Consider the following 144,179-nt stretch of genomic DNA (forward strand, 5'->3'; position numbering starts at 1 on the left):
ATGTGTATATGTCCGTGTGTGAGTGACAGTGTATCTGTGTGTGTCTCCTTGCGTGTGTGTGCGTGTGTGTGCGTGTGTGTGTGTGTGTGTGTGTGTGTGTGTGTGTGTGTGTGTGTGTGTGTGTGTGTGTGTGTGTGTGTGTGTGTGTGTGTGTGTGTGTGTGTGTGTGTGTGTGTGTGTGTGTGTGTGTGTGTTTGTGTGTGTGTTTGTGTGTGTGTGTGTAACAATCTCTTGAACAGTATTTCATTTGTCTCGCGACCTTTCAGTTTCGACATATGAGAGGTCCACCACCTTGATGAAACCCACGGGGTTTCTCCTGACAACGAGGGGCGGTCCCGGGTTCGATTCCCGACATGGGTACAATGTGAGAATTCCATTTCTGGTGTCCCCCGCCGTGATATTGCTGGAATATTGTTAAAAGCGGCGTAAAACCATACTCACTCACCCCTGACAACAAAGGATCATTTTCGGACTAACGGACAATGGATCCTGACTCGTGACAATGGATCCTGACTCGCGTTAGGGACACATGGCTGTACAGCTAATTTCGGCGGGTTAGTCGCGGGGCCAACCTAGCTGAGAGTTAGCCAAGTTTAATAATATTATACAGTAACACTTACTACACTCCGACACACAATTTTGCCATTCGTCACCACTCGACCCTTTCCGTAACCTGCAAGAAGACTCGTCCCCCTATCGATGAATGTTATGTGCAAAAATACAACAAACCAATCAGAATGCGCGTATGATTTCAAGTTCTTCGTCAAAGAATCCCTCAGAAATAATTTTTGATTATACATATGTATTGCATCTAAAAATATACCCAAGACACAGCTAAATGTGTTCAATCATAATTCCGCATGTCCAGATGAGCTTTAAATTGCATCTGACATATATATGATATGTGGGGAAATATATGTGAACCATAACGCAACGAGTTGACAATTGTTTTAGGTATGCCCGTTTGCGCTAATACGGAACCCGGTCGCAAAAAGAGAGTTGGTCGCGAATGCTATTCGGCTTGTCCCGGAATAACACGAGTTGGTCACGAATGACAATATTGCTTGAGATGATTTCTGGTAGAATCCTTCTTCTTGTAAATTGAACTGATCGTATACTGAATGAAATAGCTATCTATTTAAGACAGGTCAAGGTCAATAAAAAGCAAATTCGACAAATATTGGGAAGGTCAAGGACACTTGAAGAGGACTTAATACAACCTTGACTGGTTTCCGCGGCCGGTTGATAACTGGGTGACGTCTTTCCTTCTTCCGGAGTATCTTTGTGTGAACACAGTGTAACGAGCTCCTTATCATGACCAGCGCGTGACACCTCCGTTACACTTTCGGTAACATCACTGCCACCAGTGTGGGTGCGGCCATGATAAGACACTTTCCCTGACCCCAAATGCCGTATCATTTGTACTTTTGTTTATTTCTTTTGGAATGCCATCAAAGTGAATTTCGAAAAGGTTTACGACTGACCATATTTCCCAGATAAAATTACCTTTTCGTATGTTTAATCAGATTGGTTCGAGATTGCAGGCAAACGGAAAATAAACCAACTTCACCCTTACATTCTTACTATATCAGTTACATAATTGTAATGAAACCGAAATTCAAACTGACAAACAAAGAATGTAATTTGGCAGGGGTAAGAGCATTCGGCGTCACGGCAGTCATCACTTGTTTGTATTTGTTTGTTTGTTGTTTAACGCCTCACTCAACAATATTCCAGCTATATGACGGCGGTCTGTAAAATAATCGAGTCTGGACCAGACAATACAGTGATTGACATCATGAGCATCGATCAACGCAATTGGGATCGATGACATGTATCAACCAAGTCAGCGAGCCTGGCCACCCGATCCCTCTAGTCGCATAGTCGCCTTTTACGGCAAGCATGGGTTGCTGAAGACCTATTCTACCCCGGAATCTTCACAGGTCCACTTGTTTGTAAACATAATGGCCCGTCGGTTGCGAGCATGGTTGTGGTGACCTATCATCTCTGTGAGGAGCTTAACAAAATAGAAGTAAAGGGACATTACTCTAAACCATGATTCGTCAATCCGAGATTTGATTATTCACTGGAAACTGAATCGTCCGGATAAAGGGAGATACACAGGTATTTTTTAATGGTACGATATAAAAGTGCGATATAAAAGTGCGATATAAAAGGTCTAAGGTCATATGACAAAGCCTATCAAAACTGACATAACACCTTTACTCTTGGAGGTGAGGTGAAATTGGGTTTAACGTCGCGTCCAAGATTATTGCACTTATAGAGCCACGTGCATGCACGTGTGTGTGTGTGTGTGTGTGTGTGTGTGTGTGTGTGTGGCTGCTTGTACTAGTCCGGACTGACTCCGAGCCGACCAGTCCTTGTTTTAGCCCCTTAAAGCCGAGCGCCAGACAGGGTAACAACAATTACCATCTTTGAACGTCTTTTGGTATGACGCGGTCGGGGATCGAACCCCGGACCTTCCGCTCTCCGGGCTGGGTGAAACGGGTTTTAGTGAGTGAGTGAGTATGGTTTCACGCCGCTTTTAGCAATATTCCAGCGATATCACGGCGGGGGACACCTTAAATGGGCTTCACACATTGTACCCATGTCGGGAATCGAACCCGGGTCTTCGGCATGACGAGCGAACGCTTTAACCACTAGGCTACCCGACCGCCCCGAAATGGGTTTTAACACGCGTTTAGGATTATTAAACGTATATAACGACATGCATTGACGTGTGTGTGTGTGTGTGTGTGTGTGTGTGTGTGTGTGTGTGTGTGTGTGTGTGTGTGTGTGTGTGTGTGTGTGTGTGTGTGTGTGTGTGTGTGTGTGTGTGTGTGTGTGTGTGTTCGTGTGTGTGTTCGTGTGTGTGTTCGTGTGTGTGTGCGCGCTTGTACTAGTCTGGACAAATGACAGAATGACTAATTTGTGTGTGATAGCCCACTGAGATACCATGTTGCAGTTTGATATGGATACCCCACTCAGACATAGTATACTGACTCCGAGCCGACCACTCCTTGTTCTATCCCCCTTAATGCCGAGCACCTGGCAGGGTAACAACAAGTACCATCTTCCCACTTCATTTGGCAGGACGGGGGCAGACCCTCTCCATCCATGAGAACACGTAGGCATAGGAGAAGTTATGGATATACATAACATTTTAAGAAGGAGACAATTAAGAATATCTTCGGAGACCATTCGTTTAATTGTAAATGCAAATTGTAGCTCAACTGCTTCGAAGATTTTGGACAAGCAATTTAAAAGAAGAAGAATGAATTTGTGTTCATTTGAAAAACAAATTAATACACTTCAATTCTGATGCCTTGAACAAAATACTTCTTAATACCTGGAACATAATACTAACTTCGAGCCAACCTTGTTTTTTACCGTAAGGACGACGGCAGGCAGGGTAACATCAAATACCATGTTTAAATGTCTTTTGGTATGACTCGTCCGGGGATCGAACCACCGCTCTCCGGACAGAGGCTCTATCCACTAGACCATGGAGGCGGCCGAATCGACCAGAACGGGTATTTAGTGTCTGAATAGTACTTCATGGACAAATGCCAAATCTGAACTTCAACAGATGCACTGTGTGCCCGTACCCCGATATAGTGCTGATCGGCCCCAACACATCATCATCATTATTATCATTGTTGTTATTATTATTATTTACAGACTAAAATAAAAAATGCAGCAAAGAGGGTTTGGGTGATCCTGGCACAGTCAGGCTGGTTAGGCTCATCATCAGCTCAGGGCCCTTGCCCCCTCTACACGCAGCCCAGACAGCGAATGGGACTTCTCCCAGGAAGCGCTGCCTAGTCAAACCCACCCAGAACTTTTTGGAGAATGTGTATTATTGTTGTTGTTGTTGTTGTTGTTATTATTTTTATTTTTATTATTATTATTATTTCAGAGCTGGTATTGGTATCATCTGCGCATGCCTGGCAGTTGTCCTCAGCATCATAGGCGCATGTTGTCGACGTTCTTATGCAAATAACAACCGGAGACTTCCACCTGTGATGCACACGGTCGGGACGACTTCCGTTGCAGTGGTTGGGAGCACCCAGAGTAAGGATGATCCACGTGACTACGCTAAACATTACAAGGGGGCATGGAATTTGCTGTCTAGAGATTGGAGTGTCAAGAAACTAGGATCATGGGTTCGAATCCCAGATTCGTCATGGTGTGGTTTCTTGGTTTATCGGTGCCATGCCCGGTCATATCGTTTATATATCGTTGGTATAGCGTTTCAAACCTTCATCACTTTGCACCCACATTTGGTTGGCACACCGTGATATGACTGAAATGCTGTAGAAAGCGGTGTTAAACCAAATTCATCATCACAAGTCAGCGAGCCTGACCACCCGATCCCGTTTTACTAACGAGATCCGGTGGTCAGGCTCGCTGACTTGGTTGATGCATGTCATCGATCCCAATTACGTGGATCGATGCTCATGGTATTCATCACTGGATTGTGTGGTCCAGACTCGATTATTTTACAGACCGCCGTCATATAGCTGGAATATTGCTGAGTGCGGCGTTAAACAACAAACAAACAAACAAAACAAATCATCATCACTTGCTTACTAAGCATAACATAATAGTGAGTGAGTGAGTTGGGTTTAATGTGGCTTTTAACAGTATTCCAGCTTTATCACGGCATGTCAGCTTTATAAGCGGTGGGATCAAAGCTCGAAGTGATGCGGGTCTCAAACGTTCACCACTTTGGTGAAACCGATGGTGCTGATTCAGCCAGAAACATAATCGGGGCGAACAGAGATTCGAACCTATAAACATTGGTTTCTGGCATGCCAAAGGGCCGCAACTCTGCACAGCGAATTGAGGCGCCTAAGACGACTTGGGACCAAGTGCCCCCCACATAACATAATTAAAACAGTGTTTGTATTGAAATTCTTACTCGTTATTGTCAGATAAAAGAATCCAAACTAAATTTGAGAAAAAATGTTGGAGCCAAACACTGAAACTTGAATAGATAAAACGATGCAATGAATTTATTATTAATAATACAATTTGATATGACCATTTTCAGATCAGTACGGCTTCAGTAACCAACACATGGTGTCACAATTTGATCCACCCCCCTACCCGGGACCCGCAACAACCCCACCCTATCCGGGACCCCCTGCAGCCTACTCTAACAAGGTGTAGCACACTACTGATGAGTGGAAGTGTCAAACCCACATGGCTAAAGGAGGAATGCTGACTGCACGGCGCTGAACGCACGTCCTTGGAATATAATCATCAAACGGGTCTTTTCTGGAAATGAGATCAATCTGATTGACATGTATATAATACACAAAATGTAATGTTTGACATATATTAAATGCTTTGTTAAAGAAATTCATGGATTTATAATCATCATACAACTGCTTACCATACAAACTAATGTTTTACATACATGTAATATTTTGATAAATATATTTATCATAAATATTATTTAAGATCTCATATCTAAACACAAGTGTCGTCTTTATGTGTTCATAGAACGCATTTATCACAATAAAATGATCTTTATAAATATTACGTCTCTGTTTATGTGTTATTCCGAGACAAGGTTGGCCCAACAGTCAACGGTCTCCTATCTGGGCACGCCGTGTTCCTGTCGGATCTGGGTTCAAATCCTTGGTTTACTAGCACCATACTTGTTTCCGTTGGTTTCACAAATGTATGCGACCCCCCCCCCCCCCCCGGTCGTAATGGAGATCGGTGGTCAGGCTGGATACCTGGTTGAGAGCGTGTCATCGTACCCCGACGGCCTGGATCGTTGTTCACAATATCAATCACTGGATTGTCCCATCTCGTTAAATCAGATCTTAGTTCTCGCTACTGCTAAAGATCTAAGGGCACCCGTTACTGGTCACGTCAGAACGACCTTTCATCAGACCGTTCAGAGCGTCCCTTACCAGATCAGGAAAGTTATAGTCGGAATTCGTTTTCTAACCATGCAACCTTGAAAATGTTAACACGAGGCATTCCGAACGACATTTACGGGTTGTACGTCTGGAAAAATCATCGTCAATCTCTCGCTTCATTGGGATAACATATGAGAAACAGATTTTACACAGCCCGAGAATTTTGTCAAAATAGTTTTCAAAGCATAGTCTGAAGTCACCAGTTTGAAACGTGTCCCTGGAGCTCGGGAAACTGCTTTCTGATTGGCTAATGTCGACTTCTTGATAGTCATTTCATTGGTCGGTCAAGATTCGATTATTTACAGGCCACTGTCATATGGCTACGATATTGTTGAGTGCGGCGTTAAATCACAGACAGACAGGCAAACATACACAAAGTATGTTATGAATGTCACTCAGGTTTTACCTTGTTTTGACTGAAATACTGTTTAAAACAGCGTCAAGGAGCCGGGTATTGAGTGGTCAGGTCCTAACGATTTGGCCATCGTACCATGTTTGTATGGATCCGTTCTTTCAGTGACTAGTTTGCTTGGGCCAGACTTTTGGCCACGACAGATTAACTATATGAAAAAATCGACTGATCCTTAAGTTCTTTTGAGAAGTATATAACTACAAAGGATAACTCCAACACATTATTATTGAGAACACACAGACAGGTTAAGGACATCCCATAAGGGGTCACGTAGGTTAAGGTGAAAAGGTTAAGGTTGAGGTTAAGAAAGGGGCGAAACTGTAAGATCTTCTGATGTAACCCTTTAAACGCTCTAACAATATTGTAGCATGTAAATATCATTCTGGACCGAACTATCCAGTGGTTAGGGTTAGAGTTAAGGTTAAAAGGATTAAGGTTAAGGCTCAGTTAAGGTTAAAAGGTTACGGTTAAGGTTAAGGAACGGGAACAAATGTAATATCTTGCCATGTAACTTTTTTTTATGACACCGGAAACATCGGTTGTTTAAAATAATAAAACGTTTTTCTGTCTGTTTGTTGTTAAATGCCACAGCAGTATTGCAGAATGTAAATACTTATTCTGGACTAAACTATCCAGTGTTTGATAAATAACCAACGATTCTCGTTATCAACCGTGCCACCGTGCCTTAACCACCCGGTCTGGCCGAGCATCAATGGTCACTTGTCATTTTGAACATTTTAATTGAGCGGTCGAAGATAGCACGGCCTTATATCGCTAAAATATACGCCATCTTCATGTATGAGTGGGTGAGTGAGATGGGTTTAACGCCGTTTTTAACAATATTCCAGTTATATCGCGGCGTGTCAGCTTAATGTGGGAGGAAAGACCGAAGTGATGCAGGTCTCAGACGTTTACCACTTCGGTGAAACCCACGAGCACGGGTATGGTGTTGACAACCTAGAAACATAATTGAGATCGAACCCACAATCATAGGTTTCTGGCGTGCCCAAGGGACGCAACTCTGCACAACGAATCGCGGCGCCTTAGACGACTGGGCCACCCGTGTTCCCGAAAAACGCTGGAAACTAAATCTTTCGAACCCACAATCATAGATCGCGGCGCCTTAGACGACTGGGCCTCCCGTGCCCCTCTTTATATATTGTCCACAAGCTAATACCACTATGTCAAAGAACAACAGGTTGAGACATTTCCAGCATGTCCCTGAATTAAGTTTGAGCTCAAACGGCGAATAAACAATTATTTACTCTGAAGTCAGTGTGTTTGATTAACCACATCAAATTAGGAAAATGCCCTCTCCAAGTACTTGCGCTGAAAACAAACAATTAAGTAGGTTGAGATAAGGTCGTTTTTTCTCGAATCCATAACTTCGTGCAAACAAACAAACCTGATGCTTTTCAAACGCCCCCTCTAGGTGAGGTGAGGTGAGGTGAGGTGAGGTGAGGTGAGGTGAGGTGAAATTGGGTTTAACGTCGCGTCCAAGATTGTTTCACTTATATAGCGACGTGCATGCACGTGTGTGTGTGTGTGTTGCTGCTTGTACTAGTCCGGACTGATGCCGATTCATATTCATAAATACCCTACTCAGACACAGTATACTGACTCCGAGCCGACCAGTCTTGTTTTAGCCCCTTAATGCCGAGCGCCAGACAGGGTTACGACAAGTACCATCTTTTAACGTCTTTTGGTATGACGCGGCCGGGAATCGAACCCCGGACGTTCCGCTCTCCGGGCGGACGCTCTACCACTAGACCATGGAGGCGGTCTCCCTCTAGGTCAGTGGTAGAGTACTGCTTTACTTCAAGTGCTTGGATGATAAAAGGCATTCATGATGGCGCTAAATATTTACCCAGTGTTTGTACATAAGAACATGGTGATATCTGCCTAACACGTCTGGGCACGTTTTACGTGAGGCTATCATATGTATATAACATGTTACCTAACACCCTTATTCGTTGAGGAATCTAGCTGAGTGCCGGTAGTACCCATCCTTCTAATACCTTGAATGTAAGGTCCGTGGGTACCTGAAATACCAGATTTGTATTCCGTCCGGACTGTTAACGTTTGTGAGACAAGGGAGATAACTCCAGTTGTTGACGTGCACGCCGTGTGCTCCGAGAATAAAGATGAAAGGCGACTCCCCGATTCCGGTTAGGGCTGTCTGTTTACACGTAAACAATCCCCTGGGACGACACTTGACTCATTGAGCGTCACCCTGATTAGTCATTCGCTGTGTGTTTGTAACACGTCCTGCAAGTCGGTTGGCAGGCCTGCGTCATACTATTTAAAAGATCGTGTGTTTGTCCCGTCCTAGAATGTCAAGACCATGCCCCAGCCCGGGCTAGGTTAAAACAAGAATTGCAGTTAGATCCGCTATCTGTCATAGATCTCCTAAAGCCAAGAGATGCAATAGCGAAGGCCAAACTAACTCTATTTCTGAGAGATGGACAGCTGCTCGAACGTATATAAACAGAGCAGCCAAGGATAAAAATGAAATCATATCAATATAAGAAAATAGAAATCATATCAACGCAAAAACAGAAATTATGTGAACACCGAACTCACAATAGATATGTGAACCCTTCTCACACACAGGAGTCCCAAAGAGGGACAGGTCAGCCGAAATTGCCTAGGCAGAAGGCGACCTCTTAAATACTTAATGCAACAACAACAACGTCCCGTCCTAAGTGGCCCTGTACACATTTCGAATTCTCATACTCAAAGTCCGATGGCAGTCACAGGATTTAATTGTCACACACAAATATGTCAACAAAACATCAGGACTTCACCAAAAGTGAGTGAGTGAGTGAGTGAGTATTGTTTTACGCCGCTTTTAGCAATATTCCAGCAATATCACGGCGGGGAACACCAGAAAGGGGCTTCACACATTGTACCCATGTCGGGAATCGAACCCGGGTCTTCGGCGTGACGAGCGAACGCTTTAACCACTAGTCTACCCGACCGCCCCTTCACCAAATGAGAACTCTCAGAAGCTATAGAAATCCGTCATCACAAACCTTTGATCAACAGAGATCAAGGGTAATATATCTCGCCTGTCTATGAAGATCTAATTAAGCAATAGACTATTTTATTTAAGATCCAATCAGCTTGTCACAACTGTATCATCCCTTTGATACATACTGCATATCTGGCTTCACTACTGGTGTGCTTCATTACCTGTTTGCTATTTGTTATTCTTACCAAATATAAATGTTTAAAATATATTTTATTAAACAACGTATCTTTTATCAGTTTAGCCAGACATGAACAAGTTGGATACACAACTCGCCCAAGGCAGTACTGTAAAAACGTGAAATTAACGTGAGCGTGAATTAAATGCGAAACATGCGACTGGTCTTTGCTCGCATTATTAAACAACGCATTTATATCAACAATAAGACATTTTGGATAGCAGAAAAATCAACTTAGACATACGCTGAAAACAAACAACTATGTATTCCACATCAATGTTTATTGAGCAGCACTTGTAACAAGTATATAAACAATGTCATTCAAACACTGATTACATCCTGTGAATTGGCACTGCTGGGGTCAAGACAAGCGTTCAACTCACTTATGTCATCACTGATCACACCTGCAAGTCCAGACAGATGCCACCCAACACGGTGTCTTTGCTCTTTGCGACTGCATCAAAGGCCGACACGAGCCAGCGTGCACGTATTGTTTTAGCTGAAGTACTCTACTCAGCGCTAATAAGCGGTGCTATTTGGTGTGTGATTGGATTAATGTAAGGTTGGATTAATGTGAGGATTCTCCTGTAAACCTGACAGAGGACTTCTGTTTAGATATAAATCCACTGATGCTTGAGAGGAGGGAGGCAGGCAAACAAATAACCTTCTTGTGGATACCCGCCCACGTAGGAATATACGGTAATGAAAACGCCGATAAAGCAACTAAACTATCCCTCAAAATCCCAGAAATAAGCTTAAACTTACCCATCTCAAAATCAGAAATTAAAAGTGTAAACAAGCAAAAAATCACAAAAATGGCATAACCTATATCTAAACTCAAATAGCCAAATCAAAAAAGTGCTCAGCAAACCACTAACCAAACCAAAAATTCTCCATCAATCAAAAAAATATCGACAGAGTAATCACTAAACTCCAAACAGGACACACCAACCTAAATAACCACCTAAAAAAAAAAACACACTACAGGTAACTGCCCACACTGCAAACAACTAGAAACCCCAGAACACGCACTCATCCACTGCACACACTACCTAACACATCGAACCGCATTACAAACCACCCTCAATCTAAACAAGGCTCTCACTCTAGAAGCAATACTAAACCCACAAAATAAACTAGAAAACTTCAAGGCCGTAGGCGTATTCTTAATCAAAACGGAACTAATAAAACGCATCTAAAAACACAATAACCTACCAAATCAAAATCACATAAACAAACAAACATCCACCATACCCAGCTCCCTTAGTTCTCCTCCCCAACCCAATCGGCATCTATTCCAAATCTCAAAATTCCAAAATTCTATATAAGCAACCCCTAAACCCCCCTCTTGGGTTGCACAGACCACTTTCGCCCCTTTCGGAAACACACTAAATGGCCTGGCCGGGCCCGTGTGCGAAATACGCATCAGTCGGAAAGCGCACGTTAAATCTCCAAAGTAAGTAAGTAAGTAAGAGGAGGGGGTGTCGCATTCATATTGAGTCGCATTTTTGGCTAGGGGCCAACGGTCGCATTCTTTTGGAGACGCATTAATTTCACGTTTTACAGTATTCTACCGATTTTTTAAACATAAAATCCAGTTAGAAAATTATCTGCTATCACTACCCTTAAGACTCAGTATCCCCAATATTAACATAAGATCCACAAATCATAGATCACCAACAGAAAAGGGGCGACGGAAAAATATTCAACGGGAAGACAGAATTTGCAGTCACTGTAATATAGATGACGAATATCACTATCTACTAATATGTCCTTTTCTGCATTTCTTGCGTAAGTTCTATACACAAAAGAAGTATTTTACAAGACCTAGTGCGGTATGATTTGATATGTTGCTTAAATACAGAAAGTGTATTAGAACAAAGAAACCTAGCTAATTTTGTAAAAGGAATACACGTACGAGTGTGATGCACAGCTGACGTCGACGCACGTCTGCCTCGTGCCTGGTGTCACGTCATGTAGCTTCACTTGTACCTTCAATATGTCACAGTCCCGTGAAGATTCCGGGTTAGAATTGGTTTTCAACAACCCATGCTTGTCGTAAGAGGCGACTAACGGGACCGACTTGATTGATGCATGTCATCGTATCCAAATTGCGTGGATCGATGCTCATGATGTCGATCACTGGATTGTCTGGTCCAGATTCCATTATTTACAGACCGTTGCATATAGCTGGAAAATTGCTGAGTGCGGCGTTAAACAACAAACAAACAAACAATTCAATATGTCACAGCTGTGACCTTGAAGCGAATAAACGTTTTGTTGTTGTTGTTGTTGTTGTACTGTACTTCATTAAATTATCTACTTGTTATCTATAACCGTTGTTGTCAATGTTAATCTGCTGCTTATCACGACATGTCATGCATGTATACCTCTCATCACTTGGTTGTTGTCACTCGAGCTTGATAACTGTGTAATAATCAACATCGAAACGTCGCTATATGCAATAAACCAGAAGTTGTTATCTATAAAGTTGTACGTTTTTCTTACTTATTTGCCAACTTCTAGAATGCCATTAGACAGTTATTGTTGATGTTGGTCCGGCGGTTGTTGTTACCGAACTGGTCTCAAAGTTCAAAGGAGAGCTGGTTTCCTTCAGTCCAAGAAGAGGTGACATAGTCCACGAGGGAGAGGACCTTAACAACTACAGGGCTGTCGGCGATGGCATCGGGCCACACAACTACTTTGTGGAACTACAGCACCGACAGGGCTGCTGCGCGTCCAAGAACATCCGTACTACGTCTTCTTCTTGTACTCAGTTGCTAGTCCGGTCATCATGGGGCGTGGTCACCCTGGGTCTGCCTGTTCTTGGTCTGTCATCGGTCCGCCCTGTCTGTCTGTAACGTTGCATCAAGTTGGTAACGGCAACACGGGAGCAACCGAAGGTTCGTGCAATATGGGCGTGGGTGGCCCCCATCTGTACCATACCCAAGGCTCGTTCACGTTGTTCGACTGTGAGTCGTGGCATTTCTTTAGTGATTTTTTATCACTGTGGATGTCTGACTTGCCGTTGCAATCGTTTTATACCCTTACCCGCACATGCATTTGCAGTTGTCCTTCGGTCAAGGTCGCACAAGAAGTATGGCGCTCTGATTGGCGAGTCGCTCACACTTTCAGGTTTGATTGGCGGTGTTGGTTTTGTTTATTTGTTGTTTAACGCCACACTCAGCAATATTCCGGCTATATGACGGTGGTCTGTAAATAATCGAGTCTGGACCAGATAATCCAGTGATTGACGTCATGCGCATCGATCCACGCAATTGGGATACGATGACATGCATCAACCAAATCAGCGAGCCTGACCACCCGATCCCGTTAGTCGCCTCTTAGACGTTGTTGGTACATGTAGCTCTATTATCTCGTTAGCCTGAGATAATTTGAATATATTGTTACCCTGGCCTATACACATATGAACATGATATCATCTTCAGATCCCGTCTCGCTGTGAGTACAGTATAAGCCAGTTCTATGCTAAAAAACACTTCACAATTATATTAGGGCAGTACAATAGTCAAGTAAAGTCATATATTCGGGTTCGACACCCCAGTATTAATAAAATTAGAGAGTGCGTGAACTGGGTATGCACATCAAAATGCGGCGCTAAAGTGTTTACACTCTCAGGTAGGATATTTAATATTCTACATGTTAAAGTTAGAAGTAGATCCAGTCCCGCGTGACCGCAAGTCTTGTACAACTTTTCAGAACTTAGAAAATATGCGTCAGAAAAATAACACGTCATCTAGAGCTTTAAGGTAATTAATCCCAAGAGCGACTATGAGTTTTCCTTGTTCATGTTTTCGTGTCACTTTTTTCCTTACGCGTTTACATTTCAATTGATAATGTAAAGGCGTTTGAGTGGAACTAAGTGTCTAATCGGATACGTTTTACGAGGTAGAAACAAATCTGGACTAGTACAAGCAGCCACACACACACACACACACACACACACACACACACACACACACACGTGCACTAATCTTGGACGCGACGTTAAACCCCATTTCACCTCACCTCACCTCATAATTTGCTCAATCAGTTCATATATTAGTGGTGACCATCTAACATCAACACAGGTACTTAACGCACTTAACCATAAAAGTGCCACCGTGCCACAAAAGAGTATTAAATTGTGTATGACTACACTGACGGGATAATATATGGATATTTGCTAGACGTTCCCTGTGAGGCAACAGCAGGAAGTTATTCAAGTATTGCAAATCACTGTAGCGTGATCTTTGAGGTGCAAATGGAACAAAAGACCACGAAACCTAACTCTACATGTCAGAACACAGAAACCAACGGTAATGCAAGACTAGCTTGCTGATATTGGGCCCTACTGTCCTACAACCACTGCCTGTGACCACGAATCATGGCTCGGAATCTTCTACTGACGCTGTGGGCATGCTTGTGCTGCATTCAGGGTACGTATGTGTCCAAATATTAATAACATATTTTTTAGCCTTTAACATTAAATATTATGATTTATTATGCTTTTGAAAGAGTCTTTAAAATATCATGATATTATAGCCGGTATGAGAAAAAAGTGGGTATGCTTACATTTCAAGATACAGGAAACTATGGTTATAACGAACTCGCTTATAACGAATTACGGTTATAACGAACTAAAATTAGTAGTCCCTTTGAGTTCGTTATAACCGTAGTTTACTGTAAATACTTCATGAGTTCTGTGAATGGACATATCCGATTAAAAGACGTCGTGGAGTTTCCCATATTTGTTTTAGAGATTTTTTTATCAAGTTATATTGACATTATGTCAATGTTATTCTGTGTAATTGTTGTTTTACCGCTATATGGAGTGTCTCGCGATCATCAATAACAACCCTGCGTTTATAGAACGTTCAAAGCGTTTTGTCTATTTAACGGACTGTTTTCTCGTAGCGTCGCGTGTCTTTCATTTACCTCCGTGACAATTTGGTTGATTGTTTTAATTTTGATTCATCTCTAAGGTTATAATTGCTATCAATTGAGACTTTGGAAGGATATCACCGAGATATTCAGGTGCAATAACCGTTTGCATTTGATAAACTGTTTTCAATTTGAAACGGCATCTTCTTTGAGAGATATGAAACTTGTTTCTTTAGAAAGTTTATCATGATTAGTGCGAGGAACCGCATCACAAATATTTCTTAGCGCGTCCAAATGCAGTCGTAACAGAGACTGTTTGTGTGCGCAATTGTCCTAAATATGATGACAATAATCGAAAATCGAATATGAAAGACTTTATATATTATCTCTAGAGTATTTCTAGGCAACCAGTATTTTAACCTTTTTAATAGAGGATCATCCAGTAAAAAAGAGGGTATCTTCCCATTAGTTACACGTCCCATTTGACACACACCTTAAAACACCATAGGTCATGGCTGAATGCACTGACTGTCTACCCTACACTACTGCCTAGAAGTTCATTCCCCTAACACGCGTTAAAAACGCGTGTACCACGCATGTGACACGCTTGCTCAACGGGTTGCACACGGGTTGAGCACCCGTTGGACACGCGTGTGCAACGGGTGTGCAGCGCGTGTGCAACCCGTGGAGCAAGCGTGTGTCATGCGTGTAACACGGATCGGGTTTCAGTCGAATTTGACAAATATGTCAAATGAAAAGTGAGAAAAATCAAAACAGTGAGATGTGAATCTTGAGTTAATTAGTGGTCATTGACCTGTGTTCGCCAGACCATAAACACAAGGTCGGCCCGTCTTAATTAGTGTTCTGTTGCTGGACTTTTATGGCATGAACCATTCCACGAGGGTCCAGTCTAGCCATTGTGGCTAGCCGACAGTAGAACAGTAGTGAATTTAGATGAGAGTTTATTGCTGGGATAACCCCCGAGTGGACACGGTTGTCGCGGGTTGGTAAATGTTCGCCAGTAATGAAGTGATTGTTTGTGTATTGCGGACATATTCGTTTTAAATGGGGCACTGATCTAAAGCAATTCCCTAGGACTGGTTGTTGACTTTGTTATTGTTTTTCCCCCGTGAGTACCCGGATGATACAGCAGAAATCTAGACAAGTTCGCGACCTGTGCTACGCCATTCGGAAGCGCTTTTGTCACTTTTATTGATAGTGTAAGGGCGTATGGTCACATTGATCAACAAAATGAAATACATTTTTGGAAATAATAAGGAAATGTAGGTATCTCGGTGGGTAGCATCGGTAATGGTGACGAAGTTTTAATAAGTCACTTGCTTGGAAATTATGCGATTTTCGTTCACACTATTTTAACTTGCAACACAAAGTAAATATTTCACTGAGCATTGCTTATTTTATCGTGTTTATATATATATATATATACCTACTTATATATATATATATATATATTTGAATTAGTGTAACTGTTAAAAATACTGTATATTTTAATTCAAATGTCTCCCTACAATTGTTAAATTACTTGGTGTCGTCGCTGGAGTGTGTAAATACATTATGACGTCGCAGTCATTCATATGTTATTGTCAGTTTCACTGAAGAGCTGTCATGAGACAGTGAAAGTACCATGTCTGAAACTGATATAAAGAAGTTGTTGGAGTAACGTGGACTTTATTCTTTTATTACATATTACATGTACACCGAGTGAACATTTGCCTCATTTTGGTATATATATATATATATATATATTATATATGTTCACTTATTATAGTCAGTTATTTCATAAATTGACTGAAAACTGTCAATCTGTATTGTTATGATAGCGAATTCCAAACATTTTTTATGTTTCAAGAGACTGAAAATGTTAGGATTAAAAGTACATTTCTATATTGTTTGTTTCTATGTTGTTTGGCTTCTAATCCTAGCATACATTGTGGTGCTCTAAAGCCCTTTTGACCGTCTAAATCATTTAAATAAATGGACCCCATTTTCAGTCAAATGAAATGAAATATTTAGACATTTTATAAATTGCCTGAGAGAATCACATTTCACAAATTGGCTGTAATATATACACGTTTACAAAGAAAAAGACTTGTGAAAACAACGTGAATCGCGCATCGAAGAACTTCCCAACCAAGACGTAGAGGAACAAGAATGAATCTATTCAATGCCACAGCAAATGAAGGAAAACAAAATGCAAATATCATAATAACAACCAACCGAATTTATATGTATAATTTTAGGCAGCTTCCTTGTTCGAGGAATGTATCCGTGAATATCCACATAAAGGAACAATATACCACACGTCTGCAGCTGTACAATGAAACTTATTCGATGTCACGTGTCTCTGTAACAATCAAATATTTTAAACTAAATATATATATCGTGTCGGCATATTATAACCCGTATTCGTTTCTCAACTGATCACTTAGTTTGTTTCAGGTGTTTCATGTGGTTGTCAAGTCTCAAAGGTCAGCTGAGAAAGCCAGCGTGACAACTATTTTCATAATGTCCACTGTTCTTAAAAAAAATCCTTTGCGTTAGATAACAATGAGCAATCATTGAACGTATTATCGGTTAACCCTTTGAACAAAGTATGTTGTTTTTACATCGGCACTTCACGCCATGATATGAGTGTATTCCCTTTGCTTTAGTAAACCTAGACATGTAAACACTTACTTTTGACATATCCACTCTGCATGATAACAGTGATTAATCAATCAACGTATTTTCTGTTAATCCTTCGATGGCTAGGAATGATCCGTTGATTTACAAAAAAGTAAATTAACTGATCATTCATCTCTTGCTGGGCTGCCACGTGCATATTACATCATACACATTTCACCTCACTTCAAACTTTGATTTAGATTGAATAATTACCCCAGACACCAGAAATGCCAAATGGGAACCTTTATCACTCATTACACCTGTAATAAATTCATTAACTGAGCAGCAAGTGAATGGCGACAAAGACTCAAGTGTAGAGTATACCAGAAAACGTGGATGACAAGGGAGCAGTAATCTATTATCCACGCAATCCGAAATCCGAAATTAATTAACATGCGCCCTTTGTCGAAATCTTTATAGATCACGAGTAGCCCAGTTAACGCGAAACTGTTATAAAAACATCCCTAAAACATTTGACGAAACGTTCTGGAAATGTTTAAAAAAATGTTTTCTTCACGTGATTTTGTATGGTTTTAGAAACATTTTCTTGAAACATTTGGTTATAACGTTTCAAAAATGTTTTTGTAAAATATTGCAGAAATGCTTTTAAAAACGTTTTATTCATGTGATTTTGTCTGGTTCCAGAAACGTTTAAAAAAAATTCTGTGAACATTTGGTTATAACGTTTCTAAAATGTTTTGAAAACGAACGAGTGTTGGTAAAGCTCAGTGTTTTGCTGCCAATGTTCAAAACGTACAACACCCAGTCACAAGATACAAATAGTCAGGGACAGTACACCCCTCAGGCATGTACTGCAGAAAACACAATACCAATGACCGACATGGTAATCCATGCCATGTCTTCAACATTCAATCAACAAAGAACTTCAAGACTCAGTTCTGTGGAAATTTTAATATTTTTAGAAAACTTTACAATTATTGATTGTCAGAATATTCTTTCTTTGGTTTTGCCTTGATCCACTTTCCTGAAACATACAACAAATTCTGAAAAAATCTAAAGCAGGTATTTTATATATATATATATATATATATATATATATATATATATATATATATATATATTATATATAACAGTATCATGCGTCACATTGAATACAAAAAGTGGTACACCAGGAACACCCCAACCCACTTTACGGCCAATGGCTGAGTGCAGATACAAATCCAATTCTTAGCATTAATTTAAAGCCCCAAACCACCTAAAGATACTTGATCAAGTAGCTCATGGTATTTAACAACAGTTTCTGCACTTACGTTTGTATCATTCACAGCCCCTGGTGTATTTGGTGTATTCCTCAATACTCCTAACATTTCTGTGTGTATTTCCTGGAATGCTCTTGTCTCCTTCTGCCCCTAACTGCAGCGAAGACAAATATGTTCCACATTATAACAAAGTTGTAACTTGAACTATATTCAATAAGCATTATATTGTTAATCCAAAGATGAAATATGTTATGTAGGTTCATTACATTAATTTAATTCTGGAAACCCATTTGTCCAGAAACGCTCCATGCTGTGGCCAAATTCATCTTTGCTGATTTCATTGGGACCATTAGTTGTCCACGCTAAGGAAGTAAAAATGAAAAAATAATGTTTCGAAATCTCGAAATTTGAACTATGTCGCCGAGGGCTGCCCACACACACACAGGCTGACATGGGCTATGAATACTAAAGCGTCCGCTTGCAAACGTCCTTTGTGAATGTTTTGAAGGTCTTCATTGAAGATATGAATTTAATTACGAGTTTCCGGTTGTCGTATGATCACATTCTCTTCTTTAGTCCCGTCACATCGGTGTCTAGCCGGGAGAGCCACATTTCAGAAATGGTTATTGCCGGCAGAGCCACATTTTCAGCTGAGTGCATTTAACCTATTCTAGCGGGTAATTAATTAATCCGATTACCGATACCTTTGAATGAGTGTCCCACATTTAAATTAGTAAGCGTGGTGTTCTTTAGAGATACCTTTAAATGAGTGTCCCACTTTTAAATTACTAAGCGTGGTGTTACTTACTTACTTACTTACTTATATTGGAGATTTAACGTGCGCTTTCCGACTGCAAGCGTATGTCGCACACGGGCCCGGCCAGGCCATTTAATGTGTTTCCAAAAAGGGGAAAGTGAGTTTGTGCAACCCGGAGGGGGCATTAGGGGTTGCTTATATAGTAATTTTGAAATTTGGAAAGAATGCCAAGAGTGGGTGGGGGACGAAGTAAGGGAGCTTGCCAAGAAGTGCCACCCGACCATCTACGAGGTAGTGAAGCTATTTCAGCGAGAGCAGTCACTCAAAGAGGTTACAGTCCTGAGACTCTCTCACCAGTGGTCAGAACCTTCACGAAGAAAGAAGTACACGGCAAACGATGCACGTATTGCGTCCCTCAAGATCCAGCTCCTGAACCAACATCGGAGTGAGATGGAATATGCTGACCACGTGGGCGACCCCCTTTCTTCTGCAGTAATGACATTAAATCCATTATGCTATTCATATGCTATTCATATTCATCAATGTAAAGTTTTGATGAATATGTTACTGTTATCCTTGTTGAATAAAAAAATGAGAAAACAAGACTTGTTTTGTTATATACGGTAACCTGTTAGAATCACAAAGCATGTTTTGACAGCATAGCCGCGAGAGCCACATTATACAATCACGCAACCATAACCATTGCCGCGAGAGCCACATCAATTTGGGCTATCTATTTTCGAAATGTGGCTTTGCCGGCCTGTAACCGTCACATCAATCTTTAACTGTTGTGCGTGTGGGTGACAGGTGCAGTTGGTAAGAGTGAGTGAGTGAGTATGGTTTTACGCCGCTTTTAGCAATATTCCAGCAATATCACGGCGGAGGACACCAGAAATGGGCTTCACACATTGTACCCATGTCGGAATTCGAACCCGGGTCTTCGGCGTGACGAGCGAACGCTTTAACCACTAGGCTACCCGACCGCCCCGCAGTTGGTAAGACATAAAACATGTTCTGTACAGTATTCTCAAATATCAAGTGGTGTGCAAGTCCATGCGCAGCTACATGTATTTTCATGGTTGTTCACACCAGGGTGTTTATTTCAATGCCACATTTAATAATTCGACTATTACTAACAATAGATTGCAACGACAGATCATGTTTGAAAAGAACTTGGTATCAAACAAATCGTGACAATAAAACGAGGCTGTGAGAAACACGTGGTTGTATTCGCCAACTTAAGTACAACAGCGTCCCTCTGTATTTCTACACAATATGATATGCCACAGGCTGACCTCTGGAATACGCTATGAATACTCATTACGCTCTGCATTCAACACGGGTAAAAGCCATTCATTGCTGATGTGAATTTGATGATTGTTCAAGTACATAAGGGAATATAATTTCCACATATGCACATTGAAGTTTTCACTTCGATCATTGCGTCTTGTGTTGGTTGGTGTCTGGTGCAAGTTGTTAGGCTTTCAGGAATGTTATTATCTAACCCCCTCAGCCATCGAGGCTTCCATAGAAATGAAAATCCGACAACTGGTAGTGTAGGGGCGCATTGTAAGCCACGAATCGCTTAGAGAAAGCAAATTAATCGCTGCAACAGTTCGAAGCGCATGCGCACTCTTCCAAAATGGCGGCGCAACTACCGCTTGGTTGCCTTGACGTAGAAGAACGTAATAAAAGAGGCTCGATGAAGAGCTGCTGAAATTTATGACTTCTTTGAAGATGTGGAGCAGACTGAGGATGATGGGGTGTTAGCTACCTTTGCTCATTTCCTCGTTGAACCAGTCAAGGATTTCGTGTTCAGCTGTCAAAGCCAGCCGCCATTTTAGTTTGAGAACGAAGCGACCTCAGCCAGGGATTGTTTCGCTTGCAAGCGGCTGAAAGTTAGCGCACTGTTGTAAGGCGAATCGCTGTACATGGCTTGCAAGCGATTCGCGTTTTGCAAAGCACCCCGAGTTCACGTACTTTGTGTACCCCTCTGACAAGTGTAAATTGGCACGGCTCCCATGGCCGAAAGCTATGGTTTGGTTGGTTTGTTGTTTAACGCCGCACTCAGCAATATTCCAGCTATATGACGGCGATCTGTAAATAATCGAGTCTGGACCAGACAATCCAGTGATTGATGATCTCATGAGCATCGATCCAACCAATTGGGATCGATGACATTCATCAACCAAGTCAGCGAGCCTGACCACCCGATCCCGCTAGTCGCCTTTTACGACAAGCATAGTCGCCTTTTACGGCAAGCATGGGTTGCTGAAGAACTATTCTACCCCGGAATCTTCACGGGTCCCGAAAGCTATGAATACACACTGCCATTTAGAAAGTGGTGAAATGTAACAAATGTTATATTTACACAATGTCATTTAGATACTGCTTAGATTAGCGGATACTGCTTTTGAAAATGTATCCCCTAAGAAATCAGAGTTCGACGATCCAGCTCTTGCTGCACAATGTCACATGGATGTAGAGTAAATTGAACTGATGATGGCGGGTGCAAAATATGACGTAAGTGTGACGTCATTCCGACATCATTTCACGAGACAACAAGGCATTTTGTCACAACATTTTAAAATTGTTTTCGAAACGTTTGTGTGATATCAGATTTGACAAACGTTTTAAGAACATGTCAAAAACATTTATTTTTGTGATAAATTTTCAAAAACGTTTTAAAACATTTTAATAACTAGTCATGAAAAATAATTAAATGTGAGAGAATGCGTCTTTGACCATAGATCTATATTTATTCACTTCTCAACGGTCTCTCTCACGCCCCCGCAAACTATGCGCGACTAAATGTAATTGCCTGTGCCACTATCTGTGATCAGCAACAAACAAATCATGCGAAGTTTTGTCTTACTCATATCTGCTATATTTTCTTAAACATTTAGCCTACAGATTACAGATGCATGCTGGGAAGGTGAACGGACGTGGCTGTCTGAGCTGTCACTAGAGAATGTGAACAAATAGAGCTAAAACCTCCAGAAACTGAGAGGGGAGCATTAATAATTCAACAGTTATGACAATATTGATATAAATATTGGATGAAAGGTGGATTATTACTTGGATAGCATACTGTATTTGAATAAGAAACTGGATTGTGTTTGTCATTGTGACATTCGGATGGGAGGCCATATTGAATACGTCAAAGTGAGTACTATTTGAACGTATACACTGATCATCATTCTAATGGTATTATCAACTAGATATCATATCTACGCCACTACATTACTGTGAAAACGTATGAATAATAACATTGATGTCAGACTCCCCATTCCCAACAAAACGTCGACGTAGTTCGCCCGACTCGCCCCAAATTGAAGTGACAGACTCATTCTGTAAACGTGCCAGATCACTGTCTGAAAGTTCTGTTTTCCTGTATAATGTTCCCGATCAGGACACTCCAGTGATATCAGGTGACCTCACACCTCGCATTATTGAAGCTTTCAGCTCACCTGAACTATTATCAAAGCTGGGTCAAGCTTTAGTCACCATACTGCTACCGGAGATTAACGCAAGTCTTGATGACAAATTGCAATCAATATGTGAGAAATACGTTCAGAGTGAAAGCAAAGTTAAAGATCTCGAAGAAAAAGTTACTGATCTGACCCAGGGGATGGCATCGAAAGAAGCTCAAATTGATGAACTGTACCAATATGGCCGACGTAACAACATCAGAGTGTCTGGCATACCACAGAAGCATGGTGAAAATACAGACACTATAGTGCAAAACTTATTTAGAGATCTCGGTGTTAAAGTTGATCTTCGAAACATCGACCTATCTCATAGAACTGGTGACCCTGCCAAATTCCCCGAAAAGCCCCGCCCTATCTTGGTCAAGTTCTTCTACTATCGGACAAAACGCGAGGTCATGCAAAACCTATCTAAACTAAAGGGTCGACAACCAAAGGTTTTCATTGATGATGATCCAACCCACGAGCGAGCGAGATTAGCTGCAGGAATCCGTAAGCTTGTAGCTGACAAACGCTTATCTGGAACATGGGTCCGTGAAGGAGTGATATTTGTGAAGAAACGCGACTGACGATAAAGTAGTCCTCATCACCAGGAGGTCCCAACTCAATACGTTTACTCAATCACTCAAACCTAAAATGTGGTTCAAACTCACACAGGGAAACACAGGACCACATGAATACTACACCGATGCCGACGACGACGATAATGATGATGTGATTGCCTGTTGTCAACTCGTTCCATTTTCAAGCATAAATATCGGTTATCAAAATCACTGAAAATGGCTTTTGTACATGTAGTCTTCCTAAACAATGATTATTTTAGCCATTGGAGGTATATGCCTGAATTCATAATACAGGGATTCTGACATATGTATGCTCGTAGCAGGATGTCAGGGTGTATAAAGACTCAACTTAACTCAACTTAGTTGAGTGGCTTTTTTTTCACAACATGCTATTCACGATATCACTTACACATAGGCCAGATGCTGATATTGTGTGACATAGTATGACAATGTGTGACATTGTGTGGCATGGAATAACATGTTTGACACTGAGTGACAATTAGTATGTGACGGGATGACCTCATACAACAAACTGTTGACCTAGAATATCAACGTTTATATATTACAATGTATATTGTGAGTCGACCATTGTACTCGAACGTGTGATATGGTAACCTATAAAATCAACGTTTATGCATTACAATGTATATTGTGAGTTTAGCATCAAACTCGAACGTGTGGTATGGTGACATGGTAACCTATAAAATCAACGTTTATACATTACAATGTATATTGTGAGTTTAGCATCAAACTCGAACGTGTGATATGGTGACATGGTAACCTATAAAATCAACGTTTATGCATTACAATGTATATTGTGAGTTTAGCATCAAACTCGAACGCGAGATATGGTGACATTGTAACCTATAAAATCAACGTTTATACATTACAATGTATATTGTGAGTTTAGCATCAAACTCGAACGTGTGATATGGTGACATGGTAACCTATAAAATCAACGTTTATGCATTACAATGTATATTGTGAGTTTAGCATCAAACTCGAACGTGTGATATGGTGACATGGTAACCTATAAAATCAACGTTTATGCATTACAATGTATATTGTGAGTTTAGCATCAAACTCGAACGTGTGATATGGTGACATGGTAACCTATAAAATCAACGTTTATGCATTAGAATGTATATTGTGAGTTTAGCATCAAACTCGAACGTGTGATATGGTGACATGGTAACCTATAAAATCAACGTTTATGCATTACAATGTATATTGTGAGTTTAGCATCAAACTCGAACGTGTGATATGGTGACATGGTAACCTATAAAATCAACGTTTATGCATTACAATGTATATTGTGAGTTTAGCATCAAACTCGAACGTGTGATATGGTGACATGGTAACCTATAAAATCAACGTTTATGCATTACAATGTATATTGTGAGTTTAGCATCAAACTCGAACGTGTGATATGGTGACATGGTAACCTATAAAATCAACGTTTATGCATTACAATGTATATTGTGAGTTTAGCATCAAACTCGAACGTGTGATATGGTGACATTGTAACCTATAAAATCAACGTTTATGCATTACAATGTATATTGTGAGTTTAGCATCAAACTCGAACGTGTGATATGGTGACATGGTAACCTATAAAATCAACGTTTATGCATTACAATGTATATTGTGAGTTTAGCATCAAACTCGAACGTGTGATATGGTGACATGGTAACCTATAAAATCAACGTTTATGCATTACAATGTATATTGTGAGTTTAGCATCAAACTCGAACGTGTGATATGGTGACATGGTAACCTATAAAATCAACGTTTATGCATTACAATGTATATTGTGAGTTTAGCATCAAACTCGAACGTGTGATATGGTGACATGGTAACCTATAAAATCAACGTTTATGCATTACAATGTATATTGTGAGTTTAGCATCAAACTCGAACGTGTGATATGGTGACATTGTAACCTATAAAATCAACGTTTATGCATTACAATGTATATTGTGAGTTTAGCATCAAACTCGAACGTGTGATATGGTGACATGGTAACCTATAAAATCAACGTTTATGCATTACAATGTATATTGTGAGTTTAGCATCAAACTCGAACGTGTGATATGGTGACATGGTAACCTATAAAATCAACGTTTATTCATTACAATGTATATTGTGAGTTTAGCATCAAACTCGAACGTGTGATATGGTGACATTGTAACCTATAAAATCAACGTTTATCCATTACAATGTATATTGTGAGTTTGCCATCATACTCGAACGTGTGATATGTTACCTATAAAATCAACGTTTAAATATTACAATGTATATTGTGAGTTTACAATTATACTCGAACGTGTGATATGGTGACATTGTAACCTATAAAATCAACGTTTATGCATTACAATGTATATTGTGAGTTTAGCATCAAACTCGAACGTGTGATATGGTGACATGGTAACCTATAAAATCAACGTTTATGCATTACAATGTATATTGTGAGTTTAGCATCAAACTCGAACGTGTGATATGGTGACATTGTAACCTATAAAATCAACGTTTATGCATTACAATGTATATTGTGAGTTTAGCATCAAACTCGAACGTGTGATATGGTGACATGGTAACCTATAAAATCAACGTTTATGCATTACAATGTATATTGTGAGTTTAGCATCAAACTCGAACGTGTGATATGGTGACATTGTAACCTATAAAATCAACGTTTATGCATTACAATGTATATTGTGAGTTTAGCATCAAACTCGAACGTGTGATATGGTGACATGGTAACCTATAAAAACAACGTTTATGCATTACAATGTATATTGTGAGTTTCCCATCATACTCGAACGTGTGATATGTTACCTATAAAATCAACGTTTATAATGAATGAATGAATGATCTTTATTTCCTCCATTAATTTCGGAGAGTGATATACATTTGGAATCATGTTAACACAGCATATTTACACGAACATTATGCAGAGAAATTGTCAATACTGAATATTTACATGTCGTGGTCCTGGTATGAGATATACTGTTTATAGATAGAGCATTGATCGCAGGTTCCAGGAGCTTATATCTCGTGATACAGAAGATATGAATTCAGCCCAGCTAACAAGGCTCATATCCTCTACAATAGGGGTTATACCACCTAGCAATGTCACAAGTTTGACTTCGTCATCTGCACAGTCATCAATACACATAGATTGTTCGAGGTTTAAAGTGTCAAATAGATGTTCCTAGAGGGTGTTCCTTGCATCAGCTAAAGCTGTACAACAAAGCAGTTGGTGCTTTATGGTGTCATCGCACTCCTCATCACACATTAAACACTGTCCAGGTGTTATTGGTAGTGTTCCTAGCTTCACAAGTTTATACATTGGTCTAGTTGGTATATTGTACAGAATGCACATATTCCACAGTCTATGAGGTACAAGCTTACTGTGAATTTTAATAAATCTGTTTAATTCAGGGTGATCTCGCAGACTCGTGTGCCAATGAGCAGTTTCATGTTCTGTTATTTTCGTCTCTACTGTTTTGTTCCACACATCCTTGGATGGAAACTGGTTAGTTTTCATAAAGTGAACTATTATGGTCCATAATTCATACTTCTTTGACACATTGAGTAGATCATGTGTTACAGACTTGCCTTTGTCACTGCCTGTTATATATTGAGCACACTTCAAATATACTTACGCGCAAAAGAAACGCAAGTGGTTTTAAACAAATACGTAACAAACACGGAACCATAAATTGATACGAGTTTTAGCATGTAGTGAAGCCTGATGGTGTTATCAATATTTCTGGTTGCATTTTGGAAGCCCCGAGTAAAAACGCAACATAAAAAACGAATCGCGAAAACGCACCATTTCAATGAATATGTGGGTACCATGCACCCATTTCTCGCGAAATCGAAAATGCACGAACTGTCACGAACTGTAGTGGGTATACAGTTCTTGGACCTACCACTCCTTGGTCAACAATGCCACGCCTAACGCAAATTCAGAGAAACCAGGCTATCGGACGTTTGGAAGCTGGAGAGTCTGTCCAAGATTTTGCCCGTCATTTCAACGTTAACATAACCACAATTTACCGTCTCCTGCATCGATACAATGCTACACAGACCACATATGACCTTCCTCGGAGCGGTCGTCCTAGGGTCACCACACCTCGACAAGATCGGCAGATTATCCGTCAACACCATCGACATCCGTTCCTAACTGCAAGTGAAAGTGCTCGACAGACCATAGGAACACATAATCGACTCATTAGCAGGGACACTGTGATCCGACGTCTCCCATCGAACACTTGAGGGATGAGGTTCAAAGGCGTGCAAAATGTGTCTGATCCACTCAATGTACAGGAGATGTGTGGCAGTGATCAATGCTAATGGTGGTCACACCAGGTATTGACTGACATTTTTTACCCGAATTGACCCGAAACTGTGCAAGCCCTTAACATTTGAAAAAAACAATTATGTCATCTGCCTTTTAATCCATTAAACTGTCTTCAGTCAATTTTTTTATCAATCTTGCCATATTAGTATTTCTTGTCTCTACTGTTGAAAATAAAAAAACATGTATACTGCATACTCGACTTGCGTTTCTTTTGCGTGTGAGTATAGAACACCCTTTCCGGGCATAACTGTGGTTGCTTCTACACATCCTCCCAAGGAACATCAGCTTCATTTTGTCCATCACAGATGTCATTGTCCACAATCCAAGCGTCTGAATAGTTTTAACGGTCGGAGATCTTACATGAAAATTTTGTACATTATGTCATAAATGAAAATAAGAAGAGAGAAGTTGAAGGCTTGAAGTTCAAGGTAGAGGAACTCATTCACTCAGTGGAAACAAATGCAGCGGATATTGAAACAAATAGGGCGGAAATTGACAGACTTCGTACCGATGTGACTCAACTTCGCAGAGAAGTTGACAACAAAATATTAACACAGGAAATGTACAACCGTAAGACAAATCTACTTGTTTATGGAATACCGGACAGTGGAGAACCAGAAAAGGTGTCAGAGACCTTTTTGTGGAACTTGGCCTTCCCAATGTGAGTAATATGAATTTTGTGAACGTACACAGACTTCCACGTTTCAACACGACGGGTACAACAGCGAACAAGCCGAAGACAGTCATAGTGTAGTTTGGGGCAATGACGGACCATGATGCACTGCTCGGAGCGAGTTATAAGTACAATGCAATGCTTCGAGAGAGAAGCATGTTAATTAGGACGGACTTGCCGGTTGCATTAAAAAAATACAGATGGACACTAGCAAACAAAGCATACGAAATTCGAAAGAAATTTCAGTACAAATCCAGAATTCAGGAAAAGGGAATAAATCTTATCCTACATTACAGAAAACACAGTGATGCAGAGTGGATATCGATTGGCCCGGAGGATGAAGTGAGGTTATTTAAGTTCAACATACGTATAATACTGTCAACCTAACTTCAAGTACAAACAGTTCGCGTGACGTGGACCTTAACATGAACTCAGTTTGATTTCTATCATGGATATAATACACAATGGTACTCTTTTCTGGATTTCTATGGAGTTTTGTTTTTTTAGAATGTAATTGTTGGAGTTCGGCGTATGAAAAGTGCGTTTTGATACAGAAAAACACTGTTAACCTAGTTTCAAGTACAAACAGTACATGTGATGTGGACTTTTTAATCAATTCAGTTGATTTTTGCCATGGATATGGTATAAAATATTACTCGTCCTGGATTTCGATGGATATTTACTGTGAAGTCGTTGAAGTTCGGCGTAAGAAAAGTGCGTTTTGATACAGAAAAACACTGTTAACCTAGATTCAAGTACAAACAGTGCATGTGATGTGGACTTTATAATCAACTCAGTTGATTTTGGCATGGATATGGTATAAAATATTACTCGTCCTGGATTTCGATGGATATTTACTGTGAAGTCGTTGAAGTTCGGCGTATGAAAAGTGCGTTTTGATACAGAAAAACACTGTTAACCTAGATTCAAGTACAAACAGTACATGTGACGTGGACTTTATATTTCATTCAATGGATTTTTGTCAGGAAATACACAATAATACTCGTTCTTGGACTTCGATGAAGGTTCGTATTCTCATTGTGTAACTGTTGGACAAAGCCACGTGCTTCTGTTTATAAACATTGGATTTTTAATCCTAAAATAGACCATGCTTATTCCAACCAATCAGAAGTACTTCCGGTCATAATAAGACTTTTGTTTACTTCCGGGTTTTCTCTGTGGTGCACGGGGCATTAACATGGATCTTTGCTAGAATGTTGCGGTGTATACGTATCCACTCAAAGGTATGAAACTGACCATTTATCAGATGGCTATCTAATCTGCTGTGTTTCCCGGTGTTTGTCTTGATAAATGATAAAAAGATGCGATACCGAAGTTACTTGAAAAGTCATGACAGCGATGCACTGACTAGTTACTAGATACTACCCCCGTGTTATTGGTTGTCAGAATATTCGCAAGTTTCAATCTGATCACATGAAAAACTGTGAACATCATTATAAAAGACATTTCTTTCTTAGAAACCTGAGTATTTACAATGTCTATGTGATGTTACGTCCCCGGTTACAGCGCGAGTAATCACGATAAACATGGATGTCGGAAAAACTATGATCCAACGAGATTATAGTATTAAACATATTTTTGTGTGAACACTTTCAGGAAGTTAAATGACAAACGAAAATCGTCAAATAGATATACTTCACTTCGTTGATACGATGATGAGATCGCTGCAGTGGTGCACTGATTTTAAATGAAACTATACTATTTCTTCTGAAGACTATTTCAGTTTTTTACTTTGATGTTAAAACCAAATAGAAGTTCTTTTTCAAAGAATAACATTTACCTGTTTGTTGGAATAGTGCAAAAAAGAATGGATATATTTCTTGACTATATTGTTTTGACATGGCAGAAGAGTAAAAACACTGGTACCTGGTGGAAAATTACCAAATTTGGTGTCTTTTGAGCCTGGTATGATTGAGTGTAGTTGGTATACTGGCTGTGACATACTACATACTAGTGATATACTAGCGCTTTTTTATGTTTGTTGTGTGGCAAAAGTGATATGGTGTTTCTGCTAGAGTAAAGGAGCATTTCTCTATTGAGATTACAGCACATAAGATAAGTAAAAGTAAAATCCTAGCCATGATCACCAGCACACAGTATGTCAAATACTAAAGATAGTACAGTGAGGGATGAAAACAGCGATGGAAGTCCAAATTATCATCCTATGTTATTTGTTGAGTGATTATCTCTGTTCATGTTATAATGAAACCCTTCTCTGTAGGTACAGTATGTATTTTAAAACATACATTTGGGTCAATACACAGGTGGACAATAAGCACCTCAGCATGTTAATAGTGCAAAAACAATACACGAATGTGGAGGTAAACAGACTGTTGCATCTCGGTCTTTTTAACACGAGCACGAGGTCTCATGGCACCACCCAGTCCAATCTGCCTTCTTGACCGTCTATCTGCTGTCTCGATCTTCTTGAGTTCTTTGACAAACTGGAAGATGTTGGGATGGGCTCTCGGCATTCTCCTCTTCAGGCCGTTGTGGAAACCTTCAAGATGGTTGTTGGAGCGTGGACCGGTGTTCTCGTGTTGATTCCACAGGGCTCGAGGGAACGTGGCATTGAAGTCCACCCATGTGCTGGTGACGTAGTCGTTGAACCTGGTGATCTGCTGCCCATCTGGTCCTTGCTACATCACTTCAATCCAGGCATCTTGGACTTCAGCTTGGGGTAGAAGCGGCAACGCTGCAGCTCTTCTGACGTCTGCACTGCTGGGTTGTCGGTGCAGTCTCGGGACAGGCCTCTGTCCACAACTTGTCTCCACAGAGCCTGAGCGTAGTGGAAAAAAACCATCCTCTGACGGAACTTGCTGGGAAGACATCGCTGATGGCACTGATGACAGCTGCTTCGTAGTCTTTCTGGATGATGTCTGGAGAGAGGTCTATACCAGTCCTTGCGCCAACAACATCCTTCAGCAAGGTGAACAGTCGGACATAGGTCTGCTTGGTCTTGTTTGGGAGTAGGGAAAAGGCGACTCGGAACATCTTGCCATTCACAATGTCGGTAGAGAGCAGCCTGGACACTGGAAAGGACGGCATCGTGGCAGCAACATCTTCGACAGCTCGGTCGAGTCCGGCGTCTACTGAGCAGGATGATGTCTGTCTTCACTTGCTTCTTCATTCTGGCGATGATGCGGATGTGTTCCACATTCTCGGTAGGTGGATGACTGTGAGGCTTGGTTGATGTAATGTGGTCGCCAATGGTGCTGCACCTGCCATTGCAGCCAATGGTGATACCCTTCCAGTGAACAGCAAGTTGCCGCTTGACATTCAACCTGTACCGGTACCCAGCATGTAGTACTTGCTGGCCGCCTCTCTGTGAAGTAACGAACTCAGCTCTTTGAAGATGTGACATTTTCAGGGTGAGGCACAAACTTAAAAACTAACATATATACCTATTCCTAAATTGGAGATGAGGTGATCCTGTTAACATTGTGAAAGCTATTTCGTTGATCAAAGTAAAGAGAAACAATAGTACTTACTAAGGTATATATACTCTTCACAAAAAGAAACTTGACACTGACTTTCAAAATGTAATATAATACGATTGTTTCAAAATAGGACACAGAAACCATAATTGAAACACTGTTTGAAGATCAATGTACACAATGTGCAAAACATTATTCGTGTCACCTAGACAGACACACGTACGCGATACAGTTAATGTCACAGGGGTACAGAAAATGTCAGTATCGGTTGTGCCCACCACGTGCATCAATCACCGCTTGACACCGACGACCCATAGATGCAATCAAGTTGTCAATAACACGCTGTTGGATGTGCTGCCATTCATGCTGAAGTGTATCAAGAAGCGCCGGAAGTGTTTGGAGCAGTGGATTCCTCCTGCGAACGCGACGATCCAACTCGTCCCACAGATGCTCAATCGGGGACAAATCTGGTGACCAGGCTGGCCAAGGTAATGTCTGGATGTTGTCCTGACAAACACGTGCAATGTGCGGTCGAGCGTTGTCCTGCTGGAACTGTCCGCCATGAACGTTCACGTGAGGAAGAACGTAAGGCTGTAGGATCAAGTCTCTGTAACGCACACCTGTCAATGCACCTGCCACATGCACGAGAGGCGTCCTACTACCGTGATGAATTCCGGCCCATACCATGACACTCCCGCCGCCAAATGGGACAACCTGCTGCACACAGTTGGGGGCATAACGTTCACCCACACGTCTGTAGACACGTGCGCGCCCATCAGCATATGTGAGTAGGAAACGGGACTCGTCAGTAAACTGTACATTTTTCCACCTTGCACGTGCCCATCTAACCCTCTGTTGGCACCAAAACAGACGGCCCGCCAGACGACGTGGGGTCAATACATGACGTCGAACAGGTCTTCGTGCAAAAAGTCCAGCCTCCCTCAGTCTGTTGCGTACTGTTGGATCTGATATTCTGCGTACCCCAGGGATCTGTGTAGTTGTAGACGTGGCTGTGGTAGTGCGGTCTCGGTGGTGTCGCAGCCGTAGGTATCGATCTTGTGCTTGGGTTGTCACCCTTGGTCTTCCTGACCTTGGTCTGTCGTCAACTTTGTTGGTGTTGTTGTATCGGGTCCACAGTGCGGAGATTGTCTGTCTGGATACGCCAAAGTGCCTGGCCACTTCTTGCTGAGTTGCTCCAGCTTGTAATCTCCCAATGGCGTTGTTCCGTTGAGCTGCATTCAGTCTTGGCATTCTGTCACCGCCTCTACTGCCGTTATAAGGACTGTATGAACAGCCGTTGATGTGGATTTTTACTCCCATTCAGCAGGTTGGCCTGCCTAAATGCAGGATCCTGTGTTGCACGTTTTTTACAGGCCGTTATGTTTGGATGAAGCTGTAAAATTTATCCCCAAACGCTACGTTTATGTGCTTTGCATGTGTTTTCGCGAATTATAGACACATTATCTTTCTGTTTGACTTATTTGGTTCCCATTTAATGTAATTATTTTAGATATTTGGAAAAAAATGGTTTTACATCTGTGTCAGGTTTCTTTTTTGAAGAGTATATATACACTTACAGAAATTTGGAGATGAGTAGACCTGTTAAAATGCTCAGATTGGATTATATCAGGTAAGGTAATGTATACACACTTAAAAAACTTTTGAGATGAGTAGACCTGTTAAAAGTGGATTATAACAGTCATCCTGTATAAACAGTCAAAACAAACTCAAGGATCAGATACCACCATGAAAACATCGGATAAGTTCAAAGGCCCATGTACTCGGGTCATTAATTCATATTAATGAATGAAATCATTAATGGGTTAATGGACAGTACCATTCTACACAACAGGGGTGTGGAAGTAACCATTTGTATGTAGTGTAGGCCGGATGAGGGCAAGCCTTGTGTCCATGTCTCTGCTGTGTCCGGCTTCTGTCGTTTGTGTACCGGCATATCACACATGACGTGTGTGAGGTGTTGGTATGCGAATGGCAGATGACGGGTGTCACGGGGATGTGCATATGCAGCCAGGTGGTACACATTGAAAATTACGATGCAGTATAAAGATAAGTTAAAATTATGTCCCTGAACTGTATAGGTCTGAATAATGCATTCAAAAGAAAACAAGTGTTCACATTTTTAAGAAGTAAAAAGGCACAAATATTCTGCTTACAGGATGTGCATTTCACAGCTGACCAAGAACAATTAATAAAGCAGCAATGGGGCTATAAAGAATGTTACATAAGTCCGTATAAGAGTAATGCTCGGGGAACTGCTTATAAACTAAATTATAATTATAAACTAAAGCTTGAAAAAATTGAGAGAGAAATGAACCTATGGACGGTAGGAAATTTGACTCCAAAAGGTAGAAATATAGTCCTAAAAAGCCTCTTACTGTCAAAATTGAATCATGTTTTTTCTACCATACCCAACCCTCCAAAGGATGTGATGGATACTTTTCAGAAAAGATGTTTTAAATTTGTATGGAAGGGAAAACTGGATAAAGTGAAAAGACAAATAATGTCTCAACCCCCTAAACATGGCGGAATTAACATGCCAATTTTAAAGGATGTGGTTGCAGCACAAAAACTTTCATGGATCAGAAGAATATATTCTTATCATTCAAAATGGACTGAGTTAGTTGCTTGCTGTATTCCAAATAGAGAGAGATTATGGTTGGCAGATGCCTCCTATGTTGATGTATTTATTGCTCCAAATACCATGAATGTATTTTGGAAGGATGTTTTAGAAGCTTGGGCAACATACCTGTCCAAAAAGAAACTGAAAACTGGTCAAGATATTATGAGACAGCCTATATGGTTAAATAATGGAATACAAATAGGAAATAGTCCAATCTTTTATAAACATTGGTCAAGCAGAGGTGTAGCCTTCATTGGGGATTTAGTGGATGACAAAGGTAAATTTTATGTATTTGATGCTTTTGTGCATATGTATGGAATCCAAACAAATTATATAGAATATTATGGAGTTGTAAATGCAGTCAAACACTTTTGTAAGGCAAAGGAATACAATATTTTCAATTCTATATCTCCTCGACCAACCATGCAACTCAACGTATAACATCTTCTAAACCAAAATATGGGCATTAACGAATTGTACAAGACTTTATCAGTACAGGAGTTTGTTAAATTCCATGGCATTGAAAAATGGGAAAGTATACTAAATAAGACATTTAGTGAAACAAATTGGCAAGAACATATATTGATGGCAAAAAGGTGCACTCAAAGGGAGGATATTAGATGGTTTCAGTTTAAGGTTATTCACTACATTCTTACAACTAACAAATATTTATATAAAAATGGATATGTTAATTCTCCTATGTGTACTTTCTGTACAAATCAACCTGAAACTATAATCCATATGTTGTATGATTGTGAACATGTGAGAAATATTTGGGAGAGACTGTATATCTGGTTAAAATCTGTTGTGGAAGGAACCATTGATTTTAACAGAGAAAATGTTTTGTTTTGATTTCAAGGCAAACACAACAACCCATTGAATATTGTACTTTTAATAGCAAAACAAGTAATATACAGACAATGTAGGAAAGGATTAAGGCCACATTTCGAACACATACAGCATGAGATAAAAAGTTATTACAAAGCTACAAAGGTAATGTCATTCACAAATTGTAACTATGCAAACGTTTTTAGTTTTTGGTCTTCCTTCCACACTTTGTTAAACTGAACAGTGATACACTGACACAGAACGTGGACATTACAGGCAAGAATTTATCGTATGGAAATATGTACATTTTTTTAAAACCATGTACCAAAATTATATTGATTACATGTATATATAAATGCTGTACCTGCTGTGATGAATAAATGAAAAAAGTTGCCAAATTAATCTGCTTTTTTTATTATTATTCTACAACCGACAATTTCGGTTGATGTATATAGATTTTGTTTATGTTTCGAAAGATTACTTTGTGTTGGTCGTGTTTTGTCTGTGAGTGTTGTGACATTCCTTCTCTCTGTGGTTTTCATTCAGCTTTCTGTTGTCAGTTTTTGGTTATATATAGTGCACTTCAGCATTGCAAATTTATACTTAGCGCGTAACCTCCCCGCCTGCCTCAATAGAAAACAAATATATTCTGTTAAAAAAGATGCCGGTAGATGTAGCGCATTATAGACAGGCGGTGGGATTATTTGCTTCTAGTCGTTATAGCAAGGCATCTTGCAAATTTACAAAGTACTGTTGTTTCTCTCTTCCTGTTGTATCTATAAGCTAAGAACGTCTATTATAGTAGTGATACTTCTCTTATGTTGCAGGGATGTTAACCCAAACCCTGGGCCAGTAAAATATGGTAATTTAAAGATTGTTCATCTAAATGTAAGGAGTTTAAAGACAAGGTAGATCTACTCTGCACTGAATTTCATTCATACGATATTATTTGCTTAACCGAAACTTGGCTGCATGACGGCATACCTATTGTTGATATTTCAATTCCAGGTTTTCATTTGCCAATTAGAAAAGATCGACCAAGTCGAGGTGGGGGTGTAGCTGTATATGTAAAAAAACAATTTATATGTTAAAAATATTGATCATCTGTGCGTAGATGGTCTCGAAGGATTATGGGTACAGGTAAGATGCAAGACCAGTAAATACGTAGTAGGGACATTCTATAGGGCAGATAAAAGCGTGGCTTACTGGGACTTGATAGATCAGTCAATATGTAATGCAATAGATTTGAATATACCAACTATTAAAGCTGGGGACTTTAATCTAGGTATTCTTAGAGAAAGTAAGAGCAAGATAGATCACTTAAAAGCATTATATAGGTTGACCCAAATTATAACTAAGCCCACCAGGATTACACCTACCTCCAGAACTCTGATTGATTTCCTGTTTGTAACAGTGTGTGGAGTTCGGGTGTATCTGATCCTATATGCAGTGATCATTGCCCTATATTCGTAAATATTAAGGCAAACATACCTGGCAATGCAAATTTTTAAAGAAAAATCTATAATTACAACATGGCTGATAATGAAGAAATTATTGATAGCTTAACTGAGACAAAGTGAGATACGTCGACTGATTCTGACTGGACTAAATTTCGTCAAATAAGAAACCGTGTTATCTCCTATGTTCGCACTGCAAAGAGAAAATATGTACTCAAGACTGATAGTAAAATTAATGATGCGTAAGGTGAAAAAGTATGGTGGCGGCTTGTGAAAAAATATCTAAGGGGCACCAGCAATACAAAGTTTCCTCCCATAAACATATGATGATACAAGAGATTGCAAATGTGATGAACAATTATTTCTCTGACCAGGCATCTGTTAAATATCCTGATCAAAGTCTCCCTTATATTAAGCTTAAAACAGAAAAATCGCTCTCTACTATCATTCTAACAACAAAGGAAGTTCAAAATGTTCTCCTATCTGTTAATGTAACTAAAGCAACAGGGCCCGACGGTATCGGCAATAGATAATTGAAATTAAGTGCTTCAGCGATATCATATCGACTGGCTAATTTGTTTATTGTATCCCTGGATAAGTCTACTTTTCCGGTAAGTTGGAAAGAAGCTTCCCTTGTGCCTATTTATAAGAAAGGTAATATTAATGAATGTAGTGATTATAGACCTATAGCTCTCACGTGTTGCGTGGCTAAAATACGCGGAGTATTCGAAAAATGCGTTTTCAAATATGCTTTTAATTACTTAAAAGATAATAATTTGCTTACAAATCTTCAATCAGGTTTCATGTCAGGAGATTCTACCGCTAACCAGCTGACTTACTTATATGATTTCATTGCTAGAGAATTAGATAAAGGCAAAGAAATCAGAGCAGTCTTTTGCGACATTAGTAAGGCCTTTGATAAAGTCTGGCACAAAGGCACTATCCATAAACTCAAATCCTATGGTATTGAAGGGAAATTATTGAGATGGTTTGAAAGCTATCTAAAACATAGATGCCAGCGGGTTGTTATCAATGGATATAGTTCAGACTTACGACCAGTTACGGCCGGAGTTCCACAAGGGTCAGTTTTAGGACCGCTACTGTTTCTAATTTTCATAAACGACATTATAGACAATATAAGATTGTTTGCCGATGACACATCCCTATATGTCGTGGTAAATGACCCGAATACAACAGCACATTGTCTTAATAACGATCTAAGTAGAATATCCTCTTGGGCAGAAAACTGGCAGGTCGATTTCAACCCTAATAAAACGGTATCTATCCAATTTTCCCGAATGAAATGTAAAACCAGTTTTGAAAATGAGTAACACTATTGTTCAGGAAGTTCAGTCTAATAAACATCTAGGACTTACTCGCCAAGAAGATTGTATGTGGAACGATCACATTGATAGCCTAGTCAAGAAAGTCAGTCCAATGATTAACTGTCTCAGTAGTTTCAAGTATCGTTTAAATAGAAAAAAACACTGGAGTGAGTGAGTTGGTTTTAACGCCGCCTTTAACAGTATTCAGTTATATCACGGCGTGTCAGCTTAATGTGGGAGGAAAGGCCGAAGTGATGCAGGTCTCAGACGTTTACCACTTTGGTGAAACCCACGTGCACGGGTAAGATGCTGACAAACCTAGAAACATAATCGGGGCGAAACGGGATTCGAACCCACGATCATGGGTTTCTGGCGTGTCCAAAGGACGCAACTCTGCACAGCGAATCGCGGCGCTTTAGACGACTGGGCCACCAGTGTCCCCGAAAAACACTTGAAACTAAATCTTTAATATTACCGATATTTGATTATTGTTTCCACATATGGGACAACTGCAGAAAAGAACTTGAAAAACTAAATCTAGATGCACTCAGAACTATTTGTGGGGCTGTCCGTGGCACAATTTACGGTAAACTTGATAAAGAAACAAATTTTACGTCATTAGAAGAAAGAAGGCATTTTCAAAAGTTAAATATTTTTTTATAAAATGGTTAACAATCTAGTACCGGACTATCTCTCATCCTTAGTTCCTAATAGAGTGTCGAATGCAAGTGATTATAATTTGAGAAACTGCTCATAGCTGCAAACCACAAAGTGTAAATCAAATAATTATGCCAAATCATTTATTCCAGATACAGTTAATATTTGGATACACCAATGCCAGTAGCTTAGGAAGTTTTAAAAGTTTTATAAAAAGCAATGATAGGAATGGTATATACTTTGATACAAATTATGGATCAAGATTCTGTCAGGTTATACACTCCTGTCTCAGGCTTGGCTGCAGTGCACTATCTTGACGCCGACAAATTTGCCAGATTTATATCCGACAGCCCGAGATGTTGTTGTGGCTATCATACGGAAGATGCACTTCATTTCTTTCTTACGTGTCCCTTAAACAGTACAGTAAGGCAAAACATGTATTATTTCGTAAAAGGCTACGATTTATAATCAATTGTAAATGGTAATTCAAATTTAACGACAGTAACAAATTTTGAAATTTTGAAATCGGTGCACAGTTTTATTCTATCTTCTTGCCGATTTTGAGATTTTGTCTGAGATGTTGGCTTTGCTATATGATACTGCGATGTTGTTGTGCTGAATGTAAACAACAATGTAACTGTAGTTATGGAAGATAATCCAGTAATTAAACACTTACAGAACAATACTTATCTTTAATGTCAATTATATACTGTATGTTTTTCTCATGTCACTTTCAATACATTGTAATTTGTATATGTATCATGTTTGGGAGAGGCATTCAGATAAGCAAAATTTGCTTGTTTGCCAATCCCCCCCTCCACTTTATGGAAATAAATATGTTTATATCAGATTAAACTGTAACTGTTGTGAAAATGTTCGATTACTGCATTACCAATCCACAGCCACGTAATCGGTACTCACTTTAATACATGGCGATAACATTTCATGAAAATATGTTCAAGCATAACATTTCTGCAATGTGTTGAAAACATTGCAATAACATGTTATGAAACAGTATCGCCTTTGTTACAGCAGGCTATGGAACCGAAAGATAATATGTGCAGAACGCATATGTTGTGTATAAGAGGATGTCTATGCTAGAACGTTAGATCACGAGGGCGAAACATTAAAGTAGATACACATTACATGCGGTAATACAAAGCCTTATGAGAACTGGTGAGCCAATATGCAAGTATTACACGCATTCACACACGGAAGCAAATTATAGTTGATGTGGTATAGTTTTAATCTGTAGATATCAATAACTGAATTTATTATACTAAATAATGTACTTTGTCATCTAAAAAATCGAATATGGTATAGTATCTATAGCCTTCGTCTCCGTGACCTTATGCCCAATTTTTAATAGTTCGTGCAGATAGCTACAGTATCGTATCGTAAAACACAATTGACAAATACTCTAAAACACATGATAAGTAAACTATTAATGTGCATTGAAAAAGTTTATATTGTAAATGTCAAAATGATGTATCAAAGATCAAGTAGAAGATATATTGACAGTAGCGCTAGAAATTTATTAAAAAAGCCCGTGAAAACATCCACTGCTTTAGCTCAATGTTTACCTCTCCTTGCGGCACGCCTACAGGTCTCTTCCTGTGGTATGGTAATTAGTAGAACGCTCTCCCTCAAGTGTATCCTCCATGATATAACCTACTCTCATTAATCAAATGCTGCCCTTGCCGTCACGGCTTTGGAGCTGAGACGAAGAGAGACCCAACCATCATAAAGTAATTAGGGTCCAATAAAACCAGTGCTCCGCCAAACCTTATAAACAGGATCACTGAAAGTCGTTCTGCAGACGTTTAATGTCAAATTACAAAAAAAAGCATTTGAATAGCAATAATATTTTTCAGGATCATGTATTCTCTTAACACCATCGCAAAACATCATGTAGAAGCCGAAACAGTACTCATGCTATCCAACAATATCACATCTAAAAATGTGACATCAGCAAGTACATAAAATAACATGTGTATTGACATTTTTCGTCAGGATAACAAACATTTCTCTCCTTGTCACCACCTCCAAGTTCAGCTTAACATGGGTTCTCCTTTGGTCAAAAGTTTGTTCCCCCTGTAATGAGTGTGTCACGCGTTGCACACGAGTGACGAACGGGGTGCACACCCGTGTTTAAGGCGTTGCACACGGGTATCACACGCGTGGCGGACGGGTTCCACACGATTGACCAACGGGGTGCACACGGGTTGCGTAACGCGTTGCCCACGGGAATGAACTTCTGGGCAGTAGTGTATGTTACCGAAGTATTGGAGTGATCCAAGAAAAGTAGAAAAGTAAACTTATACTTTATTTAGTTAAAGTATATGAACACAAAGACAAGGTAAATATACAAGGTGATAGTTGACAGTATGGACTTGATCCCAGAGTTCAGGAAGTGACTGTTCCATCCATGTAGATGGTCTCGGCTGACTGGAGTGCCACCAGTTGACGTTGTGTTGAGAACGCCAAGACTTTATTGTCTTTTGTGTCCACATAGCCCTTCACACTTGGACCGCCTCCGTGGTCTTGTGGTAGAGCGTCCGCCCGGAGAGCGGAAGGTCCGGGGTTCGATCCCGGGCCGCGTCATACAAAAAGACGTTAAAAGATTGTACTTGTTGTTACCCTGTCTGGCGCTCGGCATTAAGGGGCTAAAACAAGGACTGGTCGGCTCGGAGTCAGTATACTGTGTCTGAGTGGGGTATTCATGTTAAACTGCGGCATGGTATCTCAGTGAGCTAGCACTATAAATCGGCATCAGTCCGGACTAGTACAAGCAGCCACACACACACATACACGTGCATGCACGTCGCTATATAAGTGCAATAATCTTGGACGCGACGTTAAACCCAATTTCACCTCACCTCACCCTTCACACTTGACAGATGTTCTTGGCTTTGCAGTAGCAACATATCAACAAATGATGATGACGTTCCCGTTGCTGATGTTAGTAATTGTGCTGCTGCTGCATTTGCTAGTATTTGGATGTAGCCCTCAGTTAATCCGCCAAAGAGAACTGACAATACAATGTCCTCGATTTTGTGAAACGTTCGCGTAAAACAAGACGTTTGTTAAGCGAAACGTTTTTCAAGAACGTCACGGCAAAACCAAACGTTCATTTGGTGAACGAAAAGCTTTTCGGAAACGCCAGAAAACGTTTTAGTATATTGAACGCAAAGCAGAACAATATGATGTGTAATAACTGGATAGACTATTGATGAATTACAGATAAGATGTCATCATTAGGCGTGTGTCAGATCATGAAGATAAAGACAAATCATAAAATAAGAAAACTTGAAATCCCGATAATCCGGACGGTAGGGTTTCCATGGAAACAGTCCGGATTAACACGTGTTTGGATTGTTTAATCATGGGTAAGGAGTAATCATTATTTATTGCACTTTGTCTACTAATAGGGGTCGGCTAAGGAGCTACGTCTAAGGGCGTGCCAGAAACTGTAGGCTTCGAAATATTGATCAATACTGCGACGTTATATCCTCCCCACTCACTGTATTCATGATAGTTTTTCTGGCAGGACCAGACTAACTGTATCTCATCTGGTGAGGGCGGTGTGGTAGCCTAGTGGTTAACGCGTTTGCTCGTCACGCCGAAGGCCAGGGTTCGATTTCCCACATGGGTACAATGTGTGAACCCTATTTCTGGCGTCCCCCCGCCGTGATATTGCTGGAATATTGCAAAAGGCGGCGTAAAACTATACTCACTCACACATCTGGTGATCTGAGAGCTGCGCCACTGTAAACAATATCAACTTTACAAGGTCACTCGATGAAGTTGACACGACGTCGTGATTGGACAGGAAGAGGCAGGCAGTCGTTCAGTTTGATTCTTGTTTAAATCCTGAAATGCATGACATTTTTTAGAAAGTTTAGTTGACAATAAGAGGCGAGTATTCTTTATGTTATTCTTACATGTATTGCATGTGTGTTCAGGTTCAGTGTCTGAAGTCTGCTATGACATCTACGGTGAAGTACTTACCTGCATCTTCGGTTGCTGTGCACCCGATTTGAACATCTCTTGCTGCTTGAGTGATAAGTAAGTACGTCTTACTGCGATGCCAAGTAGAACTCAGGCCAGGGTATTACTTATCACATTGTTTACAAAACTAGATCTTCATGACGAATCTTACCTTAGTATTCTGCAAGAGAATAACGGGAGAATATTGCTTCAATTTAGCACCTCAAATCATATCTTCCAATTAAGACAGGTAGATGGAAAGTAATCCCATTAATTGAAAGAAAGTGTAATTTCTGTTTACTGCTCAGGACCAGTCACTTCCCACTCGAAACCGTCAATGTGTGATTTTGCATCAAAATATAAATATAATCTCATAAAAATCAGGTTTTAGTTCTCGCTACCGCTAAACAAAGATCTGACGACATCACATTATTGGTCACCTCAGGACGACCATTCATCCGACCAATCAGAGCGTCGCTTACCAGATCGTGAAAGTGACAGTCGGAATGTGTTTTCTGATCATGCAACCTCGAAAACGTTTACACGGGGTATTCCGAACGACAGTTACGGCCCGTACGACTGATTCTGTCAAAATTATCGTCTATCTCTGGCTTGCTTGGGATAAACATTTGAACGGAGGCGGCGTTGCACAGTACGTGGAAAGCACCGGCATACAATCTCAACCATATATAAGACATTCCGGAATGTTCTTTTGTTCAGTTTTCAAAATTTTAAATCGAGAACTGTGTCAACATATTTTTCAAGCGTTGAAACGAGTGCCGTAAAGCTCGAGAAAGCTACTTTCTAAGTGGCTGATGTCGATAATTTGTTAGTCATTTCAGTGGTCGGTCAAAGTTCGCGAAAGGTCGTTTTGAGGTGACCCGTAATGGGATGTCCTCAGATCTTTGTTTAGCGGCAGCGAGAACTTAGATCGGATTTGAATGAGATTGAATGTAAATATGAAATGTAGATTATGCAACTAATTTATTGAGACTGTCCAACACATTGTCAGTGGATGCCCAGCTTTGGCACAAACACAGTATCTTAAGTAACATGATGGAGTGGCTCTATCCTTTTGTTACCGTCTTCGCCATGCTTGTGGTTTTGACACAGAGGTCCATCCATGGTACCACCCAGAATATGTAGAGGGCGTCATGGAAAATGATAAATACAAAATTCTGGGTACGACCCAGCATATGTTGAGGGCGTCATGGAAAATGATAAAAACAAAATTCTTTGGAACAGCCTCAGACGTTTCCATGCCAACAAACCTGATCATGCCGTTTTGATAAATCCAATGAAATCATATATATTATTGAATTTTCTGTCCCTTTTGACACGTATGTGATTGACAAGATTGAGGAAAAACATGGCAAATATGCAGAACTCGTTTTCCAAATGTCACGCTTGCATCCCATGTTCCAAGTTTTCAGACTCTCCGTTGTTCTTGGTACCTCCCAATCTGCACAGCCCTTCTGATCATGACAATCTGTGATGCAGAAAGCTGCAGTGCACCCAAACCCTCTTTGCTGCATTTTGTATCTTAATCCGTACATAATAATAACAAGGTAGCATTCACTTTCTCATTCCCTCACAATACTCACATATCGCCATGATGAATGCTTCTATAACTTTACATTTCAGATTTGATATTCTGCTGGGTGCAATCGTTTTGGTGACCATTCTGTACCTGATCATACAATGTTGTATACGGATTCACAGATGCGCCAAGGCCGGATCTCATCCAGGCCTGTACAGTACAGTGGCAACGAACGACAGCGTAACAGGTACCTATGGCAAGCATTGCTTGAGTGTAGTAGGGGACACGACAAACAACGTCATGAGTTCTACACTCATGAGCAAACGATTCTATACCAAAGTACATATCAGGCTTGACGCAACAGACAAGAAGATATCACAACTTAGTACTCGCTGATGAAGTTAACACTTTGTAATAACAATAATGTGGTACATAGTTTAATAACAAAGCACGTGATAATGTATTGCCGGAACTTGTTATACTAATAAATATTGAAAACTCTTAACATCGCTGGGCATATATTTTAAGGACACGTCGGATGATAGATCACTGAGAGGAGCTTATACACACCCAATGACCACAGCAACCCTGTTGCTAGGCTGACGTCACATGGCATTGCTTCACCGGTGTATCTTGCCCACACAAATTCACAAATTACGTCACGAGGTTTGTGACGTGTTTATAAACGTTTTGTTGCTGGATTTTTAGTCAGGGGTCTTTTTTAAAAGAGACACACACCCCAAGTTTGTGTAAAAAACAAACTCCATCGCATGAAAAGAATGTTCCTTAACAAAAACTAATGACCGCAATATAGCAATCCTCGTCAATACAGTGAGTGCGTGAGTTGTGTTTAACGCCGCTTTTAACAGTATTCCAGTCATATCACGGCGTGTCAGCTTAATGTTGGAGGAAAGCCCCAAGTGATGCAGGTCTCTGACGTTTATCACTTCGGTGAAGCCCTCGAACACAGGAATGGTGCTGACAACCTAGAAACATTATTGGGGCGAACCGGGATTCGTACCCACGATCATAGGTTTCTGGCGTTCCCAAAGGACGCATCTCTGCACGTCAATATAGAGTATTTCGTGAGCAATATCATAATCTTTGACATCGAGCATGAGAGACAGTATGCCTGTACCGTTTATTTATTGATATTCATTTCAAGATGTCATATCATGCAAGTCACTGTATCGTATCCTTGGACAATGTGACCGCCTCCGTGGTCTAGTGGTAGAGCGGAAGATCGACCACGTCATACCAAAAGACGTTAAAAGATGGTACTTGTTGTTACCCTGTCTGGCGCTCGGCATTAAGGGGCTAAAACAAGGACTGGTCGGTACGGAGTCAGTATACTGTGTCTGAGTGGGGTATTCATGTTAAACTGCATGCACGTCCTATATAAATGCAATAATCTTGGACGAGACGTTAAACCCCATTCCACCTCACCTCGCCTTGGACAAGGGTATTGACTCCACTTGTCATGCTGTGATACGATTGAAACAGTTGTTGACTGTGATGTGAAATGCCAATTAAGCATCATTTACCTTCAGCAACCCAACAGGATCGGGTGGTCAGGCTTGCTGACTTGGTTGATGCATGTCGTCGATCCCAATTGCGTGGATCGATGCTCATGGAGTCAAACACTGGATTATTTGATCCAGACTCGATTATTTACAGACCGCCGTCATATACCTGGAATATTGCTGAGTGCGGCGTTAAACAACAAACAAACAAAACTCAACCATTTTGTAACACTATTCGGGGTTTGGACCCAACCTGTCCAAATGTCAGCTTTGTGACGTTTCTCTGTCAGTTTAAATGAAGAGTTATGCTATTTATGTGCATCATCCAAAACCTTGAAAAGTACATTCCTCACAGTTGCGGGAACAAACAGGTTAAGTTGACCAGTTTTCTGTCAATCTGAAGAACACTGCACACTGGACGTTTGGTACACATGGTGTTTTATTAAAATGCTTTACTATACTGCTATTTTCAATGTTCTACATCTACATCTGCACTGTTTTAGTGAAAAAGTGAATAGTTTTTAACATTCTTTCCATATCTTGAATTTGAAATATAATGTAAAAAAATATATCAGCTCTCTTTTATCAAGATAAACAATCTCCCACAACCCCTGAATATGAAATGGCCCTTAGTATTCCACATGAAGCCTTTTTAATCTCGAGTGAGTGAATGAGTATGGTTTTACGCCGCTTTTAGCAATATTCCAGCAATATCACGGCGGGGGACACCAGAAATGGGCTTTTAATCTCGAAACAAACAACTAAACAGTGAGTATACAGAACTACAATAAATGCAATGGTGTTTTATTTTTATTAGCCTGTTTTTCAATTCACTGGATATATCTATTTTCAGTTTAGAGCGCCAACCCCGGTCCTCATCTGCTGTACCAGGCCGCCAAAGAAAACAGCTTGTATTGATGACGACAAAGAGCTTGAGGCTACATGTGGAATCTTGCATTGATGACGACAAAGAGCTTGAGGCTACATGTGGAATCTGGAGGAGCAATTTACTTCAGGAAATATATAACTATACTCTTTAAAAAAAGAAACGCAAAGCCAGATTTGTGTGAGGGAGGAAGATACATTTATACGAGGAACCGTACAAGGTATTGAGCCAAAATGTTGTGGAGAGAACACTTGGTGATTGTAGTCATCTCAGTTATCGGTACATAGGAAAAGTCCAAGGTGAAGGTCAGCTTCCATCAATAACGCGGATGTCCCCCGTTGGAATCGATAGCGTCCTGATATCTCCTGCCCATGGAAGAGACGAGTATGCGAATCACATCCTGGGGAATGGTAACCCACTCGGTCTGCAACGCAAAAGCCAACTGCTGCAACGTCTTGGGTTGTGGTTGATGTTGGCGTAGCCGTCTATCCAATTCATCCCACGGGATGCTCTGTCGGGTTCAAATCCGGGGATCTGGAGGACCAGGGCAGTACATCAACATTGTTGTTGTGTAGACAGGCTCTTGTGATCCGTGCTATATGCGGTCGAGCGTTATCCTATACACCGTTGTCGTTGGCTGCAATTGGGAAGACGCGTGGTAGGAGAATTTCGTTGATGTATCGTTGAGCCGTAAGAGTGCCTTGGATATGGACCAAACATGTCCTGACATGATGCGAGATAGCCACCCACATCATACAGCTACCCCCACCAAACCTGTCCAGTTCCTGTACGCAGTTTCCGGCGTAACGTTCTCCACGACGTCTGTAGAAAGGAGGAGAAATCTTGATTCGTCGCTGAACCAGACATGTCTCCATCGCAGTTGATGCCATACCCTGTGTTGACGACACCATTGCAGTCGTTGTCGACGATGTTGTCGACTCAATATGACGCGTCGAACAGGTGGTCTTGTTCGTAGACTTGCCGCTGTTAAACGGTTAAACGGTCTGGTCGGAGATTCTGCACAGTCCGGGTATTTGGGATGCGGTTCAGGTGGCTGTTGTGTTTGCGTGTAGGTAGCGCAGTCGGATGCAGCGATCTTGGGCGGGGGTGGTTACTCTTGGTCGTCCCGAGCTTGGCCGATCACGTGTTGACCCATGCTGTTGAAACCGATCCCATAGCCTCGTGATGGTGCTGGGATGGCGCTACATTGAAAACCCTGGCTTCAGCTGATCGGGATTCCCCTGCCTTCAAGCGGTCTATGACATCGTTTCTTTGCACCTCTGTTAATCTTGGCATGTCGTTGAACGTCACTGTTCGATTGACGCAGATGCCAGGCAATCAAAAACCCTGCATTTAATACCGTTCTTAGTGCTGCTGCACGTGCAGTGCAGGCTCCTGGGTCCTTCAGTTGATGCACTGGGTGTGTTTTTCCGAATTGTACGTGTTTCCCGACAAATGGTTTGCATATCCTTGTTGGGATCATTTTGATCCGGGAAATTTGTCACTGACACTATAACACATTAAACCTCGTCATTTTGCACCTCTTGGTCCGCTTATTATGCTTGTATTGCCCAAAAGATATGTATTGCGTTTCTTTTGTTGAAGAGTATATATATATATATATATATATATATATATATATATATATAAACAGAGAGAGAGAGAGAGAGAGAGAGAGAGAGAGAGAGAGAGAGAGAGTAGCTGAATATATTCTTTTTAATTTATTTTTATTCTTCACCATATTACATATGTTCATTTGTCAGAAGATTATATTTGTATCATAGCTATGTGCACATAGTTGAAATATCTAAGACAAAATTGTTATGGATGAGCAACTTCTTTATTACAATTGGGCATCCATAACAATTTTGTCTTAGTTACCATTCCAACTTCTAAATGCCACTCAAAGAAGTTATAGTTGAAATATGTTGTGTGATTCATCTCTCTGTTCTCCATCAGTGAGCCGTCATTTCTGGTAGTGTGGATAGCACGGTGACCCAATAGTCTACTGAAATTAAAACTACGTATATATCATTGTGCAAACTTTGTGGTCTGTTTTAAAAACGTTCCTATTCTTGAATAACACTCGTTTGACCCATGAACATACGTGGCTTCACATGGTCTTCTGCAGAGTAATCTCCCTTGGCTCTCCACTCGGTCACATGAGGATTTTCCGGCCGCTTCATCTGATCTTAATCCCATTGAAAATGGCAGGCATTGCTGATAATGCTGACAAGTTAACGTCTACCCCAGTCTACAATATACAGTTTAATTGTAGTTAGACAAGGCGTATGAACCAGTGTATCCACAGGGTGACGTCACTGAAGTAATAATGTGCTTGTGAGAGAGTAGTCGCATACACTGCTTATCCTTTAAGCACATTGAAATAATATATATTTCTTTGAAACATTTTTGCACAATGCAATATATTTATTTGTCAGCACTATACGCGTGCTCCTGTTTTTAAAAAAAACAAAATCAACCCGAAACAGCTACAAAGAGTTGAATGCACCATTAAAAGAGAATTTTAAAGGAATAATAATTAGAGATGGTTTTGCCCCATGTTGTAAACATATAAGACTAATATCATTATCGGACTATCGGCTTAACTGACACGCAATGATATCACTGAAATATTGATAAAATTAACGGCGTTCACCAAGATCACTAACTCTTGTGGAAATGTACAGACTAATATATTTGCTCCAACGTACCTTTTGACGTGAGTGGGTTGGGTTTAACGCCTCTTTTAACAGTATTCCAGTTATATCGCGGCATGTCATCTTAATTGTGGAAGAAAGTCCGAAGTGATGCAGGTCTCAGACGTTTACCACTTCGGTGAAACCCACGAGCACGGGTATGGTGCTGACAAATCTAGAAACACAATCGGGGCGAACCGGGATTCGAACTCACAATCCTAGGTTTCTGGCGTGTCCAAGGGACGCAATTTTGCACAGCGAATCGCGGCGCCTTAGACGACTGGGCCCCCCGTGCCCCCGACATGCAATGAGATTTTATTAACCAGAACTGTGGAACTGTGGAAATGCGACGGCCGGGAGATGGGACGGTTGAGATGAGGTGTCACGTCTACATGTATTTTGAAATTATAGTACAGTCACAGTGATGGTGGATATTGTCACATTGATAGAGTTTATGCTTCAATGATTGGAATAAAACTAGAAAAAGACAAATAAAAACATTGTTTATGAAATATCTTTGTTTGTTTCGTTTGTTTCTCTGTTGTTTAACGCCGCACTCAGCATTATTCCAGCTATATGATGGCGGTCTGCAAATAACCGAGTCTGGACCAGACAATCCAGGGATTGACAACATGAGCATCGATCCACGCATTTGGGATACGATGACATGTATCAACCAAGTCAGCGAGCCTGACCACCTGATCCCGTTTGTCGCCTCCTACGACACGCATTGTCGCCTTTGACGGCAAGCATGGGTTGCTGAAAACCTTTAAACTATCTGGAATGTATACCTTGAATATTACTGCGGCGTAAAATATTAGCCGATATTGCTGAAAGAGAAGTAAACAGATTTCCCAATTGCACACTTTTTTCGATTGAGCAGAATTGAACTTTTGTTAGAAAAAGAATATTGATTTCGATAATTGATTCAAGACAAAAACAAAGCCACTATTGTTAGACATTTGGTGAACAATTATTTTGTTTTATTTTGTAAACCGGACGCAAAATGATTTCTCTCTAGAAGATACTGAAACAACCAATGTTTAAAAACATATTCACCCCTCGCCCTGTTATCGAGATGATCTAATACTTAATAGATATACGTTAACAGTAAATGGACGCCGACCTCACATCCCGACACGGAAGTAGTCACGTGACTGAGTCCAGGCAGGCGATTCACAACAATCAGGTCCACAGTCACATGAAGACGACAGCCATACTCAGTGCCACTCTTCATCATGTCGTTGATAGTAGTACTCGTTTCTACGTTAATAGCAGGTAGGTTCACACTGTCTAACACTTGTCCGTTTGTAACGATGTTGGTAGTTATTTTGTTCTTAAACAAAGAGCAGACACGGTGAGGTCATTCGTTTTCGAAAACTCGTAGCAATCATTTCGCTTTCAATGTATTTATGTGTCACCGTTGCAGGGCCGTGTGTGTAACGCGTGTTTAGTCTACAGCAGTTTATGTTTACAAGTACAATGAAATAAGGACAGTACTGTGATCAGTGAACTCGCCCTTTTAACATTTTTTTTCAGATATAAACTAGTGTCCAAAAGAAACGATACCACCTATAAAAGAAAAACTAAACAATGCAGAAGTTTAGGATTGGTGTTATGCTTTTGAGAAATCCTTCCACAACATCTGTACAAAAATTTCATTTCAATAAAATCTGTACAACCAATATGACAAGCCTTTAAATATGGGTGGGGTCGAAAAATGAACATTTCGTTAGAGCACTGATCACAGAAACAACGGGAAATGTCACACCACACGTCTCAAAGTCAAGTCAGTAGCGGGTATGTCCACCGTGAGCATCAATACATGCCAGAACACGCCTACGGACTGATGACGTCAAACGTCTGATGACGTTGGGAGTGATGCGTTGCCATTCCTCGAGGAGACATCGTTCCAAGTCCTGGACGTTGACTGAAGGCACACGGCGACGTCGGATTTGCCGATCGAGGTGGTCCCATAAGTGCTCGATGGGATTCATGTCCGGTGAACATGCGGGCCATGGCAAAACCTGTACGTTGGCGTTGGCAAGGAAGTTCTGTGTCAATCTTGCTGTGTGTGGCCTTGCATTGTCATGTTGGAAAAGGAGTCCACGAGGCTGTTGCTGAATAAAGGGCACCACAACAGGCCGTAGGATGTCATCAAGATAACGCTGTGCATTCAGGTTTCCACGAATTACGACAAGCATCGTTTTGACGTCACCACATATGCCACCCCAAACCATTAACCCTCCACCTCCAAACGGCCGGACCTGTTGGATACAGTTAGGCGCCAAACGTCCACCAAATCGTCGGTATACAAGCTCTCGTCCATCGTTTCTGAAGATGAGGAATCTGCTCTCATCAGAGAACATAACACGTGCCCAGTCCCGCCGTTGCCAACGTCGAACTCGCCTGGCCCAGATCAGTCTGTTGTTCCGGTGTCGAGGCGTCAGGAGCGGTCCGCGGTAGGGATGACGTGGCCGGATACCATACTGCCGTAGTCACCTGTAGACGGTCTGTCGACTGATCCTGTGTCCCAGTGCTGTAGCGGCCTTGGACGTCGCTGTTACGGTGCGGTTCCTCAGGTGTATTACCCGGATGTAACGATCTTCACGGGGAGTGGTTACTCGTGGTCTTCCACTCCTGGGCCTGTCTGACGTCTGACCTGTCTGACGTAACCGCTGCATCAACCTGGTGATAGTGATGTGTGCGCAGCCCAACCTTCTGGCGACGTCGACGTGTGACGCTCCTTGTTGGACCATTCCAACGGCTCTCTCTCTCTCCATTGCTGTCAAACGTGGCATATCTTGTGTTCTTTTTGTTGCTGTGATATCAACGTGTCTGATCAGCCGTTTTATACAGTTTTTATGCACGTGCAGAACATGCTAGAGAGGGAAATGTCACTTTCACGAAATTTACGTTTTTTCCCGGAAGTGATCACGTGTTCCCGGTATTTTTTATCGACTATGCTGTGTTTGGGATGTGCAATACGAATTGGCATGTTTTCATACTAGACAATTCACTTAGTACAAAACAATTTTGAAAAAAAGTTGGTATCGTTTCTTTTGGACACTAGTTTATATACATACGTACATAATTGCGTCGTAATACATAGACATATACCTGACAGGGATCTCCCGAAAATCGGCATTTCCAGTCTAACGACGCCAAGGTTAAATGGGTATAACGGAACATAGCGTTATATTCCCTATCACTTTCAAACACGTTGTCAGAATATGTTCACGGTATGTGGTTGAACAGGATATGGGGCTTTGTGTGGTCCTGTGGAGATAAGAGCCTGTGTAAGCTGATAAACAAGACAATGTCACGTGATCTGTTTCGCGATGATAAACCACCAGCATGTATTATATTGACTAAATAATAATAATAATAACGACGTAATAATAACGACATAATGATGATGATGATACTACTACTACTACTACTACTAATAATAATAATGATAATAATAATAATAACGACGTAATAATAATGTTAATAATAATAATAATAATAATGAACAATGACGTCAGTAAATACATTACACTACCTCACTGAAGGATAAATATCGAATTAATAGAGGATTTGTTTGAACAGATGTAACATATAGGTGCATAGCAACTGCTTTACAATATGCATGGATAAGGCACTATGGAAACATTCCCGTTAACTTTGCTTGAGTGAGTGAGTGAGTATGGTTTTACGCCGCTTTTAGCAATGTGCCAGCAATATCACTGCGGGGGACACCAGAAATGGGGTTCACACATTGTAACCATGTCGGGAATCGAACCCTGGCCTTCGGCGTGACAAGCAAACGCGTTAACCACTAGGCTACCACACCGCCCTCACCAGATGAGATACAGTGACACCTTGTTAGTCTGGTCCTTCCATATTCCGGGTCTTTGTTGAGACGAGCGAACGCTTTAACCACCAGGCTATCCGACCACCCAACAGTCTCGCGACCATTCGTTTGTGAATTGAAAAATACTCTTTAAAAAACTCACACAGTAGGTCATTTTGATTTTAATACCAACCTGTTGCTCTGAGTGTTGTACAGCATGGGGTTGATTAATGATTCATTTAGTTTGAAAGGCCGAGTGATATCGATGTGTCAGTCAGGTCAAACTAACCTGATCAATCGCAATTTGTTCTTTCAGCAATGGCAGCCATGTGGATATGGGGGAGTTGTGATTTCGGCTGCTTTTTACAGATTGAAAGGTGAGGAGAAATGGGGTTTAACGTCTCGTTCGTGATACACTAAAAAGTGTGCGTGCGTGCGTGCGTGCGTGCGTGCGTGTGTGTGTGTGTGTGTGTGTCTGCTCGTACGACTCCGGGCAAATGCTGGTTTTATAGTGCTAGCCCACTGATACAAAGTACTGACCCCGAGCCGAGCACTTGAATTCGACCCGGCCACTTGAATACGAGTGAGTGAGTTGGGTTTAACGCCGCTTTTAACAGTGCTCCAGTTATATCACAGCGTGTCAGCTTGATGTGGGAGGAAAGCCCGAAGTGATGCAGGTCTCAGACGTTTACCACTTCGGTGAGACCCACGAGCACGGGTATGGTGCTGACAAACCTAGAAACATAATCGGGGTGAACCGGGATTCGAAACCACAATCATAGGTTTCTGGCGTGCCCAAGGGACGCAACTCTGCACAGCGAATCGCGGCGCCTTAGACGACAGGGCCACCCGTGCCCCCTACTTGAATACGAGCCTACTACTTGATGTGTATCGTGGGTTTGGGTGTGATGCTGACACACTATAGGGATCTATCGCATTCGTGACCAATTCGTCCAAGCCGAATGGAAATTACGGAAAGATGCGAGTGGTGACGAAGTGGTCCATTAGGGCGATTCTCGGATTCGATCGACTATCCCCGAATCATGTCACGTCTAAGGGACGCAACTCTGCACAGAGACTTGCGCAACCTTAGGCGGTTTTGCCATTTATGCGTCTCCTGCACTTGTAATAACAACACAAGTGATCAAACTTGAAAACATCTCGGCCGTGTATCACACAGCGTATTCCCATGTTAATGGTGTTGTGTCTTGATTAAGTATGTAGGGGATAAGGAGAAATAATATTTCTCTCGTTTGAAGAATGAATAAGATAGAAATTATTTTCTCCTAGCGGTATGTCAATCAAGGTGATTATGTGCCCCTAGGTGGCGTGATTAAGGGGGTATATAAGGGGTAGTACAATTTTGGCTTGTTCTCTCTCGCTCACTGTGCATGCACGGCCTCACACTTGTTTCTTATATTTATTTGATGAACATGTATATTAAATTTGGTTCTTCATTTTATGATTTAATGATTTCATGTGTTGCAGATATTGGTTGAAATGGAATACACCTTTTGGGGTAATGTGGACTGTTGTAAATGATACCATTGCTTGGCTGGCGAGTCTTTAAAATATAGCGTTGCTTCATTGAGAAAGTCCATTGTTGGATGCAGTGATGTTGCTTGGCCGGCGGGCCTTTATAATACAGCATTGTTTTATTGTGAAAGTGTGCATTGTTGGATGCAATGATATCGCTTGGCGAGCGAGCCTTTATAATACAGCATTGTTTTATTGTGAAAGTGTGCATTGTTGGATGCAATGATATTGCTTGGCCGGCGGGCCTTTATAATACAGCATTGTTTTATTGTAAAAGTGTGCATTGTTGGATGCAATGATATCGCTTGGCGAGCGAGCCTTTATAATACAGCATTGTTTTATTGTGAAAGTGTGCATTGTTGGATGCAATGATATTGCTTGGCCGGCGGGCCTTTATAATACAGTGTTGCTTTTGATATTCCAATACTACGATTTCGAACCTGTAATCATAATTTACCTAATGAGACTGGTCGATGGAAAAATATTCCAAAGGAAAATAGAACTTGTAAATTATGTAATTCCCCATCTATTGCTGATGAATTTCACTACTTATTCAGATGTAATTATTTTAAAAGAGAGAGGCGAACATTTCTCTCACCATATTATACTGAATGGCCAAATATTATAAAACTTGTAAAACTCTTATCAACAACAAACACACAGGATCTAAAAAAATTATCGAGATTTATTGTAAAAATGTCCATTAGTATTAAAAATGCTAGGTAATCACATGTTGTAATTAATTGCCATCTTGTCTGCTTTTTGTACATATGCATAATTATTTATTGTAATATGCTCTTGTACCACCTTTTGTGGTTTCTGAGAATAAACTGATTCTGATTCTGATAATACTGCATATACTATGCGAGTTGCACTGTATGTAATACATTATGAAATTCATTTGTAACATATGTTCATGAATTGTTAGTATTTCTGTTTGGACTTGCATATACATGTCATGAGTATACTGTATACCCTCCAGTATTTGCTGCTGCATCCGTTGAGGGAACAAGGTTCCAGATGATTTCTTATAAAAGTTTTTATATCTGGTTTTACGTGTCGGGCTTCAGCAAAATATAAATATTCATAGCAGATTGCTGACAATGTATATACAAATGTGTATTCAACAAATATCTTTGTTTTATACTATACGCAAATAAATCGGCCGTGTATCACACAGCGTATTCCCATGTTAATGGTGTTGTGTCTTGATTAAGTATGTAGGGGATAAGGAGAACACAAGTGATCAAACTTGAAAACTATGCAATTGCAACCGAACAGCGACAATGGGTTCAATGTACAATAATGTTATAATATGAAGTTTACACGTTACGCGTTTTTTTCCATTGGACGAGAGGTGAGTCCGCGAAACTGAACTTGACCCCTAATGGGATGTCCTCAGGTCTTTGTTCAGCGGTAGCGAGAACTAAGATCTGATTTTAATGAAATTGGACCACCCGATCCCGTCAGTCGCCTCTTATGATAAGCAGTTACCTTTTACGGCAAGCATGGGTTGCTGAGTTGCTGAAGACCTAGTCTACCCCGGAATCTTCACGGGTCAGGTATTTACACCGTTATCAAGCTGGGGTGACAACAACCAAGTGATGAGAGGTATATATGCAAGATAGGTTGTGATAAGCAGCATATCAACATTAACAACAGGTAATAGATAACAAGTGGAACACAGATACCCTGCCACCCTCGGTCGTATACTGTGCCATTTTAAAACATATACAAATCCCTCACCCTGCAATAAAAAAATGAACTTAAACAAGCGAAAGAAAACCTCAACAAGAGAAACAAATCTGACACAAAATTGTATATAATAATGTCAAGATGGTTGATTTCGAGGACAGAAGCACAAAGTCTTCCGTTTGAAACAGGAACGTACATAGGAAACTCATGAAGTGTGATGTCCGATATAGGACGTTATTACGACATAAACATTTATCCAGTAACTGCGACTTCTATATCCCGTAGTAACGGCTATGCTAACTCACAACTAACGACGGGGGCACGGGTGGCCCAGTCGTCTAAAGCGCCGCGATTCGCTGTGCAGAGTTGCGTCCCTTGGGCACGCCAGAAACCTATGATTGTGGGTTCGAATCCCGGTTCGCCCCGATAATGTTTCTAGGTTTGTCAGCACCATACCCGTGCTCGTAGTTTCACCGAAGTGGTAAACGTCTGAGACCTGCATCACTTCGGGCTTTCCTCCCACATTAAGCTGACACGCCGTGATATAACAGGAATACTGTTAAAAGCGGCGATAAACCCAACTCACTCACTCACTTAACTAACGGCGTTGCTGTTTCGGGTTAGCTCTGTTGTTTTGAAAGGGTTACTGTGTAACACTAACTGAACGACAAAGATAAATATAACGTTACACATAGCTGTAAAACAAAGCTAATCTACCAAACCACACGTCCAATAATGTGTCCACCCTAATACTTATGTGATTGACAAGATTCAGGAAAAACATGGCAAATATGGAGAACTCGCTTTCCAAATGTCACGCTTGCATCCAAAGTACCAAGTTGTCAGACTCCCTATTGTTCTTGGTACCTCCCAATCTGCACAGCCCTTCTGACAATCTGTGATGCAGAAAGCTGCAGTGCATCCAAACCCTCTTTGCTCATTTTGTTATTTAATCTGTACATAATAATAACAAGGTAGCATTCCCTTTCTCATTCCCTCACAATACTCACATATCGCCATGATGAATGCTTCTATAACTTTACATTTCAGATTTGATATTCTGCTGGGTGCAATCGTTTTGGTGACCATTCTGTACCTGATCATACAATGTTGTATACGGATTCACAGATGCGCCAAGGCCGGATCTCATCCAGGCCTGTACAGTACAGTGGCAACGAACGACAGCGTAACAGGTACCTATGGCAAACGAATCTATACCAACGTACATATCAGGCTTGACACAACAGACAAGAAGATATCACAACTTAGTACTCGCTGATGAAGTTAACACTCTGTAATAACAATAATCTGGTACATAGTTTAATAACAAAGCACGTGATAATGTATTGCCGGAACGTGTTATACCAATAAATATTGAAAACTCTTAACATCGCTGGGCATATATTTTAAGGACACGTCAGATGATAGATCACTGGGAGGAGCTTATACACACCCGATGACCACAGCAACCCTGTTGCTAGGCTGACGTCACATGGCATTACTTCACCGGTGTATCTTGCCCACACAAATTCACAAATTACGTCACGAGGTTTGTGACGTGTTTATAAACGTTTTGTTGCTGGATTTTTAGTCAGGGGTCTTTTTTTAACACACACACATTATTATCATTGATCATCATTTCGCGAATTCAAGATGTCATATCATGCAAGTCACTGTGACGTATCCTTGGACAAGGGTATTGACTCCACTTGTCCCGCAGTGATACGATTGAAACAGTTGTTGACTGTGATGTGAAATGCCAATTATGCATCATTTACCTTTACAACATAAACATACTTATCAAAAGACATGAACTATATGTTCACATCATTACAAGTTATGCTATGAATGAGAACAAAGAAGAAGGTCTTGTGACCACAGTTTGGATGATTGGGTCAGTTGTTCAGTTTTCGATCATCAACCACGAAACTCAGTTTAATCCTACAGAATATCACAATAGTCAATCAGTAGTGTGTATGCCCATCACGGGAATCAATGCTCGCCCCAACTCGACGACGAGAAGAAGATGTGAAGTTCCCATGATCTCGGTTCTGTAGCACTTTCATTACTCTGCAAATTGGTTTTCAACCATAGGTCTTCAGCAACCCAACAGGATCGGGTGGTCAGGCTCGCTGACTTGGTTATTGCATGTCATCAATCCCAATGGCGTGGATCGATGCTCATGGAGTCAATCACTGGATTATCTGATCCAGACTCGATTATTTACAGACCGCTGTCATATAGCTGGAATATTGCTGAGTGCGGCGTTAAACAACAAACAGACAAAACTCAACCATTTTGTAACACTAATCGGAGTTTGGACCCAACCTTTCCAAATGACAGCTTTGTGACGTTTCTTGGTCAGTTTAAATGAAGAGTTATGCTATTTATGTGCATCATCCAAAACCTGTGGGGACAAACATGTTACGTTGACCAGTTTCCTGTCAATCTGAAGAACACTGCACACTGGACGTTTGGTACACATGGTGTTTTATTAAAATGCTTTACTATACTGCTATTTTCAATGTTCTACATCTACCTCTGCACTGTTTTAGTGAAAAAGTGAACAGTTTGTAACATTCTTTCCATATCTTGAATTTGAAATGTAATGTAAAAAAATAAATCAGCTCTCTTTTATCAAGATAAACAATCTCCCACAACCCCTGAATATGAAATGGCCCTTAGTATTCCACATGAAGCCTTTTTAATCTCGAGTGAGTGAGTGAGTGAGTGAGTATGGTTTTACGCCGCTTTTAGCAATATTCCAGCAATATCACGGCGGGGGACACCAGAAATGGGCTTTTAATCTCGAAACAAACAACTAAACAGTGAGTATACAGAACTACAATAAGTGCAATGTTGTTTTTTTTATTAGCCTGTTTTTCAATTCACTGGATATATCTATTTTCAGTTTAGAGCGCCAACCCCGGTCCTCATCTGCTGTACCAGGCCGCCAAAGAAAACAGCTTGTATTGATGACGACAAAGAGCTTGAGGCTACATGTAGAATCTAGAGGAGCAAGTTACTTCAGGAAATATATAACTATTCTCTTTAAAAAAAGAAAGGCAAAGCTAGATTTGTGTGAGGGAGGAAGACACATTTATACGAGGAACCGTACAAGGTATTGAGCCAAAATGTTGTGGAGAGAACACTTGGTGATTGTAATCATCTCAGTTATCGGTACATAGGAAAAGTCCAAGGTGAAGGTCAGCTTCCATCAATAACGCGGGTGTCCCCCGTTGGAATCGATAGCGCCCATCTCCTGCCCATGGAAGAGACGAGTATGCGAATCACATCCTGGGGAATGGTAAACCACTCGGTCTGCAACGCAAAAGCCAACTGCTGCAACGTCTGGGATTGTGGTTGATGTTGGCGTAGCCGGTTATCCAATTCTCTTTCGGGTTCAAATCCGGGGATCTGGGGGGCCAGGGGAGAACATCAACATTGAGAGAGAGAGAGAGAGAGAGAAAGTAGCTGAATATCTTCTTTTTAATTTATTTTTATTCTTAACCATATTACATGTGTTCATTTGTCAGAAGATTATAATTGTATCATAGCTATGTGCACATAGTTGAAATATGTTGTGTGATTCATCTTTCTGTTCTCCATCAGTGAGCCGTCATTTCTGGTAGTGTGGGTAGCACGGTGACCCAATAGTCTACTGAAAATAAAACTACGTATATATCATTGTGCAAACTTTGTGGTCTGTTTTAAAAACGTTCCTATTCTGGAATAACACTCTTATGACACATGAACATGCGTGGCTTTACATGGTCGTCTGCAGAGTAGTCTCCCTTGGCTCTCCGCTCCGTCACATGAGGATTTTCCGGCCGCTTCATCTGATCTTAATCCCATTGAAAATGGCAAGCATTGCTGAAAATGTTGACAAGTTTACGTCTATCCCAGTCTACAATATACAGTTTAATTGTAGTTAGACAAGGCGTATGAACCAGTGTATCCTCAGGGTGACGTCACTGAAGTAATAATGTGCTTGTGAGAGAGTAGTCTCATATACAGCTTATCCTTTAAGCACATTGAAATAATATGTATTTCTTTGAAACATTTGTAACACAATGCTATATATTTATTTGTCAGCACTATACGCGTGCTCCTGTATTTTTAAAAAAACAAAATAAACCCGAAACAGCTACAAAGAGTTGAATAACAGTTTTAAAGGAATAATAATTTGAAATGGTTTTGCCCTATGTTGTAAACATATAAGACTTAAATCATTATCGGACTATCGGCTTACGCAATGATATCACTGAAATATTGATAAAATTAACGGCGTTCACCAAGATCACAAACTCTTGTGAAAATGTACAGACTAATATATTTGCCCCAATGTATTTACGTACCTTTGTGACGTGAGTGTGTTGGGTTTAACGCCGCTCTTAACAGTATCCCAATTATATCACGGCGTGTCAGCCTATTGTGGGAGGAAAGCCCGAAGTGATGCAGATCTCAGACGTTTACCACTTCGGTGAAACCCACGAGCATGGGTATGGTGCTGACAAACCTAGAAACACAATCGGGCGAAACGGGATTGGAACCCACAATCATAGGTTTCTGGCTTGTCCAAGGGACGCAATTCGGCACAGCGAATCGCGGCGCTTTGGGCGTCTGGGCCACCCGTGCCCCCGACATGCGATGAGATTTTATTATCCAGAACTGTGAAACTGGAAATGCGACGGCCGGGAGATGTGACGGTTGAGATGAGGTGTCACGTCTACATGTCTACATGTGAAATTATAGTACAGTCACAGTGATGGTGGATATTGTCACACTGACTGAGTTTATGCTTCCATAATTGGAGAGCCAAATTTGTCTTTAGAATGAACATGTAGTTTCTGAATAAACTTTGCCTGCACTCGGCATTATTCCAGCTATATGATGGCGGTCTGTAAATAACCGAGTCTGGACCAGACAATCCAGTGATTGACAACATGAGCATCGATCCACGCAATTGGGATCGATGACATGTTTCAACCAACGGCCAGCGAGCCTGCCCACCTTATCCCGTGTGTCGCCTCTTACGACAAGCATTGTCGCCATTTACGGCAAGCATGGGTTGCTGGAAACCTATAAACTATCTGGAATGTATACCTTGAAAATTACTGCGGCGTTAAATAACATTCTTTTACTCACTTTTAGCCCAAGCCGATATTGCTTTTTTTGATTAAGCAAATTTGAACTTTTGTTAGAAAAAGAATATTGATTTCGATAATTGATTCAAGACAAAAACAAATCAGTTTTGTAAGACATTTGGTGAACAATTATTTTGTTTTATTTTGTAAACCGGACGCAAAATGATTTCTCTCTAGAATATACTGGAATACCCAGTGTTTAAAAACATATTCACCCCTCGCCCTGTTATCGAGATGATCTAATACTAAATAGATGTACGTTAACAGTAAATGGACGCCGACCTCACATCCCGACACGGAAGTAGTCACGTGACTGAGTCCAGGCAGGTGATTCACAACAATCAGGTCCACAGTCACATGAAGACGACAGCCATACTCAGTGCCACTCTTCATCATGTCGTCGACAGGAGTACTCGTCTTTCTCGTTTCTACGTTAATAGCAGGTAGGTTCACACTGTCTGCCACCTGTCCGTCTGTAACGATGTTGGTAGTTATTTTGTTCTCAAACAAAGAGCAGACACGGTGAGGTCATTCGTTTTCGAAAATTCGTAGCAATCATTTCGCTTTCAGTGTATTTATGTGTCACCGTTGCAGTGCCGTGTGTGTAACGGGTCTTTAATCAACAGCAGTTTATGTTTACAAGTACAATGAAATGAGGACAGTACTGTGATCAGTAAACTCGCCCGTTTAACATTTTTTTCCAGATATATATACATACGTACATAGGTGCGTCGTAATACATAGACATATACCTGACAGGGATCTCCCGAAAATCGGGATTTCCAGTCGAACGAGGCCAAGGCTAAATGGGTATAACTGAACATAGAGTTATATTCCCCATCACTTTCAAACACGTTGTCACAATATGTTCAAGGTATGTGGTTGAACAGGATATGGGGCTTTGTGTGGTCCTGTGGAGATAAGGGCCTGTGTCAGCTGATAAACAAGACAATGTCACGTGATCTGTTTCGCGATGATAAACAACCAAAATGTATTATATTGACTGAATAATAATAATAACGACGTAATAATAACATGATGATGATGATAATAATAATAATAATAACGACGTAATAATAATGTTGTTAATAATAATAATAATAATAATAATAATAATAATAATAATGACGTCATTTAATACATTACACTACTTCACTGAAGGATAAATATCGAATTAATAGAGGATTTGTTCGAACAGATGTAACATATAGGTGCATAGCAACTGCTTTACAATATACATGGATAAGGCACTATGGAAACATTCCCGTTAACTTTGCTTGAGTGAGTGAGTGAGTATGGTTTTACGCCGCTTTTAGCAATGTGCCAGCAATATCACTGCGGGGGACACCAGAAATAGGGTTCACACATTGTACTCATGTCGGGAATCGAACCCTGGCCTTCGGCGTGACGAGCAAACGCGTTAACCACTAGGCTACCACACGGCCCTCACCAGATGAGATACAGTGACACCTTGTTAGTCTGGTCCTTCCATATTCCGGGTCTTTGTTGAGACGAGCGAACGCTTTAACCACCAGACTATCCGACCACCCAACAGTCTCGCGACCATTCGTTTGTGAATTGAAAAATACTCTTTAAAAAACTCACTCAGTAGGTCATATTGATTTTAATGACAACCTGTTGCTCTGAGTGTTGTACAGCATGGGGTTGATTAATGATTCATATAGTTTGAAAGGCCGAGTGATATCGATGTGTCAGTCAGGTCAAACTAACCTGATCAATCGCAGTTTGTTCTTTAAGCAATGGCAGCCATGTGGATATGGGGGAGTTGTGATTTGCGCTGCTTTTAACAGAATAACAGGTGAGGAGAAATGGGGTTTAACGTCGCGTTCGTGATACACTAAAATGTGTGCGTGCGTGCGTGCGTGCGTGCGTGCGCGTGTGTGTGTCTGCTTGTACGACTCAGTGCAAATGCTCGTTTTATAGTGCTAGCCCACTGACACAAAGTACTGACCCGGAGCCGAGCGCTTGAAATCGACCCGGACACATGAATTCGACCCGGCCACTTGAATTCGACCCGACCACTTGAATACGAGCCTACTACTTGATGTGTATCGTGGGTTTGGGTGGGATGCTGACACACTATAGGGATCAATCGCATTCGTGACCCATTCGTCCAAGCCGAATGGAAATTACGGAAAGATGCGAGTGGTGACGAATGGGTCCATTGGGGCGATTCTCGGATTCGATCGACTATCCACGAATCATGTCACGTCTAAGGGACGCAACTCTGCACAGCGATTTGCGCAACCTTAGGCGGTTTTGCCATTCATGCGTCTCCTGCACTTGTAATAACAACACAAGTGATCAAACTTGAAAACTATGCAATTGCAACCGAACAGCGACAATGGGTTCAATGTACAATAATGTTATAATATGAAGTTTACACGATATGCGGTTTTTCCATTGGACGAGAGGTGAGTCACATGACCGCGAAACTGAACTTGACCCCTAATGGGATGTCCTCAGGTCTTTGTTCAGCGGTAGCGAGAACTAAGATCTGATTTTAATGAAATTGGACCAACCGATCCCGTGAGTCGCCTCTTATGACAAGCAGAGTCACCTTTTACGTCAAGCATGGGTTGCTGAAGACCTATTCTACCCGCATCTTCACGGGTCAGGTTTTTACACCGTTATCAAGATGGAGTGACCACAACCAAGTGATGTGAGGTACATATGCAAGATAGGTTGTGATAAGCAGCATATCAACATTAACAACAGGTAATAGATTACAAGTGGGCCAACCTCGGTCCTATACTGTGCCATTTTAAAGCATATACATGTACATAGGAAACTCATGAAGTGTGATGTCCGATATAGGACGTTATTACGACACAAACATTTATCCAGTAACTGCGACTTCTGTATCCCGTAGTAACGGCTATGCTAACTCTTAACTAACGACGGGGCCACGGGTGGCCCAGTCGTCTGAGGCGCCGCGATTCCCTGTGCAGAGTTGCGTCCCTTAGGCACGCCAGAAACCTATGGTTGTGGGTTCGAATCCCGGTTCACCCCGATTATGTTTCTATGTTTGTCAGCACCATACCCGTGCTCGTGGGTTTCACCGAAGTGGTAAACGTCTGAGACCTGCATCACTTTGGGCTTTCCTCCCACATTAAGCTGACACGCCGTGATATAACAGGAATACTGTTAAAAGCGGCGTTAAACCCAACTCACTCACCCACTTAACTAACGGCGTTGCTGTTTCGGGTTAGCTCTGTTGTTTTGAAAGGGTTACTGTGTAACACTAACTGAACGACAAAGATAAATATAACGTTACACATAGCTGTAAAACAAAGCTAATCTACCAAACCACACGTCCAATAATGTGTCCACCCTTATACTGTTAAATTAGACTTTGAAAGTAAGGATAAGAATTTATGGATGAACAACTTCTTTATTACAATTAAGAGCGACGTTTCGGTTTAGGTTCTAACACCGTTATCAATCAAGAAAGTGAAGATAACTTGCTTTATAACGGTGTTAGAACCTACACCGAAACGTCGCTCTTAATTGTAATAAAGAAGTTGTTCATCCATAAATTCTTATCCTTACTTAGAACTCCAACTTCTAAATGCCTATCAAAGAAGTTAGACTTTGAAACACTAGCTACAACACCAACTCGTTGTCGTGAAAGTACGCAGGTATGGATTACTGTAAGGGCCATTCTCGCGATCTCGATGCTCGCACTTTTGGCATATATAGCTTGTTTTCAAAGGTCGAGAATTACAGCAAGCATGGGTTGCTGAAGACCTATTCTAATCCTTCATGGATGCCTGTAAGTAGTCCAGTATATACCAGACAAACCGGTGACGTCGCACTCTGTCGATGTACGACGACGTGTAATCATTCATGTCACCGAGCCTGACAGCCTGATCCATCTGTGTCGGCAATAGAGAGCTACAGCTCCCAGTGGGAACTTCACCCTGAAACACTGCCCTAACCCCGCCCAACGTGTGTGTCATAGGAGGTCAAGGCATGTTCAGACTCACTTGGGGGCTGTCGGGTAGCCTAGTGGTTAAAGCGTTCGCGCGTCACGTCGAAGACCCGGGTTCGATTCCCGACATGGGAACAATGTGTGAAGCCCATTTCTGGTGTCCCCCGCCGTGATATTGCTGGAATATTGCTAAAAGCGGCGTAAAACCATACTCACTCACTCACATAGAGTCGCTTGGCCCGGTCCCTATTTCGATAGTGTGAGTGAGTGAGTATGGTTTTACGCCGCTTTTAGCAATACCCCAGCAATATCACGGCGGGGGACGCCAGAAATAGGCTTCACATATTGTACCCATGTGGGAATCGAACCGGGCCTTCGGCGTGACGAGCGAACGCTTTAATAACCACAAGCCATCGCCCCTACTTCGAAGAGAGAAAGGATGACGCGTGTCATTGTATCACAGTGATGCATCGGCAGGACATTGATCACTGAAATAAATGTACATGTACCTACTTATTTATAAGTTCAGTTGTATTACTATGAATATATCAATACTGCTCAAGTAATGTGTGTATGAAACATTTTTGGAGGATGTCGCGCTAAAGGGGTTAAACAAATACAGTTAACTACGGTTATAACGAACACGCTTATAACGAACTGACGGATATAACGAACTATTGTTTTGGTCCTATCTATTTGCTGTATATATTCCGTACATTTGCTTACAACGAACTACGGTTATAACGAATTAATATTAGTGGTCCAATGAGTTCGTTATAACCGTGGTTTACTGTACTTTTTTCACACAACTCTTTGTTTCCAGGTACTAGTGCTACCACGTGCTATGGAGCCTCTTCGAGTATCAACTGTTTATTTGGTTGCTGCTCTGATGCTTACTTCGTCTACTGTTGCCTTAGCAACGGGTAAGTGTCTGGTTAACGTGGTAAACGTCTGAGACCTGCATCACTTCGGCCTCTCCTCCCACATTGAGCTGACACGCCTAAAGGCTTGATAAAACTGGAATAATGTTAAAAGCGGCGTTAAACCAAACTCACTCACTCATGCCAATGGCCAGGGTTCATTCCTGTCCTCAGACGGGTGGCACTGTCGCTAAGGCGCCACAATTCGCTGTGCAGAGTTGAGTCCCTTGAAGAAATTATAAGAAATATAATAATTAGTATGATCATGGGTTCGAATCCCGTGATATAAATGAAATGACCCCACCCACTCACTAACACGCCGTGGTGTAACTGAAATACCCCCACTCACTCACTCACTATCTCACCCACTCACTCACTCACGCCGTGATAAAACTGAAATACCCAAACCCACTCACTCACTCACTAACCCACTCACTCACTAACACGCCGTGGTATAACTGAAATACCCCTACTCACTCACTCACTCACTCACTCACTCACTCACTCACTCACTCACTCATTCACTCACTCACTCACCCACTCACTCACTCACGCCGTGATAAAAATGAAATACCCAAACCCACTCACTCACTCACTAACCCACTCACTCACTAACACGCCGTGGTATAACTGAAATATCCCCACTCACTCACTCACTCACTCATTCACAGGGGCACAGTATGTGAAGCCATTTCCCCGTCGTGATATTGCTGGAATATTGCTAAAAGTGACATAAAACCATACTTAGTCACTCACTCTTCGAAATAGACGCTTAAGACGAAGACATCTTGATGGATGAGCGTCGTTTCTATTGCTGTTGTACTTCTACTACTTGATTTTACCAATTTGACAGCCTCCATACATTGTGGTAACATTATCGTCTTGTTGTGTTGTGTGCAGTGCTGGCATCGGCATCATCATTGGCGTGATAGTCATGGTCCTCTCCACCTGCGTCATCTGTCTTCGGGTACGACGTCGTCGTGCACAGTACCAGAACATCGCTGTAGGGCAAAAGGTATACAACACCCCGGGAACGACAGTGACGCAATGTAAGTGAACACTTCCTCGGTAAACACATTCTAAGTAAAAAAATTCTCGGTAAACACATGTTTTATACATATCGTTCTTGTGAGGCATCTTAGCTGTAAATTCAGAAGATAATATGTCTATGTATTATGCGATCCATTTAGGTTAAGCCATAAAACCAGAGTCGGATTATTCTGATATACTTTCTTTATACCAACTTTTTGCTGATGGGGACATGACAATAACAGTGATGAACATGATGTGTAAAAAAGAATGTATGCAAACGTCACAAGAAAACATTGATGCGAGGCAACAACACGGCGGCAAAGCAAGTCTTTTTGTCAAATTAAAATTACAATAAAATAATGTTCTCAAAATATTTAATCAACACAGGCATGTTTAAATCAATATAAAAAAATATAATTGCCTGAAAAACGTAACTGCTTCAGGCTGTTCAATAAGAAAAGAACTTGTCTGCCACTGAAAATACATTGTCGACAAATTTTAAGAAAATGATATGAATATTTAGATTTAATTTTTAAAATAGCAGGTGTTGCTGGTGTAGCAGAACTAATATAATAATACAATATATAAGTCATAAGTCACATCCAGGTAACTATTACAAATAGACCACGGCTGCCAATAAGGTTATGATAATGTCACATATAAGAAGAGTCTTCCTTAATCTAAAAGGTGTTGTTAATCCACAGTACACAGCAACGTTAATCCAAACGGTGCCGTTAATCCATACAGTACCTTCAAGAACAGTTCCCCGGTTTAACAAATATCCAGTTTAAGTAAACCATGGCTACAGATGACTATTATGCAGTCATGATAAAAAAGGTGCATTATTCGAATTAATAAGGATCTAATGTCTTTGTTGTTAAACTATTTTACGTCTATTCCAGGTCAAACGGCATGTTCTCAGCCAAATGCTTACGCTTATGGACAACCAAACACAGGTTATGGACAACCAAACCCTGGTTATGGACCACCAAACACAGGATATGGACAACCAAACACAGGATATGAACAGCCAAAGACGACGTACGCGACAGCCCCGCCTCCATACAACGGTTAACGAGCACTGGGTGGACGAACACTTTCTGTGATATTAGTTCAGTGTGAAACACGCTTTCGTTATTTCTACACAGTTTAAAGACAACATCCAAAAATGATTAATTTTGTAAAGTGTGGTAGCAGGTGGTAAAGTCAAGAGGATGTAATGACGGCTTTTAATAATGATATGCTCGATGGCAGAGAACAGGCATACGGCAATATTAGGAATTGGTGGATAGAATGAGGTGTTCAAACAGTATTGAATGATTAATATTGTCGTAAGATAAAAATGCATCCCCAAAACCAATGCATGACTCTGCAACTCGCCTGGTAATGGGGTTTCATTAAGTCAAGGAGTAAGGGTGCGAGTAAGTTACTCCTATTTATCCTATAGACAAGGATGAACGCAACACAAGGTTATATACTCACTTAACTACACCTCAGTCCATCTATCAGTACACACCAGGATCAGATCGGCCAGGCTCATCAGTGAGTGGAGAACGCACTCCTCTCTAATGTTGAGGGTATCATTTTAAAGTGTTCGAGTCTGGCCTGTCTTTGCCACATGTCCTCATAGATCATTTTGATTCGTTAAGAATGATATCAGACCATGACCTTGTTTGTGTCGTGATCAGAAAACTATACCGGATCCTACTAACAGATCAAAGATCTCCATTGATTAAATGGCGACAAAGGCAGCGACGCAATCCCTAAATATCCTGTAAATGTTATCTCTCTATTGATTTCCTGGCTGTTTGCGTCAACTCTTCCTCGTGTTAAAGCTAAAACCGTCAATTTAAGGTTGACTTTGTGAAAAAATTCTAAGGTTTTGCGATGCATGTTACCTTATAACAATATTATTTATATTCGAATTCATATTATATAAGGTTGGATGGGCATGTCGCCTGACACACCGGAACTACATAGTTGCGTCCCCTACTCTTGCAGGATCCGCTGAATGTAAGTTTGAATTTCATAAATGAACATATTATGACCGTTGGTTTGTTATTGCTTGTATAGGCTTTCCTCCCACATCAGTCTTACAGGTCATGGTATAATTGAAATACTTTTGACTGCTGTGTAAGACCCTAGGCACCCACCCACAATACAAAGTTCAGAGACTGGGCATGTGTATTTGGGTAAACAAGATTTATTGAACGTCATTCATGAGTAATGTTTCTACTTCCAAAATTATACTTGGCAATACATTGACACACATACATCTAACAAACCGAGACTAATTAGCTCGCCTTGCTGTACTCCTCACATCCACAGTAAAGATCCGGGTAGAGAATAGGTCTTCAGCAACCCATGCTTGCCGTATGAGAGGCGACTATGCTTGTCGTAAAAGGCAACTCACGGGTTCGGGTGGTCAGGTTCGCTGACTTGGTACATGCATGTCATCGTTTCCAAATTGCGTAGATCGTTGCTCATGATGTCAATCACTGGATTTCCTAGTACAGGCGCGATTATTTACAGACCGCCGTCATATAGATGGACTAATGCTGAGTGCTGTGTTAAACACCAAACAAACAAACAAAACACTATATATCCTGTACATACATGATGCACAGTGTCCTGAGAAATGGAAACCCGGTGTCCAGGAGCTCTCACCAAGTCGCTGCGATGTTAGCAAACAAGGAACACACATCATTTCCTTAACGAGCCTGACTTTTGAGGAAAAGGAAAACACTGCCCTTTTCATTTGCAGAGATTAAGGATGTGATTTGGATTTTACGAGCAAACGTCATATGCTAGCGTTTGTATTAGGGTTGGGACGGGTAACTCGGGTACCCGGGTCGGGTGGGTACTGAGTAGGACCCGGGTACCCGCAGGACTACCCGGACCCGTGGTTAGTCACATGATATATTGTTCAATAACAAAAAAATCTAGAACTCAATGGTTACACTACAAGTCACTACAATTAATGTTCGCATTTCTCTCCGACTATGCACCTAATCCTTCTGACTTTTCATATGGTTGAATAAAGATATAACTTAAGTCAACTTCAGTGTATGCATGACCAGATCGTTTAATACATGTATCTAAATGCGTTTTGCAAGTGCAGTGGTAAATTGTTTTTATTCCCAATCGAACATTTTGTATCTCTTGAGACCTATATTGGGTAGGGTCGGGTAATAGGGGGGTGGGTACCCGGGAAGTAAATTTGGACTCGTCCCAGCCCTAGTTTGTATGTAACATAAATTTACCCAATAGGGCACCATGCTCAAACCCCAGGAGGAGGTGAGTGGGTGAGTGAGTTTGAGTATACGCCGCTTTTAGTAATATTCCAGCAATATCACGCGGGGGACACAAGAAATGGGCTTCACACATCGGGAATCGAACCCGGGTCTTCGACGTGACGAGCGAACGCTTTAACCACTAGGCTACCCGACCGCCCCAGGAGGAGATGAATTAGGTTTTCTATCATTATAGCTATGTGTTTGATTTGGAACTGGTCGAGCATATATAGATTTTTTTTAGAAACTAGGCATGCTGTAATCTGGTCATATCTTCATTTGAAACTGCCTACTGAATATGTTTGGGAAAAAGAAATATCCTGAGTTATTTTTGCCTTTCCTGGGTCGGCAGGTTGTTTCATGAATGAATGCTTGTGTGACGATGCAGACACGTCTATGTCGCCGCTTTTTAGCAATATTCCAGCAATATCATGGCGGGGGACACAAGAAATGGGCTTCACACATTGTTACATGTATCCATGTCGGGAATCGAACCCGGGTCTTCGGCGTGATGAGCGAACGCTTTAACCACTAGGCTACCCGACCGCCCCCTTATTCTAGTAGTAGTAGTAGTGACCACTGCATCGAGGTATGTGCAATGTGTTGAAAGGAACAGCAACCCCGTCGATTCGGCTGGCCTGAGAAGTGAAAAGAAGGCTTTCTGTAAGCTGCTCAGGACACTTTCCACTCGAAACAACCGTCAATGTGTGATTTTGCATCAAATTATAAATATGAAATAAACATTATGCAATGCATTTAATGAAACTGTCCAACACATTGTCAATGGATGCCCAGTTTTGACACAAACACAGTATCGTTAGCGACAAGATGGTGTGGCTCGATCATTTTATCACCATCTTCGCCATGACAGAGGTTTTGACTCGAGGTCCGTCCATGGTACGACCCAGAATATATAGAGGGCGTCATGGAAAATTAGGTTTGGTACCTCCCAATCTGTTGACTGACATTGGGAGAGTACCCGAGTTGGCTGCAGAAGGCTTCTGTGTCTTCACATTCCCCGAAAAGTTCTTACTCGGTTCGACTAGACAGCGCTTGCCGGGAGAAGTCCAATTCGCCATCTGGAGTGCGTGTACAAGGGGCAAGGGCCCTGAGCTGATGATGACATTAACAGCCTGACTGTGCCAGGATATCACGAAACCTCTTTGCTGCATTTATGTATCTTAAATTGTATGATAATAGTTGTGTTAGATTGTGGTCTAACGCCACAGTCAGCAATATTCCAGCTATGTGACAGTAGTCTGTAAAGAATCGAGTCTGGCCCAGACAATCCAGTGATTTATATCGTGAGCATCTATCACGCATATGGAATACGATGACATGCATGAACCAAGTCAGCGAGTCTGACCATCCGATCGCGTTATTCGCCTCTTACGACAAGCATTGTTTTATAAGTAATGAGAAGTATTGACAGTAGTAGTAGTAGTAGTTGTAGTAGTAGTAGTTGTGTTAGTAGCAGCAGTTGTAGTAGTAGTAGTAGTACAAGTAGTAATTGTAGTAGCAGTAGTAGTACAGAACATGTACATCTAATAGTAGTAGTAGTAGTAGCAGCAGTAGTAGAAGTAGTAGTAGTAGTAGTAGTCATGTACATATAGCAGTAATAGTAGTAGTAGTTTTTATATTAGTAGACGAAGTAGTAAAAGTATTAATGTAGTACTAGTAGTAGTGGTAGTAGAAAAAGTAGTAGTAGTTGTGGTAGTAGTAGTGGTGGTGATATTAAGATTAGTATTTGTAGTAGTAGTAGCACTGGTAGTAGTAATAATAGCTGTAGTGGTAGTAGAATTATTATTATAAGAAGCAGTGGTTGTGGTGGTTGTAGTAGTAGTAGTAGCAGTAGTAGTAGTAGTTGTGGTAGTAGTAGTGGTGGTGATATTAATATTAGTAGTTGTAGTAGTAGTAGCACTGGTAGTAGTAATAATAGCTGTAGTGGTAGTAGAATTATTATTATAAGAAGCAGTTTGTGGTGGTAATAGTAGTAGTAGTAGTAGTAGTAGTAGTAGTAGTAGTAGTAGTAGTAGGAGCAGCAGTAGTAGTAGTAGTGGTGGTGGTGGTGGTGGTATTAGTATTAGTATTAGTATTTGTAGCAGTAGTAGTATTAGTATTAGTAGTTGTAGCAGTAGTAGTAGTAGTAGTAGTGGTTGGTTGGTTTGTTGTTTAACGCCGCACTCAGCAATATTTAGCTATATGACGGCGGTCTGTTAATAATCGAGTCTGGACCAAACAATGCAGTGATTGATATCATGAGCATCGATCCACGCAATTTGGATCGATGACATGTATCAACCAAGTCAGCGAGCCTGACCACCCGATCCCGTTAGTCGCCTTTTACGACAAGCATAGTAGTAGTAGTAGTAGTAGTAGTAGTAGTAGTAGTAGTAGTAGTAGTAGTTAATTTCTGCAAACACAGGAAAAGCAATCATGGCGGATAAACGAGACCTGTATTGATCAAGTTCAGCTGAATAAACAGTGTGGATAAGGAAGTTAGGGCGTTAAGTTCATCACGAGGCTCTCAGTTGCTGTGATATCCAGGAATGGGGGCCGGTCGAGGAGTAATCCTCATCTTGTTTGCCATAATAGTGGGTAGGTATGAAATGTATTCTTATGATAGTAAATGATATATCGATGATATCAGTGCGTTATTCGGGAGTTATTGTATTCACTTCTAGGAAACAAATAACGACCACACAAGACTAGGTTGACTAGACGCGGGCTATGTCTAAAAAAGTGAATAACAAACTAATTTCATAATTCCTTGGTAAATCGTATTCTTGTTACTGGTGCTTTTCGAATGTATTTAAATATAAATAAAAGTTTCAAAATACTTTCCATATTCATAAGAAATATCTGCTCAAAGCAGAGTAACAACAAGTACCATCTTTTAACGTCTTTTGGTTCGACGCGTCCGGGTTCGAAACCCGGACCTTCCGCTCTCCGGGCGGACGGTCTACCACTAGACCACGAAGGCGGTGTATTGTATCATAAGCTAATGTAAGATATATATTACAGATTAGGTTTATATGACACCGTTTTCACCAATGAGGTGCTCCTTTTCGGCTGGCAAATTTAGTGCTGTATTGAAGTAGTGCTTTCCGCACTGAATGTTAAAACACCAATGAAAGTCCCTTGTTGAGCCAGCAGCTTAATACCAACTGAAGGGTCGGCTATTAATACAACTCTTCACGCTTTTGATCGTGTGTTCCCACTGTTAGGTATATATTGTGTGTTGTCAGTTAGTTTTATGCCAATCTTAATACATTTCCTCGTACACAATTATCGAATATTACGCCGGTCGTCAATACTATGTGTAATTTGCACTCATTTAACGAGCAATTGTTAGGCCTTTTATTAATTATTTGTTTCTTTGCACACATTTTGGCTATAAACTTCAATGTAGGTGGTCGGAAAACGTTAAATTCAACTCCCAAAATAGCATTGCTACTAAACCAAGTTTTAACATGATGGGAAGATACTGAAAAATAATTGACTTGTCCTTTTAGATATATATTTTCATATGTATTATTTACAATGGTTATGTGTGTCTGAATGTACTTTAACCCTTGAGTGGACGTTCAGGTCATAGCATGGTTATGTGTGTCTGCATGTAATTGAAGCCTTGAGTGTATTTTCAGGTCATGGCATGGTCAAGTGTGTCAGCATGTACTTTAACCATTGAGTGTATGTTCAGGTCACGTGCGTGCCTGCGTGTACTTTCGCGTACTTTAGAGTGTGTTTTCAGGTCATAGCATGGCTATGTGTGTCTGCATGTACTTTAACCCTTGAGTGTATGTTCAGTTCATATGTGTGTCTGCGTGTACTTTAACCGTTGAGTGTATGTTCAGGTCTCATGTGTGTCTGTATCTACTTTAACCGTTGAGTGTATGTTCAGGTCTTATGTGTGTCTGTATCTACTTTAACCCTTGAGTGCATGTTCAGGTCTTTTGTGTGTCTGTATCTACTTTAACCCTTGAGTGTATGTTCAGGTCTCATGTGTGTCTGTATGTACTTTAACCCTTGAGTGTATGTTCAGGTCTTATGTGTGTCTGTATCTACTTTAACCGTTGAGTGTATGTTCAGGTCTTATGTGTGTCTGTATCTACTTTAACCCTTGAGTGTATGTTCAGGTCTTATGTGTGTCTGTATCTACTTTAACCCTTGAGTGTATGTTCAGGTCTTATGTGTGTCTGTATCTACTTTAACTCTTGAGTGTATGTTCACGTCTTATGTGTGTCTGCATGTACTTTAACCCTTGAGTGTATGTTCAGGTCTTATGTGTGTCTGTATCTACTTTAACCCTTGAGTGTATGATCACGTCTTATGTGTGTCTGTATCTACTTTAACCCTTGAGTGTATGTTCAGGTCTTATGTGCGTCTGTGTCTACTTTAACTCTTGAGTGTATGTTCAGGTCTTATGTGTGTCTGTATCTACTTTAACCCTTGAGTGTATGTTCACGTCTTAAGTGTGTCTGTATCTACTTTAACCCTTGAGTGTATGTTCAGGTCTTATGTGTGTCTGTATCTACTTTAACCCTTGAGTGTATGTTCAGGTCTTACGTGTGTCTGTATCTACTTTAACCGTTGAGTGTATGTTCAGGTCTTATGTGTGTCTGTATCTACTTTAACCCTTGAGTGCATGTTCAGGTCTTTTGTGTGTCTGTATCTACTTTAACCCTTGAGTGTATGTTCAGGTCTCATGTGTGTCTGTATGTACTTTAACCCTTGAGTGTATGTTCAGGTCTTATGTGTGTCTGTATCTACTTTAACCCTTGAGTGTATGTTCAGGTATCATGTGTGTCTGCATCTACTTTAACCCTTGAGTGTATGTTCAGGTCTTATGTGTGTCTGTATCTACTTTAACCCTTGAGTGTATGTTCAGGTCTTATGTGTGTCTGTATCTACTTTAACCCTTGAGTGTATGTTCACGTCTTATGTGTGTCTGCATGTACTTTAACCCTTGAGTGTATGATCACGTCCTATGTGTGTCTGTATCTACTTTAACCCTTGAGTGTATGTTCAGGTCTTATGTGCGTCTGTGTCTACTTTAACTCTTGAGTGTATGTTCAGGTCTTATGTGTGTCTGTATCTACTTTAACCCTTGAGTGTATGTTCACGTCTTAAGTGTGTCTGTATCTACTTTAACCCTTGAGTGTATGTTCAGGTCTTATGTGTGTCTGTGTCTACTTGAACTCTTGAGTGTATGTTCAGGTCTTATGTGTGTCTGTGTCTACTTTAACCCTTGAGTGTATGTTCAGGTCTTATGTGTGTCTGTATCTTTTTTAACCCTTGAGTGTATGTTCAGGTCTTATGTGTGTCTGTATCTACTTTAACCCTTGAGTGTATGTTCAGGTCTTATGTGTGTCTGTATCTACTTTAACCCTTGGGTTTATGTTCAGGCCTTATGTGTGTCTGCATGTACTTTAACCCTTGAGTGTATGTTCAGGTCTTATGTGTGTCTGTATTTACTTTAACCCTTGAGTGTATGTTCAGGTCTTATGTGTGTCTGTATCTACTTTAACCCCTGAGTGTATGTTCAGGTCTAATGTGTGTCTGCATGTACTTTAACCCTTGAGTGTATGTTCAGGTCTTATGTGTGTCTGTATCTACTTTAACCCTTGAGTGTATGTTCACGTCTTATGTGTGTCTGTATCTACTTTAACCTTTGAGTGTATATTCAGGTCATATGTGTGTCTGTATCTACTTTAACCCTTGAATGTATATTCAGGTCTTATGTGTGTCTGTATCTACTTTAACCCTTGAGTGTATGTTCAGGTCTTATGTGTGTCTGTATCTACTTTAACCCTTGAGTGTATGTTCAGGTCTTATGTGTGTCTGCGTGTACTTTAACCCTTGAGTGCATGTTCAGGTCTTATGTGTGTCTGTATCTTCTTTAACCCTTGAGTGTATGTTCAGGTCTTATGTGTGTCTGTATCTACTTTAACCCTTGAGTGTATGTTCAGGTCTTATGTGTGTCTGTATCTACTTTAACCCTTGAGTGTATGTTCAGGTCATATGTGTGTCTGTATCTACTTTAACCCTTGAGTGTATGTTCAGGTCATGACATATTCATGTGTGTCTGCATGTACTTAAGCCCTTGAGCGCATGTCCAAGTCAAAACAAAGCTATTTTGGACGGTGTGGGTCTGTCGGGTAGCCTTGTGGCTAAAGTCTACGCCTGAAAGGCTCAAGGCACTTGTTCGATTCCCCACACGGGTATAATGAGTTAAACCTATTTCTGGTTTACCTTGCGTTGCCATTGCTGAATTAAAGCTCAGATCTGCGTAAAGCCCGACTCACTCAGTCATGTTGTAGATTTAAAGGCAGACAAGTGTAATGGATCATCGCCAGATTGTCAGGGATGTTGCCGCGACGATGGCAGCTGTTGTATCCGTATGCAGTAAGAACTTTAAAATCATCCGCATCAATAATTACATCATGCGTGTTTAAAACATTTTAGATAATGAAATCAGTGTCTTGTTTTGCAAACAGGGGGACCCGACCATTGGACGTGGTGCTCTAGATTTTGGAGGTTATCTTTGACAAAGATATGTTTATGTGAGAACTGTTGTTTATTTGATGGTGTTTAATTGCTTCAAAAGTACGCTTCAGATCACGCATACAACATCATGTAAAAATGTATGTAAATATTTTTGCTTTGAACACTGATTTCAAAGATGTATCAACTACCATTTGTTACGTGAGTCTAGATGTCTTGTGTATCATACTCATAATAATTGCCGCGCCTTCATCAACGGTGTCATGGTATGTGATGTCTCGGGCACTGAAGATCCGGGGTAGAATAGGTCTCCAGAAACCCATGCTTGCCGTAAAAGGCGACTATGCTTGTCGTGAGAGGCGACAAACGGGTTCGTGTGGTCAGGCTCGCTGACTTGGTTGATGCATGTCATCGATCCCACTTGCGTGGATCGATGCTCAAGATGTCAACCACTAGATTGTCTGGTCCAGACTCGATTATTTACAGACCGCCGTCTTATAGCTGGAATATTGCTAAATGCGGCGTTAAACAACAAACAAACAAAGAAACACAGCCAACACGTGGTCTGGATATCTGTAAGCATATAAAGAATGGGTTTCCATATCCAACTTGTGCAAAAAGTCGTTTTCGTTCAGAATAATAAAACCGAAAGCATTACTTAAGTGCCGAAGAACTATATTGAGAACGATGCAAAATGACGTCAATGACGAAGAGCATATTACCCCCAAGATGACGCTGGCTTGGTTGATGCATGACATCGATCCCACAAATGTTATCCTTTTCTTTCTAGGTGGGTTCTCGTCGGAGTCTCTGGCTCGGTCGCTTCCCTCGTTGTTTTATGCCTCGTCTCTGCCTGTATATCTAGACACTGCCAACACTCCCCAAGAGCATCCTTCTCTAAGATATAATATGTGTACCATGGGGACACACTGGAGTAAGTGAGTAAGTATTGTTGCTTATAGGACTAGTCCAGCAATATCACCACCGTCCTCAATTATACAGGATGTTATATATCATATTACCGATATATTCTTTTACGATATATACCCAGGATTAATTCGCTACCATAGCTGAATTTGGGCCCGAATCGATCGGCACGACGCTAAATATAACCAACCAATCAAGTTAGTCCCGTGAGCGAGAGAAATTTTTTGTGAAGTTAGAGATGAAGGTGGCGACGTCACTTCCGGAACGAAACTGCTGTGGTGGTGAATGGGTTCAGAATATTTATCATAATAGAATGCGTATGTAGCAGGGCGTGGAGTCATCCTACAGATGACATCCTTACCTTGTCAGCTTGCTGACGGGGTTAACCTCTTTGGTCATGTGGACAAGGCGTCCGACCTCTGATCAGAAAAGGTCCGTGGTACGAATCCCATCACGGGACTCGGAAATTTTATGACCGCTTCATTGGCGCCCAACGTGGGGCTGAGCACGTTCATATTAAATTTGAGCAAAATAAGCCTCAGTACCCTACTATGCGGCCCGGGACGTGCCTTCTGTTGACGGGAGAGTATGTAGCAGGGCGTGGAGTCATCCTACAGATGACATCCTTACCTTGTCAGCTTGCTGACGGGGTTAACCTCTTTGGTCGTGTGGACAAGGCGTCCGACCTCGGATCAGAAGGTCCGTGGAAACTCGGGACTCGGAAATTTTATGGCCGCTACATGTACATACACATTTTTTTAACATTCAATTTATGTATTTGAATCTTGAGATCATGTTTCCATGTGTTCATCAGTGTTTAATTTCCTTCTATTACATACTTTTGTGACCCATGAGGATCCGGAGTAGAACAGGTCCTCTACAACCCATGCTTGCCGTAAAAGGCGACTATGCTTGTCGTAATAAGCGACTAAGGGGATCGGGTGGTCAGGCTCGCTGACTTGGTTGATGCATGCCATCGTATCCCAATTGCCTAGTAAGTCAATTACTAGATTGTCTCGTCCAGACTCGATTATTTACAGACCTCTGTCATATAGCTGGAATATTGATGAGTGTGGCGTTAAACAACAAACAGACATAATTTTGTCCTCCTCTTCAGGCCAACCTATATTTTATAAGGTTCAGTTATCAGTTCGAATCCCTTGATTTGTCTGCACCATATGTGTGGTAATCAAACCTGGATCTTCTGTATAACGGACGTCCGCTATAACCACTGTGCTACAACTGGGCGACCTCTCAGCCCAAGCGACCCGTGAAGATCCGGGGTAGAACAGGTCTTCAGCAACCCATGCTTGCCGTAAAAGGCGACTATGCTTGTCGTAAGAAGCGACTAAGGGAATCGGGTGGTCAGGCTCGCTGACTTGGTTGATGCATGCCATCGTGTCCCAATTGCGTGAACGGGTCATGATGTCAATCACTAGATTGTCTGGTTCAGACTCGATTATTTACAGACTTCTGTCATATAGCTGGAATATTGCTAAATGCGGCGTTAAACAACAAACAAACAAAGAAACACAGCCAACACGTGGTTTGGATATCTGTAAGCATATATAGAATGGGTTTCTATATCCGACGTGTGCAAAAAGTCGTTTTCGTTCAGAATTATAAAGCCGAAAGCATTACTTAAGTGCCGGAGAACTATATTGAGAACGATGCAAAATGACGTCAATGACGAAGAGCATATTACCCCCAAGATGGCCACGAGAACAACTGGTCACGACGTTGCAGAACCCCATGATACCCTTGTTAGACTAGGCCCACGCGTACTTGTCGTTAGCACTTTAAGTAAAACCCATGAGCACGAGTATGGTGCTCCCAAAACTTATTTATTTTTTAATAACCAGGGCAAACTGGTATTCGAACAAGAGACTAAGGGACGGAACTCTGCAAAGGGAATTGCGGCGCCTTAGACGACACCGTGTCCCTATGAGAGTTAAAAAAGGACATATTGAATTTATAACGGTAGTTTCACATTGCGAATGCAGTTTTCGGTGCTGTTACGCTTAATCAAATGATGCGGGAATATTAAAGCATAATTTGTGTCAAGAGTACGGGAAAATATTAACTCTTTGAAATAATATTGTCATGGTATGTTTTTATATATTTTGTAGATAATCAAGTTTGTATTGTTTCGCATAAACATCACATGGTTGAGAAAGATTATAGGCTGATTTTCAAACAATGTGTCCATATTTTGATCTAAGAGCTATTCTCACAAGTAGTATTTAGTATTCCTGATATCTCATTAACACATGACACACAGCTTTACATGAAATATTAGCCGCTGTTTCTTATTTCAGGTTGAAACCACTGCGCTGCGACCTTTATCACTTTGGATTTCTCCTAAAGCAAGCACGTACATTTTACTGCAATACTGGCACAAATACCAAACCCATTCACTCAGAAGAAAGAAGTTCATAAAGGATCTGATTTTTACAACCGAATTAATTTCGGCGACTCTAAGTATGCTTGCTGCACGCAAAGATGAAACCACCAACCTGTGAAGATAAAGAAAAGGGTTAGAGTTAGGGGAACTCCATAAAGAAAACCATGTTGGTGATGAATGCGCACTCGTGCTTTTATAGAGGACCAGCAAACTATTGACCATGGGAGTATATGCTTAGTCCTTCCACCGGTGAATGAATGCTAGGATGCGAAGAGCATATATATGTACATGTAAAAACAAAAGTAATAAGGTAGAGGTTGAAACTCAACAAGGAGAGCCAGCAGTTAATTAGCCCTGATTGGTGATTAGCAATCATCTTCATCTTGCCCAATTAGCTTCCATTTGCCCGTAACCAGCAGCTCTCACGGCTCTATACTGTGGTCTTTGGGTTCGCGTGCTTTTCAGCAAGTCAACAGCCTCGAACCAATCCAACAAGCGTAAATCCATCTAGGAAATAATAAAATAGCAAAAATCCCTTACCATATTCATAAGAATAAGTGGCCTGTTTCTAACGCTGCCTTTGGGTAATAAATTCAAACAAAGTAATATAACAATATATCAATTTATTCTCAAATTTACTTTATTAAATAGAACAAAATAACTCATAATGTTCAATGGACGAAGTACACCAAAGTGCACCTATCCAGTCTCTGAAAACGCTTTACAATACAACTACATATTTTTCAAAGCTCAGTTTCCCAAGATGACTCAGACCATATCCGTGACAACCCAAGCCACAGCATCCAGTGGGATAAAGTCAAAGCCCTCACCACCAACCTCAAAGACTTCAAAATCAGAAAGCTACAAGAAGCCATCAACATCAAAAGACTCCAAACGTCAATCAACCGTGACCAAGGCTTTACATACCCCCGGCGTACCATCAATCCAATCCCCAATCAGTCATAATCCTTTTGTTTAAAAACTAACTTCACCCTTTTGATTATATTACTGATTGGGCCGGTCAATATGTTTACTACCCTTTTGTGTACATAACAGGCTTCTCCACTCCAGTGTAACTATATCTGATATCTACTCTGCTGTATAACAATTTATACAGGGATCTGCAACAGTACAAGCCATGACTTGATTCGGCAACATATATTGACAAACTAATTCTAACTTTTATCATGACGATTGTCACTCAGCAAAAATAAGTCAAACAAAAGTGGTTCAGTCCATTTACATAAATAGTAGGGGTGTCTCGATGAATCGAAATATCGATATATTGCTATTGGTAGCACTTAAAGTCAATAGTGGGTGAGTGAGTATGGTTTTACGCCGCTTTTAGCAATATTCCAGCAATATCACGGCGGGGGACACCAGCAATGGGCTTCACACATTGTACCCATGTCGGGAATCGAACCTGGGTTTTCGGCGTGGCGAGCGAACGCTTTAACCACTAGGCTACCCGACCGCCCGTCTTCTGTATAAATACTGCCTGCTACCTGTATGTAGGCAGAAGGCGACCTCTTAAACACTTAATGCAACAACAACTCTGTACATCACTTGCTTCATAACGGTGTTAGAACCTACACCGAAACATTGCTCCTAATTGTAATAAAGAAGCTGTTCATACATATGTCTTATCCTTACTTAGTACTCCAACTTCTAAATGCCTCTCAAAGAAGTTCCATAGTGACTAGGGTTTACACCGCATTGATTCGTATTTCAGTTAACGCCGTATAACACGGCGTATCAGCTTTATGTTGGGGAAACCCCAAAGTGGTGTAGGTGTTAGACTACCGCTTTAGTCACACCCTTGTGCTAACAAACCAACGATGATAATTAATGTGATTATGGAATTCAAACCCATAAACTTCCAAACAAACCCGGGGACGCAACATCGGTACCTCAGTCGCCAGAACAACCCGTCCTCCCTTATATATGATATATGATATATAATATCAATTCCAATACAAAAACAATATCCCTTCAATAATGTTTAAACACCTCATTCTATCCACCCATTCCCTTTATTGCCATATGCCAGTTCTCTGCCATCAAGGTGATAGACCATTTCATTATTGTTCGCCGTCACTACATCCTTGACCTTACAACCTACTACCACACTTTAGATGTTTTTGGACATTGTCTATGGGGGCGGTCGGGTAGCCTAGTGGTTAAAGCGTTCGCGCGTCACGCCGAAGAACCGGGTTCGATTCCCGACATGGGTACAATGTGTGAAGCCCATTTCTGGTGTCCCCCGCCGTGATATTGCTGGAATATTGCTAAAAGCGGTGTACAACCATTCTCACTCACTCACTTTAAACTGGAGTTATTTTTTTTCATTCACTGTGAAACCACATAGAGTGTGATTCCATTAAGCACTCAATTAACCGTCGTAGGGTGGAGGGGCTGTTGCATGGGTCATGGTCGGTTGTCCACATCCAGGGTTCGGTTGTCCATATCCTGTGTTTGGCTGTGCATATCCTGTGTTTGGTTGTCCATATCCTGTGTTTGGTTGTCCATATCCTGTGTTTGGTTGTCCATATCCTGTGTTAGGTTGTCCATATCCTGTGTTTGGTTGTCCATAACCACTGTTTGGTTGTCCATATCCACTGGTACTTGGCTGAGAAGATGCCGTTTGAACTGGAATATATATAACGTAAAACTGATTAACAAAATTTGTACACACTTCAACCTTATTAATTCGTAATATGCACTTTTTCGGTCATATCTGTTATATTAATCTGCACCCATAATTCTTAGACTAACATCTAGTCTCTGAAATGAACATATCGTACAGAAAAAAAACAGTTGTTCAGTTATCTTAATAAAAATAAAAATCATTTTCAGATACTGCAGTGATCTAGACTTGCCAAACATTATAGACTTGCATGGGCTGTATTTGATATATATTTGTATCAGGGTCTGTAAGATCAGAATTCTTTGAAAGGTTCCGTATGGCCGTTTGTTGTTTAATGCCGCACTCAGCAATATTCCAACTATATATATGACGGCGGACAATCCCCAGTGAAAAGGACATAATGAGCCTGACAAACCGATCCCGTTAGTCGCCTCTTACGACAAGTATGGTCACCTTTAACACCAAGCGGGGTTGCTAAAGACCAGGGCCCACTTGCACAAAGCGATCTTAGCGCTAGGACTATGTTAAAGTATGGGCGTTACGATCATCTTAGTGCTAAGATCGCTTAGTGCAAGTGGGCCCTGGTCTCCCCGGACTTCACGGGTCCCGTATGGATTAACAGAGACGCTAATACCTGAAGATGTGTTATGACATGCCGATGTTTACTGAGCTTGTGTTTATTATTAAGATATGGTTTACTTACGTTGCGTCACTGTCGTCCCCGGGATGTTGCTGGCTTGTTGCCCAACAGCCATGCTCCTCTGCCGTCCACGATGACGTCGTACACCGATAGAGATGACGCAGGTGGAGATGACCATGACTATCACGCCAATGATGATACCGATGCCAGCACTGGACACAACATAAACGGATGGTGAAATTGTTAAAATCATAAGGAACAACAAATGAAACGACCACCATTCATCAAAATGTCTGTCGTTTGAATTAAGGAACATGCTGATTCGTTCTGAAACAATCCTAGACCAAAACAGGAAGACAATCATCCTACAACAAGACAGCACGATTCCATCAATTAAGAGGCGGGGGAACTAAGATTTGTTTGTTTGTTTGTTGTTTAACGCCGCACTAAGCAATATTCCAGCTATATGACAGCGGTCTCGAGCAGACAATCCAGCGACTGATATCATGAGCATCGATCTCATTTAAACATTCGTAGGAGCCGGCGAGGATCGCTGTTCATGTTATCATCCATATTTAGAATTTCAGTATTTTACATGTCGTCATCATAATGCACGCACACAGCGACGAAAAAAACACTCGAATCCCGCGATTTGATTACGTACAAGCCACAGTAAATGGTCTTGGTGTCAATATTACTGGCAGGACTCATGTCATTATGCTTGAGACTCACCCTCATTACAGTCAGAGCCCCGTGGGGATTTCGGGGTAGATGTACTCACCTTGTCATGGGACAGGCTTATTATAAGTGGCAGCTAATGAATGAAGCGCTCGTAAAATATCTAGGGTTAATGTGGTCGGATTTAAGCGGTCAGCGGCAACCAGAATACTCCAAAATTATTCGAGTTATAGATTGTATCAGTTTCTATATTCTCTATGAGAGCAAGACGAGGCCTTTTTCGACCTGACTTGCTTCAGTACTTGCCCAATGCGAACAGGATAACTATCTGACATCCTAATTGCAACACCGTTTCCGGATTCAGGAACGGGACACGTGCCACTTGAAATACATTCGACAGGAAGGAAGAGAATTTATGGATGTCAACTTCATTGTTATGAGTGAGTGAGTATGGTTTTACGCCGCTTTTAGCAATATTCCAGCAATATCACGGCGGGGGACACCAGAAATGGGCTTCACACATTGTACCCATGTCGGGAATCGAACCCGGGTCTTCGGCGTGACGAGCCAACGCTTTAACCACTAGGCTACCCGACCGCCCGTCATTGTTATGAGGAACACAGCGATTCGGAGTATTTGTTGTGTTCCTCATAATAAAGAAGTTGTCATCCATAAATTCGCTTCCTTATGTGTGTCACTTCTAAATGCCTTTCAAAGACTTGAATTCGACAGTGTATTAAGTCTGGACATTCTTGGGTTCACTGACATGTGCCTAATTGTTGTGGTTTACTTATTTGTCCCATTGTTTTGCTTTTTGTGATTGTTAAACTAATATGTGTTTTAATATCACCTGTTAATTATTCATTTCAGATATTTCACAATTTATTTCTGTACGAATCGATGTTTTGGTTTCAGTTTGGATATCACCTCGTAACAATCTGTGCTGTTCGTAAGAGACGACTAAATGTTTGTTTGTTGTGTAACACGCTCTCAGCAATGTTCCAGCTATATGACGGCGGTCTGTAAATAATCGAGCTTGGGTGAGACAATCATAGGATTGACAACTTGAGCATCGATCAACGCAATTGGGATACAATGACAAGCATGATCATGAACCAAGTCGACGAGCCTTACCACCCGACCCCAATAGTCAAGGATAGGTTGCCGAAGACCAATTCTAACTCGGAAATTAGGGTTGCTGAAGACCAATTCTAACTCGGAAATAAGGGGTTACAACTAAATGGATCGGGTGGTCCGACTCGTTAACCCGATAGCGGAAAACGTTGTTAATAATATCAGGTAGTCTGTCTGTCTTTGTATAATTTCCTTGGTAATATTAAACACTGGTTTGACCGGCCCAGACTCGATTATTTCCATGTCGTTGTTTTATAGCTGGGATATTTCCTACATCAGACACTTACCCGTTGCTAAGGCAACAGTAGATGAAGTAACCGTCAGTGCAGCAACCAAATAAACAGTTAAGATAGCCTCGTAAACACGTTCTTGCATCAGCACCTGGAAACATAGATGTGTGAAATTAATTATTTGTTTAACCTCTCGACATCGACGTCCTCCAAATATGAAACATGTAAAAATTAACGATTATATTCAGTAGTATAATAAACTTTATAATTATAAGCGGTATGATAACTGTTAAGGTTTATGTTTGATCTAGGCTGATTATAATACCTAGAATTTATAGGGGAATTATCTTGGGACCGTACATGTTAAAATAACCAAGAAAAGCATCTGTTAGTGGTCAGACTTTATTCCGTGTAACTCATCATACATTTACATATCACAATGAAACATAAACGAAAGTACAATATTGACAATTAAAATTATGAATTATGAATTAACAGTTACTGCATAAACCTTACTGACAATAACTGCATTTGTTTGAAAATAAAATACACGTGATGTAGCGCAACTGAGTACAATGTATTGCAAATATAAAGGATAACTCTTCAGTAAGACAGGGGCGGTCGGGTAGCCTAGTGTTTAAAGCGTTCGCTCGTCACGCCGAAGACCCGGGTTCGATTCCCGACATGGGTACAATGTGTGAAGCCCATTTCTGGTGTCCCCCGCCGTGATATTGCTGGAATATTGCTAAAAGCGGCGTAAAACCATACTCACTCACTCACTCACTCTTCAGTAAGACACATAATACACGTGTTACCAATTACTAAAACATTCTTACATGATCTTTGATATTTATGAAGGACGTAATAAGCTTTATTTTAATCCCTCACCGAATACAACTTAAACCGAATACTAATAGTATACAAATATTGATATAAAATATCAGTCTGCTGGTTGAAAAATATGACCACATCTTTTATATCTAAACTATCGTTAATTACCAATAATCATATGCCGAACGGCATGTCATTCAACGGGTGAAATGTATACCGAACAATACCGAACATGCAGCAAAAAATGAGCAACTGAATAAAAGAACAAGTGTTATGTGCGCTCATCGATTTTGCGTGTACAGTATAGATACTAGCTCAATAAGTACATTGTTTAAACATTAATTAAATCAAGGGTAGTATTTGAATTTGAACACACATAAATATTTAAAGATACTTTCATTTACATACACTCTCATTGCATTCATGCAATAATATATAAAATTTCCAACACTCACACAAGGACGGATTTCTTCCACGAGCCCGATAATAAGTAACTTTAATTTGCAGAACTTGTCTAAAAGTTATTATATTATATTTTATACCATTCTGATAGACAATATATTGTAATATTATTTCTACTGCTACATGGTCTAACCTAACTATAATAGTAAATCCACTTGCGTATTACATCAGTAATGGCTAATTTAAAATATTGATTATATTCAAATCAACTAACAATATAGAATGCAATAGAAAACTGGAAAATTTTAAGAACATACAATATATCAAGTGAATATGTCTTACCTTAAAATAACCAAGAGAAGCATCTGTTGATGGCCAGTCACTAGGTGTATCTCATCAGTGAAGCCGGAATAAAGACCGTTATTTATACCACCGATGCTCATAGTGGTCATGATATGGCCGCGTGTTCAATTATCCCTTATTTAAACAATACTTACACAATGTTGCTCATCTAACGAGCTGACAATAAGAATTTAGAGATTACCTCGCAGTGATGAAAGACACGAGTATGCAGGAATGAATAAAAAATACACAGTTTCTCGGAGAGCGTGTTTTCATAGAGTAATGTTTTCTTCTCTCTCTGGACATGTAGTCTTAACGCTTAACACCAACGCTTATCAACATAAAACTTGGGAATGAAGGAAGGCGTATATCAACACTGACTGATATAGACTTCGGACGGAACATTCACGTAGTCTTATTCTTAACGCTTAACACATAATGATTATCAACTAAAACTTGGGAAAGAAGGCTGGCGTATATCAACACCGACTAAGATACACGTTAGTACACACACTATTGAGTAATATGCACCAAATATGTTGTTTAGTCTTATTTTATAAAGTCAAAATTATTTATAAAAAAAATAGAAGAAAATATGATATATTTAGGAATTATGAACTATGCAACTATACAAAACGACAAAGAAATGAACGCCAAAATAGATCAAACATCAAATACATAAATGGTAACATGATGCACAATATAATGTATTGCTCAGATGCATTGCCCACACACTAAATTGACTGGAACATGTTTGGCTGATCAAGGACTTGATAATAGCTTTTGTCGACTTGAAGAATGTATGCACTAAAAGGTTGTATTAAACTTGTTCGTAACAGTGAAACCTGGCTAGTCGACGGAAAGGGTAGGGAAGAAATAACCAGAGATTCAAAGGTGGGCAATAGTGTAAGGTGGCTGAATGTTCCAATACGAAGTGCAAAGAGTCGGAGATCCCTTAACACAAAGCTAGATAAACCTGAACTAGGAGTAGTTGCGGCAATATAACCGAGGTCTGGAGGTAACACACCTTTAACCGGGGCAGCCCGGGTGAACAACATAAAGGCAGCAGAAAGGGTACGAATTTTGTAGAACATCCAACGTGCCAAAAACAAATATTATACCAGAGATAGTACTAGCAGTCATGGCAGAAATTTTGTATCCAGCCATGATGACTCAACAGAAATATACCAATCAAGTAGTAGTTCCACTATTGTTCGAAGCACAGTTTGATCCTTCTTGGCACTCTCTGCAACACGCTTGAGACTAAGATGGGCTTTATTTGGAATAGAAAAATTAAGAGCTTTTTGAAATGTTGCATTTCCAGGTAATTGTTGAGAGAACAGATGAATCAAAGAAATATTGAAATAAACCTTGATTGACAGGGAAAAGTTTAGAAATGTCCCCTGGAGAATTGTTACAAGATGAAAAGGCTGCTGGGTAGAAGAATGCTGAAGTTGATTAAGAGCAGTAACAAGGAATTTCTATGACACTAAAGGGACAACAAGTAACCATATGATGGACACCTTTGCGAGCAAGCTTCAGAAAGGGAATCCTGTCGACGAGAACATGGGTCTGGTTATATAACGAAAATCACAGAGAGCCTTTTCAGAAGATTTGATCTTTTGAAACAAGGCAAGAGCATGAAAGCATGGCTGTAGAATGGACAGCAATACGAAAAGGACACTGAAGTAATAAGTTATCACCAGAGCAAGAGCCTATAGTAGAACTGGAAAGTTTAACATAGTGATGATGGTCTTTAGAGATTACAATGCCATCTGGAATATCTAAAAGTTTGTAAGGACGTGTCCTTGATGTGCAAGGGCAGAGGTATCACTTTGTATAGTTGATATGGCTGGGTCATGGAAGACAATGGAATTTTACTGAAATGTAAACATGTGATTTTGCACGGGTAATGATAAATGTAGCATTAGCATTATCATAATAATAATAATTGGGGGCTGTTTGCAGACTGTTGAAGCTTGGGTACTCTTGAGAGAAAAAAAATGCAATGTGGTGTACAGTCTGTTGTAAGATCTGGGGTAGGATCAGAAGTGGTGACAATTTAGTTTTGGCTAGGTCGTGAATACCTAACTTTAGTTCTTCAAGTTGATTGAATACTTGGAACTGTTGAGAGATTGACCTCGTAGGTGTGGACCCAAAACTTTGTGGCAAAGTGAACTTTGGACGTTGGCTGGTAGATGACTCCATAATTAAGACGTTGGATTGGACTCGAACACGTGATAGGATGAGCGAAAACAACCAGTAGCCAAAGTAGCATAATACTCCATGCAGACCCTTAGGAAAACGAAATCAATGGAAACCAATAAGATAAGATGACTTAGAGATGCAAAATGTCCTGGGGTAATAAATGCAAACCCTAGCACTTAAATAACACAAAAACTATGTAACTGTAGAGGGGTTGGTCAAACATTATCTAAGGAACAAAATGACATATTTTTTAGAGACTGAGGAGATCGAGATATGCCTTGAACTATTTAAAAAACATAGGTTTGTGTTTTAGTGCTAGGATTTGTCATGTTTTTTTTTTAATCTTTGCGAAGATAAGGACTGAAGTTAGATACAGCTTCCCTGGTGGTTTGGGAAAATCCAGTCCATTTGATCTGACACTGTTTCCAAGGTCTGATGATTTCGCAGCGAAGGATGTCATCAACAGGAAATGTTTGACTTTGCTGGATGTCAACAGGTAGAGGGAGTGGGTTTTGAATATGGGATGTCAGAATCGGGGATGTTTGATTGTGAGGGTACTGGGAGTATGTCATCTTCAGGGTTATGTATTGTCCGAGGGTCTTGGGATAGACATCTAGTCACTTGCTCTACCTCTGGAACTTGGGCATTGGGTGGATTGTCGGTTCTTTCGGTGTATGTGTTCAACCTGTTGGCATGAACGAGGGATTTGTGGACTTTGGCCGAGTGTGAATGTTGTAGTTTGAATGTGTGATTTTGACCTAAATCAATGGTTGTGAAAGGACCTGCCCATTTGCTTGACAATTTGGAAGAGAGACCTTTCGGGGCTGTTGGGTCAGTTAACAGGACCTTGTCACCAACTGAGAAGGAAGGAACCTTAGGTGTCAAATCTGTTATTCTTTATTGATTTCCTGACTCATCTGCATGTTGTCTTTGGCTATGGATTTGGTAAATTTGAAATGTGTTAAGGTGATTCTCAGCAGTTCACCCTTGGGTTGGAAAGTAGGATAGTGCTGTTCCTTCCCTCACACATGCCATTTGTCTGAGGATGATAACTTGATGTATAGTAGTGTTTGATATCAAGGAGCTCACAGAGTGCATTTACAAGCTTTGATGTTAACTGCCTACCTATGTCAAAGAGAAGAGTGCGAGGTGCACCAAACCAAATAATCACGTCATTGAAAAGAATAGAAGCAGCCTCACTGGCTTCCTGGGTACGCATCGGGAAACCTTTTGCCCAACGTGAGAAAGAATCGACAATCAATAGAACATATTTGTAGTTTGCCTTGGTTTCCGGGATGTCAATGTGAAGGCGGGAGAACGTGTGACCATGGCAATGGGACCATTGGGGCTGGCTTTGCATTGATCGGATGCTTAGATCGCTGACAGATATCACTTTATTTATCATCCATCATCATTCTTCCAACTTTTTCAGTTTGTAGAAAGTAATAAGCAGTGTCTTAAGTGTAAAAAAGTATTGCTAACAGCTTCAGTAGCAGAGCCATTAGTCATGTCATTTGATTGTGATGTCATGGTTACCAATGACGTCACAATGGTCTGCAAAGCATTTTGATGCAATCTCACCCAAGCGATATCTCCTGTGGGAGCCAGTTTTGGATGATAAATCTTGATACATGCCCATATTTGGCAAAGAGGGTTTGCCGAGTGGAGTCCTTTCCAAGATGACATCCACCAAATCATGACAGGCATAAAGAAGTTCTTTGCGGAGAGGAAGAGGCACAACAAGCTGTGTAATGACAGAGGGGCGATTGTTTTTGAATCCTCTTAACTTTGATTGATGAAAATGATAAAGGATACCATCACAGTTGCACTGATGTGACATGTTGGATGAACAGCTTGAGATTTTATTGAAGAGTGACCTGAGTGTGGGTTGAATGAATGATCCGAGGGTCTGTTGGATCAATAACCTGAGCATTGGATGGGTGAAAGACCAGAGTGTTGGTTGGGTGAATGGCCTGAGTATGCATTGACCTGTTTTGCCATGTTGGATGTAGAGGACCTAGGGTCAGTGTCAGGAATGTCTGAGAGAACTGATATGGAGGACGTGTCAACTTCTGAAGTGGTTGCAAGTACTCCTTTAGTGTTTAAGTTGACACCTTTATCTGTTGGGTTTAGAAGTCTCACATACACATCCTTTTTAGCCTGCCCTTTTAGCTCATGATATAGTCGGAATCGTACAACCGACTCTACTTTATGCAGATATTTCTATTGGATATGGAAAGGGTTTTGTCGCTCTGCAAGACATCTAGCACCTTGTGTTTTGGAAAGTGCGGACACAGGCTCAAGCAGAAGGATAGCACATCGTCTGTTCCAAGAGATAGGAACAGGAACATCTACCTGGTGTTTGGCGGGAATAACAACTTTATGTGTACACCTTTCAAACCGGCAGATTCGACCAAAGCAACAGTTACTAGACCTTCATAAATGTAAAGCCATTTGAAGCCAGACAGACTGTAGGTTTGTTATCTTCTAGAAAGACCATTCCGAGGATGCGATAGTAGTGTACAGACCTCCGTCAGATGGCTGGAATATTGCTGAGCGCGGCGTTAACCAACCAACCAACAAACAATATATGACAGGGGGCAGTAGAGTAATGATTACCCAAGGTTCTCGGTTAGAGGGAAGTCTATTACTCGCGTCCTGAACCAAGCATACCCGCGTTCCTTGTACCATAATAGTTTCACGCTTTCAGATATCTAAGAATCGTGTTTAAAATCTGAACACGTTTAGGATTGTGTTTAACTGCTGAACGTGTTTGTCCTGGTATTATCCTAGAATATTATATACACTACATTATGTTGAATACCCCAATATATCCAGAACATTTTATGGAAGGAAATATGACTTCAAGTATGACTAATTTTTATTTTTATTACACATCCTTAAGGTGCCACAAGTCGCTGTGCCTCCCTTTGACAATAACAACTTCAATAACTCGATACTAGTCTTCTACATTTTCTAATTATGAGTTTCAATGTTTTCCTTATTCCTGTGCACAAGGGAAAATGGCGTTTTTATAAAAATAGACACGCGCCTGACTTATTAATTTTATTCGGGACAAAAACCTCGACCATCAACACTTATTTCTAAAATATTTCTTATCCAGATCCAGATCTAGATCTTGCATTTAAATGCCTATCGAATTTCTGGGAAACAGATCTGTGACATTGTCTTGATATCGGCCGACACAGGCCCTTATCTACACGGGACCCAACACAAGACCGCATATCCTGCTCACTGACTGAACACTCGTGTACTGACCTCAGCTTCTGAGACAATATATGTAAATATTAACGGTTTGTTTTGTGTTGTTTTTAAAACTATTACGTACTTGGGAATGTAACTCGTAAGAGTAGCTTGAGTGAGTATGGTTTTACGGCGTTTATAGCAAAATTCAAGCAATATCACGGTGGGGAACACCAGAAATGGGCTTCACACGGTGTATTCATAACGTGATGAATCGATCCCGGGTCTTTGGCCTGGCGAGCGAACGCTTTAACCACTAGGCTACCTGACCGCCCCTCGTTAGACTGGAAATCCTGAATTCCTTTATCTTGAAATTGTTAAACCGGATGAGTTCACTGAACACAGACTGTCTACATGTCATTGTATCTTTAAACATAAACTGTTGTAGACTAAAGAAACAGTACGCGCGCTTCCTAACATTGAATAAAATGGAAGCGAAATTAAATCTACGAATTATCGGAAACGACGAACCTGCCACGTGTCTGCTAAAGAAATAACATGTCTGAGAAAAAATAACTAATAATTACCAATATGTAGACAGACACGTGGTAGACAGTGTTTACTTACCTGCTATTAACGCAGAAACAAGAAAGACGAGTACTGTAGCCGACATGGTGAATAGTGGTACTGAGTATGGCTGTCGTCTACATGTGACCGCCCCCGTGAAGATCCGGGTAAGAATTGGTCTTCAGCAACGCGTGTTTGTCGTAAGAGGCGACTGACTTGGTTGATGCATGTCGTCATATCCCAATTGTGTATATCGATGCTCATGATGTCAACCACTGGATTGTCTGGTCCAGCCTCGATTGTGTACAAGCCGACGTCATATTGCTGGAGACCCGTGAAGATCCGGGGTAGAATAGGTCTTCAGGAACCCATGCTTGCCGTAAAAGTAGACTGTGGTTATTGTAAGAGGCGTCTCATGGGGTCGGGTGATCAGGCTCGCTAACTTGGTTGATGCATGTCATCGATCCCAATTGCGTGGATTGATGCTCATGGTGTCAATCACTGGATTGTCTGGTCCATACTCTATTAATCACAGACCGCCGTCATATAGTTGGATATTGCTGAGTGCGGCGTTAAGCATCAAACAAACAAATCATATAGCTGGAATATTGATGAGTACCGCGTCGGACAACAAGCAAAGTAAACAGTTCCAACTCACCTCTGATTCATACACCTGGAATAACCTCAAGCATTGCTTACTCTATATTTTCATAATAAATAGACATTAAAAATATTGTGTCCTGTAAATGCGAGACGAAACTAATTGTGTTAGTTCACAAAGTGACACAGTCGTGATGACATAGAGAAACCGAAAGGGATTATCAGTATTTTTATCAGGGGAGGCAACTTTGTCCTATTTTAAAGCAGGAAATAGACGCGTTGGACTCGTTGTCAAGGTCGTTGTACATTGTAAATGTAAAGCTACAATGGAAATTATACTGTGTATGTTCGTTATAGGTGAGTAAACAGCCGCTAAGATATGATTTTAATGAGATAGGCTCCTTCCCGGCGCGTGATACCTCCCGATGGCATCGCTGCAACGGTTGTGGACGCGGACTTCACAAGCGTCATGAAAAGTTTTCCTCAAATCAAAAGTGTAGTAATTTATATATATGTCACTTAACAATACTCATTATTCAGTCTTTTAGATCTGCGCAATACCAGCTGCAATAGAACTCAAAAGCTCAAATCAAAATTCGAAATATCTTAGTTCTTCAATTTCTCCTTCCAATCTTTCAGGTCTAGTGATCATAATCATCATCACTGTCTGCATAGGCTGCTACCAACGTCATCACGGGTACGAGGCAGTACCAGACACATGTATGTATACGACTACCGAAAATCCACCCCAAACCCCCACCCCCCTGGGGGGTGGGGACCCACAATGTAATCGGTCGTACTATCTTGTCAGTGCAAGCGTTACATTAAACCCTGTCTCCACCTCCGATATAACTCCATCACCAAGTGTTCTCGTGCCACTTTACATGTTTGTCTTGTCCTTGAATCCATGGGGGGCATGGGTGGCCCAGTCGTCTAAGGCGCCGCGATTCGCTGTGCAGAGTTGCGTCCCTTGGACACGCCAGAAACCTATGATTGTGGGTTCGAATCTCGTTTCGCCCCGATTATGTTTCTAGGTTTGTCAGCACCATACCCGTGCTCGTGGGTTTCACCGAAGTGGTAAACGTCTGAGACCTGCATCACTTTGGGCTTTCCTCCCACATTAAGCTGACACGCCGTGATATAACTGGAATATTGTTAAAAGCGGCGTTAAACCCAACTCACTCACTCACTCACTTGAATCCATGACATTTTTATTTATATCACCGTTAATCACCCATATGGTTCGTACGACACGGCTAAAATGAGGACTAGTTGAGATCTGGTTGATTATATATATGGTCGAATTTAGACGTTGCTCGTGAGTGAGTGAGTATGGTTTTACGCCGCTTTTAGCAATATTCCAGCAATTTCACGGCGGGGGACACCAAAAATGGGCTTCACACATTGTACCCATGTCGGGAATCGAACCCGGGTCTTCGACGTTACAAGCAAACGTTGCTCGTGTTTACAATCAATTTTTTGTCACAAACTCAATAGTGTACAAGCCGACTTTAAAGGAACGGCATTAAACAACAGTCTCTAATTTACATATATTTGGCACAAAATTATAAAATTTATAAATAGATTAGACACTCAAGAATAAACAAGTGTCCTGGTGACAAGATAGATTGGAAGCAATCCTCATGGATTCATAAACATAACATTTGAAATTCATTTCTTCTTTTCACTGATATTATCGATAGTTTGTCATACTGAAATGGAAACCGATTCAGTTTAGAGTTTAACGTCCTTGGTAAACAGACTTGTTGCCAAGTTCAGTCAATGAAAAATTGAGATTTCTCTCAGTTTCTAACATCTTGAGGTCATTCTATTATAATATATTTTAATTCCTTGTACGGATGATGAACAAAGATATTTTATCCTTCTACAAAGGTCTATATTTACTTTCATATGGATAAACAATGGGGAGATCTCACGCGTCAAATGATGGTTGTGAAACTCCGGCATATTTGAACATGCTATTACTTCCGCTAACCTTATATGCGCCCACAAATTAGAAACTACATGTAATTTAAAATTAAAAGTTGCTTATAACATGTAATTTGCCTTGTAAAAGCAGCTACCAATAATATGTTCCATATGTAATATTGTTTGCAAAACAAAAAATAAAGGCACATTACCTTTTAAGTTTCAGTTTCTGAAGCTTTGGTCAAATTGAATGAATGACGTCATAGAAAGAATTAATATAGCGAAACCCCTTTAAACCGGACTGTGTCACACGAAACTAAACTTGTCCAAATTAAGAAAATTCCCTATTTGAGAAGCATTGCCAATAAGGAGTCCCCATGAATACAAATGTGAACCGAATTACAAAAGTATTTTTACACTTGAAAATTGGATTTGACCAAAGCGTCACTGGACTGCAAACATTCTCAGCAACAAAGCAAAACGTAAGGTCCAAAACAAAACAGTGATACCCGTATCAAATACACCACCTTCGAATAACCATTTCTTGTTTGATTTTAGCCTGCGTCAAACATGGGTGTATACTTTCTTGTGCCCCGCAGTTTATATGTTAAGTATACAACAGTAATCGGTCGATCGGCGGGTTGTCCGAGGTTTCACTGTATTTGTTTCTAAAACGTCCGGGGGAACGGGTGTCCCAGTCGTCTAAGTCGCCGCGATTCGCTGTGCAGAGTTGCGTCCCTTGGGCGCGCCAGAAACCTATGATTGTGGGTTCGAATCCCGGTTCACCCCGATTATGTTTCTAGGTTTGTCAGCACCATACCCGTGCTAGTGGGTTTCCCCGAAGTGATAAACGTCTGAGACCTGCATCACTTCGGGCTTTCCTCCCACATGAAGCTGACACGCCGTGAAATAACTGGAATATTGTTAAAAGCGGCGTTAAACCCAACTCACTCACTCTAAAACGTCCACTTTGTTGTTTAGAACTTGTATGTTTTATATATTGGAGGTCATCAACCAGCAGGGATACGTCATCACCCGCCATCAGCGCCATCCTTAGGGACATACCTGGCGTACCAACAAAACAACACTGGCCACCCCCAGGGACCATACCGTCCGACATGTACGGGGATCTACCAACCAATCACAGGGCAGATTCAAAACCCCGTGGCTTACCAACCGCACACAATGACAGCTCATCGACCAGCGGGCTACACCCAGCCGTATTCCAACTACAGTGTCGCTCCGCCACCACACCATGCTGTATCAAGTACATACTATCATAACACTGACTAGTGCACAGATACACAATCAGTGTGTGGACAAAACCATTTCATGAACAGAGGGCTTTGGAATCTAGAATACGGTTTCCTGAAAAGTTGGCCAGTGTAGGAAGGGAAGTAACCCTTTGACGATTCAATGAAAAATCAGATTTTACGCCAGGTAATTTACAGTCAGATAGGCATTAGAAGTTGACAGAACATGAATAGAGGAAACCTTTTATAGCTGACAGAAGTTGTTATTTTTTTCTAGAGTCGTGTATTCACGTAATTTATCCCTTTTAAATAGTGAGTGAGTGAGATGGGTTTAACGCCGCTTTTAACAATATTCCAGTTATATCGCTGCGTGTCAGCTTAATGTGGGAGGAAAGCCCCAAGCGATGCAGGTCTCAGATGTTTACCACTTCGGTGAAACCCACGAGCACGGGTATGGCGTGACAAACCTAGAAACATAATCGGGGCGAACCGGGATTCGAACCCACAATCATAGGTTACTGGCGTGCCCAAGGGACGCAACTCTGCACAGCGAATCGCGGCGCCTTAGACGACTGGGCCACCCGTGCTCCCCACTTTTAAATATGATTTGAACATTGTAATTCTAGTTTTAATTTCATCGCCAACCATAATGTATTGTAAAATTATTTGATAAGGAGATCAGACTGCGCAAAAGGAAAAACCTTATGAGGGACTGTTTATTATATTTGTGATACGTTCAACATACATGCACTATGTTCTGGGGAACATAACATGATCGTGTATAATGTGACCGTCTGTAGATAATATGAAGTAAGATAATATATAGATATGTAGGTAGTATGCGTGTATCTGCGGTGTACATAGTTCCGTAGACAACATGGATTAATATCCAGTTAAGTCAAAGCACATTATTTGTTTACAGCTGTATATTTTGATGTTGAGATATTCCAAAGAAGCACTCTCCATTCATTCATTCTCCGCGATCAGCAGACCCTGTCACGTCTAAGGGAAGCAACTCTTCACAGCGAACTATGGTTAGGTTTGCAAAGTAGAGATTGAGTGAGGGCCTGGACTAAACCATTATTTTATATGTTGCACCGCTGAAATGTCGTTGCTTCCCTTTGTGTGACTAACCCTTATTTTTCTTTAAGTCGTAGAGGGCCTATATAACATCACATGTCTAGTTTTCTAACGTAAACACAAACACGATCAAAGTGATGCAGGTATCAGACGCTTACCACTTCGGTGAAACCCACGAGCACTGGTATGGTGATGACGAACCTAACAACGTAATCGGGACGAAACCGAGATTCGAACCCACAATCAAAGATTTCTGGCATGCCCAAGGGACGCAACTCTGCACACTTAATTAGTAGGCGTCTTAGGCAACTGATCCACCCGTCAAGTTTAAGACGTATGGTTTCATCTCTGTATTTACACTATGAGATAAGTGTTGAAAGTTTCACCCGGGCAACTGCAAATGTCAACGTTGCTGCCAACGACCAAGGTGTTAAAAATGTATTGACAAATCGTCTCAGGAGGACATACCGAAAACTTTGGTTACTTGATTTTAAGCGATCTTTGGACACAAGGAAGGCGATTTGCACTGAGGTTATATAAGTGTGTGTCTTAGTTATCTCCCCTTCATTAGTATCTTGATCAACACTGTGATAGCAGTAATGATCACAGTGTTGCGTGTTTACTTTTACCTCGACTTATCTGTGCGCTGACATTCCACTGATAACGTCATTTATCATATTATTGGTAGGTTTCTTTGTAGGATAAAAACGATAACCGTTGGGGTCATATGCGAATAGAGATGCAAATATCAAAGGTCAATAAGGGACTACTTTCAGTGTTTATAAACAAACATGGCGTCGCCCTTGTCATTCGGCGATCGAGTCAGAATTAACCATAGGGAATCTGGAGAAACTACTGGGATGATTGCTATCATTATGAGAAGAATAGACTAATATTATGAAAATCAGTGTCCAGCGAAGGCATTTTACAAGTTTCGGCATATTTGGAGATATAATATTTTTGCGAAACAATTTTGCTAGGGCACGATTCAAGCGGGATCATTTTCCATATCAGTGATTGTAGACCTCTGGGGCTTGGAACCTTTTCCACAAATTAAAACAGTTGTATGTGACCGAAATACTACAGGATATTTAATATCCCCAAACACACTCGCGGGATAACCTATATGTACAGATTACAATGCAGCACAATCATGGTTAAAAGGCGCACGACTATTTTAGTTCACTTTCACCTTGTTCGTGCGCAATATGTCGTATCAATTCACGTTGTTTGATATACACTGAGGGGAAAAAGAAAGTATACTGAGTTTGTTTTTTGTGAAAGTGAAAGTTGAAAGATTTGTTGTCAAACTTATCTATGTCTATTTACCCATCACTCATTCCTGGAACAGCTTGTAAAAAGTAATCTGTGGCTGGGTTGTGTAAAATAAATATGGCGTTTAATAAAATATTCCCTACAATTGTACCGAAAAAATAGTTTAAAAAAACAAACCATGTACAAGGATTCCTTGAGTGCTGACTAAGCGCCACTACAGTTCTTTTTTTGAAAATCAAACATATGATAAACTCAACTGAGAAGTATAGTTCCTTTTGACCTCAATTTTTAACCCTTTATCCTTGACGATTTGACGTCTATAGTAAACAGAGAATTTACTATCCTGCCTGGTAGATTGCGCGTGGCAGCGGTGGAGAGTAGGGGTATACCATTTCAGATACCAAGTCAAGGTGTCACGCTCGCCATTTTGAGATGAATGTGAGTCATATGAGTGTAAGCTATGTATTGGCCTTATGTGTCCTTGTTGCATGTTGTTGCATTAAGTGTTTAAGAGGTCGCCTTCTGCCTTAGCAATTTCAGCAGACCTGTCCCTCTTTGGGGCTCACGTGTGTGAGAAGGGTACACATATCTGTTGTGAGTTTGTTGTTCAAATAATTTCTGTTTTTGCATTGATATGATTTCGATTTTTGTATGTTGATATAATTTCAGTTTTATCTTTGGCTGCTTTGTTTATATACGTTCGAGTGGCTGTCCATCTCTCAGAAATAGAGTTAGTTTGGCCTTCGCTTTTGCATCTCATGGCTTAAGGAGATCTATGACAGATAGCGGATCTAGCTGCAATTCTTGTTTTAACCTAGCCCGGGCTGGGGCGTGGTCTTGACATTCCAGTAACAAGTGAGCAATGGATTCAGCCTGATTGCAAGATGAACAAACCTTGTCATAGTGCTTTCTGTTACCGAGTCTGAGACGTGAGATGGCAATTCCAACTGATTTGAAAGTTTGCTAGGGTAAAACAAGATTTGTTTATTATTTTTCCCTTTCCATTACTTTTGTAGCATTGTGTAAATAAACTTAAAATGCCAGTGAAAATCATTCTTTGTTATCTTTCATCTGTTTTTTTTGCAATTTATATTCGGCAGCTGTCAACATGATGCTCAGAATGACCAAGAAACGAAACTTCAGTTGTCGACTCAGGGGAATTATCCCTGACAGGCATTCATTGGGTGGAATGATTCAGTCCCATTGTGCCTACAAAAATAACTGTAGGCACATTGGGAACTCAGTTTCATTCCTATTCATGTAAAAGGACTGAACCACTATTGATTGACTTATTTTTGCTAAGTGACAATCGTCATGATAAAAGTTAAAATTAGTTTGTCAATATATGTTGCCGAATCAAGTAATGGCTTGTACTGTTGCAGATCCCTGTATAAATTGTTAATAAAAAACGAAAACCCCGCTCATTCACTTACTGAGTGTGTGAGTATGGTTTTACGCCGCTTTTAGCAATATTCCAGCAATATCACGGCGGGGGACACCAGAAATGGGCTTCACACATTGTACCCATGTCGGGATTCGAACCCGGATCTTTAGCGTGACGAGCGAACGCTTTAACCACGAGGCTACCAAACCGCCCCTCATTCACTTACTGAAATGTCACAGTCTGATATGGGATCATCGCACATCCGCACGTGTTAACTGCTGAACTTCATCGCAACAAGTGAGGTAGTAGAAAAGCAAAGGGGATTTGGAATCAACCGTTCACGGACAGGGACCTGCTCCATAAACGTTTAAATATTACTTTTTAATCGTGTTCAATTGCACACACGAGCAGACGGAAATGTTAAATGCTTTATGTAATGTTAATACAGTAAACTACGGTTATAACGAACACGCTTATAACGAACTAACGGATATAACGAACTAACTTTTTAGTCCCGACTGTATGCTGTAGTTATGCTGTATATATGCTTATAACGAATTACGGTTATAACGAACTGAAATTAGTGGTCCCTTTGAGTTCGTTATAACCGTTGTTTACTGTAGTTGAAATGTAACTCTGTAAGAGCTCACAAGATTGTATTAGATTCAGCATCGAGTTATTCATGATAATTATAACCAATGACTTACTTGGAGTTACTAATTGTCTACGACCCTCAGATGAATGCAATGGCCGAGCGACCGAACCCAAAAGTGGGAAAGATATGACAATCGGTATTGAGAGAAACAGTACAGATAATCGACGTAAAAATTGTGAGAATACTAAACATAACCCCCCTGTACATGAAAAGGGGTTGTCCGTCATCCGTCATGCCGAGGTATGATGTATTCGGGGAGTCATCATTATTTTAATACGGGCAAATGTTTTTAAAGCTTGTACAATTTATTGACATCCTTCAAAAAGGCTGCGCAAAATGTTGATATCTCATATGAGAAAGAAACGACTCGTTGTTTATCGGACAATAAAACACTGCAGAGAAAATAAACCAATCGGGGCTGCGACCCTCATGGTTTATTCTCTCTGCAATTATGTTTTATTGTATGATAAACAACTCCCACTTGTCGTGTATTTATTAAATAATGTTCACCCGTCAAAACAAATCACGTTGTTCTGATGTCATGTTTACTTATTTATATGTGACGTCATAGACAATGGATGACGTCATAGAGCTTGCATCGCCCAGTCTGCATTGAGCATAGCTGTAATGCACATGTGCAAATATCGGGAAGTTTTGCATAATAAATTACGCTTGATGTTTGTATCCCCATGGATGATATATGTTGTTTCACATTCGAATAGTGCACGTATTTAATTGCCATCCCAGCTATTGCTTCCTGCTTCACACTCACTGATTAGATAACTTTATTTGGTTTTAAAGTCGAGTTTCATTCTTCGTGATTCAAGTGTGTCATGTGGTAAACTTGTTATCCTTTACGTTAACTTGTATAAGGTGCGATGAAATTTGGTGTAACCAAGCGTTCTTCATGTTTTTACTTACGCGCTTATAGCAGCCTGCATGCACGTTTCTCTGTGTGTGGCTGCTTGTATTAGTCGGACTTGTGGTTTTATAGTGCTAGCCCACAGATATACCATGCCGCAGTTTAACATGAATATCCCACTCAGACACATTATACTGATTCCGAGCCGGCCAGTCCTTATTTTAGCCCCTTGTATAATTTTTTTTTTAATTTCTGAAATTTCGTGTTTTAAGTGAGTGAGTTGGGTTTAACGCCGCTTTTAACATTATTCCAGTTATATCGCGGCGTGTCAGCTTAATGTGGGAGGAAATCCCGAAGTGATGCAGGTCCAAGACGTTTACCACTTCGGTGAAATCTACGAGCACGGGTATGGTGCTGACAAACCTAGAAACATAATCGGGGCGAACCGGGATTCGAACCCACAATCATAGGTTTCTGGCATGCCCAAGGGACGCAACTCTGCACAGCGAATCGCGGCGCCTTAGACGACTGGGCCACCCGTGCCCCCTTCGTGTTTTAAGGTTGACGGATGCAAACAAAACGATGTTCAAAGCTTAATTCAAGCACCCATTGCGGAACTATGTGGTCACAGGGAAACCTGTGATATGGGAATTCCAACTGTGGTTGTTCATGGCGGAAGTTTCCTTGTATTGTTTATGAAATACAAGTAGCAAAATACCCAAGTGGATATTTTAAGACGAAAGTAACGTGATGCTGTTTCGTTTTCCTTGCCGGGTTTTATATTTCATATTATATTGTCCTAAGATTAAAAGTCGACGTGCTTGTCGTGGTACTACTCAGCAGCATGGATCCCACAAGGATTGCTCTCACCGTCCTGTCTTTATTAGTTTCAGGTAAGTTGACCGAGTATCGGAATGGGTGTGTGAGTTGGGTTTAACACCGTTTTTAACAGTATTCAAGTTATATCACGGCGTGTCAGCTTGATGTGGGAGGAAATCCCGAAGTGATGCAGGTCTCAGGCGTTTATCATTTCGGCGAAACCCACGAGCACTGGTATGGTGCTGACAAACCTAGAAACATAATCGGGGCGAACCGGGTTCGAACCCACAATTGGTAAGAAATTAGGTCCCCAGCCACCTTTCGCTTGTTGTTTAACGCCGCACTCTGCAATATTCTAGCTATTTGACGGCGGTCTCAAGTCTGGACAAACAGTCTAGTGATTGACATCATGAGCATCGATCTCGCAATTGGGATACGGTGAAATGCATCAACCAATTCAACGAGTCTGACGACCTGATCCCGTTAGAAAACTGGGATCAGGTTGACATGGTTCATGCATGTCATCGTATCCTAATTGCGTGGATTTATGTTCATGATTCAATCACTGGAATGGCTGCTCCAGACTCGATTATTTACAGACCGTTGTAACATAGCTGGAATATTGCTGAGTGCGGCGTTAAACAACAAACAAACAAACAAACAAACAACAACAACCGGATATGCACCGAGTACGACAAGAACGTATATTGTTGGTATTTCAACGTTCTTTGATACATAGTGCTACTTATGCCACCTACTTATCATCAGTATATTCAAGGAAGTAATTACATCCTCGTTGAATACGCATGTCTCGTGTCATGCACTGAACATCTGCACGTGACAGACACACTGGGTATAACGGGGGTCATGTTCCGTTGTAGTATAATGGTAATGGGCGTAACTGACAAAGCATCAATGATTCAAACTCACGGGCAGGGCGTTATCAATCGGTCCGGTAACATGATGGTTTTGTCACTTGTATCATGTGTCTATACTGAGGCCAGGCGGTTGTGTTTGATCCAACTTGTTTTGACCACCATGTAACATGAACCATTTTCGGTATAGCAAAACATTCTCCCTGTGGTGAACCAGTCTCGGTATAATGCCCAGATTCAGTATGATGAACATTCTCCGTATGATGAACAATTCTCCATATGATGAACATTCCCCATATGATGAACATTCTCCATATGATGAACAATTCTCCGTATGATGAACAATTCTCCGTATGATGAACATTCTCCATTCTCAGTATGACGAACATTCTCCGTATGATGAACATTCCCCATTCTCAGTATGATGAACAATTCTCCATATGATGAACATTCCCCATATGATGAACATTCTCAATATGATGAACATTCCCCATATGATGAACATTCTCCATATGATGAACAATTCTCCGTATGATGAACATTCTCCGTATGATGAACATTCTCCGTATGATGAACATTCTCCATATGATGAATATTCTCCATATAATGAACAATTCTACGTATGATGAACATTCTCCATTCTCAGTATGACGAACATTCTCCGGATGATGAACATTCTCCGTATCTTGAACATTCTCCATTCTCAGTATGACGAACATTCTCCGTATGATAAACCATTCTCCGTATGATGAACATTCTCCGTATGATGAACGTTTTCTTGATATGATGAAGCATTCTCCGTATAATGAACATTCTCCATTCTCAGTATGACGAACATTCTCCGGATGATGAACATTCTCCGTATCTTGAACATTCTCCATTCTCAGTATGACGAACATTTTCCGTACGATAAACCAATAATAATCTTCGGCTGATGAAAATACTTCATATGATGAACCATTTTCCGTATGATGAACCATTCTTCATATGATGAACCATTCTTCATATGATGAACCATTCTCACTATGATGAAGCATTCTTCATATGATGAACCATTCTCCGTCTTATGAACCATTCTTCGTATGATGAACATTCTCCATATGATGAACATTCTCCATATGATGAACCTTCTTCGTAAAATGAACTATTCTTCATATAATGAACCATTCTTCATATGATGTACCATTCTTCATACGATGAACCATTCTTCATATGATAAACCATTCTCCATATGATGAACATTCTCCATATGATGAACCTTCTTCGTAAAATGAACTATTCTTCACATAATGAACCATTCTTCATATGATGAACCATTCTTCATATGATGAACCATTCTTCATATGATGAACCATTCTCATTATGATGAAGCATTCTTCATATGATGAACCATTCTCCCTATGATGAACCATTCTCCCTATGATGAACCATTCTCCGTAGTATGAACCATTCTTCGTATAGTGCCGTATAGTGCCACCCATAACACCCACATGGTATTTACTGACGTGTAGTTCCCTTAATATACACAATATTGGGACAATAATCGATTCCGCATAAAGCATATGACACATTCCCTTCACACATGGCAGATACTTCATTATAGCCCAACCTTGTTCATCGCCGCACTCAGCAATATTCCAGCTAAAAGACGGCGGTCTGTAAATAATCGAGTCTGGACCAGACAAACCAATGATTGACATCATGAGCATCGATCAACGCAATTTGCATATTTGCATGTCATGTATCAACCAATCCCGTTAGCCGCCTCTAACCACAAGCAAAGTCGCCTCTTACGGCAAGCATGGGTTGCTGAAGACCTATTCTACCCTGGATCTTCACGGGTCACATAAATGTTTAGTAGCATGTGATTGCAGACAATACCAATGGGTGACTTAAAACAGACTTCATATTTACATTTTTTGGGAGCGGATGGAATAGACACCCCACCCCACACACTCTTCCGGATTCAGTAGGTTTGCATTGTCACAAAAGTCCTGTAACCTTTGTCCTGTGACCTTTGTCCTGTGACCTTTGTCCTGTGACCTTACTATTACGATAAACATACGACCGAATCTTCAACATGAACTGAATTTAGCATGTAAAGAAAATAGTTCTTGTTTAATACAGCAACAGAAATAGACCTCGATATCTCAAATGCCTTGAAAACATTCAGTCGAATTTCCCATTGTTCGAGACAAAAGGTGTGTCCTTGCAATGAACGTTTTTTGAACGAGCTCACTGATAGAATGTGTTATTTTTGTGACATTTATTTTTTACTTTTATTCAGTTCTGAGTATCTGTCAGAACTGATGTGCAGAATTGCCCTGAAAAGCGCTTTCTTTGCATCTTCTTGAAATGATAATGCAACATAATGTATATTTGTATACTGTATCTAGTCTGTAATAATTTTATGCTGGGAGGGGGTATAAAATAGTATACTGCAATGACAACACCGGTAAAGGAATAGGTAAGCTACACATGGTAACACTATATTCTTGATTACACAATTTAATTTAATAGTTGGGAGCCCATGCAATTAGTAGTTAATCCTCATGCGGTGCGGAGTGAGTGGTGTTGTCAAGTCCTCTAATGCTCCGCAATTTACTATACAGAGTTGCTTCCCTTAGGCGTCCCAGGATCCTATAACCATGAGTTCAAATCCTATTCTGGTTCAGGTTTCATCGAATCACCTCCTCCTGAGATGAACTGTTACAATCAAACGTAACACTGATCAAAACAGCGTCAAACCAAACATAATCAATCAGTGTGTGCAACTGTGTTAAAGTTTCCTCAAAGAAGAACGTTGCTGTAGTCTGTGTTATTGCCTTTGCTATGATGAATCATACATCCACTACAGTTTACGCAAACACGGAAACAACTTGTTTATATTTCCTTCCGGCGTATACACAGTCTAAACTAATATAACAGTGTCTCAATAATGTGGCATGTTTTAACCCTTTGGTCTTTGTGAACACTGAAAGAGAGTGTTCGAAGTGTGTCATTGTTCAACCAGCAGTAGTGGGTACCCGGTAGTACAAGATGGTGATGTGAAGTCGCTAAAGTGAGTGAGTGAGTGACTTGGGTTTAACGCCGCTTTTAACAGTATTCCAGTTATATCACGGCGTGTCAGCTTAATGTGGGAGGAAAGCCCGAAGTGATGCAGGTCTCAGACGTTTACCACTTCGGTGAAACCCACGAGCACGGGTATGGTGCTGACAAACCTAGAAACATAATCGGGGCGAACCGGGATTCGAACCCACAATCATAGGTTTCTGGCGTGCCCAAGGGACGCAACTCTGCATAGCGAATCGCGGCGCCTTAGACGACTGGGCCACCCGTGCCCCCGAAGTTGTTATCGAGGTGTAGCGATTCACGAATACGAGTACCATATCATTACAAAACAATATAGTGTCTACAAAGGTGACATGTAAAAGTTACAAATTGATTAATTTACAAGTTACTGCCATATGCAATCGGTCTTAAGCCACCGTGACTATTTCATGAAATTGCTTAAAACGAAATATCTGTAGTTTGGGTTTCCCAAAGGTGGGACAGATTATCTGCTAAAACCTTCCGGTCATTTCGTTAAATTATACAAATTGCTACATGTTTCGTTTCTCTTTCATGTTGTCAGGTTTGGAAGCAAAGCACTGCAGGGTGAAGGATGAGACTTATACCTGCTTCTTCGGATGCTGCAAAGCTAGCTTCAGCAAAGGCTGCTGCCTACCGAATCAGTAAAGTTTATTCTTCTTATCCATAGAACACAAAATACAGGAAACATTGAATAATTTTGATTTCAGATATTTGACTAACATTTTCGTTTCCGTATTATTCTCAAACATAGCAGTAGTAATGATTGGTTGTTTCGGTTGGATATTATCATATTGAGTAGGGGGACAAGGGTGGCCCAGTCGTCTAAGGCGCCGCAATTCGCTGTGCAGAGTTGCGTCCCTTGGGCATGCCAGGAACCTATGATTGTGGGTTCGAATCCCAGTTCGCCCCGATAATGGTTCTAGGTTTGTCAGCACCATACCCGTGCTCGTGGGTTTCACCGAAGTGGTAAACGTCTGAGACCTGCATAACTTCGTGCTTTCCTCCCACATTAAGCTGACACGCCGTGATATAACTGGAATACTGTTAAAAGCGGCGTTAAACCCAACTCACTCACTCACGCACTCACATACAGGTAGCAGGCAGTATTTATACAGCAGAGGGGCGGTCGCATTCACTCACTCACTCATGTTGAATATGGCTACTTATTTCCACCCACTCTGTGGTACAGGTTTGGGTTCTTCCTCATCATGGTCGGGGTCATGCTGATCGCATCCAGCATCGTTGCCTGCATCCATACCTGTCGACGACGTCCCACCTACATGGCGATACCGGGAGCAAGTATGTATATGTGTAGTGGAGGTCAGCTTTACACAAGTGTAGCATTTCTAGTTCAATCGAAATTTGTTCCGTGTCATGTCGACATAGTGATAAACGATGCAGATGAGAGAGGTGATGTCCTTGGCCACAAAGAAGGCCTATTGGCGCCCATCAAATTCAAAGTTCAATATGTATATTCTCTGCATTGTTGCTTACCATGTTGTCCAACCTGGTCACCCTTGTAACACTGTATCTACAATATATAAATAGCAGCATGGTATGATGTTCTTGTTTAATGGCGTCATCGTTATAAGGTGAATTTGGAAACGATTTTAATTTGCATAATTTGCTAGTCACACTTCCAGTCAGAGTAGGGCGTTTGGCAAAGCTATTCCTTTCAAAACGTTTGTTTCTTTGTTGTTTAACGCCGCATTCAGTAATATTCCAACTGCATGTAAACTATCGAATATAGGCCAGATAATCCAGTGATTGATATCATGAGCATCAATCGCACGCCCTCGGGATACGATGACGCGCAATCGACCAAGACTGGCCAACCGATGCATTAAATCGCCTCTTCCGACAATTACAGATTGCTTTGGACCTATTCAAACTCTGAATATCTACGGGACGTGATCAAATATATTGCCTCCCAGAAGGAGGTTATGATTTATCCTTAGTTTGTATCAATTATGGATACTACGGTAACCAGAGGATATATAAACACAGCTTTGTGGAGAGATTTTCTTGCATCTTTACCATGGTCTTTTCGAATATTTCAGATTACCAAACAATGTGGTATTCACAGCCACATGGATCATATGACACCCCTCCAGGAATGCCATCTGGCGCGACCATCGTAACCTATCCACAGAACAATACATCCGATGTCTTCCAGCAAAGATTTTACCAACAAGCTAGTACAAGGGGTTTTCAACCAACACCGGGGTCGAATCAGGATCGAAGGTCTCCTCAACGACAAGGAACACGGGCCTACAATTCATTCGGACAGACTCAGCTCCCAGGGTTTGACCAACGAAATGGAAGCACCTCCCATCCCAACACAGGGCGGCCTCAGAATCAAGTGTCTGATCAAGGAACAAGGGGAAGAACATCTGAGCCATTGTCGGGACTGACTCAGATCCCAGTGTTAACCCAACCAACACATGGAAGGCCCTCTCGACCAATCACAGGGCGGACTCAGAATCAGACGAACAAACAAACAGAAAAAGCTGGACAGACCAAGACCCCAGTCCACAACCCACAAACAAACCGCAAGAGCTCCTGGCCAAACACAGGACAGGTTCTGGACCCAGCGTCAAATTAATAAAATATGCCAGCCAGTCACTGACCAAATCCAGGGCCGTAAATTAAAGCAACAAAGTGGAAAGATCTCCCAACCAACTCCAGGCGGAGCCAGAGTCCAATGACAACCTTGGTCGTGCCCAGCAGAACTTAGGGAGCTGCAGCATCGATCTAGGACCACTCAAACCCGTCTCATAAAACCATCATTTTAATTCAAACTTCAAGCTATACATTAGAGACTAAACTGCAAATGCCATCAGCACAAGTGACACATCGACAATGTTCAATTAAAAATAGATGTGTAAATAGGTAAAAACTATACTCTTACATATACAAAATATGTCTGAAAGTAAAACTCCAGGTAAAATGCTATTTATAGTGAAAAACTGTTTTGAGCAGTTTTCTTGTTTCATAGATAGCTTTTATATATATTGAATGTAAACTTAAATCGCCAAAATAATCCTGGCAATTGCCAGTTAGGAATGATGATATCAAGGGTTAGACCAAAGCCAAGAAACTATCGAAATATTATTCTTTTTTCGTTTCTGGGAAAACAATTAAAAAAGGTCACCCCACATCGACTTAAAATGTAACGTAGTATGGTCCAATGTTTCTGAGCAGACTGCTTTCTAATTGTCAAAGCAACAGAATACTGAAGCGTGCTTTTGGTTTTTAACAAACGAACCCACAGTTTATGAAGCCTCCTTTTATAATCGCGTGTGACATTCTAGTCAATTGGTTTTCTAAAGCTGTATGACGAGGGTATCAATGGCAAGATATAGAACGTCTACTAACGTGTCTTATGTTATAACACCTTGTGCCAACACTGTGTGATGGTGATTCATAAACGCATGCTCATGATATGGTCGGAATTGTACAATCGACTCAGCTTTTGCAGAGATTTCTTCTGAATATGGTAACAGTTTTGTCGCGTTAATTTATTATCCTAATGTGGCATCGTGCACATTTCCCATGAGTTAGGACAAGCAACATTACTTTTGTATTAATACCTCCAATATTCACTTCAGAGACATTCAGGTGGGTTATGATAGGAAAAACCCCTTTTGAACCATGCATCCTCTATGAGAGTATCTTATACGTTGAAGTCCTCGTTAAACAGATTTTATTGAAACAATTACATGCTGGTATCTCATTGTGGGTCGGCAACCGAATTCCAGTGAATAAAATATTGATAAACATTAAATAGAATACCTTACAATAATGTTTACTGGACTTCTGTATGAGATAAAAGGCTCAGATAACGTCAGCTGATAGATATCAATATCCGTGTACAAGATTTCACAATACCCATACAAAGCCTTCAACTGCGTAGCGTGCAACTGTGTTGTGATATTTGAAGGAAACTCTGGAAGATATTAATTCGTTCGTTAAATCTCCTAAATCCATAATTTCAAGATCAGGATGACCACTTGCCTGAAATTTAACATTGTCAATGTTATTTTCCGAATACCTGTGTATATATTTAAGTATGTTCACCAGCACTTGCTAATAGTTTAACTTGTGACTGTGTTATCTGTGTAAATACTGGGTGTAAAATACAGAGTAAATAAATCAAATATGTAACATATATCGTTTGTATTTGTATATATCATGTTTCATTAATTAATACAGCACATCCCCAATATCTACATTGTATCATATATTTAGAACACCTTGTTCATCAAGGAAGTACAATCAGGAAGACTCTTTAGCATAGGTGTGTAATGTGTCACTCAGTTAACATACTAGCAATAACATACTGCTAACTCTAAAAACTCGGAATCATGAATACTTTTCACACGCATTCAGTAACATGTTCCGTATACAATAACGATAGTAATTATCACAATATGCGAGGGGATGCTCACAAGTTCTGGGTCTAACTATGAATATGGATTGTAATACATGCCTACAGTTTACATGTATTAATTAAGTACAGTACTTTTCATTTTACAGCCTTATTGGGTCAATACACAACCAGGCATCATATTAATGCAAGCACTCTGTTCCTGAAAGTGGATAAAATGAACTATAGCGATGTTATCAAATATCTCCAACTGAAAGGGCTATTCTTAACAGCCAGCCATATGCGGGCATGCTCAGGATCATGTTCTTTCCATTTCTACTGTTAAGAGGCAGTGAAGTTAAAGAAGAGAAGAGAGAGCCTCGAAGATGACATCAGCACTATGAAAAATGTTGATATAGCATGATAATGGATGATGGACGAATCACCATTTGTCACATAGCCAATACGGAAGGCAGCACTCATTGGACAGCTGAGAAGATTCTGAGGAATGAACTGGACATGAATTATACATACACTTTTTAGGGATAACAACTAACAACTTCTTTATTCTTTGTAACGACGTTTCGGAGCTCAAAACGGCTCTTCAGTGTGACGAGGGAACGCTTTGACCGCTAACCTATCCCACCGCACCCCTGTGACCTATATATGAGTTGAAGTCACATTAGATTATGTATTGCTCAACATGGCCACTGTCTGGTATGAGCGTAGCTCACACGTATCTTTTTACAGTTAGTCATCAGTAACATGCCGTATCAATACCTCGACCTGAGTGACAAGAAGATAACCAGCGCATATAATCTATTCCACATCCTGTGACCATGAAGGCTGAAAGTGTTGTGATCGCTTTCCTCTCACTCTTCGTTGCTGGTATGTCTAAATATGCATCTTGTACACAATATAATATTTGAACACCATGCAGACAACATTTGTTTTAACGTTTGTGTATATCTATCATTCGTTAAGTTGGCTATCCCACCCGCCATATATGTATTATCAAAGGGGATTGGTACTTGTATATCTTACATCTGAAAACATAGTTTGCTGTTTAGAATTTATGGATCAGAAAAACGTTATTCGGGGCATCTTTATTTATTATTTATGTACGGTGGGAGATATTTACGTTAGAAAAATGCCTCCTGTTATTTTGTTTGATCAGTTGAACATGCTTATTGATGATCGATTATAAAATAAATATAATACTGAACTGAAAATAAAGTATCGGAGCAACTACTACATGATTTCATCGTAATAATGGTTGTAATATAATATCATAATTATATTTCTTAAATAAATAATAGTATTCTTCGTCCTCGATAAAAAATACAAAAAACATCAAAATAGTTATATTTCAACTGCCTTTCATATATTAGCACACAAACAGTGCTAACTGTCAAATATGCATTAAGGTAAACACTTGCTTTGTTATATTGATATATAAATGTTATTAGCGTGACAGTCTTAATAACATCACAACGAGTCTCTCCTCATGCCCAGTTGACTCCACTAACAGTGTTAACATCGCCATAAGGGGCGTCACTAGTAGGACAATGCGGAGGTGTTTCTTGTGATATGGCTATCTGGCTGATACATGATATAACATACGTGTGTAACCTTATACAGATTGATGTCAGTAGGTACGAAGTCTAGAAGTTTAATCAGGGTCTGACTGAATGCATGTGTGTAACGGAGTATCGGATGAAGTGTTTTACAGAGCTGAACAAGAAACGCCGATTTAATAGAAGAAAATGTGATACACGCTAGAGATTTTTTATTTGGGCTCTTACCGCCTCCGTGGTCTAGTGGTAGAGCGTCCGCCCGGAGAGCGGAAGGTCCGGGGTTCGATCCCGGGCCGCGTCATACAAAAAGACGTTAAATGATTGTACTTGTTGTTACCCTGTCTGGCGCTCGGCATTAAGGGGCTAAAACAAGGACTGGTCGGCTCGGAGTCAGTATACTGTGTCTGAGTGGGGTATTCATGTTAAACTGCGGCATGGTATCTCAGTGAGCTAGCACTATAAATCGGCATCAGTCCGGACTCGTACAAGCAGCCACACACACACATACATACACGTGCATGCACGTCGCTATATAAGTGCAATAATCTTGGACGCGACGTTAAACCCAATTTCACCTCACCTCACCTTATTTGGGCTCTTACGGTGTTTAAGCCTCAATCAATATGGCCAATGCCTCAAGTTAATCAAAACAGGAAAATTCTCTGTGGCATTCAATACATAGCTAACCTGACTGATTGAGTTGACCTGACCTGACCTGAGTGAGTTCAAACAAAATGTAGAACTTCGATCAAATCACGGCGAGTCGGGTTAGCGTAAGTGGGAAGGTGTAGGTCGATGGCTTGAACAATGCTAGAGATATGATGAGTACAAACAAACAAGCATATCATCGGTGGATTGTGAGACTCGAACCCTTAACCTGCGGGGAGCTCTGGTAACTAAGGGTCCAGCTTAGACATAACAGGGCTTTAAATTACAATGGTGTGTCACAATCTTTCATGATCTACATATAACTTCCCTTTGATGGTAATACATCCGAATGACCGTAATGTGTTGTCTGGTTCACACAGATGTGTTCAAAACGTTTTATGGTAGACATGTGGAGGGCATGTCGAAATTTGACGCATCAGTGATCAAAATGATATCCGATGCAATACCCTATTTTGACTGGTACGATTTAATGCCGTGTTTTCAGGTGAGCAATTGACAGGCCTCTGTATGTGATTGTGACTGATGTCATCAGTAGGGTGGGATATGCGAACACCTGGTATTATTACTATTTGATAGTGATTCATTGATGTATTCTTATGATGGAATCGGAATTGCACTGTAGAATCTGCTTTTAGCAGCGATTTCTCATGAATATGGAAAGGGTTTCGTCTCTTTCATATATTGTAGTGAGTGATTTCATTTAATGATGGCTATAGGGTAATGCTAGTACCCTTCCACCTCACACGAGACCACCTCCATGGTCTAGTGGTAGAGCGTCCGCCCGGAGAGCGGAAGGTCCGGGGTTCGATCCCCAGCCGCGTCATACCAAAAGACGTTAAAAGATGGTACTTGTTGTGACCCTGTCTGGCGCTCTGCATTAAGGGGCTAAAACAAGGACTGGTCTGCTCGGAGTCAGTATACTGTGTCTGAGTGGGGTATTCATGTTAAACTGCGGCAAGGTATCTCAGTGTGATAGCACTATAAATCGGCATCAGTTCGGACTAGTACAAACAGCCACACACACACACAGACACGTGCGTGCACGTCACTATATAAGTGCAATAATCTTGGACGCGACGTTAAACCCCTTTTCACCTCACCTCACCACCTCACATGACACATACAGGAACCGTTTCCAGTTCCACTCGCAATAGGTCCATTTGAATAGCATCCTCTTGTATATGGAAGTGTGTGTGTTGCCGATTATGCAAGTTCAGACAGAGTAAGTGTTTGTTTGATGTTTGTTAGCCGCAATCCATATTAATCTGTGATTCGAACCCTCGATCAGCAGATCCTTGCACAACCAAGGGGCCAAATCTGCACAACTACATTCGTTGTCGTAAAACTGATTACGTCCACGTTAATGGTATCACGTATATATTGTTGCTAGTGTTTTATAGAACTTCAGTGACGTCTTGCAACCAAGTCACTCGAAAGTGTGCTAAAATGATTAAAAACCCAGTGATTTTTATATTCATTTAAGCAAAGACTGAAGGATATATTTTGTCAACAGTGGCACCAAAGTACTTCTGAATCACTTCATCTCAGCAATTACAGCAAAGTAAAATCATTGTTACAAACTGAAAGATATTTAACCTGTTCAAATGATAACATGATCAGAGCTTATTGTAAACTTAGAATTGCATTGCATAATTTTAATGTAAATATATGTCGCAGGTCCAAAGACGGTGATATTGTGAACTCTATTTGTACAAACTGTTCATCCGGAGAAGTAGAGAATGAATACCATGTCTTACTTATATGTGAAACGTATTCCCATTTAAGGTTTAAATTTCTCCCCATGTTGCAAGGTACTTTTAAAGACCGTCATTTAATAATAAATCTGCTAAACTCTGAAAATCCTGTTTCTGTATTCTTAAAACATGTCTTTAAAATGAGGAATGTGTAACTTGATTTAAAATCTGATTATGTACATCACGTGACAATGGTAATATCCAATCTGCATTGTACTATGGGCCTTGATGCTTAAAATACTGAATAAACTGTCTGTCTGTCTGTCTGTAAATTATCTGGGGGTTTTATGTTTCAGGAACGACAGCTGAGACATGCTACGGTGATTACTCAAACATCTATTGCATGTTCGGATGCTGCTCTGACACATTTGTGATATATTGTTGTCTGAGTAATGGGTACGTATGATAATACCTAAGGTTAAAAACCTGAACCATGTCTGTATTTCAAATAAAGCTGATGCAGGGGTATTGAAATATTCTTGTGTTTCGGTATCGTGGCGAGAATGTACAAAATGGTTTGTTTGAATTTTGTTTAATCCCGCACCGAGTAATATAGCTGGAGAATTAACCGATACGATTTAGTTGGACTATTTGCCGCTGTTAGTTCGATGGAATATCGGCAGCTATGATATAACTAGAAATATTTACTGCCGTGATTTAACTGGAATATTTACTGAAGAGATTTAGCTGGAATATTCATTGCCGTGATTACATGGATTATTCATTGTCGTGATTTAGCTGGAATATTTAATTTGTTGCCGTGATTTAGCTGGAATATGAACTGCCGTTATTTTGCTGGATTTTTCACCGCTGTGATTTAACTGGAATATTCACTGCCGTGATTTAGGTGGAATATTAACTGCCGTGATTTAGCTGGATTTTTCACTGCCGTGATTTAGCTGGAATATTTACTGCCGTGATTTAGCTGGAATATTAACTGCCGTAATTTAGCTGGATTTTTCACTGCCGTGATTTAACTGGAATATTCACTGCCGTGATTTAGCTGGAATATTTGTTGCCGTGATTTAGCTGGAATATTCACTGCCGTGATTTAGCTGGAATATTTGTTGTTGTGATCAAGCTGGAATGTCGGCCGCCGTGAATTATCTGGACTATTTGTTTTGCAATTTAGCTGGAATGTCGGCCCTAGTGATGTTGTGAAATATTTACTGCCATGATTTAGCTGATGTATGTTAGAACAGTCGGTGATAAAAATATAGTTAACACAACCATCTTCTAACGCTTTTGGTATGACGCATCCGGGAATCGAAACACCAACCTTCCTCTCTCCGGGTAAACGCTCTCTCTGCTTCACCACTGAGACTGTGAATATACTGAATAAAGACAGAATAGAATGAATGACAGATTAACTACAGTCGCCCGAAAGAATGCTGTCACTCCTTAAACACAACACATGAGGTGAGGTGAGGTGAAATTGGGTTTAACGTCGCTTCCAAGATTATTGCACTTATGTAGCTACGTGCATGCACGTGTGTGTGTTTGTGTGGCTGTTTGTACTATTCCGGACAGGGTAACAACAAGTACCATCTTTTAACGTCTTTTGGTATGACGCGGCCGGGGATCGAACCCCGGACCTTCCGCTCTCCGGGCGGACGCTCTACAACTAGACCACGGAGGCGGTCCACAACACATGGAAGTTTCAGGGGAATTTTCCTTTGATAACAGGTCAACTTTTGGTCAAAATATTTCGAAGAAAACCGGGACGATGTATTAACGCCTGATGGACGAGCGAGCATGTGTGGTTTAACACCGTTTTGAACAGTATTTCAGTTATATCAGGGCATGCCAGCTTGATTTGGGACGAAAACCAGAAGTGATGCAGACCTTAGCCGTTTTCCACTTTGGTGAAACCCATTGACACTGGCAGTGGTGACTGACCTCGAAACATGATCAGGTAGAACCTGGGTTCAACCCATGATCATAGGTTTCTAGCACGCTTAAGATGTTGGATACCATAGTTCGTGCGCACCTCTGTTCGCGCCGTTGCACGCGAGTTTACTGTGACGAATTACCTCCCTTGACGCTCCCTGTCCTCTACATAATTGGTGGTAGAAGCAACATGTCCGTTAATGATTGTGGAAACCTGAAACATGACAGATTGTACCTTCGCTATTCTTCCCAAACATGAGCCGATAAGTAATAAAAAATAACTGTTCCAATGCATCTCTGAATTTTTAGATTCATTGGGAAAACAATGTGTAGAGTTCCTACACATTATTTAATAACTTGGTACATTATAGTTTCCTCCCTGAACGAGAAGCAAAGCTATTAATGGTTAATTAATTTCTATTAATGGATAAAGAGAAAGCATTGTAGAACATCAAACCTGCCTATTATGTTATATCTGAACAATACTCAATGACAAGCATAATATGTGATTGATTATATCTCGATAATGAGTTATCTCCCTTTTCAGGTATCAGGATTATCACCCCTAGCTTTCTTTGGGCATGCAAATACTCAATATTTTGCGTGGATTCCTACAGATTGTTTTTCTAAATTTATGTTGATTGGTGGATATTGTACGTTATGCGTGAAAATGGTCACTCTGTAGTGGGTTTGAGCTTCTAAATAACTATTTACATGAGTACTTGCTCCTTTGATACCCGAGCCACATTAAATATGTTGCTGTTTTCCCTCGATTGTTTCTATTTTTGGTCCTTTTTTCACCGTACGTGTATGTAGTTAACAAACATAAATAGTAATAAATACTACAAAGTAAGTTTAATTACAGTATTAGGTTAATGTATTTCAAGGAGTCAGCTTAAGTAATATTTTACAGTGATGTTAAATCATGTCATTTGAGGCCTACCCCACCATACGTGGGTGCCACCTACAACAAAATATAGCATGGAAAGGTATTGTGTTTTTTTAATTAGGTACTAGTATACTATACACTATCTTCATGTTACATCTCAGAGCGTTGAAGTTGGTTTCACTTGTTGTGTCCAACGTCTTTAAGGACGCAAATTTGCAGCTTACATAGGATTAAAGAACTATGGAATACCACATGAACATAAATAATTGTTTATTTTAGCAAACTTTAAACCTATCATAATTGATCTTGCTAATATTGTATCGCAGCTTCGTGTGAATAATATGCCATGTACAGTTGATATGAAAATACGAAGGAGCAGAGCTGGGTATACGTCTTAAAGGAGAATACATTTTTTATTTTTCCAGAGCTGGAATCGGCATCATCATTGGAGTAATCATCTTCTTTGCCGCCATTGCGGGCCTCATATGCCGACGTCGCTACGTTGCGAGAACAACATATGCCCAAGGGTCACCTGGGGTATCAGTTGTGCAAACATCGACAGGTACTGACATATATCACGGTTATATGAACTGCTGCCAGGTGAGCTTAACCTGTCTTTTAGCTCACCAGGTTAAATATACTCAGCCAAAAACGGAAAGGTGGAGGGGATCCTCCATGCTACTTTGACGTTATTCTACATCGTATTTCTTGGGTAGGTGGAGGGGATCCTCCATGCTACTTTGACTCAATATATTTTCTTCATAAATATTGGTCAACGAAATCGATCACAGATGCAAACACACCATCTTACAACACAATTCCTAGTGCTTATTGATGTTTGACACCAATAGTCCGGATGCCGTGCCAACACAACCATGTGCCATATGGTGAGAAAATCACATGGGACAAGACATTTCGAATTTCAGCCCAACCAAACAGTTCAGTACGTTGTGTGTCCATCTCCATCTTCCCGAGGCAAGAGAGTTAACTGCCTATAAAAGTCCAGTTTCCACCCTTGCCGAACTAGGCTGGAATTCCTGGTCTCGGTCGTAGCGCCACCAGTGGTTATTACGAGTTACGTCCCTTCTAAGCCTCTCCTATGGACCAATCCGATTCCATCACTTGCATTTGTTACAAACATAATGGCGGCGCCCAGTCAAGACGATCTGATCGATAAAAAAGATCTATATTGTGAAAAAACGGGGCTTACATCGCGAAGTGCATCAAATCATGCTAGCACCTTGATTAAAAACGAAAAGGTTTGGAAAATATCTGTTGACAATGAGTTGGCGGTGCACATGCTTTGCAAATCCTGCAATCGACCGAAATCTGCACGACAGTTTACGATCCGGATTTCGATTTCGTTGCGCGATCTTGATTGGACTGCATAGACAAGTTAGTCCAGCCAAAATTCCATAACACCAGCCGAATTCGGCAAGGGTGGAAACTGGACTTTTAAAGTCAGTTAACTCACTTGCCTCGGGAAGATGGTCCATCTCTAGTGTTTATACAAGGTCGTCTCATCTACCCAATTCCGATTGGGACATATTGCTGTCGTAACATTAAATTGTGCGACGTCAAAAACAGATCATTATGCTTCAAACACACCTCATGTCCTGTCGCGTTCACTTTGCGTGTTTCTTGACATTATCCCTCTCAGCGGTGGCAAACGTTTCTTGGTGTTGATATTCATACACACTTCAACAATCCACAATCCATGATAACAATGTGATCGAATTATGAGATGCGATTTCCAATATTTTCACCTTCTTCTATCCAGGATCCTACACGCAACATACATGATTATCCCGTGCATAGTGATTGTTTAGTTCAGGAAACATACGACAATACCCATCCATGTTCTAGTAGTGTATACCTTCCTTTTTGGTTGTGTTTATGTTTTACGGCCAAGTCTGTTGAAATGTATAGCTAAAAAGGACTTATGAATTGTTATCGTGTTGTCCTGAGATACTGTAGTTTTAAGATATACTAGGAAGTCAAAATGTGATTTTTCACCCATAAGGTCACGTAACTCATGTCACATATTCAATGCACCATGATATACCCAATACAACATAGTAAACAACATATGTTATGAATGCAATTGTATTATTCATACAGTCGAACCTCTTTGTGTCGAACCCGTGGGGACCTGGAAAAAGTTCGACTTATCCGGGGTTCGAGACATCAGGGGAATTTATGCTTATTTTGGACACTTGGGTCTCGCAAATGAGTTCGAGACAACCGGTAATTCGACACATGTATATAGTAGTTTTATCAACGGCGTGTAAATACACTGTTCGAGTGAAATGTCCATATATCTCAACTTGCCAGATGACTCACATCCATCGGGAACACCAACTTTATACTTATTGTGGGAACGTAGCTTGTAGCTTGAAAGGTGCTTTAAAGTAATTCGTTCCTGCCAGGTGACCTCATTGACATAATTATTGAATCGAGATTATTGCAAGGTCCGTTCTGAGTGTTATGGACACACTTGTCAGAGAGGCGCACACCCGACAAAGAAGACACAATTTACAAATAACAACTTCTTTTTTTTTAATGTTATGGTGACGTAACGGTATAGATCCTTATACCGTTGTCAAACAACCTTCAGGTAGTGATCATAATACCGTTGTCAAGCAACGTTGCTTGAATAATATACATAAATTGTAAAATACAGTTGTTTTTCCATAAATAATGTCTACTTTGTCATCCGTCAACTTCTAAGAAATGTCTATCAAACACTTCATGCACAAAGCACGTGATCTAGACAACCAGTTATCGGGCTTCCATGCTTGTGGGTTAGGTCGCTGACGTAACTTGCTAGCGATAAGGTGCTGTATTCGTGGGTAAGAGTAAGAGTGTGGGTTCGTAAACCGGGTTTTACTCCACACTAAATTGTACTACAATTTGTACTTTACTGAGTGTAATCCATATGTAACATGTGTTACAGTTCCTCATACAACTTATAGGCGTGGTGAAACTTGTAATGTCGTCTATATATCAATATAGTTGACATTATGTGCTGTCAACATAACCTGTTCACTCTAACATCAACTGCAAACATTGTGTCTTGTGTAATGCTTCTCGACAGGAGTTCTCATGAGTGGTTATATGCATTTAAATAGTTGTACAGTTGACGTGTGTATGAGCACACGGTGATTGATTGTTTGATAAAGTGGTACAGATGACAAGCGTATGATAAGGCCCATCCCTTGGTTAGTATGTCCCGATAGAGTTGTATCGTTGGCCTGTTTACGGTGAGGACTGTGTAGCTCACCTGGTTAAAAGTAGTGAGGTTGTGTCACTGAAGCTCATCTGGCTGTTCTGATATTATTGTTAACATGACATACAGACAGCGTGTCGCTCGACGTCAGACAGGTTGATAATATCTAAAGTAATGTTTCTCCTTTTTCAGCTCAAGCTAACATGGGGTATATCCAGGCGCCTCCTCCATATACTGTGGCGCCAAAGGCCTACTGATCAGCATATTCCCCCAGTACATATCACCAGCATATGTTTGACAGTTGGAGAAATGCCTATTGCATTACGAAAGATCGAAGGATTTCAAGAAATTTGGAATGAACTATTTTTGTCTTTAAAGACATCCTGTGACAACAATGGGTGTTATTAATAAAATTTGAATTAAATTTAAAAAAAGTTTTCCCTTACAATTCAAGGTTGAGAGATTGAATTGGTTTTTATTTCACTTTAATCAACTCACCAGAAAATGATAAGCTCAATTAAGTCAGATGCAAGTAGATCGCAGTGCTTCGATATGCTACTTACTGCATGAGGCAAAGCCATGAAATTGTGATCAATACAAAATGGCATGTTTCTGGTGAGAAACAACAGGACAAAATATCGTATGTAGAAAATCTCTTTCAATATTATCTGTAACTGTGTAAAAGTATGTTTTGATGTATTTTCAGCATGAAATTGAATAAAGATGTAAACTAACATATTATTATTTCTAATTATTTCTGTGAAGTGTTGTTCTGAATGTATTTGCATGTAAATGGACAAGTTTGTTTTCCGCATTTGTCTCTCAAGGTTACGACGTTACAGATGTCCTCATTATTGACTTCAGTGGAACAAGTTTTACATCTCGTGTCCACATCATCTTGTTTGAGATTTTAGACTATTGTCAAACAGCTACCTTGAAACAGTCAACATCAATTATAATGATTATTCCACTTTCTACAACTAACTACTACCTTTAATTTTGATAGTTAACGTTAACCAGTTTGGTTAAACCGACGAACACATTTACGGTGGTGATCCAAGGGTCATAATCTGGGCGAATCTGGATTGACACCAACGATGATGAGATCCTGGCATGACTAAGGGTCACAACTCTCACAGACTACTAGTCACCTCATAACCTCATTACCTTACATCGTTGACAGACCTGTGAAGATCCGGGGTAGAATAGGTCTTCAGCAACCTGTGCTTACCATAAAAGGCGACTATGCTTGTCGTAAGAGGCGACTAACGGGATCGGGGGGTCATGCCTTCACCGGTTTATATGCTTGGGATACGTGTCAAGTATTTCCTGAAGTCACCATTGCTTTCCCATCATCAGCAGATATCTCTGACAACACAATGCAGATTCTTGAGCGGTTTGTCGTTCTCACGGGTTTATTTGGAAGGTCAATGAAAGGCAAAATCTTTCTTCATGAAGATCTCGGACAGTTGACAACCTTTCAACCCAAAGAGGTAGCTCTGAGACAGCACCAATGCATGTATAGGGACATGTGCGTGACAAACGTCCCACACTACTGAATCTTGTAGTCAGGGGTTGGGAGAGGACACACAGTAATATATGGAAACCCAAGTGGACAACACGACGTCAGGCACAAGGAAATAAACAAAGTTATAAACTAACACTACACCTGAACGAAGTCTTGTAAACCTTTGTAAACTCTACACTGCGGTCTTGAGTACTGTGCTATGTGATACATTGAAGGACAGTGTCCATTGTAACTGAATTATGCAATCGTAAACACATACATTGAACCGATATTCCTGGTCATACTTAAGTTAGTTGATATCATAGGTCAATAATGTCAATAATATTTATGCATACATTCCTGTTTTAAATATATGAATCCATTCCCAGATGATTACGACTGATTTGGGGTCGATCTATTATAATGGATACAGTTCACGTTATTCAGGAAAAAAATGTTCTCTAGAACACGACATATTAAAAAAACTTAGGTAGAATATTTCTCAGTGAACCATTTATAAAATAATATGCCGAGCCATCATACGCATAGATCATACACTTATATATAGACACTTATATGATCTATTCGTATGGTGGCTCGGCATATTATTTTATTCATAAGAATAGATCATACACTTATATCATACACTTCAAAACTTATCAACTTATCAAGTCCAAAGATGTCAATTGATATCTATATCTGCTGTAGAAATAGACACTTTCTGAAAACTAAAACAATGGAGGCCATCTTGGATTTTCGTCATCAACAGGGGGCGCTGCGTACCAGATTCGAATTATTTAAAGCCTTGTTGCAATAAATCCTGAAAAAGTTACTGTGATAAATTGTAAGAATTGACCAGATAATTATGATATAATGAGTACAGATTAAAGTCATTAGAGATTTCAACCATGTTGGCGGCCATCTTGGACTTTCATCACCAGCAGGGAGGGCTGCGAACTAGATTTGAATAATATACATGATTGATGTTATTACTCCTAAGTACATTACAATGATAATTTGCATAAATTGGCCAGACAACTATGATATATTGAGTATAGATTGATATCATTAGAGATGCCATCCGTGCTGGCGGCCATCTTGGATTTTCTATCACCAGGGGGCGCTGCAAACTATATTTGAATTATATACAGCTCTGCTGCAATTCATGCATTACTTTGGACATATGTATAAATGGATCAGATAAGTATGATATATCGAGTATATATTGATATCATCAGAGAATTTAACCATGTTGGCGGCCATCTTGGATTTTCTACCATCAGGGGGCTCTGCTGAGGTGGATCCATTTAAAAAATGTTCGGAATGGTTCAGTGTATAAGTGTGCCAATTTTGGTGCCTTTAACCCAAAGTGCACAATTTAAGCCTAAACCGCCCCACTGAGTGTCCCTATTTCGTTTTGAAAATCCGTAAATAAGAAAATCTTACTTTTTTCTAAATACAACATAATAATATCAGTATCTGTGGAATGCTTATTTTATTTGCCTGTTAATGAAAACGTAATGGATTTTTTCAATATTTTCAGTAGAATATTCAGCATTTAGTTGAACTGTATAGAGAAAAACTTATCAAATACGAAAATGTATTTTCAAGCTTAAAATGCACCAGCAATGGTCTATTCTGAACCGACACAATGCCTCGAGGATTAAATTCTAGACCGTTAATGTCCAACGAGTGTAACACACGTTTCTATTGGTTTATTTCATGCCAGGGTACAACATGAACTTGTGGAGGAAAAAGCATGGCAATTGTCGCATTTTATTGTCATAACCGTTCACTTATCCATGGCCCATTTCATTATCTCTATCTTTATCATAGCCAAGGGATTAGATATTGAATATCGTACCATGATCCATTTCGACATATTTATCTTTATAATAGCCAGATCAGATAACTGATCATGAATACAATTTACCAGTCTACGTCCTGTTACCATGACGGTTGGAAGTATATTGGCTGCTTTCCTCTCTCTGTTCGTTGTTGGTATGTATTAAGATGCACAGATGCACAGATGCACAGAAAATGATGCACTATATAAACCAATAATTGTTCATCTGTCTACTCACCCTACTATATGCATCATCAATATTCATTGAGAGACGTTAATGGGCGTTAGGAATGAATGTTTTATTTTTATCTGAAATAAGTCTGAACGCTAAGTCTTCTATTTTGGGGCATCTTGCGTCGTTACTTTCGCGCAGTGGAATGCTTTTATGCCAGAGAAGCGTCTGTTTTTATTTTGGAACGCTTTTTTCTCCGTTCTATTTCTTCTTCACATGTGGTTGTTCTGAATGCATTTGCTATCATAAAAAAATCGAATTGACTTCCGCAGTGGTCTCTAAAGAGTTCCACGTTGCAAATGTCCTAAATGTCCAACATTTAGCGTAATGTTAAATACAAAACTTCAACGGCAGCAAATAACCAGTCTTGATAATCAACTGAATCTGATTCAATTTGGAGTAAAAGCCAAAACAGCGGTGAAAATGTTATAAATGGATCGCTAAATATCACTGATGACAACAGGGCCCACTTGCACAAAACGATCTTAGCGCTACAACTGTTATAAGTGTATGTTAAAGCATGGGTGTTAAGATCATCTTAGCGCTAAGATCGCTTTGTGCAATTGGGCCCAGGTGTCAATTACAGGGGAGCAGCCATCTTAAATTGTCGTCAAAACTTTAACTTCCGGAAAATAAGTTACTGGGTAATATAGAAAATACATCCTATATTTGAATCTGGTAATAAACATGATGTCATGTGTGTCATACTGGCTTTTACGAAACGAGAGTCAGAATTCGTGTACTTCCCGAGCGAGAGCGCGGGTAATACATGAATGGTAATATGGTCACTAATTAGTGATAGATGGGTTGTCGGTGATCAGATATCAGTTCGCTGTATCCGTTAGTTCGCTGTAGAGAGTTCGTTGTATACGTAAATTTTATATGATATTATATAGGAGATAAATTTGGGATTTTTTAACAGTTCGTAATATCCGTTTGTTCGCTATATCCGTGTTCGTTATATCCGTGTTCTACTGTACATGAATTCTTACACGAGTTTCGAAAATAATAATTTCTTTCTTACCCAGTATTTCTCAATCCTTTTTGATCCCCTTTTAAAAAAATACACTGTTCACCAGGGCTGTCCAAGAAATTTGTCGAATTTGTCTTCAGCTTTGTCGTTTCAAGTGTGACGTCATTCCGTCATTACGTCACAGGGACATTCGAATGACGCCAACAATTGAGGCCGGATGACGATAACAATGCACTGGTGAGCAGGAAGTGGCATTTGCACTAGTGCACATACGATTTGTATGAACACTGTGGGTAATAAAATAATTACAGTGGTATATCTCATGGATACTTTATGAAAAATGTTCACTTCTGTTTTAAATAAGGCTTCGAAGAGGGTGTGAATTAAACAACATAATAAGTGAGGCTCAAGCTGGCTTTGGAACAAACTATTTAACAACGCATTACATGTTTACACCGCAAGTTGTAATTCACAAGTAGGAAATTCATGTTAGGGAACGGACGACTTAAACCGCTTCTTCAAAAAGTTCTCCAAATTGTTTGACACACTGACACATGATGTTCTATTAAATCAAAGTTGGGATATCTGGAAGGTAAACAATATTATTTCCTCAATTTATTCACATTTAAAGGGCAAGTTCACACGGAAATGAACCTATTTTTCTTGTAGTGAGTGAGTGAGTGAGGTTTTACGCCGCTTTTAGCAATATTCCAGCAATATCACGGCGGGGGACACCAGAAATGGGCTTCACACATTGTACCCATGTCGGGAATCGAACCAGGGTCTTCGGCGTGACGAGCGAACGCTTTAACCACTAGGCTACCCGACCGCCCCTATTTTTCTTGTACTTTTTCCACATTAAAAGTGTTAACCTAGTAGTGTCATAGACAAAAATATAAAAATATCACAATTAATTAACATATGTTTTGCATTAAAACGATTTATATTTTTCACATTTACCAAGTGTTCTATTTTCATAACAAAAACACCAACGCTTATGCCCCTTGCAATATGACGTCATTGGTGCCAATTAATAAACATTATGACGTCATCATGCTATGTTAGAGCCGCTTCACGTGGTGTAGGTACAGGTGTGTGATTCTAGCGTCTCAGAGACCAGCCAGCATAGTGTTATGCTGAGTCACCACTGCGCCGGAGTGTGTCGTAGGCCATGTTATTTTACCGAAAACTGGTACTTGATAACTTTCGCGTTGAGAATATACAGGGATCCTGTTGAATTGGCACCAATTACGTCATAATCTAAGGGGGATAACCCAGGCCTGTTTAGCTCGAAAAACGAAGGCCTCATAACGGCATATCATTTTCACACTATTGTGAGCCTCCTACTTTCACTGTGAAAAAAATGAGTTTACCTTTTCAAACACAGATATTAACTTATTCTAAAATTGCGTTTTGTTTAGAAAAAGAAAGAAAGAGATGTTTGCGTGTACACTTCCCCTTTAACAACCTGAGAGCGGAAGGTTCGGGGCTCGATCCTCGACCGCGTCATACCAAAAGACGTTAAAAGATGGTACTTGCTGTTACCCTGTCTGGCTCTCGGCATTAAGGGGCTAAAACAAGGAATGTCGGCTCGGAGTCCGTATACTGTGTCTAAGTAGAGTATTCATGTTAAACTGCGACATTATATCTCAGTGGGCTAGCACTATAAAATCGGCATTAGTCCGAACTAGTACAAGCAGTCACACACACACGTGCATGCACGTCGCTATATAAGTGCGGGGACACGGTTGGCCCAGTCGTCTAAGGCGCCCCGATTCGCTGTGCAGGGTTGCATCCCTTGGGCACGTCAGAAACCTATGATTGTGGGTTCGAATCCCGGTTCGCCCCGATTATGTTTCTTGGTTTGTCAGCACCATACCCGTGCTCGTGGGTTTCACCGAAGTGGTAAACGTCTGAGACCTGCATCACTTCGGGCTTTCCTCCAACATTAAGCTGACACGCCGCGATATAACTGGAATACTGTTAAAAGCGGCGTTAAACCCAACCCGAAGTGATGCAGGTCTCAGACGTTTACCACTTTGGTGAAACCAACGAGCACGGATATGGTGCTGACAAACCTAGAAACATAATTGGGGCGAACCGGGATTCGAACCCACAATCGTAGGTTTCTGGCGTGCCCAAGGGACGCAACTCTGCATACCGAATCGCGGCGCCTTAGACGACTGGGCCACCCGTGCCCCCGGTTAGAAACGTAATGTCGTGTTATACACTTGTGACACTGTGTATTTACTGATATAACCGACTTGCGAAAGAGGACTGAAGTGGCGCGTTCTCGCCCAGAGACAATGCAGGGGCGTTACTGGAGGCCAGTGTATCTGGGTTAAACACGATAATACAAATGTGTAGCTCGATATGGATAAATCACTTGAAGTACGAAGCACGAAGGTCATAAGGTACATCCGGATTTAAGAGGGTGTATCAAGATAGCTGTTTTACGGGTCTATTATAGCAAGGTCTACCAAGAAGAAAGAATTACACGCTTAAAAAAGTTTACTTTCGCTCGTAGAAATAATTATTTGTACAATCATCAGAAATCTGGTCACAGGTATACGCAGTAAAGAAAGCTGCAAAAACCTTTCCACAATCATGCTAAAATCCCATTGTACAATTCCGACTACATCATAAGCATATGTTTATGGTTCGCTGTTAACAAGTGTTGATACCAGGTGTTCGCTAAGGGCGAGCGAATCCTGCCACACTGGTTGCACAAACACATGCAAAGGCGTGTCAATTGTTTACCCGAACAAACAAGGGAGCATATGGTACAAGTCAAATGAGTGAATTGCTTCGGACATTATTTGATCGGTGATGCGTCAAATCTGGAAATTTCCACATGTTTACCATGGAACCTTTTGAAAGCTTTACAAAGGCCCTGAATGTACCCAAGATCAAACAACGTCTGACCAAGAGTCGTGTGACGCACTTTGAAATCTTCAAAGAAAGATTATGCTCGATTGTACCTCAAAAGTAAACACCAAAGGCTGGAGCTGCTGGAATATTATTCATCTAGGGAAATAGACTTCTGGAAAGTTGAATCCGTCAACTTTGAGACGTCCGAACTGGTGCGTTTAAGTTTATGTGCCAAGAGCCTACAGTCAGTCAAAACTTGTCGGGGACGGAGTATTAAGCTTCATTTTGACCCACGGAAAAAATTGTTATGAAAGTTATTTAACAGCGCATAATGAACTAGATTTCATCATAGGATCACATCTCATACTGTGAGATTAACTAAAACGGTCCTTCTCATATCTCATCACTTACGAGAAGTGTTCTATAAGAGTCTAATCTGACCGAGCGATTTAGATGTGTTTGACATCACTATCGCTCCTGCTGTTGGTTCTAAACGAAATTCAAAGGCATCGAATACTCAATAACGCCCGCAAGTCTTAAAAGACAATATTTTCTCCTTAGCATATTGACAGCAATCAATATTTAGGTGATGAATGATATTATTTGATATAAACTTTTGACATGAAACATGGAGGGAGGACGGTCAACTGTACATCATTTTATCTCCACGTTGCAACATTAACATAACCTGTGTTCTGTCCCTGTGTCGAGAGCTTATTCAAGTGAACTTTATCAGGGTATTATTGTCAAAGCCTGAGGACAAATTAATATTATTAATATTATTATATTATTAATATTCTGGAATAACATCCAAATTATCAAAAGGTCAGTCGCTTTAGGGTGTACATTAAAGTAACATTAGTATAATCAAGTGTAAGTTTGCAATATTTCAATGTGTCACATGAACAGGGAGAGTGAGTGAGTATGGTTTTACGCCGCTTTTAGCAATATTCCGGCAATATCACGGCGGGGGACGCCAGAAATGGGCTTCACACATTGTACCCATGTCGGGAATCGAACCCGGGTCTTCGGCGTGACGAGCGAACGCTTTAACCACTGGCCTACCCGACCGCCCCACTGCCGGTTAGAGCCCACCACTCGCACAATTTGTATAAAAAAATAATTGTTCGTTGTCTCACGTCGAACAGTGATAGACCAGAAACTCCAGTTACACGATGGCGCATTAACTGATTTTGTTGAAACTTGTGAGTGAGTGAATGAGTAAGGATGAATACCAAATGTGTTGTGTATTCTATTAGAATACACCGCAGAGTTAAAGTATACAATACAACAAATACATCCGGGAGGTACCATTCACAATGTAACCGTCCGGATTTAATATTTCCCAATATAATCACTCATGTACGGAAACGTAGTAGGGTCTCGGTGAATTTTTTTTTATCCCCTACGTAGGACTTATAATATTCTACGTAGGACTTATTATCTCCTACGTAGGAGATAGTGATTCTAGGCCATACTGTGTCCTACGTAGAAGATAGTATGTCCTACGTAGGAGATAGTAAGTCCTACGTAGGATATAATAAGTCCTACGTAGAAGATAGTAAGTCCTACGGAGATACTAAGTCCTACGGAGATACTAAGCCCTACGTAGGAGATGGTAAGTCCTACGTAGGAGATAGTAAGTCCTACGGAGATACTAAGCCCTACGTAGGAGATAGTGATTCTAGGCCATACTGAGTCCTACGTAGAAGATAGTATGTCCTACGTTGGAGATAGTAAGTCCTACGTAGGATATAATAAGTCCTACGTAGAAGATACTAAGTCCTACGTAGGCGATACTAAGTCCTACGTAGGAGATAGTAAGTCCTACGGAGATACTTAGCCCTACGTAGGAGATAGTAAGTCCTACGGAGATACTAAGCCCTACGTAGGAGATACTAAGCCCTACGTAGGAGATACTAAGCCCTACGTAGGAGATAATAAGTCCTACGTAAGAGATACTAAGACAAAAAAAAAATCACAGTGGTCCTTCTACGCTTCCGTACTCATGAATAGCAATGTATGTGAAATTCTATAGAGGAAACAGAATAGATACAAGCAGATTTATTTCGGAATAAGGAGACGTATCATATCTTGGTAAACTCTAATGTTTCATGCAATACGCATTGTTTACTATGATTCACGGAAGTGATTTGTGGTTGGAATCGTGCTGACAATACCAATACTGTTCAGAGTACATTGAGGCTAAAATGATAAGCATCTGTCTGTGTTTTTGTGATGCATTCTTGTATTAAGTGCTTATGTATATTCAATGGTTTTGGAAACAGTGTCTATATTACCTGAATGTTTTGGTACAGGAACGGCAGCGGAAACATGCTACGGCGCAACTGAGAACATCTACTGCATGTTCGGATGCTGCAGTGACACATTATTTGTGTACTGTTGTGTCAGTAATGGGTATGTATTCTTATACAGAAAATAATGAGCGTATATTGTGTGTCGATGTAAATGCCAGAAAGAAATGTGTATTTCATCTAACAGATAATTAGTATAACTATATCGTGAAAGTATTGTCGCGCAAGACAATAACACCAAAGAACTGAATAAAACCGGCACGCTCTTGAATTTCATCTCGTTTCACGTACGATAGATATTCGATTGGTAAATGCTTTAACGTCGCGTGTGGCTGCTTGCACTTGTCCGAACTAATGCTGATTTATAGTGCTAGCTCACTGATCATGAGACACCATGTCGCAGTTTAACATGAATACCCCACTCAGACACAGTATACTGACTCCGAGCCAACCAGTCCTTGTTTTAGCCCCTTTTGACCTATACAGTTAGGTCTTTTAAGAAATGAGCAGATCTAGAACTTGCTGAAAACGTTACGGAAGACAACATATGTTCATATGAATGAAAATTTCATTTCAAAACTAACATGTCTTAAATTGATAGTACATTTAAGTCAGTGAGTGAGTTTGGTTTTATGCTGCTTTTAGCAATATGCCAGCAGTATGACGGCGGGGGACACCAGAAATGGGCTTCATTGCACCCATGTCGGGAATCGAACCCGGATCTTCGGCGTGACGGGCGCACGATTTAACCACGAGCCTACCCGACCACCCCTGCTCTAAATTTAAGCGTAAAGGTGTTGCTAATTGTGGCCTAAAAGCTGGTTTTGAAGGTTTCAAGGAGCGTTTGAGCATGAGCAAATCTCAAGATGAAAATACTTAAATACAAACATCTGGTAATACTTGCAATGCACGGCGATATGAAAGTGTGCTAGAAATAGGTTGATACCACTATATAAAATGTGTATTTATACTTAATAATCCGACGTAACATACATGTATATTCTCCTATTATCAGAGCTGGAGCCGGCATCATCGTGGGCATCCTCATCTTCATTCTCAGCATAGTCGGCTTCTTCCTACGACGTTACATCTACAGACGGAGAATCCCAGTAGGGGTTGTGCAGTAACATCGCCAGGTACTACATAAAGCATGGTCATATGTCCTGCTGTCAGGTCATGGTAGCTCACCTGGATATTAAACTTGTCATTTCCTGCTGTCAGTTTATAGCTGAATCTTTGCTGATTCGATGTCCATTTTATTGAGTTAGTGAGTGAGTTGGGTTTAACGCCGCTTTTAACAGTATTCCAGTTATATCACGGCGTGTCAGCTTAATGTGGGAGGAAAGCCCAAGTGATGCAGGTCTCGAACGTTTACCACTTCGGTGAAACCCACGGGCATGGGTATGGTGCTGACACACCTAGAAACATAATTGGGTCGAACCAGGATTCGAACCCACAATCAAAGGTTTCTGGCGTGCCCAAGGGACAAGCAACTCTGCACAGCGAATCGCGGCGCCTTAGACGACTGATCACATTAATCAGCACAAGTAACTTAATTAGGGTATCAACCTTATGACAGCAAAGCTAGGCTACCACACTTCTGGTCAGATCAGTGAAGCTCGCCTGTTGATATGCACTGATATAGTTGTAGTATTGGCCTGTTTACGAACAGATCATTGTATATGTAGCTCACCTAGTCCATGTGGTGGTTGTGTTATACTGCTAACGTGTTTAAGACCAGATCCCCGTAACTCATATTTATATGTTCTGATATATCTGTATTATTGGTACGTCTACGGCCTGATATATGCAGGTCACTCTTTATGTATGTTCTGGTAAAGTGACTGAGTGAGTGAGTTTGGTTAAACGCCGCTTTTAACATTAGTCCAGTTATATTGCGGCGTGTCAGCTTAATTAGGGAGAACAGCTCGAAGTGATGCAGGTCTGAGACGTGTACCAGACGACTGGGCCACCCGCCCCCCATGTTCTTGTAAAGTAGTAAAGATGACATGGCTATGACCAGATCCGTCATCTGATTTTATGTACCGTTTTACATAAACCCGAACAAGGGCAATGTCCTTTGAGCTCACCTGGTTAAATATAGACAGGTAGTTATGTGGTTGTATTTTCAGCTAGGCCCATGTAGTTCACCTTGCTGGATATGAATGATTAACATCACATCTTAAGATGTAATGATATGCAAATCGACCGTGTTCGTCACATTGTCTATGGATCTTTCCCTGTTAAATCACTGTTGAATAGTATTCATGATCTATCTTACGAGGTTATCTAGTCAATGAAGTGTTTACAGTAATGTTTTTGTAGCTCACCTGGTAAATATTGACATGAAGTTGTATGGTTGTCGAGTTTGTTTTGTCAGATTCATATAGCTCACCTGACAGTATCGATGTCGTTTTATAGACGGCATAGCTCACCTGGTACTATGTAGTGATATATGTAGATTGGCCGTGAAGCTCCGCTGGTCTTGTGTGATTTATACATGTCCGTGTAACCTAACGCAAAATAGAGGTCGATGGCAATGATATGAAAAGCCCTGTTCTATCTAATTTTTCAGGTCAATCAAAACTAGGCTAAGGACAAGCCCCGCCACCATATTCTTCCGTATGCAAGACTTACTATTCAGCACCCGACCTGATGCATATAATAAACTCACATGATGTAGACTGTGAAATGATCGCGCGACATAAGTTGAGACTTTTCAAGAAATTGACACAGTGTGTCAGCTATGGATGATAACAACAAATAAGATATTAAATTATGTCGGAAATAAAAACAAAAGGTTGAAACTTCAGTCACAGTATGTTTCTGATTCGATTATTTACAGTCCGCCTTGACATTCAACACCATTCACTCATTGACATACCTGGTTTGACAAGGTCATAGACGTTAGACGTAGGGAGTTAGGGGTGGGTGGGGGAAGGGCGGTCTACCCACTAAGATACATTGAAATCTAAAATACATGTACATTGAAATGTATGACACAGCAAGCACGTGGACGTGATATTGAACACATTTTGTTTGATCCGGGGTAGAATAGGTCTTCAGCAACCCATGCTTGCCGTAAAAGGCGACTATGCTTGTCGCAAAAGGCGACTAACGGGATCGGGTGGTCAGGCTCGCTGACTTGGTTGATGCATGTCATCGATCCCGATTGCGTGGATCGATGTTCATGATGTAAATCACAAGATTGTCTGGTCAAGACTCCATTATTTACAGACCGCCGTCATATAGCTGGAATATTGCTGAGTGCGGTGTAAAACAACAAACCAAGCCAAGCCAAACCAAACCAACCAACGACATCCTAAGGGGATGATGTTCCCTGTTTTGCCACTGTAACTATGAGTTCCAGAGGGGAAGAAAGCCTCGAATATGAGGAAGGTCTTCAACTGCCACAACAAAGACAAATTTTGATAAAATACATGATATGATTATGAATGATCTTGTCACACGCCACACATCACATTGCCAATACAGAAGTATCCGGGCGGACGCTTTACCACTAGACCACGGAGGCGGTCTCTATCTGCCAGAGACTAAACAACAGCCAAAGAGGCAAGGTTTGTTCATGAGCTGCATGGCGATTTTCTAGGTTTACAAAGGAATACTAATGGTCGACTACCTCCCAAAAGGTCACTGCCAGTATATTAATTCCCAATATTATCCTAGTCTGTTGTCGCCATGGCTGCAATGCATGAATGTGGCCTTGAACTCATGGAACATCATCCATATTCACCAGATTTGGACCCGTCGGATTTTTCACTACTTCCCACACTTAAAGAGTGAGTGAGTGAGTGAGTTGGGTTTAACGCCTCTTTAAACAGTATTCCAGTTATATCGCGGCGTGTCACCTTTATGTGGGAGGAAAGCCCGGAGTGATGCAGGTCTCAGACGTTTACCACTTCGGTGAAACCCACTAGCACGGGTATGGTGCTGAAAAACCTAGAAACATAATTGGGGCGAACCGGGATTCGAACCCACAATCATAGGTTTCTGGCGTGCTCAAGGGACGCAACTCTGCACAGCGAATCGCGGCGCCTTAGACGACTGGGCCACCCGTGTCCCCCCACACTTAAAGAAATGCCCATGCTACATCAGCTTTCACATGCACATATAACAGACACGTCCACGTGACTATATCACATACACTGTCACAAGTACATGTCATCGCGAACAAACCTACGTGTTCCCGCGAGTGTTGCAATAACCGCTCCCATATGTAGATGCTATCATGAGCATAGAGTGAGTGAGTGAGTTGGGCTTAACGCCAGGTCTCAGACGTTTACGTCTTCGGTGAAACCCACGAGCACGGGTATGGTGCTGACAAACCTAGAAACATAATCGGGGAGAACCGGGATTCGAACCCACAATCATAGGTTTCTGGCGTGCCCAAGGGACGCAACTCTGCACAGCGAATCGCGGCGCCATAGACGACTGGGCCAACCCCGCCCCCTCATGGGCACAGACGTTACCTTTTGAATATACTTGACATCAAACCGACTGTCATATGGACATTATCCCAACGATTCCACAAGAGCTCGAGTAAACATATATATTTACAATTTTGAAAAATAATGCTGCCCATATTCACAAGCCTTGGCTTTTACGTAACCCTCGTTAGTTGTAACCTTATTCGGCGGAGGTAAAGTAATAGCTACAGTTACTCATAGGTTGTGTAATCTTTAAACATCTCTGCCTTTATCACAGGCAGGAGATTAGCCAGTGAATACAATACCGCACCGCTTACAGTAAACGTCAAGGATGGTGTTGTGTCATACATGTTCTCCAACATAGTTGCCTTTGTAATCTATACGTCCGATCAGATATGTAATCATGTAATCAGATCAGTGCATGTAATATAACCCTGCGTCCTGTCAACATGAAGGCTGGAAGTATTGCGGCAGTTATCCTTTCTCTCTTTGTTGCTGGTACGTCTAAATATGTAGCTTTGAAACAATTATTCTTATTAAAAGCAGTATTTAAACATATAGTTGTTTTAACGATGTTATGCAGAGTACATTGGCTGATTTCTTTTCTCTCTTCGTTGATAGTACGTATATAGATATGCATAGATACATGTGTCATTAATCATTATTTCACCTGTCTAGTCGCCCTTCTTTATACGTATGCAACATAATTATTCACGAGAATACTTTAATGGGTATTAAGAATTGCATTATTGAGATCTGATTGAAGTCAGGACGCAATTCTGCTTACTTTTCTCTGTAGCCTTTCTGTTGTGGCAAGTTTTTAAGTCGGATTTTCTTTAATATTATCAAACAATGTTTCAATGAAGCAAGACAGTAAAATGAATTTAATTGTGAAAATATTATATGCATGGATACCTATTGGGTACCTACATATGGAAACAACAACGTCTACCTCGCATATACATGATATATGAATGAGTTCAATATTAAAAGGTCATTGGACAATTCATTACATCAGTCTTTTACTATCTGACCAAGTTTTCTGTCTACAATACTTTATTAAACACTTACCGCCTCCGTGGTCTAGTGGTAGAGCGTCCGCCCGGAGAGCAGAAGGTCCGGGGTTCGATTGCCGGCAGCGTCATACCAAAAGACGTTAAAAGATAGTACTTGTTGTTACCCTGTTTTGCGCTCGGCATTAATGGGCTAAAACAAGGACTGGTCGGCTCGGAGTCAGTATACTGTGTCATAGTGCGGTATTCATGTTAAACTGTGGCATGGTATCTCAGTGAGCTAGCACTAAAAATCGGCATCAGTCCGGACTAGTACAAGCAGCCACACACTCACACGTGCATGCACGTCGCTATGTATGTGCAATAATCTTGGACGCGACGTTAAACCCAATTTCACCTCACCTCACCTCACCTCACCTCACCTTATTAAACACTTGCATGGAGGGAGTGTTTTAAGTTGGATAACTAGTACCCATTCGGTCTCACTTTTGTGAATATGATATGAAAACAATAATTAAAAAACATTTTTTTAAGCAATTAGCGTGTATATTGAATACCAGTATCAGCTTTTCTGCAACAAGACTTCAGATTTTCAAGTAAGGTGTGGCCGAACCCTTGCTGGCTATACATTATTAATAATGAAACCGTTGACCTAGTTTAGTCTGTTGGGCTGTATGTTGATTTGGACTAGTTGGATTGATGGTGCGGACATTTTGTCGATCAATCAGAACGCGGGAGCAAAAATAGAGCGAACCTTTCGTCAAAAGTTTGTAAACTTCCCCAAAAACAGAGGCGATTAGTTTGTATCTGATCCAATTCAGGTAGTTACTTGGTCATTTATAATAAATGAATGACTTGAAAATTTCGGATATTCCCACAAATGGTTCAGAGCGGAAAACAGGTTTAGCAAAAGAACTTTAAATAAAACGGCAGAAAATGAGATTGAAGAGTGAACCAAGATGGCGGCCATACCTTGTTATTTTCATAGGTAAGGAGAGTTGGATCACAGACGCAGTTAATGTTTACTGATACTACTGATTTGCGTCAAGGTCATGTGGTTACCCTCTCTCGCCAGACAGTCCCATACAACAACGTCACTGTGAGATAATGTAGGGCTGAAATGGTGACCAGTTTACATCTGCTCCGTACATGATGATATACACGTGACATTACTTGGTGTCAAGGGGTATACAGTTCACAGCTTTATCAGCATCTCTTTAAGGTGTCTATCTGTAACTGTGCACCAAGTCAACTGCTGAACAGAGCTACGACAGAAATACCTTTCGTGTACAGACAATCCACGTTGAAAATGTTAATGGCAGTTAGTTCTGCATACACACTGGAGTTCTTCATTCCACTTTGACCCGGGCTTCAAGTAATTCGCATCTCAAAGGAAGAAGCATGATAAGGCTTCGATTTGTCCCAGTGTCTTTGGTTGTTTGTTTAACGCCGCATTCAGCAATATTCCAGCTATATGACGGCGGTCCGTAAATAATGGAGTCTGGACCAGACAATCCAAAGACTGACATCATGAACATCGATCCACGCAATTGGGATACGATGACATGCACCAACCAAGTCAGCGAGCCTGACCACCCGATACCGTCGTTAGTCGCCTCTTACGACAAGCATTGTCGCCTTTTACGGCAAGCATGGGTTGCTTAAGACCTGTTCCACCCCGGATCTTCACGGGTATGCATGGAGGCAAGGATAAATTTTACACGTAATGGAAATGTTGTTATTGAGGTTTGTGAGCATGCTCACGTGACTGATAACGGTCGTTTCCATGGCCATTTTAATGAGTCTCACGTTTCGGACTTTTGGCACCCCAAAGTCCAGATGTTCCCAAGATGAATGTTTCACCATTTCCTTTCTGACCTGCCCTAAAACCTTCTATGCATATAAGCTTGGGTCAAAGACTTTCTCATCATGTGGGTAATTGCACAAACCATGAAACCATGGATTTTGAAAAACAATACGTAGAAAAAGACATGTTAATATCATTTGCCACTTAAATAGGTGTACTACTTGTTTTCAAAACTGCATGAAAGCTTATAGCATCATATATATATCTGCTAATTACTTTAGCATCATATCTATTGTTTAATTATATTATCATGCGAAACTGGCTCCCATAGGAAATATCGCTTGGGTGAGATAAAGCGATATCTACATTGTACATAATGGTGCAATGAAATTGTATCACAGTGCTTGGCAGACCATTGTGACGTCATTAGTATGACATCACTAATGGCTCTGCTACTGAAGCTGTTGGCAGTACTTTTTACACTTAAGACACTGCTTATTACAGTCTACAAACACAAAAAGTTGGAAGAATGATGTTAGATGATAAATAAAATCTCACCCTTGTGTATTTTGATACAAATATATCAACACTCGGAATTTATTCCTCTTTTATCAACTCGTGTTGGTATGTTTGATATCAAAAGACACTCGGGCGAGATTCTCTATACAATATCTGATATTGAAATTTGCCTGTCAATTATTGCTGTGAACAACTTCTGTAATTAATCTACAATATGTGCAGCGAGGAAAGGTTCAGTGCAGCTGTAAATAGCATTCCGTCATGTTAGCTTAATGTCCGAAGTGATGCAGGTCTTCGACGTTTACCACTTTGGTAAAACCCAAGGTCATAGAATCATTACGCCTAAGGGACACAACTCTGCGCAGAAAATGGTGGCGCCTTAATCGAACGGACCACCCGTGCCTCTTCAAATATGACAAAGCAACAGTTTCTGATGCTGGAATTGACAGTGAATACCTGTGTTGAAAATGATACTGTCTCCATCTCTGTTGCGTGCTGCGGTGATGTTGGGGTAATTGTTTGAAAAAACGCACATGTACTGTTCAGAGTACATTGAGGCTAAAATGATAAGCATCTGTCTGTGTTTTTGTGATGTATTGTTGTATTAAGTGCTTATTGTGTTCATATGGTTTTGGAACCAGTGTCGACATTATCTGAATTTTATTTGGTACAGGAACGGCAGCAGAAATATGCTACGGGGCAACTGAGCACATCTACTGCTCGTTTGGATGCTGCTCTGACACATTATATGTGTACTGTTGTCTCAGTAATGGGTACGTATGCTTACACAGAACAAATGATGAAACCAATTGTGCCGCTGTATAAATACCAGGAAGAAAACTCCCAGTACGGATATATAGAAATTAATAATTAAATCTTAATTCATGATAGACTTTCAGAAGTTGTTGACCATTATAAACCGGCAAGATGACTCTTGCATTTCATATCGTATTACCTACGATAAATATGCTGTTTATTTTCAGCGTAGAAATATGATAATTGCAGCTATATTAATAGAAATAAACTGTAATCTACGGTGGCCCATAAGGGACATGGGGTCTGTTTTTCCATATTTTGATATTTCACTTACTTTTATCGTAACCTTTTGCAAATTAACACGATTTTTCTTACGAATATGTGATAAATCATGTGTAAAGAAGATTTTGAATCGCTGAAAAGTGAAACGAAAATGTCAAAAATAACTAAAATGAAAATGTCAAAAACAAAAACGAAAATGTCAAGTCAAAGTCAAAGAAGTTTATTGTACAAAAGGCCACCGGCCCATATACAAGAAAGAGTTACGCATGTAGATACAATTACATTTGTTACACATTGGGATATACACGTTGTTTGATTAATTCATTTCTTTTGGCTAATGCATGCTTAATATAAAGAGAAAGATTTAATATATTTGATTCGTTCTTTGTCGTCAGCATAACTACAAAGGCGTTTATCGGTGACATTGCTATTAAATAATCTTTTATATATTTCTTTCGGAGATCATTGTAAAATGGACAGACAAACACAAAATGAATTTCATTTTCTATCTCTAGCTGTCAAAAACAAAAACGAAAATGTCAAAAACTAAAATGAAAATATCAAAAACAAAAGCGAAAATGTCAAAAACTAAAATGAAAATACAGAAAACTATTTCCACCGCGGTGATAATATTCCCACCGCGGTGGAAATAGTTTTCTGTATTTTCATTTTAGTTTTTGACATTTTCGCTTTTGTTTTTGATATTTATTAATCAAATATATTAAATCTTTCTCTTTATATTAAGCATGCATTAGCCAAAAGAAATGAATTAATCAAACAACGTGTATATCCCAATGTGTAACAAATGTAATTGTATCTACATGCGTAACTCTTTCTTGTATATGGGCCGGTGGCCTTTTGTACAATAAACTTCTTTGACTTTGACTTGACATTTTCGTTTTTGTTTTTGACATTTTCATTTTAGTTTTTTTTGACATTTTCGTTTCACTTTTCAGCGATTCAAAATCTTCTTTACACATGATTTATCACATATTCGTAAGACAAATCGTGCTATTAAATAATCTTTTATATATTTCTTTCGGAGATCATTGTAAAATGGACAGACAAACACAAAATGAATTTCATTTTCTATCTCTAGCTGTCAAAAACAAAAACGAAAATGTCAAAAACTAAAATGAAAATATCAAAAACAAAAGCGAAAATGTCAAAAACTAAAATGAAAATACAGAAAACTATTTCCACCGCGGTGGGAATATTATCACCGCGGTGGAAATAGTTTCATACGGAAAAGTTGTTTTTTATCAGATGGAATATTTGAAGTTTGGGACGCATCTTCGGAAAGACTCCGAAAAGTTATTGAATTAAGATTTTTATCTGAGATTGAATTTTTGTAACTGATCCTATAGGAATTATCCATTCGATAAAGCAGGATGACTGCTGACATTTTAACTGCGATAAAGGTCAAGGAACCATTTGGACGGACCCTTACATGGACCATGGAGTTTGCATGATTGCAGAAATTAGCAGACCTTGTAGAAAACGTTGTGAATGTCATTAGTTGTGTTCATATGAAAGAACTTTATTCCTTTGGAGCCTGGCGTGTCTTGAACTCATAGAAACATTACATTTAAATGTATGGGTATGGTAGAATGTGTCAAAAAGGCTGATATTAGAGAACACAGGGAGCGTCTGAACATGAGCAAGTCTCAAGTTGGTTGACTAAAACACAAACATCTGGTAATACTTGCAATTCATTGATGATATGAGTGCGTGAGTGAGTTGGGATTAATGCCGCTTTTAACAGTATTCCAGTTATATTACGGCAGAAACCTATGATTGTGGGTTCGAATCTCGATTCTCCCCGATTATGTTTCTAGGTTTGTCAGCACCATACCTGTGCTCTTTGGTTTCATCGAAGCGGTAAATGTCTGAGACCTGCATCACTTGGGTCTTTCCTCCCACATTAAGCTGACACGCCGTGATATATCTTCAACACTATTAAAAACGGCGTAAAACCAAACTCACTCACTCACTCATTTTGGCATGACATGCGCGATATAGATACCAAATAGTGTAAACTTTTAAGCACAATAAATTCGTTATGGTGTTTTTGGTTGCTGTATACAGTGTCATATTTAGATAAGCAGAAACATATTGGGCGAGGCTCACAGGGTTAGGTTAGGGTTAGGGTTAGGGTTAGGGTTAGGGTTAGGGTTAGGTTAGGGTTAGGGTTAGGGTTAGGGTTCGCCCAATATTTTTTCTGCTGACCTAATATGACACCGTTTAGGGCAACTAAAAAGACACCACAACAAATAGTATCTATAATTTCGTATTCTCTTGTTTTCAGAGGTGGAGCCGGCATTATCGTGGTCATCTTGATTTTCTTCGTTTGTGCAGTGGCCTTCTGCATACGACGAAGAATGACCAACGTGAGATTCACAGGAACAGTGATATCGCAGCCCGGAGTTAGCGTTGTGCAATGCACCACAGCTTCAGGTACTGACATAACTATAATTTATAAATGTGTGCTGCGAGGTCAGGCCCATATCTCAGCTGGTTCCATATACGTATACTTCGCTAATTTCCGTTATACTCATCTGCTTTTGCTATACATCTTGTGTACTCACTAACCTACAGACCCGTGCAGATCCGGGGTAGAATAGGTCTTCAGCAACCCATGTTTGACGTCAAAGGCGACTATGCTTGTCGTAAGAGGTGACTAACGGGATCGGGTGGTCAGGCTCGCTGACTTGGTTGATGCATGTAATCGTATCCAACTGCGTGGATCGATGCTCATGATATCAATCACTGAATTGTCTGGTCCAGACTAGATTATTTACAAACCGCCTTCGTGTAGCGTCCTGTGCCGATATATAGATGACATAGCTCACCTCGTCCTGTGCTGATGTATTGATGACATAGCTCACCTTATCCTGTGCCGATGTATAGGTGACATAGCTCACCTTGTCCTGTGCATTGATATGTGTAGATCGGCTGTGAAGCTCAGCTTGTCTGGTGTGATTTTTACATATAAAATAACTTTACAAAAAGGTTGATGGCAACTGATATGAAAAGACCCTGTTCTATCTCTTTCAGGTCAATCAAACCTAGGCTATGGGGAACAACCACCACCGTATTCCTTGGCACCCAAAATTTAATAATCTGACCATATGCATACCAGGAACCAACAGCATCTGATATAATCCCGTGACAAAAATTTAAACTTTTTTCAAGACACACGATGTCAGCTATGGATGATTATTTTATAATGTCGGCCCAGGGCCCACTTGCACAAAGCAATCTTAGCGCTAAGATGATCTTAACTCCCATACTTTAACATAGGCTTACAATAGTCGTAGCGCTAAGATCGTTTTGTGCAAGTGGGCCCTGGTTACAAATCAAGGTGATATGATTGAGATATATTTTCGCTGGAAACATTTCTCCGCAAAACGTCGATTTCATTGCAAGTTTTGATAAGACTACTTTGCAGTAGAAATTAGGATTACTGAAAAAATGTGCGTTCAGAATTATTTGGATACAGAACATTATTATTGCACTTAGAGATTATTGCACTTAATTAGCGACGCGCTTGTACGTGTGTGCTTGTACTAGAACATGATGTATATATGCTATATGATGAAAACGTCTGGCATTTTAGCTGTGTTTTGTTAAAACATAATTATGATGTTTTTAACATTATGCTGCAAAATGATATAAACTAACGTGTATGAATATTTCTGTGATGTAAGTTTCACGATTGTTCGAGTAGTCTCACGTACCACAATGCGCTGTGTACATCTGTCCATTTGGTGAACGAGAATCACACAACTCCTGTTGATGTTTAACACATTTCTGACACAACTCCTGTTGATGTTTAACACATTTCTGACACAACTTCTATTAATAGTTAGGATATTTGTGACACAACTTCTGTTTATAGTTTCACACATTTCTGACACAACTTCTGTTAATTGTTAGCATACATTTCTGACACAACTTCTGTTAATGCCTAACACATTTCTGACACAACTTCTGTTAATTGTTAACACATTTCTGACACAACTTCTGTTAATTGTTAACACATTTCTGACACAACTTCTATTAATG

At 40.6% G+C, this 144,179-nt stretch overlaps 8 protein-coding genes and 2 long non-coding RNA genes across 12 annotated transcripts in view; 9 read left to right on the forward strand and 1 right to left on the reverse strand.

Moving 5' to 3' along the window:
* The window catches only part of LOC124144475, a 6,286-nt gene extending 739 nt beyond the window's left edge, over nucleotides 1-5,547 (forward strand). Inside the window, exons 3-4 of the mRNA XM_046513886.2 lie at nucleotides 3,920-4,074; nucleotides 5,057-5,547. Of these exons, the coding sequence (XP_046369842.2) occupies nucleotides 3,920-4,074; nucleotides 5,057-5,175 (274 nt within the window). The 3' untranslated portion in view covers nucleotides 5,176-5,547. The remainder of the gene's footprint in view (nucleotides 1-3,919; nucleotides 4,075-5,056) is intronic.
* Nucleotides 5,548-13,848: 8,301 nt separating this feature from the next.
* Nucleotides 13,849-46,723, forward strand: LOC124144523. The gene is made up of 4 exons (XM_046513965.2): nucleotides 13,849-13,999; nucleotides 42,531-42,633; nucleotides 44,200-44,342; nucleotides 46,472-46,723. The coding sequence occupies exons 1-4, from the start codon at nucleotides 13,948-13,950 to the stop codon at nucleotides 46,474-46,476; spliced, it is 303 nt and encodes a 100-aa protein (XP_046369921.2). The 5' UTR covers nucleotides 13,849-13,947; the 3' UTR covers nucleotides 46,477-46,723.
* Nucleotides 46,724-50,366: 3,643 nt separating this feature from the next.
* Nucleotides 50,367-69,373, forward strand: LOC124144474. Of its 2 annotated transcripts, none has more exons than XM_048387635.1 (4): nucleotides 50,367-50,481; nucleotides 66,198-66,297; nucleotides 67,195-67,343; nucleotides 68,229-69,373. In XM_048387635.1, exons 1-4 carry the CDS (start codon nucleotides 50,442-50,444, stop codon nucleotides 68,399-68,401), a joined length of 462 nt encoding a protein of 153 aa, XP_048243592.1. In that variant the 5' UTR covers nucleotides 50,367-50,441; the 3' UTR covers nucleotides 68,402-69,373. The 2 variants fall into 2 exon arrangements, with proteins under 2 accessions (XP_048243592.1, XP_046369841.2); XM_046513885.2 differs by lacking the exon at nucleotides 50,367-50,481 and adding an exon at nucleotides 61,709-61,862.
* A 3,757-nt stretch (nucleotides 69,374-73,130) lies between these two features.
* On the forward strand, nucleotides 73,131-81,661 carry LOC124144518. The gene is made up of 4 exons (XR_006862424.2): nucleotides 73,131-73,217; nucleotides 76,943-77,027; nucleotides 77,917-78,068; nucleotides 80,372-81,661. It is a non-coding gene; the product is annotated as an uncharacterized LOC124144518 (long non-coding RNA).
* A 444-nt stretch (nucleotides 81,662-82,105) lies between these two features.
* Nucleotides 82,106-87,405, reverse strand: LOC124144471 (postacrosomal sheath WW domain-binding protein-like). 2 transcript variants are annotated; one of them, XR_006862418.2, is made up of 4 exons: nucleotides 87,362-87,405; nucleotides 85,844-85,937; nucleotides 83,808-83,956; nucleotides 82,106-83,106 (listed from the first exon to the last, which is right to left on the reverse strand). XR_006862418.2 is itself a non-coding variant. In XM_046513884.2 (3 exons), the coding sequence occupies exons 1-3, from the start codon at nucleotides 85,945-85,947 to the stop codon at nucleotides 82,850-82,852; spliced, it is 510 nt and encodes a 169-aa protein (XP_046369840.2). In that variant the 5' UTR covers nucleotides 85,948-86,028; the 3' UTR covers nucleotides 82,106-82,849. The 2 variants fall into 2 exon arrangements, 1 of the variants encoding a protein (XP_046369840.2); XM_046513884.2 differs by lacking the exon at nucleotides 87,362-87,405 and having other exon boundaries at nucleotides 85,844-86,028.
* Nucleotides 87,406-94,212: 6,807 nt separating this feature from the next.
* On the forward strand, nucleotides 94,213-97,531 carry LOC124144517. Its single transcript, XM_046513962.2, has 3 exons — nucleotides 94,213-94,297; nucleotides 94,580-94,660; nucleotides 96,876-97,531. Exons 1-3 carry the CDS (start codon nucleotides 94,267-94,269, stop codon nucleotides 97,160-97,162), a joined length of 399 nt encoding a protein of 132 aa, XP_046369918.2. The 5' UTR covers nucleotides 94,213-94,266; the 3' UTR covers nucleotides 97,163-97,531.
* A 5,624-nt stretch (nucleotides 97,532-103,155) lies between these two features.
* LOC124144470 lies at nucleotides 103,156-111,336 on the forward strand. Its single transcript, XM_046513883.2, has 4 exons — nucleotides 103,156-103,271; nucleotides 107,707-107,806; nucleotides 108,355-108,464; nucleotides 109,226-111,336. Exons 1-4 carry the CDS (start codon nucleotides 103,223-103,225, stop codon nucleotides 109,768-109,770), a joined length of 804 nt encoding a protein of 267 aa, XP_046369839.2. The 5' UTR covers nucleotides 103,156-103,222; the 3' UTR covers nucleotides 109,771-111,336.
* Nucleotides 111,337-112,239: 903 nt separating this feature from the next.
* LOC124144469 lies at nucleotides 112,240-122,276 on the forward strand. The gene is made up of 4 exons (XM_046513882.2): nucleotides 112,240-112,422; nucleotides 115,831-115,930; nucleotides 118,739-118,875; nucleotides 121,735-122,276. The coding sequence occupies exons 1-4, from the start codon at nucleotides 112,374-112,376 to the stop codon at nucleotides 121,797-121,799; spliced, it is 351 nt and encodes a 116-aa protein (XP_046369838.2). The 5' UTR covers nucleotides 112,240-112,373; the 3' UTR covers nucleotides 121,800-122,276.
* Nucleotides 122,277-124,910: 2,634 nt separating this feature from the next.
* On the forward strand, nucleotides 124,911-134,098 carry LOC124144516. Its single transcript, XR_006862423.2, has 4 exons — nucleotides 124,911-125,050; nucleotides 131,290-131,389; nucleotides 132,302-132,422; nucleotides 133,862-134,098. It is a non-coding gene; the product is annotated as an uncharacterized LOC124144516 (long non-coding RNA).
* A 2,005-nt stretch (nucleotides 134,099-136,103) lies between these two features.
* LOC124144515 lies at nucleotides 136,104-143,674 on the forward strand. Its single transcript, XM_046513961.2, has 4 exons — nucleotides 136,104-136,232; nucleotides 139,747-139,846; nucleotides 142,420-142,568; nucleotides 143,169-143,674. The coding sequence occupies exons 1-4, from the start codon at nucleotides 136,184-136,186 to the stop codon at nucleotides 143,228-143,230; spliced, it is 360 nt and encodes a 119-aa protein (XP_046369917.2). The 5' UTR covers nucleotides 136,104-136,183; the 3' UTR covers nucleotides 143,231-143,674.
* The last annotated feature ends 505 nt before the right edge of the window (nucleotides 143,675-144,179 follow it).

The sequence above is a fragment of the Haliotis rufescens genome, unplaced genomic scaffold (assembly GCF_023055435.1).
Source record: "Haliotis rufescens isolate VD_foot unplaced genomic scaffold, xgHalRufe1.0.p SCAF_7, whole genome shotgun sequence".
Taxonomy (NCBI): domain Eukaryota; kingdom Metazoa; phylum Mollusca; class Gastropoda; order Lepetellida; family Haliotidae; genus Haliotis; species Haliotis rufescens.

What these genes read in the sequence shown, in the direction of transcription:
- LOC124144523 (XM_046513965.2), top strand. Translation starts at nt 13,948, where the DNA reads ATGGCTCGGAATCTTCTACTGACGCTGTGGGCATGCTTGTGCTGCATT. An exon ending in ATGCTTGTGCTGCATTCAGG is followed by an intron (nt 14,000 to 42,530) that starts GTACGTATGTGT and finishes ATGTGTGTTCAG; the next exon opens with GTTCAGTGTCTGAAGTCTGC. An exon ending in TCTTGCTGCTTGAGTGATAA is followed by an intron (nt 42,634 to 44,199) that starts GTAAGTACGTCT and finishes TTTACATTTCAG; the next exon opens with ATTTGATATTCTGCTGGGTG.
- LOC124144474 (XM_046513885.2), top strand. Translation starts at nt 61,814, where the DNA reads ATGTCGTCGACAGGAGTACTCGTCTTTCTCGTTTCTACGTTAATAGCA. An exon ending in CGTTTCTACGTTAATAGCAG is followed by an intron (nt 61,863 to 66,197) that starts GTAGGTTCACAC and finishes CTTTGTTTCCAG; the next exon opens with GTACTAGTGCTACCACGTGC. An exon ending in TACTGTTGCCTTAGCAACGG is followed by an intron (nt 66,298 to 67,194) that starts GTAAGTGTCTGG and finishes TGTTGTGTGCAG; the next exon opens with TGCTGGCATCGGCATCATCA.
- LOC124144471 (XM_046513884.2), bottom strand. Translation starts at nt 85,947, where the DNA reads ATGTTTCCAGGTGCTGATGCAAGAACGTGTTTACGAGGCTATCTTAAC. An exon ending in TACTGTTGCCTTAGCAACGG is followed by an intron (nt 83,957 to 85,843) that starts GTAAGTGTCTGA and finishes TGTTGTGTCCAG; the next exon opens with TGCTGGCATCGGTATCATCA. An exon ending in GGGGACGACAGTGACGCAAC is followed by an intron (nt 83,107 to 83,807) that starts GTAAGTAAACCA and finishes TATATATTCCAG; the next exon opens with TTCAAACGGCATCTTCTCAG.
- LOC124144517 (XM_046513962.2), top strand. Translation starts at nt 94,267, where the DNA reads ATGGAAATTATACTGTGTATGTTCGTTATAG. An exon ending in ACTGTGTATGTTCGTTATAG is followed by an intron (nt 94,298 to 94,579) that starts GTGAGTAAACAG and finishes CCAATCTTTCAG; the next exon opens with GTCTAGTGATCATAATCATC. An exon ending in CGAGGCAGTACCAGACACAT is followed by an intron (nt 94,661 to 96,875) that starts GTATGTATACGA and finishes TATATATTGGAG; the next exon opens with GTCATCAACCAGCAGGGATA.
- LOC124144470 (XM_046513883.2), top strand. Translation starts at nt 103,223, where the DNA reads ATGGATCCCACAAGGATTGCTCTCACCGTCCTGTCTTTATTAGTTTCA. An exon ending in CCTGTCTTTATTAGTTTCAG is followed by an intron (nt 103,272 to 107,706) that starts GTAAGTTGACCG and finishes TCATGTTGTCAG; the next exon opens with GTTTGGAAGCAAAGCACTGC. An exon ending in GGCTGCTGCCTACCGAATCA is followed by an intron (nt 107,807 to 108,354) that starts GTAAAGTTTATT and finishes TCTGTGGTACAG; the next exon opens with GTTTGGGTTCTTCCTCATCA.
- LOC124144469 (XM_046513882.2), top strand. Translation starts at nt 112,374, where the DNA reads ATGAAGGCTGAAAGTGTTGTGATCGCTTTCCTCTCACTCTTCGTTGCT. An exon ending in CCTCTCACTCTTCGTTGCTG is followed by an intron (nt 112,423 to 115,830) that starts GTATGTCTAAAT and finishes TTTATGTTTCAG; the next exon opens with GAACGACAGCTGAGACATGC. An exon ending in AGTTGTGCAAACATCGACAG is followed by an intron (nt 118,876 to 121,734) that starts GTACTGACATAT and finishes CTCCTTTTTCAG; the next exon opens with CTCAAGCTAACATGGGGTAT.
- LOC124144515 (XM_046513961.2), top strand. Translation starts at nt 136,184, where the DNA reads ATGAAGGCTGGAAGTATTGCGGCAGTTATCCTTTCTCTCTTTGTTGCT. An exon ending in CCTTTCTCTCTTTGTTGCTG is followed by an intron (nt 136,233 to 139,746) that starts GTACGTCTAAAT and finishes TATTTGGTACAG; the next exon opens with GAACGGCAGCAGAAATATGC. An exon ending in GCAATGCACCACAGCTTCAG is followed by an intron (nt 142,569 to 143,168) that starts GTACTGACATAA and finishes TATCTCTTTCAG; the next exon opens with GTCAATCAAACCTAGGCTAT.